This window comes from Manis javanica, chromosome 1, assembly GCF_040802235.1.
Source record: "Manis javanica isolate MJ-LG chromosome 1, MJ_LKY, whole genome shotgun sequence".
Taxonomy (NCBI): Eukaryota; Metazoa; Chordata; class Mammalia; order Pholidota; family Manidae; genus Manis; species Manis javanica.
Window position 1 is genome coordinate 231845849 of NC_133156.1, and position 144179 is coordinate 231990027.

The following is a 144179-nucleotide window of genomic DNA, read 5'->3' on the forward strand; positions in this document are numbered from 1 at the left end:
TGTACCTAGCATATTGCCCAAAATATGTATCAGATTTTGGTAATATTTTTAAAGATGAAAACAATGAAGAATCTCCCAAGAGAAGCTGGCAGCCTGACAAGGCTCAGGGAGCTTGTATTTCTGGCTTGGTCTCTCAGTGTCTGTTGTGTTGGTGATGGTCACCGGACATAGCCCTGGCCTTTGTCCCACCTCTGGTCCTTCTGAGTAAGCGAAGAGCATAGGGGAGACCCTCGGGCTTGCAGAGTCGCCTAGCGTTTGGCAACCACGGTCCTGAATCCGCTGCTCTGTGCCCAGGATGGCGCCTGGCCCTGAGGTCATTCCAGGGAGGGAGGAGGCGTAATCCCTGTCCTCAAGGAACTTGCCACCCACCTGCAGGCAGCGAGGCGACCAGTGTATTTTAGGGTGCCGAGGGAAACCTGTAGTTGTTCTTTGTCTCTCCGCCTGGCCCAGCACCCAGTTCACAGTAGGTTCTATGAGCAGTGATGTGCTGGTTGCTGGGAGGGAGGGCCATCCGGTGCTCAGAGGTGCTGCAAACTATAGGTGCAGTGATGCAGGTGTGCCAGGCAGCTGAGCCTTTCTGGGCTGGGGACTCCTCCTGTCTTTATAGAAATCAACTAGGCTTCCTCTGTCCTGCCAGATGCACTGGATTGCTTGCTTGTGGCACTGGAAAGTACTGGTGATTTTCTCTAATCAATGCTTCATTAATAATGGAGAGACAGTTTCCTTTCCATGCTGGAGAAGCAGCTGTCAGTGAACAGAGAAACGCCACCCGGGATGGTGACGTCTGCCTTCCTATGTGGTGCCTGGGAAAGGCCAGTGAGCAGAGAACTGACCTGCATTCAGAAAGTCTGCCTCCGTCATTACTTGGCTTTGTGACCTGAGGCTTGTCACACTTTGCTAAGTGTCGCATTTCTTACTTCATCTGGTACTGTGACCAGCTGCCAGGTACTCCGTCCCGTCCCAGGGAATAAACATGCCATCTAGGATAGCTTCAGGGATCCGCTGAGGAAGCAGCTGTGGAGTCCTGGGAAGAAGCCCAGGTCATCCTCTGGCTCCTGAGTGACGGGGTGTGTGACCTCGATAAGTCTCTTTGTCCAGGCTTCCGTTTCCTTCTTTATGAAGTGGTGATGGCGATCCTTGCTTAGTCTGTAGGATCGCAAAGTTGGAAAAACTGCAAGAGTGTTTCTGAAAGGTCTTGGGTTTTGATTTTGTATGGGAGATTTTTGTGGCCTGAAAAAGGGTCCTTGTGCCCTAAAATGTTCCCCTCTCTGTGTCCTGACAGTCTGAAGCCTCCGTCCGGCGGCCCCTCAGCCTTGCCTTCCCCAGGGAGGATTCAGCCTTCCAGCGCCTGCCTGACTGCCCTGAAGCTGCGTGCACAGGCTGGGCTCCCTGGAGAAGGTGACTCTGGAACTGCATTCAGGGCCACATGTGTGGCCTGGAGCAGGGCAGGGACCTGTTTCCCGCACAGTGGGTTTGAAAATTCCTTAAAAAGCCTTTCCCTGTAACTTGGTGAAGAGTCTGTTTCTTTCCACTAGGATTTAAGCTTCAGGAGGATTTGAATGGCTGCCTCATCCACTCCTGTCTCCTCAGCCCCTGCCTTAGCATCCCGCAGAGTAGGGACTTTATGGAAATGCACTGAACTGAATTAGGTGGAATCAAATCACTAAAACACTGAGACAACCACCAGGCTGAACATGAACAAAAGCCCTGCCAGGCCCGGGTGGAGGTCATTCTTGAAAGCTGGTGTGCCAGGGAGGTGGGAGGTAGACGCAGGCTTATTCTCTCTGACAAATAGATGGAGACTGGTTTCCTGTACCCTTGGGGTTTAATCTTTTCTTTTGAATCTTGAAAGCCATGGCGTTGAGTGCTGAAACCCATTACAGAGCAATTGTCCTTGGATCTCAAGTTCCCTTACAATTCCTTTCATGGGAGGCTCATATGACAGGCTCTGACATGACCCCATGAATCACAGGCACTGCTGCTTCGGGCCCTTAGGAAGGTTTTTCACCTGCCTGGATCAACAAGAAATAGAACTTTATTCCCTTTGCTGCACCCTGAATGCCCTCGCCTTCAAGGAAGGAGCTTTCTCCAGAGCCTTCCCCGTCCCTCCACCTTAGAGGAACGCTTAATCAAATATAGGGAAATGGCCATAGATGTGAGACGAAATGCTGCAGAGACTGATCTCATTGAAGTAGGGCAAGAATGTGATTCTGAGAATCACAGATTGAAGGAACGTGAGGTCAGGAGGCACCTGGGAACAGGAGGCCTGAGGGGATGGGAGCCATGTTCACAGGAGCAGATCTTACGTCAGTTGTACAGGAGATGTGACTACAGCAATCTTGAAATTGTGGTATTATAGAGAATTCCAGAGCCTTGCTTCCCTCCCTGTCACACTGCTCACCATTCCACCATTGGCCTCTGCTGTGGTGTTCCCAAATGAATAGGGTTCCTGGAATTTGGGTGTTCTGAAGCCCGAGTCCCTTCCACCTACTGTTCCCTGTTAGAACACCATTCCTCGTTGTCCTTTGCCTGGGTGTCTGTAACTCGGGGAGAAAATCCCGGGGCGAAATGCCTTTGAAACTGAAATCAGTCAAAGGGAGAAATAAAGTGGGTGAAACCTGTTTATTTCTTACGAGTCCACTACTGCTCTCCTGCGTCTGTCGCGACTCAGCTGCAGAAGAAGGGACCCCACTCAACCTTTCTGGTCCAGATACGCCCTCTTTGTCCTTGTAATCACTTATTGATGTGGAGATGGACTACCTCTCTCCACCCCTTGGGAGCACCTGTAGATATGAAGATTCACTAAGGCCAGGCAAGAAATTCTGGAAATACTGCAATTTTATCCACAATGTCCTTTGACTATAATTCTCTGTTGTTTAGACCAGACGTCAATGTGACTGGAAATTCTCTGGGACTTACAGCCTGTTAGATGTTCCATTTCTGTATTTCCCGCTGTCAGAGCACACTGAATTTATTGATTCGTTATCTGTGTCCCGTAGAAAGTCCTAAAAAAACTTTAGGTTGGGAATGACATAGCCAAGACTGATTTTCAGAAAGGTCCCTCCTCTGGCTTCTGAAGGAAGTATGGCTGCCAACGTGGCACGGCTGGGCAGGGAGAGCAGATGGGAAACTGGGAGTGGCTGCGTGAGGGTCGCAGTGGAGCTGTGGATGAAGGTGCAGAGGCCGTGCAGGGTGAAGGAAGTGCTCGAGGCACACTTACACGGTGGCCAGGCGCTTGCAGGAATGTGCAGAGGGGAACTGGGCAGAGGACCTCCAGGGCTTTCTACTGATGAGTAGTCTGGCTGCAAAGGTTCTCAACAAACAAGGCAAAAACACTTGATCTGATTTTTGCTGAGGAGTTTCCTGAGCCAGGTGTAAAATGTGGGCACCGGTGAATGCCTGACCACTGACAGGGTGGTGTGTCTCTGTGGGTAAAATTGCAATATTTCCAGAATCTCTCTCCTGATTTTAGTGCATCTGCATATCAATAGGTGTTTCAAGGTGGACAGAAGTGGCTATCTACATATCAATAGGTAATTACAAGGGCAAGTCAGGGTTTATCTGGACCTGAGAAGTTGGGTGGAGCTCTCTTCTGAGAGAGATGAGACGACTGCTTGTAAGAAATAAGTGGGTTTCTTAAACTTTATTTCTCCCTTTGACTGATCTCAGTTTCAGAGGTATTTTGCCCCGGGATTTTCCCCCCAGAGTTACAGTCTCCTTACTTACACTATGTTCTCCTGGATGGACAAATTGCCACTTCCCACTAGCAGGCAGGCATGCTGTGCACGTTCCTCCCAGAAGCCTTTGCTACCACTCCTTTCCTGGCCTTTAGAGATCCCCAGTTGAGTTCCTGCCCATCCTTAAAGGCACAGCCCAAATGTCCCCGTTTCAGGGAAGTCAGAAGTGCTCTCTTTCCCTCTTGGGTCTTCTCAAAGCTAATTTTAAGACAAAAACCATCATTTCTTGTGTGTTTGAGTTGAATAGGTGTAGAGTTTATCTATTTCTTGCTCCTTCATAATCACTTTTGAACCCCACTCTCTCCAACCTCAACCTGATGGAATACTTGTGCATAGTTGATGCTCAGAATTGTTCTTGAAATGAATGAGAAAAATATCAATCCTGGCCTTTCTGGGCTCCACAGACCAAGGCCACTCCTAAATGGAACAATCAGGGAGGATTATTCTTCTAATTCCTTTTTACTGAGAAGAGCTCGAGGGATTTGGGAGTGTCATACAATATATGCAGACAGACTCAGGGCCACGGGAACCAATGTAACAGATTACAGCATGTGTGTGTGTGTGTGTGTGTGTGAGGAGGCAGAGGAGGGGGTGGCACAGGAGCACACAAGAAGCAGTGCCATGCTGAGCACTAAAGCAGCACCCAGATACAGCACTCCTCTTTGTCGGTGGGTCCTTTCAGGAGTGCATACAGACACCCTGAAGCTACCTTCATTGCAGGAGCTGATGCAGGAGTGATGCAGACAGGAAAGCCTGGCAGGGGCAGCAGTCAAACCACTGAGCAGTATTCCTCAGATTCTTGCTACCCTCAGTGGTTCCAGAACTGGTTTTGGGTCTGAACCTGGGATTTCTGACTCCCTCTGAAATGGCCTCCAGTGACCTGTTGTTGGAGCATCGTTATCCATTCTTGTGCCAGCCCCAAGTTTCAAAAGTCCGTTACGGGCTTGGCCTGTCACTGCATTTTGGCTCTGCCAAATCACATTCCTATTTTCTTTGCATGTGTGACTCCTCCAAACTGTTTTTCCCTTAGGAAAATCATCTTGGAGGAGCCACTCAACTTTGCTTGGCTGTAGTTTTTTCAAAAGCCCCTCCTGCTCTGATGCTCTGAGGCTGTATTTTAATCACTTCTGCTTGGAGGCTTTTCCACACACACAGGTCCTTCTAGGCACAGAGCAAATGATATTACTTTGGAAAATGAGCTGAGATACCAGATTGTCCTCTGGGAATCCTGTTTGCTTGTGCTGTGGAGTTACACTCTCCCAGCCCACTGGTGAGGTCCAACTGTACACAATGTGAGTCTTGCTTTCTGCCTTATTGTTCACAGTTCTTTTCAGAAATTCATAATCCTGGCTTCAGCCATCCATAATGAGAAAATGGTGCTTTTCAAGAAGGGGTCTCTCCTTTAACATTTACACGAAAATAAGTCAATGGATGTAGGATGATTCTGAGATATCTCCTTGACCTATGAAAAACAGTATGTGACCCAGACTAAAGACAAGCTCTCCAACTGAGACAATGTACAAGATATTTCTTCCAACATCAGAGGCCAGTGTACTAGCAGTCAGATACAACAGCTTGTGAATAATTCAATTATTCTCCTAGTTTGCCTGGTAACATTGCTTTTAACAAATATCTCCAATGTCTTTGTGAACAGAAAGTGCAATGGAAGGGACTGTCCTGAGCGTAGGTCGAGCGTCCTGAGGGCCTCTGGAGATCCTGCGTCCAGAAGTGGCAGGCATTTCCCACTCATGTCAAGGTCAGAGCAATAGTTAACGTATCCGTTATCATGCTGTGGTCACATCGTCAACCAGTGATCAGCTGACATCTATTCTGCGCTCTTCCCTTTGTAGTGGGGCAGTCATGAATTTTCAAGGATTACCTCCATCCTAAGCTCCAGGAATGGGCTCTGAGTTGCCTAGTTATACAGGAAACCTCTTATTGCCCTGCCACAGTAATTGGTGTGAGCTCCCCGGGCCTGAGTCAGTGATTATACAGCTGTCTGCTGTCCATGAGGACTGGTTTTGTGATGGCCTTATGGTCCATTTCAGGTCAGCGAGATGTGAGGGGAAATGGGCGGGGGGTGGGGGGTGTAGCTTCCCTCTCTCTGATCCTGTGAAAATACTTACAGCCATTTTGCTTCTTTGAGCCTGAAAATGAACTTAGTACATAGAGGAGAACCCAGCTGAGTGACTAGCAGAGAAACAGCCTGAGCACTGGGCTCAGGCAGCAAGGACATCTGCTCTCCCTCTGGGTTTCTGATGATGGGAACCAAGTCAGTTATTCATTATGTAACTGAGTTATACTGATTTGTATATTATTTGCAGCAGAACAAACTTGGTGGGAGAAAAGTCAAAAGACTTCCTAGTCATGAGGCTGCCTGAGGACTTGGAAAGAGTTCCCCAGCCGAGAGAAGCCTGTGGAAAGGCGAGGAGGTGTTAGTCAGAAAGACAGAAATGAGCCAGATGGAAAGAGAGTGGAGTTCACCAAGAATGACTCAGAGTTAATCAATGAAGCCACAAGGGCCCGGAATGACTCAGGGAATGCCCAGGGACACCCCAGATAAAGAAACAAAGGCTCGCAGACGTAGCAAACATCAGTGTGCACGTGCAGCTCACCCATGTCCTCATTTCACCAGTCAGATCAGGCCCCAACGGCCAAGAACTGTCATTCAAGGACTTCTCTGCCCCTGCTGAATATGCCATAAAGAAGCCTTGCTGTTCACACCCGCGGCCTGTCAGACATTAGGTCGGGGCTGCTCTTTTACGGAGTGTAATAAACTTGCTTTCTTTCTTGACTTCGGATTCACTCTGTCTGGCTTCTCTGTGACACTGAGCTCCTTCCTAACAGAGGCGTAACAGGCACAGTATGCTTTTGGACATTGTCAGTGTATTCTCTAGGTCTGGGTAGCTTCAGTCCCTCCAGAAAGAGTGATCTTTAGACCTTGAGCTCCTTGAGAACTCCATGTCTTCTTCATCTCTGAGCCCCTAGAGCCCAGCACAGTGCCTGGAACATACTTTGTGGATAAATAAACCAATGAATGAATACATCAAGGGATGGGTCTCTTGTTGCTCTGTGTTATGCAGATTAGCAGGCATAGGAGTGGATGTGAGAAGGCATCAGTGAGGGACACTGGAGCAATTGGTTGCAAAGTTCTAGACAACAGCAGTCAGAGTGAGCTGGAGAGACCCTGAATAAAGTAAGACACCATGAGACCTGCAGTCAGAAGAGAGCCTGGGAAGTAATACTTGTAGAGGTAGTACCTGTTCATCAAATCCTTTTCAGAAATTCTCTATTAAGAGACTTTCAGGTTGAAGGAATTACAGATCTGCCAGGAGAGTATGTTTTCTTGGAGGTGGTGGGATGGCTCAAGCCCTGTGGAGAGTGGCAACCCCTTAAGATTACTCTTACGTCAGTGCCAGGGGCTCTGGCCCAAGAATTCCCAGAGTAATTATAGTATCAAGTGCATTACCAGGGCCAGCCAAGCCTCCTGAGAAGCCTGAAATCAATCTCTATCATTTTGCTTTTATTTCTTCACCAATTGCAATACAGAAAGCAACTGGGGATAGCCCAGAACTGAACATGTGTTTATCTCTTTTGTGAGCATCATTGAAATCAGAGAGCTCAATTAAGTCATCCAGTGGCCAGTATAGAATTCACTGATTCCTGGAGAGAGGATTTGAGATCCTACTCTTCCCTTCCATAACCTCTGGCATCTTACTCCATTAATCGTCCATATTCTCTCCTGCTTCTGAGTCTTGGGCCTTCTGCTGCTGCTTTGCTTTCAGCGTATAAATACGCTCATCTTTCTTCTGGCAAACACACAAACTCTACTTCTTCAGCTACATTTCCTTCTATTTTGGGCCTCATTTTTCTTCTTTGAGCCTCTACCAAAGTCCACAGAGATGGTCTTGACCTAGACTCTAGGTTCACCATCTCCATTCTGTTCTTTTACTCCGAAACTACACTTGGCTTCTGTTCCGACCACTGTCCAAAAAAGTTCTTACCAGGGGCAACCATGACCTCCTGGTTGCCAGAGTCCTTGGGCACTAAAATGCCGAAGACATTTAGATGACAATACAATTATCATCAAACTGGGGCACTTTGCAGAGCGTCTTTCAGAGAGAATGGAGGTGGGTGCTGGAACAGTCGTAATAGAGCTGTCCCGGAGAACCGGGATGGGACTGCGCCAACAATGAGACAGTTTCACAAGTGTTTGTTTACTTACAGAGAATGAACATGTGGTCTGGAGAGGCAACCCAGTTTGCTCAAGGTCATAGGGCACATTAGGACTTGAACCCAGGCCTTCTGACTCTAAACATGCATTTAGGACTCACTCTTCATCAGGCACTGTTCTAAGTATCAATTTAACTCTCCGAACAACTCTATAAAGTAGGTACTACTACTCTTGAGGTACAGAACAGTAAGTAACTTGTCCAAGGTTGCAGAACTAGAAAAGGCAGAGACGAACTGGGACGCTAGAACCCACTGCTTGACTGCTGGGCCTTGCGACCTTTCCCTGGTCTTACCTTTTACTGTTTATCCCAAACCTTCCCAACCAGGGCAGGTGACATGCCCCAGGTGGTTAGAAGCGGTCCTAGACAATCTCCTCGGCCCAAGGACACCTGTAACTTCAGGACTGGTCTCCTTTCTTGGGACATGGGTTGGCTCTTTAGTAGGTCTCATAAATGTAATTTCCATGTTCAACATGACATACAATAATTGAGTAAGTATTGTCCACATATAGCAATATTAAGATAAGCACCTTCAAATATTTGATTTATTCAAATAGTCAGTTGTTATGGCATTATGCATAAACCTCTAAAAAATCTTATAATAGTCACTATGAGGTTTGCAAATATAGTGGGAAGGGGTGAGGGATGGGGAAAAGGGGGCAGGAGTGGAAGGGAAGGGAGAGGTTCTTTCTGAAGGTGTTCATTAAAAAGGAAGTTGTGTTCAATTTGTTTCTATGTAAATACTTTCTCCACCATTTCCCACAAGACTAATCTCACTGTTACTAATATTATAAAATGTTCTCTAGAAGTCAGAGTCACAATTAATTACATAGAATCCTAGTATAAAATGAGATAGATTTCTAAACCATTACAGAAAAAGGGTCATGATGTGTAGTTATTTTAAAGCCTTGTTTTAGCCACTTGCCCCCAAATACAGAGATTCTAATAATTAAGGGCATTGCTAAAAGCATAATTTTTGCCAATTAATTTAATACTCAGTTCTCTCAATTCCCCCACATTCTATGCTACTATTATAATAAAAATGCCACTTAATAGTACTTAAGCCTTCAACAATACCAACACATACATTTCTATGATAATTTGTAAAATATCCTCTTAATATATGAAATGATGAGTTAGCATTGATGGAGATATCCTCAAATGTCCCCCAAAATCTTAAGTCAGACTCACCTCTCTTACAAACTTTTCCAGGAAGTGGGAGGCCCCAGACAACTCAAATGCATCCCCAGGGACATTCTCATTGCTCACATTCCCAGAATTTTTTGCTCTCTACTCTGAGGGAGTCACTCGAACTAATTGGAGCAGCCCCCAAAGAGGGGGAAAAGCAGAGCCCCTGGGGAGCTGGCAGGGATAGAGCCCAGGGCAGAAGATCAGCATCAAGGGCTCATCCTCCTGAGCTCAAGCTTCTTCCCCTCAAAGGTTTGCCCCATCAAGAATTTTGCACCTCTTAGAAGGTCTGCTATTTCCTTACGTAAGAGGATAATTCTCTGATGAGCTCTTCTTGGGTTCAGTGAGGGAGCATTTCTCTGGGGTTGAGGCTGGTTGAGAATAGTTCAGTCTCATTATTGAGGGGTGAATCATTTTCCCATGACTGCTGTAACAAATTTCCACAAATTTAGTGGCTTAAAACAAAGGTTTATTGTCTTGTACAGTACTGGAAGTCAGAAGTATAAAATGGTCCCATTGGCCTCAAATCACGGTGTCAAGGGTATTGAGTTCCTTTACAGAGGCTGTGGGGCTTAAACCATTGCTTGCCTTTTCCAGTTTCTAGAGGCTGCCCACATTCCTTGGCCCGTGGCCCCTTCCATCTTCAAAGCCAGCAGTTGATGATCAAGTCGTTCTCGCATTGTATCACGCTTACATTGACTGTCAAGCCTCTCTCTTCCATCTTGAAGGCCCCCTGTGATTGCCTTGGGCCCACCTGGACAATCCAGGACCCTGTCCCTATTTTGACATCAGATGACTATCAGCTTTAATTCCATATGCTTCCTAAAGTACCCTTTGCCATATAATGTAACACGTGCACAAGTTCCTGGAATGAGAACACGGGCATTTTGGGGAGGCCATTGTTCTGTCCACTACGGTGTATGGTGGGTCTGCAAATTCAGGATGGCTTGCGGGTTGTATGACCCTGATGCCATTCGGTCTTTCGCCTGGGACAGCTGGCACAGTTGGAAGAGTAATCGGCTGGCTTATTGGTCAGTTGACTGATATTCTTCATAGGCCCAGAGAATTCAATGGAGAAACTTTAATACTGAGTCCACTTTGTTACCTGTTGCATTCTTTTCTACTGGTCGTGTCCCACTGGCATCCTGAGGTAAGTTAGGGACCAGTACTACCATTACCACCACCACTACTACTACTAATATTTTTTTCTTCTCTTTCTTCTCTTCCATTGCTTCCTCTTTCTTGTAACAACTATTATAAAACATGTACTATGTGTTAGGAACCATGTTAACATCTTTAACAGAACTCATTTAATCTTCACAGCAATCCTATGAGCTAGGTATTACTTCTCTATTTTATATATGAGGAAACTGAGACAAGCATAGGATTGATATGACATAATAATCTAGGTCCACAACTCTGGCTAAAGGGATTAGGGATTGGAGATTTGGAAAACTAACACATGAATTCAAAAAGAAAGGAGCACAACCTAACTAAAGTGCTTCCACTCACCCCTCCTAAAGTGCTGCTGAAGGGGTTACTTGTGATACCCATGGGGCTTTCCAGCTGTGTAGCATGGATTCAGTGTACATCCCCAGCCAGTCAGGAAGGTCTGATCTGGGGTAAATAGGTCTCTCTTAAATGGAATATGGCTATTCATATACGCATTAAAGAAGGAATCCCAAATATTCTGACAGATGGTAGTATAATTCTCAGTATGTCCCTAAGATCTACCTGGCATAAACTGTTGTAGATAATAATAGGAAAATACAGGGCAACTACCCAAGAAAATTGTTTGAAGGGGCTTTTCTAATAGTTAAGAGTTCAGACTGAACAGTCAGGCAAGGCCGCACAGCAAGATTCATTTTCTATAATACAAATAAATATTGCAGGTGCCCTGGGCTCCTAACTCTAATGCATTGGCTCTGGGGTCATATATATTTAGGTTTCTAAATGTGTATCAAACAGACAGTTCAGGTGGTAATGAAATGCTTTGGGTAAGTATAATTTTCTTTTCAAAAGGGAAGTGACAAAGAATTGCCAGGGTTTGGAGGGATAATAACATACTTTGTATTTAGCTAGTGACAGTCCTCCAAGAAGCTCTGATTTCTTGGACAGACATTACAGAGATACAGATCTTCACGATGCCCTTGAGAGGTGAGTGGTAGGTAGTGCTGTCCAGGCTACTTCTGCTGATGTGAAGCGCAGAGGGGCTGCCCCTCCCGCGGCAGACCTGAGAAGGCGGGCAGAACTTGGAGCAGTGAAGGTCTCCCAGCCTCAGAGCGCCGGCACCGCACACATTTGCTGAGGTTAGACGGTGACTATTATTAATAGTATTCTATTTGCCAGATCGTGCAGATCTGCAAACATTCATGGGCTTGGAAAAAATAAATCCTGTCCAATCTCAGACACTTCGGGCTTTTGTACGAACACAGCTCTCTGGTGATACTTAGAGGGCTCTTGGGGACCAGGGCTTGCTAGCCCTGCTTGACGAGAGGACCCCAGGCTTGGCGCTGAACACAACAGAAGTCTATTCTCTTAGTTCAGGAGTTTTTAAGTCTGAAATCAAGGTGTCTGCAAAGCCATGCTTCCTGCAGAGACTCTAGGGAGGATTTTCCCTTTCCTCTTTTATAGCTTCTGGTGGATGTGAGCCATTTGTGTACAAATGTCCCCCTCCTTATAAGGACACCTGTCATGGCATTGGAGCCTCCGTTAATCCTGTATAACCTCCTCTTGACTGGATGATAGCTGCAAAGATCCTGTTTACAACTAAGGTCACCTTCATAGGTACCAGGGTTGAGACTTAAACATAGCTTTTTAGAGGGCACAATTCCCACTTCAGGGACTGTCTGACCTACCGAGGCTCAGTCGTTGCAGACTTCTATATGGGACAATTTGAGAGTGCCTCTAATGAAAATGGTAGACTTGATTTCTTTGCCCAGAAACCCAAGTTAACACTCAGCATCCGTACTGAGTGTGGAGAGCCACGTCAGACCGTGGACGATGCTGGCTTTGGGGCATCCACGGCAGTGGCTCCCTTCCCCTGGTGGCACATTCAGGAGCAATTTTGTGCCTGGACAAAGAAGGTTTAAAAAAAGTGGTGCTGGAAGAGGTAAAAGGCTAACAAAGGGAAAGAGAACAGAAAGAAGTCAGTGGAGTAGGTACCACCCATGAGAAGGCCCAGTTCGTGTAGCACAGATTCCCACCCGAGCCCTCAGTCTCAGGCTTTTATGAACCCAGTCCTGTGACTCATGTATGTCCTGAGAAAACATGTATGAAAATCAATGATCCACACATGGGCAGTGTGGCCCTGTCCCTTCCACTTCAGTGTCAGCAAACACACCCTGTATCGCTGGAGCACCCCAAGCTACAGATCTTGCGGCCATTACTTTCGCTCCTGTAAAAATGTCTCTAGAGAATGGCTATTTAAGAGGATACCCTTTTCTTTTATTGAGGGGCCATATAAGAAATGACTGAATAAAGCATGCTTCTAAATCTTCTATAAAAATGTTCCTGAAGAGTGTATCTATTCGACAAGGCACTCTGTAACGATTGCCTCTTAAAAGTTGCTGCTAGAAAAAGATTTGTCTTTCCAGGCACCCTATTTTTCTTGCCAACAGGGAATAAGCACACTGACAGTTTGGGGGTTTATGATTGTTGATTGTCCTTGTTGTCAGAAACCCAAGAGGCTCTGAATTTGTGTTCTACCAGATGTTCTGACAGTTGCCTTTGTCTTGCGACCCACCTATCGGGATAAAAGCATCATCTTCTAAGACGGTGAGGTGGAGGGGGACCTGTGGTATCACCCGTCTCTCCTCCAAGCCACCAGAACTTGACTCTAACAGCCAACCAGGGGCTACCAGGTCCAGGCACCTCAGTACAGCAATGCTCAGAGTGGCTTTTCAGTATTCTGAGTACGACTGTAGAATTGGTTGAAAATGACCTAAACCACATTGTGGAATGAGAATTATACAGCTTACTGTTTGGGCATATGCATAATTACATGAATTATAAAGGATTTCCAAAAAGACTTATAAATAATAAATATGTGACTGAATAGGCCAGAAGGATTTTGTCTAGATGCCCTTGTAACACCAGTTGCCAAATGACCAGTCTTTTGTTATTTCTTCTCATATGTCATGATCCCATGCAGTCCAGAAATCCCATGCCATTCAATGCTTCAAGTTGTGCTTACAGGCAAAATTGTCTCTAGGAAAGCTGGGGTGTCTACATTTCAGAACAGCCCCATATGATTATGCACTCTGTGTAGAGGAGCCCACAGAGAGATGCTTGGTGGCTGCAGAAAGGCAGTCCAGTGCCTGAGGCAGGACACAAATCTGGCATACACACTCACTTCCCCTTCATAAATTGTAAAGGAAGTGTGTATTTGTGTGTGTGCACGTGCCTGCGTGCACTCAGGTACCATTCTATCTCCTGTAAGGAAGCATGTTCCGAGTTTACTGCATGCAAATTCATGACTTCCACTTCAGCTCAGAGTAAAAAACAAAGCCTGTCTGGGAAATGAATGAATATGCACCTGGGTCCTCTGGGTGTGAAAGCATGCATTTTGAAAAGAGGTCTTTAGGAAATGTCAGTGACAAACTCCCAGAAGGAAGGAATGCTGAAGCAAAGCAAAACATCCCGTGCCTTTGGAAGTGAAGCAGTGAGGATGGGATTCACACTCACTTACTCACTGTAAACCTTCCGAGCAGGGACCTGGCAGCAAGCACCGTGGCAACCACTGGGGTGTCCTAATGGGCATGAGTCATCATTTGTGGTGGGGGTTGAGGGATAACCGTACTTCCTAACACAGGATTAATTAATCACACAAATACAAAACTGCCCCTGTGACTAGTTCTATAGGGAAGAAGATGGTGCTCACAGGAGCCACTCAGGGAAGTGGCCTACTGAGTGAGCTAAGGGCTAGTGAGGCTGCAGTTCATTCCCAAGAAGGTATGTTTTGAAAGCATTGCAGAGTGAGCCAGTCTGTAGGCAGGCGGAGTGCAGTATTGTCTCAGAGAACACCGCGCTGGAAGGAACCTGGTGCTAGCCCTTCATCTTACAGATGTGGAGGCTGAGGCCAAAAAAGGCCACCTGTGGGAAGTGTCACCCAACACTTACTATCTCCCTTCCTGATGGCATTTTTCTCCACGGTGTTGCCTCTCGTGTGTGTGCATGTACATACACGTGCATGTGTCCACACACACACACACCTATGCGTATGAATATTCAGCCTGTTTAGTTGTTTGTTGTTTATTGTTTACCTCCCCTGACCGGAAGGTGAGCTCCATGAGCACAAAGGTTCTTGTTTGTTTCATGTGTTGCCTGTAAACCTCTTGACTGTGAGGTGCTTGGTGCTCACGTGGTCCTGTATGAAAATACTGAACCCCGCCTGTCGGAGGTCTTCGCCGGGCCGTGTTGCCTTGCCCTTTGTCGTGCCTTTGCGGATGTGTTCGGATAGTGGCCTTCCGCTCTCTTCTTGGTTATCTGGGTGTCCTGTTCTGGGCATTGAGACTTGCCATGGTGGATCACCTGGCGCTGCTGATCCTGCTGCCTTTTGGTCGGGAAGCTGGTTTAACCAGCGTGATCTGCTCTGGGAAGGAGTCACCATCGTTGAGTAGGTAAATACAAAACACAGCATCTGAGTGCGGCATGTGGACAACTGCAGGGAAACGGAGTGGTCAGGCCCTAGGCCTGCTTTCCCAGTCTGCCCTGGTTCTGGAAGAGGAGCTGTGGGCTGACAGACAGTGTGGGCCATGGGGGGCCCATTAGATTGGGGGAAGAGCAAACAAACAGACCTGAGGAAGAATTCTGCATTGGCCTCTTGCTAGCTCTGTGCATTGTACAACCAACATTCTCTTGATCCTCAGTTTCCCTGGGGATGGTTTGAAGGATCAAATGGGGTAACTAGTTTAAAGTACTTTGCCAACTGAAAACATCATCATACGGTTGAGGTCATATTTTATCTAAGCAAAGACTTCTAGATTTTGTGCTGTGTTTCTGTTTTGAAAGTGGGGTGTCAGGTGAGGAGAACACAGGAATCACAGTCACTTATTGAAGGCCATGGAAACAGAACAAAGTGGTGAAGAAGCCCGAAGAGCATTTGAAATCACGACAGCGGGGTGCAAGCCCAGCTTTGCTGCTGGCTCCTGGGTGACCCCGAATGTATCCCTGATCCACTCTGGGTCTGTTTCCTCATTTGCAAGATACCCATGTCATGGATTTATGATGAAGACTAAGTAAAGTTGATCATATGAAAGCACTTGCACATGGACTAGTATACAGGAGGTGCCCAATAAATATCTGTGAATTGCTGCTTGTTGATAAAGACACTGAGCCAGTGCACACAGGTTGGTGATGGCTCAGGAAGTTGGATCCCAGGGCAGGAGAGCCCAGGGAAGGACATCTCACAGAGACCAGTCTTAGGCAGTGGGAGGGGACGCTGTCTTGGAAGCCCACTCGCAAGCTTGTCCTGCCAAGGTGGTCTGTCCTAGGTATCCTGGCTTGGATTCTTCCAGTTGCCCACTGAAATTCTCATTGTTCTGTGTGTGAGGCTTTGCTCCTTCTGCTCAGCCTAAGTAAACTCAACAAGCTTCAGTAGTCTCTATATTCTGCCTGCTGAGTATGAAGTGAGCCGTAGTATTTGGTCCCTGCCCTTGAAAGGTTTGCAGTCTGTAGGGATTAGGGAAAAATTAGCTGATGAGGCTCCTTTTTTTGTCCTACAGAGGAGAAAATTTCTTCACTACTCTATTCCCAGTGCTTGCTATAGTGCCTGGGACATAGTCATTGCTGCATAAATGTTTGCTGAACAAATCAAGATAGGTTTGAATTAGGTAGTCACTTTTCAACAATATTCAGTCTTCTTTACCCCATTGGAGATGAACAAAAGGATGTTTTTACATTGGCAGTTGTGGCCAGGTTTATTCAGGCTAGTATTAGATTATTGACGTTTTAGACCCAAACCACATAACAATTATTTTAGAAGACCTCCTGTTTTCCAGGAACTGGCTATATGCTTTACAAATACTACTTTTTCCTCATCTTATCATCATCTATGAGGTAGGTCATGTCTGTCTGCCTTTCACAGGTGATGAAGTTAAAGTTCAAAAGCTAAAGTTCAAAGGCGTTTGTGTCCAAAGGCCTGTTTTCCCCAGTGTTGTCCTCTCAATTTTAGGCAACAGCGGTTTCACGCAGATGTCTGGGTAGAATTGGAGACCCCACAGCAGCTCCAGCCTGCATTTTTTCTGCTGGAATAAGTGTATGAGTGTAATTCCTTCACTACCTCCTAAATTGATAAACCAACCCAGAGCTGCCTTACCCCCACTCTTCAAGAAGCCTGTGGGTAGTACAGTGCATGAGATTATCACAACAACCGTACACCCACAAAATTTAGAGATTATTAGAGAAAGACAAAAAACCGCCAAACCAACCAACTTTTATAGAGGCAATCTCAAGCAAATGTATGTTTCCAAACTTGTATATATAATAAAAACCAGACCTACATAGCTTTTGCCAGCAGAATGCCATCACAAAGATTCAGCAGTATCTAGAGGAAAATCATTCAGACACACCAACAACTCAGCAGCCCCATATTTCAGTCTTCTCCAGATGCGATTCTAGCTGTGCCCAGTCCAGAAACCATCACAATACAGGTAAGTGCAATAGAGGTGTCTCCTCAAGGGTTGTGGCACTGCTTGTATTTGGGGTAAAATGTGCCTCGCATGTAGAGCCTGTTCTTTCAGAGAGCAGCCCTGGAAATGGGAACATCCCTAACTTCCTGAAAAGGGTGGAAGTTTCCTTTGGTGGCACCCACAGTCACTAGGACTTACATAAGGTCCTTTCTCCATCCCTTAAGGTTCCTTCAATACCTTCAAATATCTAGTTGCCTAAATCCCACTTTCTCTGTGAGCCCTGGGCTTCTCAGTCTCCAGCTATGAACCGAATGCAGGTTAGGCTGGAGACGAGGCTCTGCCCTTTCTCTGAGCACATCTTCCCCAGGCTGAGGGTAAGGTTCCCACATCTCCGCAACTGCCTATCTTTTGACCTTCCCTCTCTGTTGCCCCAGTCCCTTTGCAGCAGAGTGCTTTTCTGCCTCTTTTCTAAAAGACCTCAGCTTCCCTGATAGGTTCTATCTGTTCTCATGTTTGTCTCAACTAAGAAGTCACAGTCAGCAGACCCTGGCCTCATGTTGTTGCTGATGACAATAAAACGGATGCCCTGAGGGTCCAGTGAGGCCTTACGCCATCCGCTCCTCTGAACTTCGTCTTTCTTCGTCTGAGCTGTCCATGCGTTGAGTATACCTTCTGTTCCTTCAGTAACAACAGAAACAGTCTTTCCAGGCATCACTTGCCCTGCTGTGTTTCAGCTTTCTTTGTTTTGTTCCTTTCAAGCAGGCCTTGCTGAGTTTTAGGAATGTGAACCTGGTTTGTAAATCGGTGTGTTCTTTCTCTGCCACTTATAGAACTAGACTTCCTTTTTGGGCCCATTACCTGGTTTCCTAGCATACTCCTCTAGATTCTGTTTGTGGGTGGCTTCTCCTGCAGTGGGGTATGTTAAGTTAATGAATTCTGGGTCTATTCAACATCTGCTCTTCAGATAAATCCTATTTACTCTCACCTTCCTGAGTCAAAAGTCTCTACTCAGGATGTCTGCTTTCAGTCAAAAATGTAACTTAGGACTAAACTCAGTGTATTTATTATTACATATTCCTAGTCTTTTCTTACCATACCATTGAAACAGTATACATGTCAGGTATAGTGACTGCAGTGCCACCTAAGGAGGAGGGTGTGGGAAGTGGGAGGGACTGAATCTGCCATCCTGAAATACACCTACTGATGCTTGACACTTTCTTCACTGATCTTCCTCATCTTCTTGGCTTGAACCTGTTCCATTTTTTCTGCTTCTCCTTCATAGAGCTCTCCTAGTACTAAAGGGCTGGTTTCCAATTACCCTTTCTGTGGACCCTCTTGAACAGTTTTTAAGGAGAATCTCTTAACAGTATCTGGATGTGGGCTTCCTCTGGAATTGAGTAATAGCAGTGTGCTCCTAGAGTTTTTATATATATCCACAGAATATATCTGTATCTATGTATGTATCTCCATATATATATGTGAGGGGGAGGGTGTTCTGTCCTCATGCATCCATGAAGGGGGATGACTCCCAGGTGCTTTGCTAGAGCAGCGCTTGGAGCCCTTCTCATCCCGTTTGCCTCTCTGACCAGGGAAGATGATTCAGCTCATTGGTGAAATGCTGGGATCTGAGCATCACTGGTCCATCTTTCTCATTTAGGCAAGATTAAGATGACAACACTGTTCCCAGTGACCAAGTCTTATTTTTTCTTGAGGAGCTCCTTTGACAGTCATGTATTTTCAGTTTTTCGTTACTTCCATATAACAAACCTTATAGTTCATGTAGGTTTTTCTCTTGTTTTCCATATAACAAACCTTTCAAGAGGTAGATTCTGTCCCTGTAACAGGAGTTAAGGGGCAGGAAGGACATCTGAGTTTATCTGGCTGCTCTGCGTGTGCTTGAGTGGATAAGCTCAGTTGCTTAGGGGTGGAGAGGTGAGGTATGGGGATGGGATAAAACAACAACTATGTGGCCAGGATTCAAGGTATGTTCTCTAAAACAGAGCCTCCAGCAATAAGGCAGAGGATTTTTTTTTGTCCTGAACTGAAAAATGTTTCAATTTTTCCATTGTGTTTGGAACTCAGAAAAGGAGAGAGGTCTGATTTATTCACCCTTCAGTTCCAAACAGCCTTTCCTCTGCTCGGTCTTTGGATCTGAGTCTCCCACGCTGATGGAGTAATGGGTGAAATACCTCCTTTTCTATCTCTAGAGGAAGTGCCGTCCAGATGGGTCTATCCTGCCTTTTCTTGTCTCGTCGGCCTGGCCTTGAGGCTTGCAACCTTTCTCGTAAGGAAATCCTTCTCCCTCCAGCTCAATCAAGATGTCAGTCTTCTTTTTTCATTTATCTCTCACAACAGTTCTTCTGAAGGAAAGACTCAAGCCCTTTCCTTTTCCCTTTATGAGCCGATACCATTCTTCCTTGAGTACCTTATTACAACTGATTTCTAGGGACTGAAAATTCCAGTACTTCCTTCCTTTGAATTTTCTATCCCTTAGCCCAGTGAGGGGTTTGATTCTCTTATATGATACAGTTCCTTACAATATTTAGCGTGCTCTTGGATAAAAACAATGCACAATCCAAATTAATATGGATTAAATGAATTTATCGGTTCATATATCTGGAAGTCCAGAGGGGAGGAGACTTCAGACTCCAACAGGGGATTCCAGCCTCACTCTGCTGCTCCCGGCCCTGCTCTTCACTCTGGGTTGCTTTTCGTTTAGCCATGTTGGCCTTCATATCCATGTACGGCAATGTCGAGAAAAAGAATAGATGGTCATTTCTGGTTATTTTCTAGAACCAGGAAGAACTTTTCTACACTGCCCACTCTAAACTTTTCCTTAGATAAAACTGGCCTACACTGAGTCTCATGGCCGTTCCTGAAGCAATCATGGCAAGGACCACTCCTGGGATGGGTTTTCCTTCTCTTCAGGCTCATGAGGTCAGTGGTGAGGGGTAGAGAACATAGGGAAAGGGGGATACTGTTGGAAGGCAGGAAGTGGGGACTGGATGTGGCTAGACAACCCCAAATTCCTGCCCCAGCCCCATTCCTCTATAATGACTCTGGTAATATCTGTGCCTCTGCGGCTGAAACCAGTCTGGATCCCTGAAATCCATGATCACGGCCAATGGTCCAGGAGTAACGTGATACCAATTAGTAGCCAGCTGCTGCTCTTAAGAGACTGTGGGCAAACCACATGCATTCAAGGGACCCCAAAATATCCTCCTTGGCTTTGGAAGTGGTTCAGCATAAGGTGAAAAAGAACCCGTTTGACATTGCTGATCTAGAGCCACTTACTTCCTTGTAGCGCTAGTATTTTATGAGACTGACATGCTACCTACCATGGTAACAAGGCACCTACTAGTATTTCAGAGGTAAGATCTCCATGTTAATGATCAGGTACTAATTAATCTAGATAGTCATGGTATACTGCTCCTGGCAGTGCCCTTTACTTTGAGTTGGTTTTCTTTTGGCAATGCTGGTAATCCATTCATCAGCACATTAAACACAAAAGCTGTGCTTGAAAAAAGATTTAATTAACCAAGAAGATATAACGGTTTGAAACTTGGAGCGTAATACGATTATCATGTGCATGCGTATGTGTGTCTGTGCGCTACACATACACACACAGAAATCAGGGCTTATGCCCAGACATAGGAATGCTTACTTCTGTATGGAGGAATAAAGAGAGAGAGAATATTGACCCCTTGAGGCAGGCACATTGCCAAACCACTTTTGGGTAGTAAACTTTATTCTAGTCTTTCCATTCAGAGAAAAATATATCCCTATCTTTTATGTCACTCTAGGTTCTCTAAGAAGCAGACAGCAAGGCAGGGTTGAATACACAAGGATTTTATGAGAGGAAATGCATGCGTAGAAATGACTAGGGCTGGGGCAGGCCAGGAGAGCAGTCAGCCTTCTCTGCAAGTAGCCCTGCAAGGACGTACGGACTAGTACTTGGGGTGGGGATGTCTGAGACTGCTGCGCTGTCTAAGAAGGGCCCAGCAGAACTGACAGAGAATCCTTGAGCCAACGTCAGCGACAAACATATCCCAAGCCTCCCAGGAGCTCTCTGCAGTGGTGTCCCTGCTGTACCTGTCACTGGAGGCAGAATCCTGCTGAGCCATGCATGAGCCTGTGGCAAAAGGAAAACCAGTTATACTGATCCTGACTTTATTTAAAAGTTTGGTATTTTGTTCACCATGGATTTTTTCCATAAATTTTTATTTAAAAGTACCATATCAAATATCATTTATATTCATTACTGAGTTGTTTGGTGCCTCATAAAGTCTGTGCCCAAAGCACACCTCACCCGCCTCACACTGGTCCCGGCCCCGATTGGCGCAGAGCGGGTCCCGTGACCTTGGTGCAAACACTGGCGGATCCCAAGGCGTGCTGGCTGGGTCCCTGGTCAGTAATGCTCCCTGCAGCAGAAGGCCTGCCAGACACCTTCTCCTGGCCACCACCACCCTCTCTTGGGGAGGAGAAAGTGAGGTGACTGGAGAAATTATCCACCTGGGAGAGTACTGGTGGCTGAAACTGGCACATTCCATCTCTAAGATGCAGGAAGGGTTGGTAGCACTTTCTTCCGGATGTGTTGAGGTAGAAATAAAGGAAGAAGCAGAGAAGATGGGAGGCAGGACATTCCTGGAGAGCTCTTTGAAAAGACCCCAAAAGAGGAATAAAAGGAAGAAGATGCATATGATATTTAATATAGCTTAGACTTTGGGATTAGTCGGAAGTAAGCTATGATTAAAATGAGGCGCCTGAATAAATAGAACCCATAGGTGAGGATTAATCCCTCTCTGCAGGAAGCTGTATTTGAGGATAGCCAGCTGGCCCCTCCCCATAGGCAATAGATGACCCTGAACACAATATTTTTCTCTGAAACTTTAAAATGGACTAGTAATTTGGGATCAGTAAATGCTTGAGCGTGCAGCCAGCTGAGCGTGTGTGGGATGTGGGGTGAGAGCAATGACTTCCTCCTCGAAACCAGCAAAGGGCATCACTTCCTTCAGGAAACCTTCCCCTCCTTCAGCTCCTTTCATGTTGGATTGTTCTTTCTGATGAGTATGTGTAACCAGTGTCCAGAAGAGCAGAGAGTGGCTCACATTAGGCAATCAATCAACATTTGCTGAATGAATATATGATTGGATGAACATTTGAAATGGATTTTAAATAGGTGGCAAGTCTGGAATGAAGCCCTCGGCAGAGGCAGTGTTAAGAGCAAAGGCACTGAAGTACAGCAACATCTACCTTTGTAGAAAATCGTGGCTGGTTCAGGGTGGAAGCAAAGAGAAGGGAAGAGAAGGCAAGGCTGGCCAGATTGTGAAGGGCTTGGAATCCCAGGTTGGGGACTGTAGACTTTGACATGCAGAGTATGGGGCAGGAGGAGCTCAGTGCATTTGTAACCAGATTCACTCTCAGTGGTAGCTTTCCACTGTGGACAGTATCTTGTCACATGCTGCTACTTAGGATTTCAAGGGGCACTGCAGTGAAGTCAGGTGAACTCTCCTTCCCAGGCCTACAGGCGACTCTTACCAGCTGCAATATCGCCTCCCTTCTTAAAGCTGGCTCTTAACTCCTTGGGCACCTTGGTGCACTCAATGTACTCAGCCTGTAGAAGTTTCTGTTGATGGAGCAGTTGACTGGATTTGAACGTTTGGATTAGAATTACAGAGCAGAATTTGAACCAGAAGCAGATGCTGTGTTTTTGGGCAATATGCTATGTTGCAGAGTGATCCATTCATAGTTGGGTGTGCATTTGGAGATGTCTTTACCTCTCAAGAGAAGGAGTAAAAGACTGGCACATTTCTGACGAGCGTTAATACATGCCCTTCCATTTTTGGAATTGGAAACACAAAAAATGAAGCAAATATTTTCATTTTATTTGAGAAACTAAAATACTGAAAGGGAGCCCATAGCAAATAAGTCTCTTTGGTCCATGTCATTTCAGGGTTGTTAGCTGTCATCTTCACATTTATGGCGGAGATTGCAGGGACCTGAAATAAAGTCCCTGGAGTTTCTTCCTGTCTTGCTCCCGAGTCTTGTTTAGCGTTCAGTTCAGATACTCCCCCTGTCTTGGCCCTCTGCTTCCCATACAGTTGATGTCTAACACCCTCAGATTGGCCATCTATGCAGATGGTGTGCTTAACCTTTCTATTTGGCTTCTCAACATGACCTTCTTTCCAGATCACTGTCTTGGCTCTACACACAGCATTCTGTGATCAGGCAACATGTGGCCTCCCATGTTTTTAGACATCTGGGGCATGACAAGCTAGTCTGGTCCTCAGGGTCCCCTGGGGGCTTTTTATCTGGGAAGAAGACTTTAAAGAAATAAAACGAAGGATATTTGATCACCTAAACCCTAATTTCCAGATTAATAAAAAATTTAAACCTTTGTGCATTTTACCAAAGTGCATCAGGTGCTTTAAACAACCTTCTGATGACCCCTTTGGGTCTTAGAGCAGTCGTTTCTCTCCTCTGAATGTAACTAAGATGCATGGGTGGGTACTATCTGTTGGACAGTGGACAGAAAGGCTCTCTTGGTTCCAATCCTCCTGATGGACTGCTTGTAGTTCATGGTTATGAAAGCTGAGTTTCAGGGAACCTTGTAACTTGATGCAGGTCACTCAGCTCATGAGTGGTGGTTCTAGAATTCTCAGTGTGTTTGACATCTGTGCCTGGCTCTTTGCGATCCTCTGTTTCTTCCTGCTATTTGACAACGAGGGACTTATTCCTAGGGAAATCACTGCTGTATATCAATTTAAGAACAACTGGATTTGATGAGTTACTAGATACACAGGGCAGTGGCAGTCCCTGCTGGAAGAGCGCACCCCGATGGTGTTGGGGGTGGCTTCCACTAGGACAGGGTAGTATTTGCTCCAACTTTATTGACCATACCACTCAATCAGTTTTATAATTAGTTATAATTATCACTCCTGTAGTTGCTACTACTTCTGTTTTTTTTTTCTTTTTTAAACTTGCAGCTGAGTTGGTATCTAAAAGGATTCAAATACTTCCTTGACTTTTTAAGAATCAAAGAAACTCCCAACTTGATTGTTGCCATAAAAACCCCACTAAAAGCAGCAAAGCAGAGAACTAACTCTGGAGATCACATGGAGAAACTATGTTTATGTAACATAAACTGAATCTGTGGCAAGTTTCTGTGACAAGGGATGATAGATTCACCTTGAATTAAAACTGTTTAGCTCTGGGGCCTTTCAGATTGGGCTTTATTTTTCCATTTCAGAATGTCACTCTTCTGATCATCCCAGGCACAGGAAATGATGTCTTTCCTTAGGCTTCATGTAACCAGTGGGTAGTGTCATTTATATGAGCTGATGACTGTAATATCTTGTGCTATTAAAAACTATATGCTCTTAAATATTTATAATGAGAAAAGTAATAAGCAGCATCTTCCATGCATTATTAACAGTCTCTAAATACATCTTCTAAATCAATTACAGTACATATCATACCCCTGCCATTGGAATTTACTTTCCCATTTCAGTTATTACGTTTGTGGCCAAGGACTGATGGGCCCCCAAGGATTACTGTGACCCAGATTCAGTTTCCATATGTTCAGTACTTCCCAGGTTTTCATATCTGTTCACTTGCTGACTACTCATGTATGTATTCATTTAAATGAAAATGTCTTATTGTTTGAGGCATTTTCAAGAGCATATTAAAAGAGAGAAAGTACTTGACTTTGGGAGACCTGAGTTCTAGTCCTGGCTCTGCTGCTGATGTACTTGGGTGCTTTGGGCAAGTCCCTTCTAGCCTCACCCTCCTCACCTGTGAGGTGAGGACTGTGACCTAAACAGCCTCCTCCTGCAGAGCACAGGGGGCTCAGGCACAGACCCTCAGTCAAAGGAAATGCAGGAACTGAATGAATAGAGTTCAGCCAATGAGACAGGCTGCTGGAAATGAGCAATCCAAACTTTAGAACTATGCCCCAGACAAGTGTAATTTTCCTATTTGGGGTGGGGCTACATTGTCAGATTATGCCTTTGTGGCTTGGACATATTGTGAAGGAAATGGATCATTCCACTGTGAGTCATTCTGGGGCAGGAAATGCTATGGTTCTTAGAAGTAAGGAGGGGAAGACTTTTTTACTGGCATAGACTGAATGTGTCCTTCCAAAATTTGTATGTTGAAATCCTAACCCCCATGTGATAAATATTAGGAGGTGGGAGGTAAGGCCCCCTTTGGGAAGTGATAGGTCATGAGTGGAACATCATGAATGTTCCCTTAAAGAAGTGGCCCCAGAAGAGTCCCGCCACCCCCCTGTCATGAGAAGACAGCATCTGCAAACCTGGAAGTGGGCCCTAACCTGACACTGTGTTCACTTCACCTTCACCTTAGCCTTCCTGTCCTTCAGAGATGTGAGAAAAAAACGTCTGTTGTTTATTAGCTACCAGTCTGTGGTGTTTGTTACAGCAGCTGAGTGGACTTCGATGTTAGTTTGACCTCATAGACGTGGAGATGGCTAGAGAGTGTGTTGGAGGACAGGCTTGGCTCCAACAAAAAGAGTTGGGTTTGTGTCAGTGAGCCGAAGAGTTACAATGTCCAGATGTTGCTAAATTATCTTTCTGTTTACTTAGATTCTTAGATCTTCAGTATGGGTCTGAGTTCTGCTTCGGGAAATCCAGGAAAGCAGTGTCCCTCCCTGTCACACGAGCTGAGTGTCAGGGAGGCCAGTGCTGCGGGGGCAGAAGTCAGCAGCTGCAGAGGAAGATGCATGGAGACTAGACCGGAGGTCAGGTGGAAGGTCTGGGGGACCTTGTTCCAGGGTGCGTGGGAGGCAGTCCTCTGGGAAGTGCTGAGACAAGGGAGAGCGGCTGTGTGTCTGAGGAAGGCTCATGGGGAGAGATCATCTTATATGCCCTGCTGCTGGGGAAATGGGAGGAAGTTAATTTTTTGAGCCAGGCGGCAATAGATCATTTTTATATTTCATAAAGGAAATCCTGGAGGCATTGTGGGGATGTACTGGGGAAGAGATATGGAAAGTAGTCAAATGTCACTCTTTGCATGTTATGTCAGGTTTAGTAAATGCCGGGGACTCAATTTGGAGCTTTCGATGTCTGGAGTAATTGGTCTGTGTATTTCAAGCTCTCATTTTGGACTCTAGGTTGTCCAAAGCCCCTGTTCCCACCAAACTCTTCAATATAGCAAAGAACAGTTAATTCATGAAATAGGTTTTCATTTAACATATTGGTAGCCATCATGATCTGAAGCCTTCTAGAAAAAAAGGAGGGGAAGTACAGTTGTGGGTGCATGTGTATGCCTGTGTGGGTGTCCCTGTGCCTGCCCACATGTGTGCATGCCCAGGCGCATGGTCACTGAGTGAGTTTTGCCACATGAAACCCCAAGTGCAGGATGAAAAAGGTACCAGCCCGGAGTCGGGATACTCTGCTCTTCTCTGCTCTGTGCCCATCATTTCTTTCCCTCTGCGTCATCACAACTCACCAGGGGCTCTACTTCTCTGCCAATGGAGGTGAGGCATGAAGTAGGCTTCTAAGAACCTTATCGATGGAACATTTCTATTTCATGAATGACCCCTTCCATTCTCTCTTAGGGTGGGGGTGTACTTTACAGATATTATGAATTATTTAAAGTCCATGACATGCTATGTATTTTATGGAGGCAAAAATAAGTAACAGAAAAAGAGAGAAGAATAGATCAGATCTGACCCTGGCAGTTTCATTTTTAAAAACTGTTTTCAAAATGGCACGAACAAGCAAAAAACAATCGAAGCAAACAGCAGATAGGTCTTTTACCATGGAAACCATGAGACAATAGATGTGCTGTGGAAATGAGTGAAACTGACAGTATAAGCATGTAACACATTGTGGGAAAATTTCTGGAAGACTTGGCAAAATAAGATCTTTTCATATCTGCACATCAATAAGGAAGGAAGATCTGGATTCAGAAATATGATACTGCATTGACTTATATTAAAAGAAGACACATTTTGGGAAATGCTAAAGCAGGATTTTTCAACAGCAGCACTGCTCAGAATTGGGGCCAGATCCGTCTGTGTGGTGGGGGGGCTGTCTGAGCATCCCCACACGGGCAGCGCCCCTGGCCACAATGTAGGTGGCAGCGTTGCCTCCCCTTATCCCCAAGTTGTGGTAATTAAAAATATCTCCAGACACTGCTGATGTCAACAGTGAGGACAAAATTATCTGCATTTGAGAACTAGCGTCCTAGAGTCAAGTTTTTAAAAAAGAGGAAGTAAACATAGGCTTTAGAGCCAGACAGACCTGGGTTTGATTCTTGGCTCTGCTGTTTCCTCTGACAAGTTACCTGTCCTTTGTGAGCCTTGGTTTCTTCATCTATAAAGTGGAGGTCATACTGACAATCTTACGGGCCAGAGTAAGGATAGATTAAGATAAATATAAAGGGTCTGAATGTAGGTGCCCAGAGTCGGAAAGCAGTCCTGGTGATGAATGGGGAAAAGGAGAACATGAGCCCCACTCTGGGTTAGGAAAGGCACAAACTGGGAAGAGTCGTCTGCGTGTACATACGTTTGAGGGAACCCACAAAACAACTCAAACATGTTCTTGTGCCTTTAATCAGAGAGTAAAGATTGGAGGGAGTATTTCAAGTACCTATTTGGTATCGGACACTATACTAATTCTGTTATGTGCATCACTTTTTTTATTTCTTAATACCCATTTATGGTATTTATTTATGACCACTTTTCGATACAACTGCGGTTGAGAGAGAGAATTAAAAGTCGAGTCAACTAGATTCTCCTTTGTCAGCTTTCCTCTGCAAAAGCTGTGCCCAGTAGAAATCTTCCTTCTGGTCCTCCCTGGCCCCAATCTTTCATGCTGGGAGAAGGGAAAGCCCTGATTCATGGGTCAGAGAATTGGGTTGTATTGCTTTTGAAATATTGGTGCATGGTAGAAATGGTTTCCAATTACAGCAGACGGATAGCACAATCCCCACACTGTTCTATTTAAATAACTGCTGAATCGCCAGGGCCGCTTTCCTGTTTCTAGCTCCCTGAACAAGTAAATAATGGAAAAAAGAAAAAAAAAAGCCAGAATGTGTAATAAGAAAACCACACAGCCTGGTGTTGGGACCTCACTCAGCCCTTCCTTGGTCATATTTCCCTCGCCTCCTACTTTTTTCTTAATAGCAATTCTGAAATAAAAGTAACCTTTTATATATAAAACTTCGAATCCAAACTTCTGTCTGCACATTTAGGAATGTTCATGGCAGCATACTGCTATGGGAAATAACACCAGCTTTGGGGTCAGACAGACTCAGAGTTGACTCCCAGCTGTATTATCAGCTACTGTTGACAATGGAAATACCTCTTACTTTTTGGAGTTTGAATTGCATGGGATTTGAAGTCCAGACCAACCTGGCCAGGGAACTTAATCTCTGTGCGCATCTGTAGAATGGGTAGGTCATCATGTGGCTTGCAGAATGAGTCAGGTTAATGGATGTGAAGTGCCTGTCTTAGTTCCTGATATATAGCAGGCTCTTAGTAAAGAGACAACATTACTGTATCATTAATAGCAATTTCCTTGTTAGACATAGACACAGAATAGGTTATCATTCAGTTTATGTTAGAAAATATACAGAGCAGGTAAATGGACCTACAGCAGATATACAGATGAGTTTTAAGAAGTAGGAGAAATCTATGTGGACCACAGGTTGGCATTCTTTTAGGAGTGACTTAGGGAGTTTGTGAGCTGTATTATGACTCTTTGTATGTGTGTGTGAGAGAGGAAGGGAAAGAAAGAGAAAGAGAAGAAAAGGGGGGGGAGGGGAGAGAGCATGGAAACATAGGCTTGTTGCCCCTCTGCCCCATGGCACCAAGATGGGGAGAATGCTTGATGCCCCTTCCTCTGACTGACAACCCCGGGAGGTGGGCATGCTCAGCACGCAATAGGATTCAACAAAAGGGCCACACAAGTCCACCAGACAGCTGGATTTAGAAGGAGTCCTTTGGTGCCAGCCGCACTCATGCCTGATTCCCCGCGACAGCTTGCAGGCAAGACATCTCCCAGGCTCTGGCTGCCTGGGGGCCTCAGTGGTGGCAAGCTCACCACTTTTGAAAGTCATCAGTTGTATTTAGCCAATAAGGGGTTAACATCCAAGATATATAAAGAACTCACACACGCCTAAACACCCAAAAAACAAATAACCTGATTAAAAAATGGGCAGAGGATCTGAACAGATACTTCTCCAGAGAAGAAACTCAGATGGCCAACAGGCACATGAAAAGATGCTCCACATCACTAATTATCAGTGAAGTGCAAATTAAATCCACAATGAGATACCACCTCACACCAGTTAGGATGGCCAACATCCAAAAGACTAGGAACAACAAATGCAGGTGAGGGTGTGGAGAAATGGGAACCCTCCTAGATTGTGGGTGGGAATGTAAATTGGTTCAACCACTGTGGAAAGCAATATGGAGGTTCCTCAAAAAATTAAAAATAGAAATACCATTTGACCCAGGAATTCCACTACTAGAAATTTACCCGAAAAAAACAAGGTCCCTGATTTGAAAGACATATGCACCCCTATGTTTATTGCAGTGCTATTTACAATAGCCAAGATATGGAGCAACCTACATGTCTGTCAATCGATGAATGGATAAAGAAGAGGTGGTACATATACACAATGGAATATTATTCAGCCATAAAAAGAAAAATCCTACCATTTCAACAACATGGATGGATCTAGACAGTATTATGCTCAGTGAAATAAGTGAGGCAGAGAAAGACAAGTACCAAATGACTTCCCTCGTTTGTGGAGTATAACAACAAAGCAAACCAAAGGAACAAAATAGCAGCAGACTGCAAGAAGGGACTAGTGGATACCAAAGCGGAGGGGTTGGGGAGAGTGGGTGGGGATTGAGGGGCCCTGTAATTCACAGTCACAATACAAGTCGGTCATGGGGAAGGCAGTACAGCACTGAGAAAACAAATACTGACTTTGTAGCATCTTACTCTGCTGATAGACAGTGACTGCGGTCGGGGGAGGGGTGAGGACTTGATGATATGGGTGAATGTTGCTCGTGTAAAACCTTCATAAGATTGTGTATCAATGATACTTTAATTAAAAAGAACACTCAGAAGTAAAAAGACAAAAAAGAAAAGTCATCAGTCATAAACATTAGAGAAGATAATTCTTCTCTAGGTGAAGCCTGGCCTTGTCTACCTGTCAGTCATTCCCAGGTCCTTTTTCTGACCTCAGGGTTGACACAAAGACAGTTCATTTTCCCTTCACGTGAGCTTAGTAGATCTTGATGACGTGTGTCATTTCTGCTGGATCTGACAGCTTGTAAGAGCAGTGCTAGAAGGGGAACCCCAATATGCAGTGATTATGCTGAAGAGTTGGTGATGCTGTGGAATGGGGGGACATGTATGTGACTGGATGCTGGGGGTCTTTGGACTGCTTATGCATACTTGTACACACACAGGCGTGTCCTGGTTGGCATAAGAGCATGGGATGTGGACCTGTATGACCCTGTACGCATAGCTTACCTGTCTATGGGCTGCTTACTGTGAAATTGGGATAATAATATTTCCTATACTTGTGAGGCTCAAATGAAAATGCACGTGTGAAAATATACTGTGAATTTGAATCATTGTGTACATTATAGTGTGCCTACAACAGTGACTGAGAACATTCCATGGTTAACCCTTATTAAAATCAGTCCCAGAGAAGTTTATGGAAGCGTTGTTAGCCTAAAGAGCTCCTCAAACTTTTGCTTTTGTTATGATGTGTTTGCAAAAGATGTTCTGGGCACTTGTTGACACCAGACAGCACTGCATGGACATACGGCTTTATTGTTGCCTGTGCCAAATGTGTGACGAAATTATCCATCCTAGAATTTAGGTTAATCTCCTTCCTTAATGATGGAAAAAAAAGAACCCAGAGATTTGCCATTTGAAACAAAAAGGGGTATGTTTTCTCCTGCCATTGACATTTTTTTGCTAAATATTGTTGCTAATTCAAGCATGACAGCTTTGATATTGACCTGGAAGGTGACTGTAGCCAAGCACCAGCCAAGCACTAGGCAGTTAGTGCTTGGTCACCAAGGATTCGTTGACTAGTGAGGATAGAATATTCTGCACTGCCCCTAACTCACACTCAGACCTTCAGCTGGAGGCCCTGGAACAGCGGGCAAACTACAGGAGTTACCATATCTTAATCAGGTCAGCGCTAAAGGATAGCTTACAAGATGCTGTGGGAAAAGAGTAATACCTTCCATAGCCAGCCAGCCCAGGCAGAGCTTTCTCCTCCCTCCCTTTGACCCCACCATGATAATCTATAGACGGTTCTGTCTTCTATCATGGCTTTGACCCTGTGGCCTTTATGGTTGACCATGTACACCTGTCTGCCTTGAGACTGAGTACTCTCAAAAGGCAGGACTAACAGCCTTCCTATTAACAAGCATGGTTTCTGGCTGTAGATAGTGAATGTTCAGTGTAATGAATGCAAGTGGGTGAATGAAGTGTCAGTTGCTATGGAAGAAATACTTCCTGAAGAACATTCTTCAAGTCATATCTTGGAGAAATAGGATTTCTCTGTGCTTTAAAGGACAGTGATAACATTCTAGGTGTAAGTACTTTGAGCAAAGGCTGGGAAATGGCACAGCCTGGTTTCTTTGGGAAAAGACTGGCCTGTAGAGGCTGGGATATAGGTTCATTATCACTTGCTGAATGCCTATCATGGGGCTTTAAGCATCATTCAGAACTCACTGATCTTCAAAAAAATCTTGAAACTCTGTGTTATGCCCATTTTGAAGATGTGTTTACTGAAACTCAGAAAACGTAAATAAATTGCTTAAGTTCCTAGAGCAAATAAGTGGCTGAGCTGGGATTTGAACCCAGAGGAGCATGGTTCTGAAGACCGCTGTCATGGTCACTGACAGGGCATCTCAACTCTATTCATTGGAGGTTCACTGTCAACCCAAACTTCACGCACTTCTCAACCCTGTGAACACACGTCCTCCCCACCCCCATGCTCCCCTGCTGGGGTACATTCTGAGGGATCTTTTTTCTGAATGTTATTCTGTTCTTTGGCTCATCTTTATGCAACATATTTTAGTTAGAGATTGATTAAACAGAGAGTTTTAAAAATTGTTGACTCATGCTTTTTGTTTCTAACCAAGAAAGTGAGGCCCAGAGTAGAAAATGCCCTGCCAAGCGCCCCCTGAGAGCCAGGACAGAGTGACAGGTCCATGGCTCCTCCTCACAGCAAAAGGTTCTAGAGAATGTGTGGTTTACTTCAAAGCTGCTACAGAAGAGAGCTTAACATATGGCAGGTATTTTTAATTGTAGAAATTAAGGGCACTATCCTTAGATGGGGAAACTCACTTTGGAAAAGTAATTTCTTTGTTGATAAAATATCTAACTCCACCCATCTGCTGCTACAGTGATTTACAAAACACCCATGCCTGGTTGTCTCTAGATTCTCTCCTTCAGAGGCATGCAGGACATGGGATCAGTCATGTTCTAACAGATCTCAGGCTGCACATGTAGAATAAACCACCAATTGAATGAATAATTTTTGAGCACTTCTCTGTGGAGGACATAAGATCAAGGGCCATGGAGGCTGCATAATTCACCCAGGACCTTTTCTGAGTCCAGGACCAGAGCTGTGTGCACTGAGCATCTACTGCAGGCCCTATACTGTGATGGACATTCTCATATTTATTATCTCATTAGGTATCTGAGCCACCCTGTGAGATAGAGATTAGTTGTCTATTTGCAGATTAGCATAAAGACATTAAAGAAAACTAAGATATGTGCCCAGAGTGAAAAACCGAGCATCTGGCACCTTTTAAGAGTTTGCAACAGGGTGAACAGAAGGTAAAAAGTATTAAGATGGAACAGAAAGTGTAAGAAAGGGTAGGCAGGGGGTAAATTCAACTTCAGCTGGAAATAGGGTATCAGGCCACTTCACAATGCTGCTGCTTCCTGCCGAGTCCCCGAGAGTGTTGTTTCTATTACACTGCAGTTGCTGACGAAGTTTGCAAGAGAGAAGGTGGCCCTCTGTGTGGTAGGAGGGATCCTGGGAAAAGTAAGCAGGCAGGCAGCCTTGCCAGTAGTCATTGCCTCACTGGATTTGACATCACAAGGGTTTTGGTGTCCAAGTTTTGAGAGCCAGAACCTGGACTTTCTTGGTACGCCCACAGATAGTGAATGCTTGGGGCCATGCACTCATTGATACCCTAAAGGAGTAGTGTGCAAAATAGGCGCCAGTTTTTAAGCCAACAGTCAGAGATGCCATTTTCCAAGTAGGAGGATGCCTGTCCTTAATCCAGGGCACCCCTCCACCTAGTATCAGTGTAATCTGAGTGATGTCATTAGTTAAGAGTGCACAAATGGACTTGGAACTAAAGCAAGAGAAGGTCATCTGTATAGTCCACTGGTTGAAAAGTTATTGCTCTTAGGCTAAATTCTGACCTGCCACCCACTTTGTAAATCAAGTTTTATTGAAACACAGCCATGTCCATTTCTTCACATGTGTCCCTGGCTGCTTTCATGTTATAGCAGTAGAGGTGAGTAGTTGCAAGAGACCACACCCCCTGGAAAAGCCTGAAATATTTACTATCTTGTCCTTCACAAAAAAAGTTTTCCAACTCCTGATCTTGTCCATATTAGACTCGATGCACCTTGCTTGTCCCATGTCCCTTGCTTGTCCATGTCCCATAATTCCATTTCTCCAGATCTTCCAATTCTGTCCCTCTTCCTCTCATTCACATGGTCGTACTTAAGAGCCTCAGAAAGTTGCAGATAACTAAGCCCAAATCGAAGAAACCTGGGCAGAAAAAGAGGAGATAATTGGCCCATATATTCCAAGATTTAGTTGGCTTTACAAATACCTAGAATTATAGAAGTTTTTTTCATTCTCTGAATCTGGTGTGTTTTTTTTTTTTTTTCTTTTGCCACTTTTATTCTCACTTTCTGTAGAGAGGCTACTTCTCACTGGGAGAAATAACTGCTATCTGTTTTGGGGCTTGATGGATTGAGGGGTTCTTTCCCCCAGCTGAAGGTTGAAAAGTCTCAGAGAGGCCTTCTGATTGGTCCAGCTTTAGTCACATATCCATTGTTGGGTCCAATGACTGTGGCCTTGGGGGGAAGTGGCAAGGAACCATCACAGGCTCCGTTTGGTTCCTGCGGATGTGGTCTGATTGCAGAAGAAGGAACAGAGAAGATGCAGAGTCTCTGGGCTGGGCAGCCACACTACCTGAATACCGCATACAACCTCTTCCCCTATCTCCACCCCCACCTTCTTTCTTCAGACCCTCAGCACATCTTCTGAGCCAACTGCAAACAGTCTCCTAATCACACCCAGGGCTTGCCATACTAGTACTGCTACTGAGGCTCTTCCTAAATGCAATCTGATCATGTCCCCAAACTTCAGCTGAAAATGCTGGGATCATTGCCATCCCATCTCTTCCCCTGTGGCCTAGTGACCAGTGAGAAACCTCAGGACCAGCTCTGGATTATCTCTTCCAGTCCTTCTTTCTCACTTCCTCTCTCTCACCCTTCACTCCAGACACAGATCAGATCCAGGTGGAGCTCCTTATCTGCTTTGTTCCCTCTGGAATGCTCCAGTGGAATTGATGCCACCCTTGTGGTCTCCTCTAGGCCCATGTGTCCCTGGTACTGCCACAGACTTACTGCCTGGCCCTATCTGGTCTGTGTGTTGTCTGCGTTCTGTGTGAGCTCCCAGGAAGCAGAGCCTCGCCTCATTCCCTGTGTGCTCAGACACCACGTGAGACCTGCACAGGTATTTGCTGGATGAAGCATTTCTGCTCCTGCCTCCCTCCAAGGAAGAGCCCTCTAGTGATCAGCCTCTCCCCACCCAGGCTTATGGCAGTTTTCTGTTCTCTGCTCACCCATCATTTAAAATGATCCATTCTTCCTTTGTGTGTGTCAATATCATTGAGTCAGTTCTGGTCAAGTAGCAGCTGCACTGGGCCTGATCTTTTCTGTATCTCCTAGTTCTTAGGGTCAGACAACCTGTCTTTATTCCAAAGTATCCACATTCCCAAATTCATTAGGAAAAGAGTCTGTTATGGTTTTGTTCGGGAAAATAAAAAAGCCCAATAGTTTAATACACACATACACTCTAAGTATGTGTATATCATGTATTTATATAATGCATTATACACATTATACAATATATAGACATCAGTAATCCTCAAAAATTACTCAGGTCCATATTGGATATTTCCAGGTGAATCTTTGGAACAGAATACAAGGCCTAACCCAGTTAGAACCAGTGAAGTCCCACTACGGAGGTGTCCATTCTGCTTACTTAAATTTTATGTATTTCAGATTTGAAGAGAATAATGTTTAGAATCACAGGTCCAGGATTTGAGTCTTGCCTCTCCCTTCTGAGTAATGACAGATAAACTTTACTTAACCACAGCGAGCTTTTATTTCTGCATTTACATAATAGTCACCTTTCTGAGGTTAGTGAACACATTTAAAAGAGGATAATTAGGAAAGTGACTTAGAAACTATGAAATACTACAAAAATAGAAGTTTTGACAAAAATAGAAATCCAAGAATTTAAACATGCAGCATTTAATGTGATCTCCATGGGAAAAACTGTATCAAACACTCCTGCCACAATCTATTTCCCCAACAGAGTGTGTGGTGTAGCGCGTCACAGGTAACTTAATTACCTGGTGGAATGACAGCCTTAGCAGGGCTTCACAACTGCTGCCTGAGGACTCTGGCAGGTCTAATATAGAAACCAAATGGGGAGCAGATGTGTCTGCCTCTTCCTGGGTCCCCGCACTGGAGACATGCAGCTGCTGCTCTGCCTTTATCTCGGGTAGTTTGGCTTTGAAATGCGGCTGTGCTTCTGTGAAACTCCCCCTATTGAAGCTTTATTATCTTAATGTTTCCCAAGGATGGCCATTTTCCTTGACAGCTGCATGCTGATCAGCAATAACAGATTCTCTACAGACGGTCATGGGGGCCGAGGGCCAGGCAGGGTGGACGTGCAGGTTTCAGAGGTGTGTACGCCTCCGAGAGAGCGGGATGGCGGCCCCGGATGATGAGGGCAGGGGCGACCGTGAAGGGGAGGCACAACTCGTTATCTGGTTTTGGCAGCCAGGCTGGGATATTTGCTGAACTCAGCAGCCTTCCTTTCCCCCCAGTTTGGAAGAAAACCATTTTAAGCACTGTTTGGAAGAGGATAAGAGGGGGAAAGTGGCAAGATGAGAAATTTAAAACTTATAAGGTATTCTGGGTTTCAACATTTACTCCTTGCTTGATCATACCAGTATTTATAAATAACTCGTGTTTTTATTTCAGCTTTATATAGCACTTCCAAATCTATTATATGCAAGGTAATACTCGGAGCTATTTGCAAGGTATTCTGGGAAAAATGTGTACTCTGCCCCCTGCAAATGAAAGATTTTTTCAAGGGACTATTGTTTCACAGTCTGAGCTCCAACAAGCTCTCTGTGGTAGGCCAAACACACACATATGGACTGTGCCCTGTAAATATTAAAAATGCTTTAGTCAGTCTAAGTTTTTCTTTTGTATTTTCTAAGATTTGTCACTCATAAATGAATAGATCCTATTTGTAGAGAAAGAACAGATTTAAAATGACAAAACCAGAACATTTCCCAGAATCCTGGGAAGGACTGCACTTTAGAAAAACCAATGACAACAAAATTTCAAGTGAGTTGTCTCGGATGTCTGTCAGATTTGGAGACATGCTGCGCTCTCAGAGTCTGTGCTCCCAGATGGAGTGGATGCAGAAAAACAATCATGGTTATATTCAGGAGAGCTTACTTGGCAAGAAAATTATGATTGAACCGATGCTACTGTGGCATAATGTAGGAGTTTGTAATTGTAATTTGTTACGAAACAGTTGGACTGAATCCCAAGGATGGATATTTTAATGCTCCTTGGAGAAATTGGAACGGAAGGCATTGGCAAGGACAGATGTGATGGCGGAGTAACACTCACTGGCTGGGGGGAGGCCTCGCTGTGAGGTATTCACTTGGGTGAATCCACAGAAGCCCAGGTCTGGCCCTTAGACTCACAGGCCTAAACACTCAACCATACCAGTGTCCCAGAGTTGATCCTATTTAGGAAGGCCAATCCATGCTGAGTAAATGCAGCTATATAAGCCAGAAACAATGTTTGTATTTATCAGGAGAAATAAACTGTCAGAAAGCCAGCCCTTCTTTTGGGCCTAACCCGTTTACTACCAATGGGCAACCTACACAGGAAGCTAGGACTCCTGGGAAGCTTGGAATCAGGGAAAGGCAGAGAGTTTCATAAGCTGCGTGTGGCCTTCTGCATCCACTTTCTCCATGTGCAGTGCGCACTGTTGGAGTGATGGAATGCTTTTAGTGGTCCAGCAGGCCGCCTTTGGCCCTGTGAGGCCTTGGATGGCCCCTCTGGTATCTCCCTCAGCAGCTCTTCTTTGCTGGCCTTCCATTGCTGACATCCTTCTGAACACAACCCTTGTATCTTCTTTAATTGTGATAATACTTCCAGTTACATTAAAATTGAGGCCAAGCCATTCATTTGGCCTCCCTTCAAAATGGTATTTTAAAAATGTTTGGTCAGCGTTTCTTTAGAGGAGAAGTTGAGCTCACAGAGGTGAGGCTTGAAGGCAGGGGCCCTGGCAGTTGGCAGCCTCCCTGCCCTTCCAGGCAGCCTCCCTGCCCTTCCAGGCAGTTCCTCTCTGCCTCAGCCTTGTAGTTTCCTCTCAGCAGACAACGCTCTGCCAGAAAACTGGATACAGCTTCCCAGGAAGGCAACTTAAAGACCATCTATTATTAGTTGAGCCTGTCTTAACATAATATTGCCTCTAACCACATACACCTCCATGAAATGGATTCTTATGGATTAAATTCCTCCTTTTCTGATGCCCACACACATTTTTAATCCAAGGATGTTTAAGCACACTGTTGGATTGGTGCTATAGGCTGCTATAGCTGGCACCTGCTGGCTTGCTCCCTAGTCCAGCTAAATTCAGAGACAAATCTTTGCCTCAACTTAGAATCCTTTTTTTTATTTATGATTTAGAGTAAATAGACTCTCCATATCTCTAAAGTGGTCCATTCATTTTCTTTTCATTCTCTTTTTAAAAATCCTTCCATCACTCGTTTAGTCCTCCATGCAGCAAATATTAACAGGTTACCTTCTACCTTGTGCTCTGTTCGAGTTGAATATGTAAAGAAGGGTAACACACAGCCTGTTCACCAAGATCCACCCATGTGGGGAGACAGGAAATGACGTGGTCATGACTCAGTGTGGGGAGAAAAGTCTAGGGACCTTGCAGTACAGAGGAAGGAGTCAACCGCAGAACCAGAGAGGGGCCTCCTGAGACTTACCAGCCTCAGGTGCACAAGGGAGGGCTTGGTAGATGGTGTGGAAACACGATCATACCCGTCCTGTGTTGAGTCTAAAAGGGAGCATGAGTACTTTTCCAGATTTCCACCCTGGGGTTTATCCGGCCCTTGACCGAGAACGCCTCACTGAGAGAATGAGAACAGCCCCGAGTGGCAGAACTTCTGGATCTAATAATAACCATGTAGATGTCCAGGGCTTCATTGTTTATTAAACAAGTCCATGTCATCATCCTGCTTGATTTTCTGAATAAGCCTGTGACAGGGATTCTCTGCTGGAGTGATTCTACTCACAGGCCCATTGGGCGACCCTGGAGGCTTTCTGGACTGTCATACTGGTCACAGCATGTGGTTACTGGATTCTGTTTGGTAGAGGCTGCTGCTCAACATCTTGGATGCACAGGATATCTCCCCATAACAAAGAATTATCTGCCCCAAAATGTCAGTAGTGCTGAGGTTGAGAAATCCCACCTCAAGATTTCTTCCATATATAAAAAGGGAAGCTGGGTTGTGCTCTAAATTCACTGTGTGATTGTTGGCAAGCTTTTTAATCATGAGATCTAATTCTTCTACTCATAAAATCAATATTTATTTTTAGGTTAAATGATCCATAAAGTCTTTTCCAAGTCTGAGAGCCTGGGAGTCCATGGATTCAAATGGAAGTTTAAACCAACCAGTCAGCAAACATACTTTTCCCACTGCAGAAGCTACAGTTGTAATACAGTGATTCTCAGTGCAGTGTTTTATTTGAACAGTAAAGGACTCACTCAGCTAGGCACTTGGGGTCCCCTACATGTGTGTGGCTGGGGTGAGCTTCCCGAAAACCCCATTCTTTGCCTCCAGCCTCTTCTCTCCTGCCCAGCAGCAGAAGTTGTGGGTGCTAGTTACCCTCAGGACCATTTGGAAATTTGACTAGAAGGACAGAATAATTCACATGGTGACGCCATGGCTTCCAGAACTTGTTGAGACCATTCAGGATTATCTGTGTCCCTCAGCCCCTCCTTTCCCCACACAGATGCTTCAAACTGCCCGTTACCTGACATCCCGCACAGCTAGCCCTCAGACAGGTGACTGCCATAGTGTTTTCAAAAAGCGTGCAGAGGGGGTCGTCCTCTTGGAAGGTGAGCTGGTTGCTTTAACCCAGTAATGACCTCAATTGCCTGACTCTTTGTTCATATTCTGTATCACAACCCTGGAGGATATTATTCTTTCCACTTGACAGATGAAGAACTAAGTCTTAGAGATGTTAAGTTACTTGCTTTAATATTTTTAAAAGGGAATAATGAAAACTTGACCAAAGATGAGAGCCTTAAATTGGAAACTATTAAATTTATGGTCCAGATGAAATGGAAGAAGGTTGTGTGCTGAGCAGTCCTTATAAGACATTTGATCCATATGTGTAGCAGGACTGAGGAGGCAGTGTTGCATGATGGAAAAATACTGTCTTTATAAGCCTAAATATCACATTTACAAAATGAGGTGACAACGTGCCTAGAGGTTGAATGTTATAATGTATGTTAAATGCCCACTCTAGTGCCTGGGATTTAGTAGGGGCTTGATAACAATGGCAGATACCATATCACCACTTGCTCATGGGTGCAGATGTGATCTCTAATCTCTTCAGAGGTGGAAAGTGGCAGGTAATATGGAAGAATGTGGAATTATGATACATGAAGTTGCTCTGTATCAGCATTCTTTTATGCATGGGCCAGACTAATTCTATTGAATCGCCTAGCATGTCTTATCAGTCCTGCAAATCCATAAGGTCTGGTCCATGAAAGCTGTTTGGCAAATTCCTATTCAGTCAAATTGGCAAACTGAGTCACTTTTTGACCACATATCTACCAATCCGTTCGACTTCCTTTGTTACCATTCTAAGTTCATTCTTAAAGGATATGTCTCAAATTTAGATTAGATAAAAATAAATTTAGTTCTTTCTCTACTTTAAGTACTATGCCAGGTATCATTTATTATTCAGTTTCCTATGGAGATACTTCCCAGTGGGACTACAAAATTGAGGATTCTTATTGATCCTAACAGTTTAATGTCCCCTCTGAGAAAGAATCTGACATCAGTCTCTCTCTCCTGTTGGTGCTACAGGAAAAGTAAGAGCCTGTAGGGAGGGAAGGTATAAGGATGAAAACATTCCCCAGTCTGCTGAGAACATTGCCTTTTGATCAAAACATGGGGTTAAAGAAAGTTACAGTCACTAGAGTGAGTGCTTCCCAGTTACAAAGGTAAGGCTTTGGTTTACTTGATAATAGATACTTAATGACTCATAGTGGATACAATTACATTATACATCCATGTATGTATTTCAGTGAGGTATTGCTTTCATTTTTCCCAAGAGAAGCTGTGTGGGGTTGAATCATGCCCTCTCCACCCAGTTCATGTTTATCCAGAACTTCATCATGTGAACTTATTTGAAAATAGTGTCTCTGAAGATATAAGTTAAGGTGACTTCATACTGGAGCAGATGGACCTCAAATCCAGTATGACTGGTGTCTTAATAAGACCTAGAGACACAGGAAGAACCTACATGCAGGCAGACCTGGTGACTGGAGTGATGTGTCTATAAGCCAGTGTGTCAAGGATTGCCGGAAACTACCAGAAACCTGGAGAGAGCTTGGGACAGGTTCTCCTTCAGTTCCCACAAGGCACTGACCCTTCCCACACCTTGATATCAGACTTCTAGCCTCCAGCACTGTCACACAATACAGTTCTCTTGGTTAGGCCACTCAATTTGTGATCATTTGTTACAGCAGCTTTGAGAAACTAATTCCAAAACCCTGTTTCTAAAACTTCAGTAAATAATCTTATTGAGGTGCTTTGGAAACAGAAATATTTGAACCTGTCTGGTCCCAACGATCAACCAGAATTCACCATCATCATCTCCTAGTTGGTACCACTTTTCTTTAACTTGCCAGGATATCTGCCATACGAAACATTGTCACAGATACTTTTGAATAGAGACTAATTCCTGGACAGAAGTTGCCAGTTACTAGGAAGTTACCACAACATACCTTCCAGCTTAAAATTTTCCTCTGGTCTTCATTTGACTATTGTTTTGTTTTGTTTTTCAATCGACCTTTGTTCTGAATTGAACTTGAACAAAAATAATTGGATTTGATATGATGGTAAGATTCAGTTTTGATATGACAGTATGCTTCAGTTTTCCATTACCAGGAAGATTCAATTTATATAGTGTGAAGAGTGTCCGTAAGTCTTGCTGAATATGTTTCAATTTATATTTCATATTTAAAGGAGTGGAGGTGTTTTAAAGGAGGTGCTTAAGGTTTAAATCCTATCCAATCTAAGGAATACAAAGAAAATGGCAAGAGTAGCCAGATCTTACCAGAACCACCATCATAGTACTGGGCTTCAAACCATTTCCTTTTTGACTCTATATGAGGCACAAAAGGAAAGTAAGTCAATGAAAACCCCATACTTTGGGCAAATAGAAAAATGTGCAATTTCAGAGAACTTGGAAGGGGCGGTATGTTTGGAAATTGTTAACCATGAAGAATGTGGCAGAGGTTTTGGGTTGGCATTTGGTAAAAGGGTGAAATGTCCAGGGATCAGGTCATTCAAACCCATGTCATTGTCCTTAGACTTTTCTGTGAGGTTAGATGGATCCTGAGCAGAGATAAAGAATAAAGGGGGAGATGAAGAGGTGAGTGATAGGTCATTGCAGTCACCCTGCTTCTTGTCTGGGGAGAGGTATGGAACAAAGATGAGAAGGGCAGGGCCTCACATTTTCCCTGTAGTGCAGCTGAGCTTGACACACTCCCCTGCTGCTCTTTCATCTTCTGGGATTGTAAGTACATGGTGGGCACCTGTAAAGCATTTTTCACTCATTATTTCACTGAATCTTCATACACATTCATACATATATGCACAGACTTGTAAGTAAGAATCTAAACTCCTATTCTACCTGAGATTCTGAGAGATTTTTCCAAAACGCAAAAGAAATTTCCTTAAGTCACATAGCTAGTAAAGTAAATGAGCTATGATTCAACTGTTAATCTGGTTTCAAAGTGAAGCTTTTCTTGAGCATACTCTGCCCTCTTCTTGGAGACTCCCCGGAAGGCCTTTTCTTTCGACTAGTCTGAAAAGGCTGATCAATCAAGGTCTAATCTGTGAGCTGGTCACTGATGATAATATAGCATTAGGAAATAAGCTAGGTATAGAATTTATGTTTCTGCTAAAATCTGTCAAGTTTGTATCTTTTCTCTTTTGAGTGTCAACAAACACACAAATCCCAAGGAAGGCTCCCTCTTCCTCCAAACAGGCACATTTCTTTAAACAGATCATATAGGGAATATAGAAAACTTACTAATGACTGTTTCACTAAAGATGTTCACATAAGAATGAGGGATACAGTCATAATACCCTAAATTCCCTTAGAGTCATAGATGATGCATTTCTCCACATAACTGAACTCAAGATGGAAGCAACAGTATCAGAATCTCAAAACGTCAAACCAACTTCCAGTGTATATTGTTGAACTTTTCTGTAATTCAAGTCTTTGGAAGTTGAATCTTGGCTTACTACTCTGAGTTGATCAAGTGCCTCATTAACTTCAGGTTAGCTTTATTAGTAACTAGAAGAGCTAAAATAAATAAAAGATGTCATAATAATAAGCCAAAATAATGCTAGTATGTGCCAGGAACTCTGTGAGCATTATTGCCTTTCATTCTCAAAAAGTTTTATGAAATATATAAAATTTGGTTGGCTTTATTCAGATTTTTTTAAAAATCAGAGATACTTTAGATAAGGAACTGTAGGCTTAGAAAAAGTAAAAAATGTGCATAAGATCCCACAGTTAGTCCCAGGATTTAAATTCTTACCTATTTGACTCAAAGTCTATGTTCTTAACCTAGTTATAAATTCAAATATAGAGAACTTAATATTTTGTCTTTTGGCTGAAATCATAGATTAGAGGCATGGGCAGTATTAGAGGCCATGTTTTTACCACTCATTTGGCCAACATCCAACAAATATTAACTACTAATGCCAAACATGCTGTTTGCTGGTGGTACAAAGGAAATTTGACAGATACAGTATCTCTAGAAGAAAGACAGATTTGAAAAGTTAACACACTGAAAATGAACTATGAATAGTGATAAGTACTAAACCAAAAGCTTCATTTGAGAATGCAGTTGGGGAAAGGATGGGGTATTATCTCTGTGAGATGACAACTGAAAGATGAGAGGACCTGCTTGTGTAAAGAGTTGAGGTGGTACCTTGCTATCAAGGCAGAAAGAACAGCATGTGCAAAGGGCCTGCACAAGAAAGAGTTGCATATATTGCAGGAACAGAAGGGAGGGCTAGAATGATTAATTCCAGTAAGGGTAGGAGAGAGGATTTACATTGGATTGAAAAACAAGCAGAGCCAGTTCACAGAGACATTATTCTTTTGTGGATGGGAATTCAGACAGCAGTAAGAGAAAACTGGGAAATATGAGCAGAGGAAGGAGCAGAGACAGTGCATCCCTGGAGCTGAATCATGGTGATGTACATGATGGGAGGAGAAGGTCCATGAACTTGTGCTGCTGAGTGTACAGAGCCACTTTAATTCTGCTCCTCACTGAGGCTTGATCCTTCAACACTTCCCAGGACTCTTGTGTTCTTGCTATTCTGTGCAACCAGTTCTGCTGTAGATTTCTTAGGATTTTCTACATACACAATTATGTAACCTAAAAATAGAGACAGTTTTATTACTTCCTTCTTTCTTATGTTTATGCCACTTATTTATTTTTCTTGCCTTATTGCAATTTCTAGGACTTGCAGCGTAATATAGAGCACCAGTAGTGAGAGTAGGCATCTGTGTTTCAGATCCTAGAGAGAAAGCATTTTGGATTTCATCATTAAGCATGATGTTTGTTATAAGTAAGCTTTCCAAAGATGCCTTATATCATATCAAGTTATATATATATATATGTTAATGTTATATCAATTTAGTAATTTTAGGATAAATTGTACTTGGCCAGGCTGTATTTTACATCACTAGATTTGATTTTCTAAAATTTTGTTAAGGATTTTTACATCATTATTCATGAGGAATGTGGGCACATAATTTTTATAAAGTTTTTGACAGGATTTCACTTAGAGTTATGCTATTTTCATAAAATGAACTGAGAAGTGTTCTTCCCCCTTTGTTTCCTGAGTTTGTATAAGATACTGTGTTACTTCCTTCAAATGGTTGATAAATTCACCAGTCAAACCATCATAGAATGGAGTTCTCTCTGAGGAAGTTTTGAGGTTTTTGGTACCTCAAATAATTTAAAAATTTTAAGTTGATGCTGGGATTTTCAGTTCTTTTCATTTTCTGTCAGTTTTGATAAGTTGTATTTTTCAAGGAATTGTTCCATTTCATATAGTTTGTTAAATTTTAATGCATAAAATTTATAATATTCTCTGAATAACTGTAGTGAAGAAACCCTTTTTTAATTCTTGATATTGGCCATTTCTGTTTGTTCTCTTACTCAGTTTTGGGAAATTATCAGTCTTTTCATCTTTACAAAGAAAAATATTTTGGCTTTGTTCATTTTCTCTATTTTGTGTCTATTTTCTTTTTTATTGATTTTGGCTTCTTTTTTTTTTAACTTACTTTGTGTTTACTTTGTTATACTTCAAATCAAATTTAATGACTGTCCTCTGTTATTTCTATTCTGCTACTGAGCCCATTCAGTGGATTTTTAATTTTAGATGTTGCCTTTGTCAGTTCTTGAATTTCCAATTTTTTAGTGGCTTCTTCTTGGCTAAGATTTCTTATTTCATTTCCTATGTGCATATTTACTTTATGCTAATGTGGCTAATTACAATGCTTTAAAATCTTTGTCTGCTAATTGTAACATCTGGTTCATCCAAGGTTTAGTCTCTGTTCCTTTAAAGCATGGATTGCAAACTTTTTCAAAGGGCCAGAGAGTAAAGAGTTTAGTTTCTATGGGCCTCATAGTCTGTGTCTTACATTCTTGTTTAAGTTTTTTTTTTTTAAACAAACTCTTAGAAAAGGTTAAAACCATTCCTAGGTACCAGGCCATACATAACAGGCCAAGAGCTAGATTTGGCTCAGGGACCATAGTTTGCTGATTCCCATTCTGGACCATTTTTCCTGCTTCTTTGGATCAAGAATTTTTGGAGTTTATCCAGGGAATTGTGATTTTTATATTATAAAACACTAATTTCTGTTACAGTCTTCTGAAGAATGTTGTTTATTTACTTTGGGTGGGGGCTGTTCGTCACTAGTGATTAACCTGACTAGGCTCAAACTATCTTTCTGTGGCAGCTCAAACCTCAGTTCAGTTCATGTGTCCATCATTTGGGTGCTCACTCGGCCATGTGCATTTAACACTTAAAGTTCAGCCAGGGTTCGTAGAGTGCATACGCAGAATTTAGGGCTCTATTCCTCTTTTTTCTGGAAATTTTCCTTTACTTTCCAGCTGCTGCAGTTTATGCAAATTCTATTCTCTGATTCTTCAGTTTAGAAAGGCTGTAGGTTTTCTATGAACAGGCTGAAGCCTTCCCTCAGGCTAAACGCCATAAAACCAACCAATTCATCCAGTGCTATTATGCTCTTCCAAGTGTCAGTGACTCTCCAGAATACGTCTGCTTTTGGTTATTTTCCAGCATCTGTTGTTAATCCTCCAGGGAGGGGTTTTTTTTCCCCCTCAAGTTTGTATTTGTTACCTCCAAGAGGATTTTTCTGATAGATTCTTATTCAACTATTCAAGAAAGGGAGTTGACATATATTTTCATATTATATCTCATTTACAAATACATAATAAAGAAATGAAAGCAAATGATTTGTTTAAATCACTAAAAAAATTCTTAACACTCACAGTTCAGAATAATTTTCTGAATCACTTTCTAACCTATATTTGTGGATGTCTGTGTTTTTTCATACAATCTCTTCTGTGCCATCAGAATATTGTTGATGCAACATTTTTTAAAGAAACAGTCTTCCACTCTTGACTCCAAGATTTTCTTTCAAGGTAATAAACACTTTGTAAGTTTTGATGTTGGCACTTTTTCACTTTTGTTTTACAACAGGTCGATCCACCTGTCAGTAGAGGCTATTCACACAGCAAACATTATTCATATTTCTTCCTCAGGTGGCCATTAACGGCTCATCAATTGAAACACTTAAGAGATGCTGTTATCCAGTAATATGCAGAAATAAGTACTAAGTTTGCACAAGTATAAGAAATGACAACTAAGTCACAGTTGTTGCCTGGCCAGTAGTAACTGTGACATGACAAGGATGATAACATCTTAATTTCAGAGATGTTAATAGAGGAAAAATAATGTGCACCTTATATTGATTAAATATGATGTTTTAGAATTAAAACAGTTGGCTTTTGTTTTTTTTAACTTTGTAAGCTCCCAAGTCTCTGAACTTTCTTCATTCCTTTAGATTTTTGCTGATAAGCCAACCAATCCTTCTGGGAATTCTTCATCATTACAGTTATTAATGGTAGTCAACATTAGCAAACACCCACTACCAATGGGACTCAAGTACTTTCTCTAGAGTTACATGTACATCAACTCTACCAATAGTCCACTGGTCAGCACCCAGTCATTTGGCCAGACCCAGTCTCAGTGTGGCTGGGCAACCTAGTCTAAAATTGTCTAGGAAATGGAGGAACTGGGTGAAGAAACTGGCCCATAGAGGCTGATGTTCGCCCAAAATAACACAGTAAATAAATGCCAGAGCTAGTATGTAATATCTCTAAAGCTCAGTTTTGTCTTGTAAAATGGAAATAACAGTACCTATGCCATAGATCTATTATGGGGATTATAGGATATACTGTAATACATAAAAGAGACTTTGCACCACAGCCAGCATGGAGTAAGTCCTGTACAATATTAATTCAGTTTGACTCAAAACTCTACAATTTTTCTAGTACATCTTAAATTCACTCTTCTCTTCCCATATGAATAAATGCTATTGATTAAGAAACTATTATGTCCTAGGCACTGTGGTTATTTTTTAAAACACATTTGGTCACTTACTCCTAATAATCACTCAAGGTGGGCTTTATGACCATCTGCATTTTACTGACAAGAAATTAGATTTAGCAAGATCAAATATCCAGATTTCCCCTCTCTCCCATTAGCTTGGTGTTTCTTCTCAGCCCAGCTGAATTCTTTCCTCCCTTATGGAGCCTTACCTGACTAGGACAGCCCGTTTTAGCCTCTGAGGAACCCGTATGTGTGTATACACAGGCACACACACACGTACCACCTGTACCTTGTACAATAACTGGCACTGTACTGGATGCTTAAAGGACTCAAAAATATTCTAAATATCTGTGGTTTTATTAATTAAAATAGGATTCTGAATACTCTGCCTTCTTCAATTATAATCTTTCTAAAGCATATGCTATTCTCTTGATAAAAGCCCTTCAGTAGCTCCTCATAACCTAGTGGCAAACACCTGGCCTCCATTTCTTGTTATAAAAGGCTGTCCGTGGTCTCATGCCTGTCAGTCACTTCGGCCTCACCTCTCACTGCTGCTGCCGAATCCAGCTAATCAAACTGTTAGCAAGGCGCTCCATTCCTTTGTTCTTACTGTTCATTAGCCTGCTTTGACCTCTAGCCCCAGTCTTCTCCACAGAACTGATTCTTCAGGATTCAGTATAGGTATTGCTACCTCTAGGAAGCTTCTGCTATGATTCCCAGGTACTACTGCATCCTCAGCCCTTCCCCCGCCCCAGCGCCACCATGTAGAATTTTATTATAGGATCCAGAAAATGGTACTTTACTTGTTTATTGAAATGTTTGTTTCCTCCCTTAGACTATGAAGGTAGGAAACCTGAACTCATTCATTTCTGTCACACTAGGGTCTAGTAATGTGGTTAATAAATATTTTAGTTAATTAATTGGTGTTAATTAACTAATGAGCTGTTTTTGATGCACTCATTGTCTCTGCCCACAGTTCCGATACTCTATTCCGTACCTTACCTGCCATTCAAACAGAACTCCAGCATGCTCTGTGCCAGTCTATAATGTCCTCACCTTTCATCTGCATAGATTATTTTTGCACGGAATTCACCATAGATTTATCCCACCTGCAAAGGTGGGAGTCACCATTCTTCTCTGCCCACACACCACCTCTGTGTCAGGCTGATCTCTGCACTGTCCCTCCAAATGTGACACTTAAGGATACCTCTGCTCAGGTCCTCGACTGTACCTGTCCCTCAGATATGCACCTCTGTCCGTCTTACCTTTAAATGGCTCCGCCTCTCAAGATCTCTTTTGTGTATCTTTTATTGCAAATAATTGCTAACATTTGTATAGCACTTCATAACTTATAAAAACTGTTTTATTTCATCCTAAAAACAATTTTGTGAATTTTTGCCATCATCACCCCAGTTCCAGAGATAAATACTTCCTTATAATGCCAGTCAACATAGCATGGATAGCAGGGGTCTCAGAAGGGGAGCTCAAACTGAATTTAAGAAGTATTGAGCCCTGAAATAGGAAAATCTCTGGACTTGTTGCTGTAGGACATGGGAAGGTGATCAGGTTACAGTCCTTGTGCTTGAGAGCTAACAGCCTGGTACAAATTGCTAAAAATACTGTAGTAACAATAATAATAGCAATAATAAGGGTGACAACAATAACATTTTTTCTGAGTGCTTGGTATGCACCAGACCTTGTAGTACATTTAATATATTTAGTTTATTTTTATCCTCACAATAATCTGTGAGGTAGGCAATGCCATTAGTATGGTGATCCTTATGGATTAGGATCCTAAATTGGAGAGGTTCAGTGACTTGCCCAAATGTCCACAGCCAGTGGAGATGGCAGAGCTGAGCTTCTGAGCAGTGCCAGCCTGGCTGCAGAGGGCCCACTGTACCACACTGCCTCGTGGAGGCAGGCAGTGCCTGGGGGACAGAGTAAACCAAGAGTAGTAAGTTTGATTCTGTTTAGCACTAGAGAAGAACCGGGGATTTGGATTGGAGCTTGACATATGGATACCATTATATAACAGGGATTTGGGGGGAAAAATACCCAGGAAAAGGGAACAGCCTGAGCTATGGCCTGGCTGTGTGAGAGAAGACGGGGTTTAAAAAAATGTGAATCTGGGAAGGTAGGTATAGGGCAGTCCAACTGGAGGATGAACTTCAGAGTCACTGGGGAAGGAGAATCAATCTGATGATGGTTTAATGAGTGTTAAGGGCTGAATTGTGTCCCCACAAAACTCATTTGTTGAAGTCCTAAACCCCGGCACCTCAGAAAGCAATTGTATTTGGAGACAGAGTCTTTAAGGAAGTAATTAAGTTAAAATGAGGGCCTTACAGCAGGCCCTAATCCAGTCTGACTGGTGTGCCCGTAAGAAGAGGGATCAGGGTACAGACACACAGAAGGCCACGTGAAGACAGCGAGAAAGTGGCCTCTGAAGGCCAAGGTGAGCAGAAGCCTCAGGAGAGGCCAGCCTGCTGACACCTTGATCTCAGACTCAACAGCTGCCAGAGCTGCAAGGAAACACATTTCTATTGTTTACATGTTGCGACCACTCGGTCTGTAGTGCATTGTTATGGCAACGCTAGCAAACTAATACAAGAAGTGATGGAGAGAAGGGTTCAGATACCTACACACACACACACATGAAAACATACATATAATACACATTATATATACAATAATCAATAATATATATAGAATTAAGAAAGCAGATGGCTAGGAAAGAAAAGATGAGTTTTGTTTGTTAAGGGCATAAGTATTTATTAATTGAGATCTCCTCATTGATTATGCATGGCGATCAGCCAGTTCTTAGAACTCAGTTGAAACCTTTTCTAAAGCTGCTGGCAATGTGTAATTTAATGTGTGACATGGCATCTTGGAGGACTGGTCTGTGCTTCTCCTGCACTCTGACCACAATGAGAAGGAAACTCAGTGCTGTAATGTCAGCTCAAGGTTGAAATACGACTTGGCCCTTCTCTTCCTCCAGTGCTTTAATACAGGTATTAGTGCTGATCAGAAATTGGAATCATGCTTAGCAGACCTGCGGCTGCTTTTAACTCTGCAGAAGTAATTGAGATTTATGAACTCCTTATTAGCTCCTTAAAACAAAATGAGGAACTTGAAATTCCTATCTGTCAAGATTAAGGGGGAAAGAATTTATTTTTTCTTACTTTAATGAAAATGATTGCTTTTCACCTCTCCCATTTTATATCATTTTGGAGCAATATCCCCATGAAGAGTTAAAGAGGGGCTAAATGTAGAAAGGACAGACTAAATCTTTATTTTCAATTCTGCAAATATCTGGGACATTTATTTAGTATGTTCCAGAAATCCTGCCAGGGATACAAAGATGAATGAAACAAGGTACCTGATCTAAGTTCTAAGCAAAGTTCTCCTGACTTAAATACATTATGTTTTGCACTTATCACATGTTAAGAAATTTACATTTTCTCACTTACTAGTCTTCCAAATTTTTCTTCAAGGTCATTTTGAAGAAAGATTAACTAAATTGCCCAAGGTCAATCCATGATTATTGTGGTTTGATCACAGTTCTGATTCCAAATTTCTAGAAGATTGGACTCTTCTTTGGTTCAGCCATCACATACGGCTTCCACGAACATTTAGATTCTGTCTTCAAGTCAAATTGAGCAGTGCTGGCTGCCTACCAAGATGAAGCCAGCAGTGTTAGGAATTCACCTGCAGAATAGGGAGCCTGGTCAGTTCTGCAGAGGGCTGTGTGTGTGTGTGTGTGTGTGTGATTTTCCTCCACTCTCATCTTGCAGTGGGTTGTGCCCTTGCTTGTGCAATTCTTCCCTGGAGTCTATTTTGTGAAATATAATTGAAATCGAGACGTCAGTGATTTTTAATCATACTCCCAATTTATATCTCATGTAACCATATGCCAGTGTTCTCGGAGTGTTACAAGGATATGAATTATGCTGAAATTGGATTAGGCAAATACACATATTCCGTAAAAAATAGATACCCAGAGCAGTAATTTAATTCCACCAACTCTAAAGATTCTCTCAGAAGTACCTTGTGTTCTTATCAGCAGCTCATTGTGAATTTTCTTCTGGGCTACTTTCTGTGCCTTTTCATTTTCTTCCAGAATGCACTGTATTTAACAAACATTAGCAACTGTGGGAAGTCAGTTTATACCAAAATCATCCCTAAATGTAAGGAAACCAGGTTTTCAGTGGAATCCATCAAGGCCCTTCTCCCATTCTTCAATTTTGGGGGAAGCAAAATGGAGTGCAATTTGGTACTGTTTCTGTTTGAGTACATATTTTAAGCTCTCTTACAACTTGAGTATTTAAACAGTTAACTGGCCAGAGCTTCCGATCCAGCAGGCACTGTGAGGCAGGCACATATTTTGTTCTATAAAGCATTATGGTTTGCTGAGGACACTAATGTGACAAAATTCTACTGAAGGGGTGGTTATTCTGGGGTATGGGTATGCTGTCCCTTCTGTTGGAATAATTTCTCACTCTTCATAAAGAGAGATGTTTAAATATATAACAGGAAAAGAGATTGAATTAGAACAAAGATTCTTCCTCTAAGAGTTCACTGGATGTCCTTCACTTCACTTCAGAATAACATCATAGGGTGGTTACATTTGGGGCTTCTGGCACTAGATGGCCTGAGTTTTGTGTCTCTGTCCCACTCCTTCCCAGCTGTGGGAACCTGGCCAAGCTACTTAACGTCTCAGATACCTCACAAGGTTGCTCTGAAGACCAAATGAGCTAACATATGTAAAGTACTCAGAATAATGCCTTGTACATAATACATATTGGACAAATGTTTTCTATTAACGTTACTTTAGCTCCATTTCATGGCTGTCATTAGGTGTGGTAGGTAAATCAGTGGCCCCCTGAAGGTGTTTACATCCTAACTCCTAGAACCTGTGAACGTTACCTCACATAACAAGAGATTTTGCAGATGGGATTGAGGATTTTGAGGTGGGAGGTTATCCTGGATGAACTGAGCATGCTCAATGTAATCATACTAATAAGGGAAGGAGGGAATCGGGAGGTTCGGTCACAGAAGGAGATGCCATGAAGGAAGCAGGGGTCAGGGTGCTGCGATTGCTGTCTTTGACAACGAAGAGGGCCGGAGCAAAGGAAAGCAGGCAGCCTATGGGAGTCAGGCAAGCAAGGAAACAGCTTCTCTAGAGGTGCCGGAGGACTGCAGTCCTACTGACACCTTGACTGAGTGAGACTCTGGCCTCTGGAACTATAAGATAATAAAGGTGTATTGTTTAAGCACTCACCCTGTGGTAATTTGTTAGAGCAGCTATAGGACGCTAATACATTGGGCTGTTCACCAGCCTTCACTGGCTCCTTCTGGCCTCCAACCTGAAACATAGGCCTCATAGCCAAGAGTTCAGATTTCCTCACAATGACTCCCGGGCTGCATTTTCCATTGCTTCCATTCTGGAACTCTTTTCCACAGCACAATGGACTTAGTTCCTTTTTCTAATTTGCCTCCTGTCCTACCATCTCTTGCCACCGTATATACAGTTTTGCTTTGCCTATAAAGTCCTTTTTCTCCTCTCCCTATACAAAATTTCCATCCCAGCCTTCAAGGACAAGACCAAATGCCTCCACAGCCTTTCTTATCCTAGTTGCCTCTATTTCCTGGCTGCACTTGAGGGCCCAGCAATCTGCAGATCAAGCCAACTCGTAGAATATATTCAATAGCTCCAGCATGAGTAGATTGACCATCAAACCATTGTCATTGCCAGCCTGTGTGGACACTGTGGAGCACATTGTTGACCTCGAGCTCCTGGGGCATTCTTTATGCTCAGAGCCCTGGGGCTGAGCTTGAGACTTGGAGCACATGGCTTCAGGGGCTCCAGGCTTGCGCCTAAGCTGTGATACATCCTGGTCTCCGTGAGGGTCACTGGGCGGTTGCCCATTTACTGCCTGGGATCCCCATGCTGGTAGTCAGACCCTGCTTTCCCGTACAGGGATGCCTACCACCTCTTGCTCCCCATTCCCCACACAATCCTCTCCAATTACAAAGCTCCACGTTTTCACCTGCTTTCAATATCAGGTTTATTCACTGTAACATGACACCTCACCACAGTCTAATCCCCACCCCCTTCCCAGCTTCTTTCCCACCAGTGCCCCTTCACACTCCCATGTACTGGGATCCCTTCGTAAATTCTCTCATCTGTAAAAAAAAAAAAAAAAAAGATATCGCAGTGTACTTTAACATAAAAAGCCCTTCTTTGGGTTGAGATAAGGAAGTGATCATGTTAAAAAAAAAAGAATCTTGACTGATTTGGTATAATATCTGAGACTCCCACCTTTTTTTAGTAATAAATAGTGAAATACTATTAGCATAGGACTGGGAACCTCGTGAGACATGGGAATCAAGCCAAGCTGCGATGTGGGTTCTCATGGGAATGGGCACGCCAGCATCACCAGTTTGGCTCTGGGGCAGACATGAAGAGACAGAGCAGAGCAGAGACTTTACCCAAGACCCCCCAGGAGTCAAGGCCTGGCTCCTGCATTGGTCCTTAGTTCTTACTCACTTCCTTGTCCTATAAAATGAGTGATTCTTCTTTTCTTTTCTTCTGATTCTATCAACTTTTCTAGGAGTAGCCAGGAAATAGCTAGCACCATTAGGCCTCAAATTCTAGGTCCTCACCTTGGAAGCAAGAAAGAAGTTCCACATTTTGAACAGAATCCTATTTCTGTTCAAAATGATAAACTATGTTAATTTCAAAAAGACCTTCATAAAGTATATAGAAAATTATTTCGAGTTACTATCATAAATATAATTATCAAACGTGTTGTTTTTGTTCAAAGTGGGGGGTGGAAAATAGGGTGTAACTATTTCTAAACTAAACATATCCAAAGTAAATGTACACACATACACACACACACACACACACACACACACACACACACACACACACACACTGATTAATGCAGAGAACAATAAACCTGTTACCTCTACATAAAAGGAACTGTAGATTTAATGTGGCCCAAGGTAGGGGAATACTCTTCGAGAGAAAAATTACCTGTAGCAACACTTCCCAGAGAGATGGTTTACCTCAGCCTATTGGGGCCCAAGAATCAATGACAAACCACAATGGCATATGGCACTCCAGATCTTGACCCTCTTGGTCAGTGTCCTTCCTCTCTTTCTGGAAATACAAATAGGTGGCAGAAAGAGAAATGAACTTTTCAGATTATAAACTCTTTTTCTTCACATTTATGGGTGAAAAGCTAAAGGTGATGGGAGGTTACCAACCTGTGACACACTGGGTGATTTTTAGTAAGACATCTGCAAAAAATTTATGCTGGTTACATTTATGCTGGTACTAAAAACACTGTGTTCAGAATCCCCCTTTCTTAGTAATTTGTGAAGGTTTAGCAGCCAAACTGATTCCTACTCATACATGATCTCATTGTAGATCCAAAGAAAGGCATCGTAAGAGTAAACAGAGCTGACTTAGGAATTCAACTCAACAAGTGCTTACTGAACGCTGCCTGAAACCAGGGACTGTAGTTAAGTTCTGAAGAGACAAAGATGAATTTTTAGTGTCCATCTTCAAGGAGTCCACCGGGTAAGCCTGGAGCTGCAGTTATTTAATACATGTTTATAGAATGAATGAAGGAGATTTAATCAAGGAGTGAAACATGTACAGTTTCAGTGCTGTGTGAGGAGACCCCTGACCAAGTATGCATAGAATACGGATATAACGTGAAGGAGACAGTGATGGAGTGAGGGGGGATGCGGAGACAGACAACAGGGAAGGCGTCCTGGGAAGTTAACTCCTGAGTTATGTTGTCAAAGATGAATACAGGTTTCTCATGCACAAGAGGAGAGGTGGAGTCCGGAAAATCTCGGCCTTCACATCCTGGACCTCCCTTAACACTGCCTCTGTTACTTAGAAATCTGTACCTGCAGGCAGTGCTTGATGAAGTTGCTCTGTCTCTCCATCCATGCCTCTGAAATGGATACAGCAGCCTTTTGACCTTGGCCACATGAAGAAACTCAGGTGTGCTCCATCACTGGGCTGTGAGGCTCCTGTAAAGGAGTGCAGAGAGAATTAAGAGTCAGGGAAAAGAACTAATAAAACTTAGCTAAACCTTAACAGCAGACCATTCCGGAATAGTAAGAGATTCAATGTCTAAACTTAGAGAGAGACCAGATCAAAGGAAGAGAGAGCGAGAGGCCAGCCAAGGGCTATTTGAATCCTAGTTTACTAAATCCCCATGGTTTACAACCCTGATATCCACCCTGGCAGGGCCCTTGCTTATTTTTATACTGCTTCTCACTTTAGGTCCCTGTATCTTAAACCGGCTAATAGCCTTTGTTAGGGAAAGAGTGAGTGCTGTTCAGGTGCTAATGCTGAGACCGCAGTATCATTCACTCACACACCAGGAAGAAACAAACATTCCGTGATTGGAATGGTCAAAGGAAAGTGGGGAAATGTAGAATCTAAGCATTAGTAAGATTAGTAAATTAGCATAAGCATAGCCATCTTAGAAACCTAGAAACCATTTTCTGAGAGTGTGACTCAGAGGAAAAAAAAAAACAAAAAAAAACAAACCCTGGGCCTGGGTAAGGCCTTGAAAAACAAGTTAATCATGAGTACCGGGTGGTGGGCAGCTGTGACCCTTGGTCAGCTAACCTTGGTCAGTAAATCTTACATACCAAGCTTATCGTGCAGAACCTCCCTAACCATTGAGGAGTAGTCTTACCCTGCCCTTGCTTAACCCCAGGATATATGTCTTGCAAGAATAATGTATAGTTATAGAAAATTGCTATGAGTTAAGTGCTTTGAAATTGCTATATAAACCCTTGGCTCTGAGTGCTCGGGGTCCTTGTTGAGACCCGCTGCGTCGGGCTGACTTGGACCTCAGCTAGCTGGCTGAATAAAGACTTTGCTTGAACTTACATCTCTATGCCTGTGTAGTTTGTTCTCTGGGGAAGCCTCGGAAGCCTGGACCCTAACAGCTCCAAACCTCTTAAGCTGCTGTTTCCTTGAAAAGTTTCCATGTGCTCTTTTACCAGAGAATTTATTTTTTTCATTCCATTTACTGGCTGAAGTGCACTGATGGGTTTTTTTCCCTCTTATTTCTAGAAGTTTCTAGTCAGTTTTATACAAGAAACCAGAGATATTTAAACCAGAAATACCATCATTTGTCAAGAACCTCTAGTTTCTCATTAAACTGACAGTAAATAGACAGGCAAAGCACTAAGTTAAGAGTAGTAATGGTGATGGTAATAATACAAACTAGGATGTTTTCTTCAAAGAAGTGAATTCCTTAGTAAAATTCCTTTGGGCGTCTTTGAAATAAAAAACAAATGCAGAACTAAGCCAGTTCTTTTTCCTTTGAAAACATTTTTAACATCGGTAGGTGAGAATACGGTGTCTGGGTTTTATTACTGGATAGTTCGGAATCTTCACACAAATCCCTGGGTATCCAATGGGTCGTCAACAGATGGGGCCAACCTTGAAGATTTCTTCTGGCCATTTTCTTTCTTGAAAGTATATTCGTCTTAAGTAGGTGTCCTCAGGTTGGCTAGTGTTTACCAAAACTTGTCTCTTTTTCTTAATATTTAATATTACCGCCTAGAAGTAAAAGCTGATAGAAAAACTTATTTTTCTTAGTGTGTGGACACAATTCTGACAGCACGCTGAAGTGGGTGAATTGCTGTGGGAAAGCACTCAAAAGCCTGAGGGAGAGACCCAGAGACTCCATATGAGACACAAGGGTTTATTGGGACTCACGTACAGGGAGTCCGGGAGCTGCTGGCTGGACGAGGTGGCACACCACTGTCATGACTGGGAGGGAATTGCTTATATGGGTCTGGGGACAGAGACTACATGCTTTGCTAGAAGGGATTGTTCTTGTGTCACCAGTACTCCAAGGAACAAAACCTTGGTCAGAGGGGTCTGCCGACTAGTACGATGTTTCCATAGATAAGCCGGGCTTGGATTTGGCCAGTCCCAGACCATCAACATACCATATACCTAGCATACTGCCTGAAGGAGGGGGCCATGTAGACACATGGTTATTCTGCGACAAAAGGTCACAGGCAGGCAGTGCTTGTCCCTACTTTTGGGTATCTTATTTTATTCCAATGACATGAGACCTCAGATTCCACATCCTGATCCTGAAATCTCAAATTCCAGATCTCACATAGAATTTAGTTTAAAAGTCTGTGTATGTGGCTTGTTAAAGGAAGGACTGAATGAAACCGTATTTTAAATTTTGCTTATTATTCATAATTTCATTTTTTAATATTATTTATTGCTTTAAGATTCCTAAATATTTTGGGTCCCAAATAAGGTACTTAAGACAGCTTGTGGTAGAGCATTCTTATTATGATTGAAATTCAAAAGCTTAAAAAAAATCTTAGAGCTTAGGGAAGTGAGTCATCCTCCTGGGTGAATAGAAGTAAAGGTTTTTTTTAATGTAAATTGAGTTTTTTTAGATGAGGAATTGAAATGTACAAGGTATACTTTTAAATCTTAACGATGTACAAGCTGAAAGCTTTGGAAAAATACTTCTGTTTTTGTCATGTAAATTGTATAAATGGGCTCAAAGGCCCTGATTCTGTAGGTAGGACCCATGGATGTACACGCAGTCCTGAAATACCAGGGGGGCCTTGTCCCTTGTCGAAGAAAGAAGAGCAGGCGAGGAGGGCTTCAGGGAGAGGAGACGTGTGAAGCGAGGGTGTGTATTTCCAGACCTACTGGGACCAGCGCTCTGCAGGGGGCGCTCCAGCAAGGAAAGCAGTTTCTGTGTGCCTGGGGGTTTGGATTTTCTTGGAATTGGAACCCATTCTTTCATTCTCAGATACTTTTACATTTGATGCTTGTGTTTCCTAAATACTTTGCTGTATTTCAAAGTCCCTACTCTTTCACAGGGAAAATAATAATGCAGATTATTTTTAAATCGTTTTTTTTTTTTCAATTCTAGAATATTGTTCCTGTGGCTGACATTTTCAAAATCAGATTCTTGAGTGATGGGATATTTTGGACAATGGCCAGAAGCAGACTTTAATTTTGTTCTACTACTTGGGAGAAAACCTCTTGATGTATTATAAATGGTCTAGGGAGTGGCCAAGACCTAATTTAAAATCATATTTGCCATAGACGTAAACTCTACCTTGCATTTCCTGAAGGTTTATTTATTTAGTGTCTCTTGAAGTTAATTTGGAGACAGAATATTAGAGGTTAAGAAAGATATCAAATCAAATAATCTAATCTCCTTTCCAAAATAGGAATCTCCTCTGAGCACTTTTAACTTGCGTTATTGCTGCATTTCATTGTCTAATTGACAATGTCTTATTGTTTAATCTTTAGTCTTGGAGATTTTTGACCATCTCTCTCTCTCTCTGTATATATATAACTACAAGCTATAGAACTCAAACCCTGTCCCTCAAAAGCTGATATTTGTGTTCATACATACAATTGCAAGGGATTCATAGTCCTGTTGGACTCTATTCTGGGCCACCTGGGGTTTCCATTGGTCCTGGTTGAAGAACTTCTCTTTATGTCCAAATCCCACGCAAAGTGGTCAACTCCCACCCCTTCCAATTCTTTCTCCCGTGAGAAAGAACCTGGGGCTCCCTGAGATTCACTCTGTTCTCCCTTTACCTCTTAGAATGTTCTTCCTTTCTACTTCTTGAATTCCCATAGAACAAATGATTTCCTCTTATGATAGCTCTTCACATATTTGCGAACAGAATTAATAGTCGGCCCTAGGTCTTGTTTAAATTACCTGTGAATTATCCAGTCCTCATTTTACCTGGTGTTCAACTTTTCCACAGAGAAAGAATCTGCAAACTCTGCATGTGAGTTTGACTAGCTGGTGTTGATAGTTTTTATGCAAAGAAAAGGTTTGTAGAGGCCTTGAAACTTAAGATGAGCAGGGATCTGCTTTCTATTGAAAATGTTTCAAGATTCCCTGCTAGGGAACCTAATAATAATTATAGGTTGGTACAGCTGAAATTTATAAATTAGTATTTCTGGGGGGATGAAGACAAAATTCTTACCAAAGCCATGTTAAAGGTGAAATTCACAATAAACTGCAAAGTATTTGCAAGCATTCTCACAGATACACAACACACATCAAATGGCAGGCCTGCCAGTCAGTTCATAAAAGACTAAAAAAAACATTCTTTGAAGGCAAAGGAAAAGAAGCATTTTATGTCCAAGAAAGATAAGTTTAACACCAAACAGCATGATACAGGGTTCAGATTCTAGCTCCTCTTCTTAGCAGCTCCTTAGTAAAATAGAGCTTATGCTGCGTCAGTGTTCCTATCCCCAGTGCTGCATGAAGAAGATAAAGCAAAAGTGGGGATCAAACTCCCAGTTCCTAAGGAGGTAGTCAAATGATCGATAGTAAGTAATGAATGTTAATTACTGTATAGTGACTGATATTTAGTGAGGGGCATAGAGATGGTTCCATTCCCTATTTTCCTCAGTTTAAAAAGCATTATGCTTTCCGAAGTACTATGCCACTTACTCCTTCATTTGATCTATATCAAATTCTAAGAGATGGATGGGGCAGGAATCATTATCCACATTTTTTCGTGGAACATCTGAGACACAGAACAGCAATGTGCTGAAGATCATAAACCAAGCATATAGTAAAAGAAAATTTAATTCCAGATCCATGTGACGCATAAGTGTTATTTTTCCATACTACAGACTTCAGAGCTTTTATAAAAGGAGACTAAAATTAAAATTTCCCTAGAGACGGCAAAATAAAATAAAACCCAAAATGTCAAAGCCAAGTCACCATATGCAGAGTTTACAAAAGAGATGGTTGGGAGCTGGTTCTTGGATTCATCAGTTAGATGGGACATATCAAAAGAAATCAGAATGTCTCCTATTCCTGCCCATGAAGGAGTAAATCCTAAGAACTGCCCTACTGCAAACAGCTAGAAAATTGGTCAAAGTATATGAAGCAGTTGCTTTAAGGCATTGGAAACCAAGTGGTACCAGACTGTGACCTCTGAGAGAAGGGAAACAAGTTGAGTGAGCCCCATGGTTGCCCCATTTTTTGCCTGGAGGCACTTTTCCGGCTCCTAGGCTAGGAAAGGGCATCCCAAACAGAGGCCCCAGTTTCTCTGAATGGGGAAGAGAGGTGGAAAACCTAGGGAGCTGGAAATCGGGGGACAAAGTACCAGAGAGAAGGAAGTTGAAAAGATACGCAGAGGCTTCTCCTCGAATATCTGTCTAAATGTTGGTGTGTACATGCCTGGGGTAAATACTGTGCAAGACTAAATTCCCAGAGCTTGTAGAGGCTGAAAATCACTTTTATTCCTAGCAGCTGAAGGGATCCAGAAAAGTGGGTAGAGTCCTCAGAAAGGCATAGTCTTAGTACTTAGTACAATCTTATTACTTAGTTTTGTGCAAGTTGTTGATCTAGACAAACTTACAAACAAGCCTTGAAAAGATCAATCTGATCCAAAGTCATTTAACTGATGCAAAATCCAGCACCCAACAAGCTAAAATTCAGAACATCCAACATCCAATCATAAACCACTTGGGGTGCCCGAAGTAACAAAGTGGGTGGAGTTACTGTGATGAAAGAGTAAGGGTGAATGACATTTTTTTGAGAAAGAGAAGTTGCTCTACTGTGAGTCTCTATCTTTTCCATACCAAAGGGGAAGAGAGATATCCTTCACAGTTTTGTGTGTGTGTGTGTGTGTGTGTGTGTGTGTGTGTCTGTCTGTCTGTCTGTCTGTCTGTCTGTAGGGAGTTCCCGGTTGGAGTGTTTGAAAGAATTCCCAGCTATTGAGAGATCAGAAGACAGAGAAAGCTCAAGTGGCCTTCGGCAGTAAGGAGGCCGCTTTGTACTATGGACTGTCAAAACAATAGATTTGTGAATATATCCTATGAATCAAATATGGTGACATGAGGGAGAAAGCCAGTGTGTATCATTTTGTTCCTGATGAATAAATCAACCTGGAGCCAGAGTGTTTCCAGCAAGAGGTGATGCCAGAGTCTTGGGAGGTGAGAATGGAGCTGTGCTGTCCAGGTCAAGGAATGGTTTGCAGAGAGTTCTCACTGTGGGGTTTCCCATTAAAAGGGAAAGATTCATCTCTGACCATTAGCCAGAACCTAAAGGAGGAAGTCAACTGTCAAATAAAAATTTTCTTAGCACCGTGTCTCCTCCCTCTGCCAGCTTCCGCTTTGGCAAGTTGGCAAGAGTAGTTAGCAGGTAGGGAATGAGATGAGGGGAGAAAGAGCTGGCCCTGCCATGCTCTCTCTCTTGGTGGGTTTAGCTTGGGGGCTTGTCTGCACTTGTCCTGGAACTTGGAGCAGTAGCCAGTGGCCAGGACACCAAGGTAAGACTTTGTATTTTATACCAGGTGTGATGGGGGAAACTTGGAGAGTTCTGAGCAGAAGAGAAATGCAATAAAATTTTTGCTTTAAAAATGACATAAAAGAGCCTGCCTGCTAGGTTGATGCTAGAGTGTTGGAGGCAAGGCCGGAAAAGGAAGATAAATTAGCAGTCTATTGAATGATTTCAGGATGACATGGAATCTTTAAAATATGGAATTGTGGAATTTTAGATATGTAATCATAAAAAAGCATATGAAAAAATGGTATTTAAAGCCATGATCCTGGATGAGATTACCTAAGAAATGTAACAGACATAAAACAGAAGGTAAGAGGAACAAGTCCAGGAACACCCCAACATTTAGAGAGCAGGATGTTAAGGAGGATTCAGCAGCAAGTGGGGCAGCTAGGTAGAAATAGGCCAGGAGAATAGTTTGTCTAGAAAGTCAATGAATCTTTCATAAAGGAGGAAATATCAGTGATCAGTGGATCGGTGTGTCAAATGTTGCTAAGACTGAGGTAAAGACTGAGAATTGGCCATTGAGTTTAGCAATAGGGAGATATTGGCAGTAGCTGTTTCAATGGAGTGATGCATATGAAAGCCGATAGGAATGGTTTAAAGGGAGCATGGAGACAGAAAGACAGAAGACAGTCATAACAGACACTGCTGCAAATGGGAGAGGCAGATCTGGAGGTAGACGAAATCAAAGATTTTTTTATGATAGGAAATCTTACAGGATGCTTGTATGTATAAAAGGATAAACCAACAGAGATGGAAAAAGTTGATGAAGTAGAAGAAAAAGTGAGGACTGCAAAAGTAATGTCTTCAGTTGATGAAAAGGAATGTGATCAAGTGTCTAAGGGCGGGCCCAAGGTAAGGGTACAAGACAGCACGTCCCCAGCAGGAGCGAAGGGAGTGCACGGGCCGTGATTTCAGTGCTGTGCACTTGTAATAGTTCAGGCTGCTGTCCAGTCTGATGCATCAGCACCCAGGCTGTACCATTGCTAAAATTTTGCAAAACCATAATTAGGTAGAGATATTGGGTAGGTTTATAAATTTGGTGGCGGGAGAATATAGACATTTCTTGTAATGGTTCTAGTTAGTAAAATAAGAAGTAAATGTCAGCACCTGAGAGGGAGGAAGAAATAAAGTGTTTTGAGGTTTTGAGGTTTGAGGAAGAAGGATAAATTTGGAACAAATACTTTGGTGAATAAGAGAGCAAATGGTAATGTGTTTGCATTTGAGGGCAGCATTGAAGGCCCACTTAAAGTTTGTTTTAAACTTCAAATTCTAATTGAGAATTGAAATTGAGATTCATCAGTATGAGAGGATTTTCTCAATCTGGCTGTGCTTAGCTGTTTGAACGTGTTAGAGTTGGGTCGAACCAGCTAGAGAGAGATACAAGAGAGTGGAGGGATTATGCAAGAGAACTATAATGATAGACCGTAAACCAAAGCCGGAAGTGAGGCCATGAGGAAATGAGGTTGGAAAGGCAGTGGAAAGGTGTCAAAGTTAATTGCTAGGGTCTTGAGCTTCTGGAGTCGGGCTACTAAAGGAAGGTGTGTGTGTGCGTGTGTGCGTGTGTGTGTGTGTGTGTGTGTGTGTGTGTGTGTGTGTGTGTGTGTGTGTTGGTTTGTGTGTGGTGGGGGTAGATGAGGACACTTAAAATATAAATTTTGGAGGAAATATGCTAACAATTACATTGTTCAAAGCTGTAACAGTGGGAGTGAGGGATAAATCAAGGAGAAATGGATTTTTGGAAGTAAGAAATTGTGAGACTAGTGTGTTGGTTTGATTATCTAGACTCTGTAGTCACCATGAACATTGATCAGAATAGAGGTGGAAAGGTAGAGAGTGACCTGGAAGTGTTCATGGGTAAAAGAGAATGACATGGAGTCCATGGGGACCTCGCAGGGAAGTAGAGTAGGTGAGATAATTGGCATCAAGGGAGGCCTTTAGGCAAGATGAAGGAAGCAAATCAGGAAATGTTAATGAGGAACCTGGGCAATGCTTAATCCTTAAAATCTGTAACAGGTAGGGTGTTGAGAAACACAGCACCAGGAGCTAGTTAGGGCCGTGAGCCTGGAATTCCTCAGTCTGTGTCCAGTGAACTGCAGAAAGAGGGGAAGAAAATTGGAGTCACACTCACACAGATTTATTCCACCTTTTTCAATCACTAGCCCTGGATTTAGCAATCTTAACAATCGCTCCGAGTGTCAGTTCTGTCACCTACAAAATGGATGGAGGTCAAATGAGAAAGTGCACTGGGAGCTGGTCTCCTGACTGTGAAGCTGCTTATAGACGAGAGATACTGTAATACAACCAACCTCCCCCAAACTGCCTGTCAAACACTGCTTCTCCCATCACCAGTGCAGGCCCCTCTCACCTACTCATGTACAGATTATTTGTGCATTTGATGCATCATTTGTTCAAAATAACATTTGTTCAAAACAATTTACTGGGCCTATTTTATGATGGGTCCTGGGGAGATAAACAAAGTCCAAGATTTCCAAGCTCCCCTTTCCCACAGTGAGCACTATTTTTAATGATTGTAACCCCTAACGTGCATAGTGATTCACAAAACGTTTTCACATCTGTCACTTCATCTAATCTCTATGTTCCATCTAATCTCTTCGGAAAGAGAATGCAGAGAGTCTGATTTGTCCGAGGTGACAAGTGGTGAATCTGGGATTCAGTCACAAGGTCCTGACCGTCCAGCCACTGCCCTTGCAGCCACATCATTTTTCCTGTGTGTCCGATCCAGCTGTTGTGTGTTTTACAGAAACAGACTTCTGCCCCGTGTCTGCCTTCTCCCTGTGCTTCCTTATGGTGAAAGTCAATCAGTCCAAGAAACAAGCTCAGCCTAAGGAGGCCCTGAAGAGAAGTGCAAGAAGAACATGCTGCCCGATGAGATGGATTTGTGAGATAATAAGTGAAAAAGCTTTGTGAACTGATATGTAGTATAAAAATGTAACATGGATTTTTTTTAATAGACAGGATGATATAATGGAAGTTAGAAAAACCCGAACCAATTTAACTGTAACTTGTAACCATCTTTCTCTGGATATCCTTTCTTGGCTTTTGTTTCCTCATCTGTAAAATGGAATCTGCAATACATTTTCTGTAAGATTGCGGTGTGGTCAGATGAGATAATGGAAAAGAATATTCTTATAAAATTGAAAAAGGATGTCTCCAAACTGATCCTTAATACTTCTATACTTTGCGAAAAGTAGCCCCCAGTCTGTCACATCCAGGCCTGTTGTGGTACAAGAGGTGAGAAAATTGGGGAGGAGCTTTGAAATCAGGATTGCTGCACATACACTGTATTGATTGCTATCCGTGGAAGAATTACTCCTCCTGGAAACTGGTTGATGCCTGGAGATGCCAGTCTGCAGGGGAAGGTTCTGTCTGCAGGGTGCCTAACTGAGGCTTCTGGAATAGCTCTTGAAGAATGGCTTTATGCCCCAGGTCCTCTCCTCCACTCTGCTCAATAAATTGATTCACTCAAAGAGCTAGGTGACTGATAAGGATTTAAGATTGGCTTTGAAGTTTCTGCACTTTAGCAGGCATAGGAACTTGATTTAAATAATTGCATCTAAAGGTAGATTTGAATTCAGCAGGAATTAAAGTTGGAGAAGACATTTTGAAGGGGGTTGGAGGTCAGAGAGGAGGCTCCTAGGGGCCCTGAAACTATATCGCTGATCCTATCTCTGCCTTGGCCCAGTCCCCATCGCCCAGTGTGGGCCTATGCATACTAGGTTCTCAAACATTTTTGATTGATCCAAAGGAAAAAAATGTTTACAGGGCCATTGAAAAGCAACTGGATAGAATTCAAGACATGATTCAAATTTTAAGTCCACAGAATAGGTCACTGCTGCTTTTGTGTCCTGTATCCCATTACAGAGGAGTCTTCCTTTCTTTTGTAAGTAACTTAAATATCTTCAGTTCATTTCTAGAGCATATTTCACCTTTGAAAGTCTTTTGCATTTTTTTGTCTTTTTAAAATTTTTTTCTGCTCCTTTACTGACTAAACATTGACAACCCAAGACATTGATGCAGGATGCTAGAGAACAGTTTTTGTTTTTTCTGCATTTCCTCACTCAGAAGATAAATTTAACTTTCTTTTCTCAATACTGTGCTATACACAGTTGAGCTGGGTGCTTTTGCTGAAAATTATGAATCATTTTTCATAAACAGGGGTTGTCAAAAGTGCCTGATTCACATTATAACAACAACAAATACAGAAAAAGCCCCAAAGTGAATGAGCTCAAAATTTTCAGATGTTCTACAAAGAGAGGGGGTGGGAAATCACTGTCTTTGGAGAATTCATTTGACTTTTTAGGTCTCAGTTTCATGTTGAAAATCAGAGGATAAAGCAAGTATAATAGCTGTAACAGCCAATCTCACAAAAACCATCTCATGGTTATTGGGCAACATTATTTGCATGTTTTGCATTTTTTTCTCCACTGTCTCTGATGTTTTATAAATATAACAGGCTATCACTATAGTCTAGTCTATTTTGCAGTTTAGTTATATTATTATACTTCAAAAATAAATTATTTTTTAGAAAAGAACATCGTATGTACAGTGTTAAAAATGGGATGTTTTACAATCTCAGTAGAATAAGAATGAATGGTGTAGATAATTTAATAAAACAGCCAGAACAGACCCAGTTCAGACTGTGCTGGGTGATTGTGCTTCTATTGGGTATGAGCTATTTGGGGTAAGAGTAGACTGAGTTGAGAAGCTTTCCATCTGTAGAATGCACCAAAAGTGAACATTGTATGATAATAACTTAGAACATATGGAAATGATTATGTACTATGTAAAGTATACACTCCTATAGCTCTTTGTGCAAAAGTAGATAACTTAGGGAATGTACTTCACCAATTGAATATAATTTTATATAGTCAGATCACAAGGAGAATTCAACTCATCAAAATTCCACTGATCCTACAGAGATTTTATACAAAGAATAAAAAGGCAGTGACCAACTTTGGCAATAATATGAAACTATTGTGGTATCTTAAAAACACTGGAGGGAGGCCTTGGAAGTAGATTTACCTATGGAAAGTAAGTGAATGTAAAAATACAATTATAATTTAATATGTTATTATAGCAGCATTATATTATATGGCAGAAACTGTGAGTTGCTTATCCAGTATCTATCATCACTTTCTTACCAACAGAACCCTGATATTATACCAAACAGCAGCATATCCAACTTAAGGTCCCCCATCTGAGTCAAGCCCCTTTAAAGAGTTCTCAAGAAGTCCCACTCTCCTGTTGACAGCCACTTAAAGATACGGTACTTTAGCTACAAAGAAAGTCAGGAAATACAGTCTGTTTAGCTCATATACTAAGAACTGAGGGAAGACAGAAATCACATAGACTGATGTTTCGTTTTAGAAGTTGAGAAATGAAGACTCAGGAAAAAGGACTTCATTTCTTGGCTTTCTCTGTAACTAGAGAAAGGCGATGTTCTGTTCTTGGTGGTAGTGGAATGGGTCTGTTGGCCTTCCCTCTTCTCATTCTTCCTGTGTGCAGTCCTGGTGTTACAGCCGGAGCTGCAGGAACTACCTTCTTACGCTGGGAAATTCTCGAGGATGGAAAGCCATGTGGCTGAAGATGACAGCCCAGAAGGTAGACAGATGCAGTGTATCTGAGAATGGCAGGCAGCCTTACCAGTTGTGTATTGCCTGTATTTTATTTTAAGATTCCATCTTGTTTAAGCATTTCATAAGGTTTTCTTGTCAAATGCAGCTGAATCAATCCAAACTGATATACAATAATGCATAAAAAGGTGAGAGGAGCAGTAGATATATAAATAATTAAAATTATATTTTTTAAAAAAGGAAAAGATACATGGGAGATCAGAGAAGAATGCTCCACTCCACTTACAGGAAAAAAAGCATATTCTCTCTGAGTAAGACCAAAGGAGCTCTCCATGGTTCTGCCTCGGGAATCAGGGATGGTGGGTACCTCAGAGTAATAGTGTTTTTTTGGCACTTACTGTTTCCACTGTGCACTCTTTCTTTGGGAACTTCTTGGACAAGAAATATGCTAAAAGACAGAATATGAGAGTTTATGTTTTAACCTAACACTATCTTAATAACATATCTTTAATGATAGCTATGTTATTGAGTACATATTTGGTAGTGACTCAACTGCAAATGACTTTGCAGAGTGAGAACTATGGCACATAATCTCTATTTCAAACATACTCCTAGGTACATTACTCCTGGTCATAATGGTAATAAAAAATAAACCCGGCATTCAAAATCAGACATGACTTTAAAATCTCAGACCTAGTTACTACAATACATCATTGAAAGACAAACTAACCAACCAGTCCTTTATTACATAACTACTATAAGTCTAGCATTGCACCAGGCACTTTGTAATGATTTTCTTCTCTAATCCTTAGAACAATGCCATAGATAATAAAAACTGAAGCCCACAGAAATCAAGTAATATTAGCAAAGCCAAAGGCTAGTGTGTGGAAGAGTTAGGATTCAAGCTAGCACTTGCTAGCTCCAAAATGTATAGTATTTTCACTACAAAAATAATGATCTTCTCTCAGGAATCTAGGCAGCACAGTTTGAGCATTAGGGACTAGAATCTTGGCATCAAGGGAGACACCCAGGTGTGGTAACTGGTGTAGCATTTGCGTCAGATAAGAACAGATCCACTGGCACTGACTGTCCAGAGTTGGAGCAGTTGGCAGGAGCTTGTCTGGGGTGGCTGTGCAGTAGAGGACAGCGAGGGGTTTCAGGTAGGGAGGAAGAAGAGAGGGCCTTGACCTAATCTGTACTGATGTTATAAGGATACTGTGTAGAGGTGACTTTCTGGGTTTAGAGATCCTAGAGAAAAAGATAGTCAGATCCAGAGCAAGGTTGCACTCCTCTGGCCTCAGCAAGCTGCTTTTAGAAGAAAGACCTCCTTTAAGCCTTTCTCCCATTCTTTGGTGCATTTTTCAGGCTTTTCAAGTAGCTCAACTAAATTTGAAAGACTGCTTGAATAACATGAATAAACAGACACTTAATGATAGATAAAAATCTGTCTTACACTTCAGAAAGAATGGTAGCCTGAGAATCAAGATTGTCATCACCTGTCATCTACTTCCAGCATGACCTTGGACAACTCACTTTTCTCTAGGTTTCAGGTTCTCTATTTGAAAAATAAGATATTACTAGGTATTGCAACCAACTCCTTTTAGTTTTCTCAGGACTGTTTTTGTTTCAAAACTGAAAATTCCATTTTCTGGGGGCCCCTCCAGTCTTGGGAAAACCAGAATGATAGTCTCCTTAACATTAGGATATGTGATGTCAATATCCCCTCCAGGTCAAATGTCTGATTCATTCTTTCCCTATATGGTCTTGAGTTTTCCACCTGTAAAATTCTAGATTTGGATTAGTTAAGGGACTGAGTCCTGGGATCACTAACCATCCCATTTCCAGTCTTAGCTCTGAAAGTCCCATGTCCTGGTCAGAGTAGTTCCACTGGTCATCCTCTGGGCAAAGCACCTTTAGCTCTGACCTCCGAGAGCTCTGCTTCAGTCACAGCACCTGCCTGTCATGGGCCTAGCTTGACCTAACTAGCCTGGATCTCAAAACATTGAGCAGGAAAGGCTCATGGTAAGATTTAGGGGCTTATGGTAAGAGGCTCATGCTAAGATGTTCAAAGGTTTCTCTTCCCCTGAAAATCTATACAGAACTATTTAATAAAACAACAATTAAACCAATGCCCAGATTTCACATGTGATTCACATAGTTTTTAATAAGAGGCTTTAAACACACTCAAAAGAAAGAGAGCGGGATGTAGACAGTGGTGTGACTTGAATTGCTTTGTGTATTTTTGGAAGCTGAGTCTGTTATCCTTAGGCAAGTTAAAGAGAATTTGCACTAGCACTTCTAGGAGAGAGGTCAGTGCAGGCCATCTGGCTTGGAGTGCGGAGAAATGGCCTAGACTTTAGGGCAGGAAACCCCTTGCTGGCTCCACCATGGCATGGATGACTCAGTTGGTATCTTTGGGCACAGTTCAAGGATACTCACTACCCATCTGCCTTCACAGCGATAGTGTGTTCAAAATATCTCTTGCCCTTCCCTGGGGTGCCTCTTCCTGAGGGGACCCTCCTCACATGAGGATTATCCTTCCCTCATTAACATCTCACTTAGCTGAGTGATGTCTTTAGGCCAAGGGGAAGTGAGCAGAAGCTTTAGGAGGCAGCATATGCTTGGCTATCATCTCCTTTCTCTCTGCAACAAGATCAGTGCATTAGTTTTCTAGGCTGAACTAACACTATAAACTCAGTGGCTTAAACAACAGAAATGTATTTGTCTCATAGGTCTGAAGGCTGGAAATCTGAGAGCAAGGTGTCCATGGGGTTGGTTTCATTGGAGGTTTGGAAGGAAGAATCTGTTCCATGATTCTCCTGTAGCTTTTGGTAGTTTGCTGGCCATCTTTGGCACTCCTTGGTTTGTAAACTTATCACCCTGATCTCTACCTTCATCTTCACATGGTGTTCTTCCTGTGTGTGACTCTGTGTCTAAATTTTCCCCTTTGTAAGGATGCCAGTCATATTGGACTACAGCCTACCTTTGTGACTTGAACTGCAAAAGACACTACTTCCAAATAAGGTCACATTTATAGGTACTGTGGGGTTAGGACTTCAACATCTTTTGGGGGTTCACAGTTCAACCCATGGCAATCACCAAAGGCATACAGGACTACTGGAGTTCTGGAGTGACAATACTGAGGAATGCAGCCATAGCCAACCCATACTGGCCATGTGTGCCAGCAAGAAATAAATCTTTGTTGTTACAAGCCACTTTGATTTAGGCATTATTGCTGCAGCAGAACAAGAAACAACTGCATGGCATGGTCCTGAAAATGAAATTAGACAAGGTACCTAAAAGAGCTTCAGAACTTGTATATCCTTACTTGGACGTGAGTAGTGGTAATAATTGTTTCCGGCCCCCAGCCCGCATCACGATGGAATCTCATCTTGTGATGTTGAAATCTCCAATATTCAGCTGGAAAAACACTAAATTCTGAGTCACAAGGTCATTTCGATCCTGGTTTCAGTGTTGCCTGACTTGAAGCTGTCCCTTCTTGATACTGAGGTGCAGTGTCCCCATCTGTAAAATGAGGAGTTTGTCCTTTTCATGATTGCAAGGGGCCCCTTCTGACTCTGATGTTGTGTGTCTCACTCACTGCTATTCCCTGGGTGGGGCAGGTCTCTCTGGTTTGGCTCAGAATCATTTAGTTGCCTGATGTGTGGCTTTGGAGGCATGTTGTCTTTCGAAGGGCTGTTGTGTCTGAATAGCTAGTGGGTTTAATCAAAGAGGCAGCAAATATCGCTTCATGAAGATGTGACTGTGGCAAAGAAAAAGAGTTATTTCAGAAAGCTCCATCCCAGGAAATGGATGGGATTGTCTGCTTGAGTCAGAAGCAGCTGCAGCGTGCCTGCCCCAGTGATTGGAGTTTCTTTAAGGAACACGGGCTTTGGAAATAGCTAAGTGTGGTCTGCCTCAGAGAAAATGAGGGCTAGATGCCTCAGCCCATGTGGGGAAAATTCCAGCTCTGATGCTAATGACCTATATGACCTTGGCAACGCAGTTTCTGGGAGCTGCCATTTGTACTTCTGAAAATGGGCTGGAAACAGATGGATGGGAGGATCACAGGAATTCAGGTACATGGGGCAATTTTGAAAATTTGACGGATTTTGCAAATGCTGTTTTTAAAGGAATGCATGATGAAATGAAGAGTGAACTTTGGAGTAAACTATCGGTCTTGATTCCAGCTCCCCGGTGTACCCTGGACAAATCACTTAACCCCTCAGAGCTCAGGTTTACTCATCTGTAAAGGGGGGGATAATCGCTCCTACCCCACGGGGCTGTTGGAAGGACTGCATGAGATTATGTAAATCTGCACACAGACCTCTCTACATATATCAAACGATAGCAATTTTTATATTTTATTGACTTTCCATAGACTTGAAAGTGATGTATAAATATAAAATTAGGAAGAAATTTTTGACATCTTTTAGTCCATCAGTTTATAAAAGAGAAAACTTAGATACAAAGGGAAATTGAATGTGTTGCTCAAGGTCACAGAACTGGCAAATGATACAAATGGGACTAGAACCCTTGTTCCTGACACCCCTTTTGGTGCCTCTTTTTACTTCACTACACTTCTAGGAAATATATTTCATTCCAAAATATATAGGATCAAAGAGGAATAGTACATATAAACCCAAACTCAGAACCTCCAGGCCCTCTCTCCTCCTCATGCCCTTTGCCATGTCAATCCAATGTAGGTGGATTGAAGGGAACTGGACAGTATGAGAACATCAGAACTCCTCATAAGGTTGTGCTGATCATTTATCGTGGTTCTAGTTTAATTTTGATGAATGATGCGTATTTGTCATGGAATAAATATTTCACAGTCTGTTTCTTTTCCCTCATGTTCGGCTTTTACATTTGGAATGCCGAAATGTTGCTGCGATACTTGGTAGCAGGTATAGGTTAGGACCCCATGAGAGAATTTTTGTGAGGTGCCTTCACAAATTATTTTATTCCCTCTTTTTCTATCACTACCAGCTCCCCAACTCAACTCACCATATCCTGAAAGTCACTCTCATAAAATCACACACCCTTTTCTGGAACACTGCAGAAGAAGCTAAGGTAGTCACTCATTTGTGTAGCTATGGAGGGGGTGGATGGCTGGAAAATAATATTCACTTGTTCTTTTTCTCTCCTGGTGTGATCATGATCGAAGATCCCCCATTCTGGGAAGCCTTGAGGAGAAAATGCCTATCATTTTCTCCACTTCACTCTCTTCTCAGAGGAGGAGGAGAAGAGACCTACCTGGTTGACCCCTTCTGGGGAAAGGCCCCCTGAAGACTCACAGAGCCTGGTGTGTGCTCTCTCGCTTGCAGGCCACATGACTCCAGCTTCTCTCCCATGTGATAAGTCACCAGGGCAAGGTCTGCCCCTGGCATGGGAAGCCCACGACCCTCCTGAAACCCTATGAGGCTGAGCGAGTCAATCAGATGCAGCAGCAGGTGAGGGGAGGAGTCAGTAGGCAGAGGGAACAGACCATGGAGGATGTTTTGGCCTCTAGTCCTAATTAGCTCCAACTACGCTGGTCCTGTTTTACATGCAGCCAAGCTGACATTTTTTATCCTAACTTCTATATATATTTCACAATTGCTGCCAGAGCCTTTTCAGGTCATTCATTCATTCAGCCAATAAATACTGGTCCACTGTCTTGTAAGCACTGCAAGCCCTGGTCATGGAGAGAAAATTAAGACCTGGACCCTGCCCTCAAGAAAACCATGGTGTTTATTATGTACACAGATAATTAGGGCATAATGTAGCAGTTCCAGGATTTTTACAGGGTGCTAAAATAAGTTAGATAATGGGGTACCTAGAGCAATTTAAAAAGCTGGGGAAGGCTTCATATAGGAGACCATGTGACCTGCATACTGAAGGTTAAGTAGGGATTCATTAAATGAAACCTGGGGATTGAATGAGAAGAAGATACTGTAGGAGGGGGTAGTAGTGTGTTTAAAGACGTGGTGTGAGAGAGGACTCCATGCACATGGGATAGTCCAAGTATTTCAGGGTTGCTAGAACATAGAGCACGAGGATACTATTTGCACTGGGTTCACACGTCAGTTGAATGCTTATTATTTGTATAGAGAGTGATGATGTATTTCCTCCTCCTCCCAGGCCACTGTTTCTGCAAGCTTCCCCTTGCTCCATCTTGTTACCGTTAAGTTTATCATTTTACATGATATATCTCTATGTGGCATACATGTCAGTAGAGTCTGTTTTTTGGTCTGAGCCTTGATATTCCTTTGTTGTAGACTGAATTATTGAATTTGTCACCCGTTCTGTGTAATTTGGCCATTCCTCCCGCAAAAGGGTTTATTTCTCTCTGGCTGCCGGCTTGGCCATGTGCTTTGTTTTCACCCATGGGTTTTAGTAGATGTGGTAGAGCTGGGGATGGAAATAAGCTTGCTCAGGGGGGCCTTGCTCTCTTGTCTATCTATTATTGCCTTGAGAAGCCCCCTCTTCCCATTCTGTACCAGGCAATTACATCACTTCAGCCTGCACCCAACAATGAGACCCTTGGAATAGGTCTGAAGATCTGCCCCCACCAGCTGGACCCTTAGCTTAAAGCCCAAATGCCAGGCGGAACCATAGCTGAGACCAAACCCAACTGGGATCAGCAGGACCACCTAGATCTCCTTGGCCTTCATTGCCTAAGGGGTTGGTCTGCAAACTTTCACATGCTCTTCACCTAGCTGACCAGGCTTTCCAGCTAGTCACTCATTTTCTTGTCACGTTCCTCTTGTGAATCATCCTATACATAGAGCTCATTCTTGAAGGAGACCCTGGTCTAGACACCTAGGGAGAACAGACGGGAATGCAGCTCACCCTCCAGCTGAGGGCGTAGGAAGTAACAGTGGATACAGACAAAGGTCATGAGAGTCCTATGAAAAGTAAAATGTGGAAGGCCTGGGACTTGACTGGTGATGGGATGCATAACGCAGCCAGCCTAACCTCAATCTAGGGTGTGACCAGACCCTGGGCTCTCTCAAAGGAATGAGTATAAAAGCTTGAGGCTAGTCTTATCCTCATTAACTGTTTATGTTACCTTCATGAAATTAAGCACAGAATTTAATCTCAGTCCTTAATACTTCATTTGTCAAATGATGGAGATCCTTACATATCACAATAGCTTTGAAATGGTTACATGAACTAATAGAAGAGCGAATACTTTGGAAAACAAATATAAGAAGGAATAATTGTTCTTATTGAAAGTGTTAAAAAGCATTTGGAAAAATGTTAGAATTTTTGCAAAGTTAGATATTTATTTTGTTGTAATTTGCCAGTTCCATTTTAGATAATAACTTTCCACACTTACACAGTACTGAACTGGTAACATGACATAGTTCTCATCCATTATTCAATTTGATCTAATTGACACCTATGGGAGGGCCTAATGGTCTGGACAGAATGGTAGCAGCCGCCACTCATACTAACTCTTCTAGGGATGGGTAGGGTCCTTTCAGGGCAAGGGGCAAGACATGGAAACTAAGTCATTTGCCATTTCCTGTTGAGCAGAATACCAGGCATCAGTTCGCAGTGCCAAGGGAGGACTGCCACTACCCGGACGATAGCGAAGACCATCACTGTGGAGCCACCGGGAATAGCAGTCCAAACCCTCCTGCCCAGCGCACCTTGGTACCAGCCGCCAGGGAGAACGCAGTGCAGTCAAGTGCTGCACGGGACAGGCTTTCCTCCCATGGAGAAAAGAAAGCAAGAGCAGCTCCAGGAGTGGGCACTGGTTCCCCGTGGCCAGCAGGTCCCATCAGGCACCAATACAGGACAACTGGCCTGTCAGGCCACAGCAGAAGGGGTTCTCTCTGTACACTCAGTATGAAATTCTGAGATCTGGGGACATGGTGAAGGCCGTTGACGCATACGCTGAAGCAGAACAAAGGACAACTTACTGAGCCTGCAACAGGGAAAGATGATGAGACCAGCGCAGGCCAGGCTGTTTCTCTTTATAAGGAAGTGTTCTAAGCTCGAGGCCCACTCATCTGTGTCTGAGCGAGAATCCAAATTGGTGTGTATGAAGCTGCTTTTCCCGAAACTGGGATAATGTTAACTTTACCCACCTTGAATCTGCTCAGCACATGGGTGCTTACAGAGTGGTGTAAGGGGTAGAGAAAGATCCGTTTATAGGGTGGGTCAGTCTTGGGTTGAGCCTTTATCTCCCTTACAGAGTTTGGAAAATGTGCTTTGCCAATGGTCTGTCTGCATTTTTTTTTTTAAGATGTTACAGGCTCTTCCCCAAGGTGTGGTACTTCCTTTAGCAAGTCATAACTGAATTGTTACTGAATTTTGGCAAGGAGAGACTGTGCAGGTTATTACCTATTATTCTCAGTAGCCTATGTTACACTAGGAGGAAATGACAGCAGTTGAAAAATACCATGATAACAAAAGCAGAGACACTAATAAAAATTATTTAAATGTACTACCTTATAATTCCTATGTTTAAATGAAATACTACAATATGCTTATTAGAAACCTTATAAAATAAAGAAAACACATAGAAAAAGGTAGAAAAAGGGACCAAAGCTATACTCATAGTGAAATGAACAGTATTGATAATGTCATTATTTTAAAGAGCCAAATGAATTGAGTTAATTAAGCAGGAAATTTAGGGAATTTAGACATGCAGGAAAAACAGTATTAAAGTAACCACGGTGAGGGGTAGGGGGCGGACATGACAATAATCAGAAAGTAATGGATTTATAAAAAGGGTAGAATTGATCAATTCAAAACATGATTTAACAAATTTTTAGATTAACAGTAAATCATGGAATGCTCCATGCTAAAACATTTGATTATCTCAAGAAAGAACCCAACTAATTTTCTGTAAAAATGTAAATGACAAAAGTGATTCAAGAAGAATGAAAAACTTGAATTAACCATGGAATTGAAAAAAATGAGTAGCAAAATTATGGCTCTAGATGATGCCAGGCTTGGACAGTTTTATATATTTTATGTTTTCACAGAATAATTCCTATGCTATTTAAAATTCTTCCAAAGCACAGAAAAGGCAGAAATACCCACAGACTTCTTTCATCAAACCTGACAATGACAGCACAGAAAAGGGAACTAGGATCTTACCTGTAATTTTGAAAATAGATGGAAAAAAAGAAAAAAACTTTATAAAATGCCAAGAAGTTGACATCCAGAATGGTATTTCAAGATTAGTGTACCATGACTGCATAGATTTTATTCTTGGAACAACAGGCTGTTATAAAATTAGTTGTGTTATTTTAATTCATCTTACTGATGATTTAGAGAAGGAACATTTTTAATCATCTGTAAAAGTGCTGAGAAGTCATTTAATGCTATTTATCACCCACCCATTCCATATTAATGAGAAAAGGAGACACACGTACAACAATGTGTAGTGAACTGGGACTATAGACACTTCTAAACGTTATAAAGAATATCTAAAATCAAGTACTAACAGAATATTAATGATTACTCATTATAGGCATTCCTGTTAAAATTAGGAGGAAGTCAAGATAAAAAAAAGAGCCCATTATCACATCCTTTCATGAAGCTTTAGACAAGTCTGTCATGCATACAATGGACAAAAACTTACAGCAATTAGAAAGGGGAAGTAAAATTATCATCGGTAGAAGATAGGATTGTTCATACAGTAAACCAAAGTGAATTAATTGTCTAGCATGGCCAAAAGAATTGGCAACGAGTTCAAATGAACACAAGAGTCTGGTAACGTGGCTGGATTTAAAAAATACAGAAATGAACTGCTTGTGTGCCTATGTAGATACCAGATATGGCTAGGTAAAAATTTCAGGGGAGAGAAATAAAATCGCAATAGAAAAAAATTGTTGAACCTCTAATGTACCCGAGGAATAACAAGAATGATGCAAGTCTACATTAGGAAACTGAATATATTCACAGAAGGACATGAGGGAGACATGCTCTCAGTTAGGAAGAAAAAATATTTTAATTAATTTGAGGTTTAATTATATGCCAATTTTAAAAATTCAATAGATTAAATTTAGAATCCAAAGTGGTTCTAACCTGGAAGAACAAGTACATACCAAAGGAAAGAGCAGATATTAAAACATATTTTAAAATGACAATGATGAAAACAGAGTGCTGTTAATTGACTCAAACAGATGCCACACACACCCTGCGTAATTTGAGGAGAGTTTAATAAAGGGACTATTTGCCAAAATGTGGGAAGATTTTAGAGAAACTAAAAAGGGATTATATAATACGCCAGGACAGCAATCATGGAGAGTTCTTAGGTCTGCAGGCATGGGGGGCGGGGGGCGCAATTACAAAGCCAGTGGTCAGAGGGCAGTGGGAAGAAGGACATCTGCCAGGAACTGAGTCCTCTTAGAGGGATAGGCTAAACCAAGGTCACCTGACTAGGAAGAAGCCATGGCCATAAATATCCTGACCTGACGACTCCTCCCTCTGTCTCCTGTGATATCTCCCCACTCCCAGGGAGCCAGGAGCCCATTGGCTAGTCCATAGGTCAGCAGTGAAGGGACAGACCAGAGCGGATATAGTGGATAGATCCAGAGAGTATATCTTGAATGGCAAGTGAAAATATGACATTAAATGTCAAAACTGACAGAGGACCAAAACAGGTAGTCCAAAATAGACTCTAAAGTATTCAGCATATATTCATTGAGTCCCTAATCAGTGCACACGGACATTAATATAAGTCAGTAGGAAAAACAAATTATTCAGTAAATGGCACTAGAAAATTGAGTGGCCCTTTTGAAAAATTAGATCAGTACGTGTGCAAAACTGTGCAAGTGAACTCAACACCCATTCTCACCTCTTTCTAGCTTGCTTCTTGTAAAACTACAAGAAGCCTCAAGCCACAGGCTATATAACACAGTGGTTTAAGTACCCAGGTCCTGGAGACTGATAACCCGGGTGCAAATTCTCTGCCATCCATTAGCTCCTTGATGTTAGGCAATTACTTTCTGGGTTTCAGTTTCCTCATATGTCAAAAGGAAATATAATAATACCTATCTGCTAGGATGTTGTAAAAATTAGTTAATATCTGTAAAAGCACTTAGGATAATGCCTGGCACACAATAAGCATGGCATGGTGTCAGCGATTACTGTTTTCCTCCTCCCGTGCAACTAGCCTTCAGTGTTTGACATAGGTGCTGTCCAGGAGATACTACTGTATATCATTTGGAAGATAGAAGTGGGCGCCATGAAGTGACAGCAGTGCCCCAAAAAGCTGAGTTGCATAGCAAAGGTACTTATTGTTCTGGGACTCCTGTTGTGGGGTCCCTGCTTTCCAGTCCCCACCTGCAACAGGAGTGGATTTCACCGAGAATGCTCTCACGATGTCACTGGGAAATTTTTTGGTCTGTTGCTGTCAACTGTTCAGCATCCTGGCCCTCCTGGTATTTCAGTAAATCGCTTAAACTCCTTACTAAACCCCTCTTCCCTTAAAGCAGCTAAACAAGATCTGTTGTCTGACCAGTATAGATTATTGCCTCATGTAAAATAAAACCCAGGAAATCAAGTATTTACTTGTAAAAAGGAAAGCCATTTAGAAAACGATCAGAAAATGAGCAGCTCTTAAATGACCTCAGCTTGAGAGAAAATTTTGTAAAATATAAAAACACTGGAAGAAAACCTTGAGAGATTTGACCACAAAGTTTATATGTTTAAGTTCAAAACTGGAACTAAAATACCTGTAGAAAATCAAGAAGACCCTAACAAATATGACAATGGTCATCCTCATAGCATAGTGGGGTTTTTATAACATATTAAAAATATTAAAGCAGCAATAAAATACATCTAAAAGACACTATCAAATAATTTATATCAACAGAAATCAATATATAAAATGTGTTTACTGGTAACTTAAAAATGCAAATTAAAGGACGGTATCATTTTTCTCCTTGGCCAGATTAGCAAAGAAGAAAAAATAAAAGCAAAAGCAATTCATTCTTATTCCGTCAAGGAGGTAGTGAGGAAGTCCACTCATTCTCTGTTGGTGAGAATATAAATTGGCAAAGTCATTCTGGAGGACAATTTGGTAATATTTACCGAGGTTTTATGCATCCTACTCCTGGCTTTAAAAGCAGACCACTCAGTCATGCTTCAAGCTGGAGCTGGTACAATAGATAACAGCTTGAAAACAAAATCTATTTCAGGCAACTGCCCACAGCTGCTTGCGCAGGGACTTCTCGGACGATGACTCTCTGCAACTCTCCCTGGCCACTGAGTCCCAGCTCTAAACACCAACTTTGGGTTCAAGAACTTTTGGACTCTCCTCAGTTAGGCTAAACTGTTCAGACTCCTCTGGTTTTCAGATAGATTTGCCATCTCAGCCCCTCACATCACCTGCCACCTGCAGTTTCAGAATGAGGCCGCCTCCATTCCTCCCAGAGGCCACCACAGCCTCATCCTCCCCTGGCTGGCCCACCTGCAGGCTGACTGCCTATCCCTCTTCATCTTGCTTCTCAAATTAGGCAAGGAATATTTGAACAGCCCTCACAACACTAGATCCAAAGTTGATTAATTTTTCAAATGCAAAAGTTAAATGTAACTTTCAGAATAAGCATACTTGTAAAGCCTTTTGAACATGCTAACTAATGCTTTACTTCAGTTGATATTGTTGCATGTGCTTGAATCCCTTCTGTGCTGTCTCTTGTTGACCTCTCTAAAAAAACATCATTTCTTTAACTATTTTCAGTAGCTTCTCTCTATACTTGCTAGGTCTTCCTGCATGGTTCCCATTCCTCTCAAATCATTTTGTACCCCTCCTGGGGTAGTTAAATTCTTCCCTTCTCCCTTATGAATGGATGGATGTTGTATCATTGCTTTAGTAGTTCTGAAACTTCCTATCTTCCTTTTCTCCAAATTCTGAGCAAAATAGGAATTTTCTTTAAGTGGAGAAAAAATGGAAAAGGCACTTTAAAAAAAAAATCCCCTCTCTATTCCTCAGTGTACCTCCACTTAATATGGGGCATTTTGTAATGGTTAATTCTGTGTAGAAATCAGAATGAATTGTGAAGAGATAGTGAATGCATCAAATTAAATGGCAAGTGTAGCCAGCCAGCTAGGGATCTTCACTTTCTCATTTCAGCATCTTTAATAGCCTTTCTGAAGTATTGTATTGACTGTCCTGGGGAACAGGCGGCAGTTGGATATTTATCTGAAGATTGTCCACTTTAGAAGTTCAAATAGGATAACAATTTCATAGAGGTGACTTGCTTTCTTAAATGCTTAAAAAATAATCAAACAGGAAAATATCTCCATAGATGTTATGCTTTCTATCATGCCTCTTTGCTAAAACACATAAAATTCTGTCTTCTTATTCTGTTAAAGTTCTCATATATCACAAATCTAACTAGCTCAGATTTGTGTTTATTTAAATTTTTACTGAATAAATTTAAATAGAACCTTTGTACAAGGAAATAGAAAAGAAAATAATAAAAATAATTTACAGTCAGACTGTGCAGAATCAGGGTCTGCTCATTGTTGCTAGCGGTATATTAAGTTCAGTCAACAAAAATTTGCCAAATAGCCTCTGTGTATCTCTCACTGTGGGCATTAAAGATCTTAATTAGACTATTGACAACACGCTGGGGGAGAGAGAACAGGGGAGACTCAGATGCAGTAAGTGTTCTGGCTGAGAAGGGCAGAAGTGTTGCCAGAACGGAGGAGGGTGACCAAGGCTTCTGGGAATTCTGCAGAGCGTTACAGATGACGTTTAGTAGGAGTCCCTCCAGAGGGTACAAGAAAGGAATTTACTAAAGAGGACAGGAATGCACAGCCAAGTTGATAATCTCGGTCAGAAGATGCCACCTATTCATAACTGACTGGGGTCAGGTCATTTCTCTAATACGTTCCACCCTACTTCCATCTACTCCTATCTCTTCGTGACTTAAAGCTTTTAAAGGCTTTAGTTTGCCCACAGGATAATGTCCTGGTTTCTTAATTTGAAAACTACAGTAACAACCCACTTTATCATCTGTTTCTTGCTTACCTATACAGGATTTTTAAAATTCTCATTCTCTTCTATACCTTGTGTTCCAGCTATAAAACCAAAAGAGTGAAATACCACATTTTATTGATTACAAAGTATACTTTTTTCATATTTGAGCACCTCAGATATTGGGAGGTGTTTTATGGTCAATGGAATCATACAATGAATTTGCATGCTGGTTTTGTCTTGGTGGTACTTTTAAGAATAATGAAATTCCCATAGATGTTATGCTTTCTTTCATGCCTCTTTGCTAAAACACAGAGGATTCTGTCTTGCTTCTTTTCCCTTTATTTACACAACTGGTGATCTGAACCCTCAGCTGTTACCACAGATGTCAGCTCCTCTTTCAAATTTTCCATAACAAAAAGACTGTCATTTATTGAGTCTGCTACATGAAGGCTCTAGGCCATGCGCTGTGCTTATGATGTCTCTTTTATGTTTTATGACCACCTGATGAACAGGTATTATTCAAGGCTCATGGAGGTTAACTAAATTCCACAAAGGTCAGAAAACTAGCATAAGAAATGGCCCAATTGGAACAGAACACAAGTCTGTTTAGTCCTCAAGCCTTTGCACCTGCTGTGACAACGTGATTCCTTTTCTAAAGATGCCCCATTACTTGTCAGTTAGGCATACTATTCTCAGAGTTCTTACAATATCTATTTCACTGAATTGTAACGATTTTTCTTTCACATGTTTCTGATTTACAGGGCAATGCAGTATTTTATTCTGAGATCCTTAAGACTTAGCAGAGTTCCTGGTACACAGCAATACCAAATAGCAAATATTTTAATAAATGAGTGAACGGGCATCCTTGACAATGATACTTTGCTAATCCTTACGCTCTTCCAACCATATACACTAGAGTGTATTATTGACACTGAAAAATCAAACAATCTGAAAATAGGATAACAGGCTAGAATTTAGAAGCCCAGGCTCTGGGCAGTGATAACGAATGGATTCCATCCCCGTACTTACTCTCCTGTTGCTGGTTTACCAGATCATTGGGTTCAGAAGGATTCTGAGGCTGTACTAGCTCAGTGAGAAGTATCTAGGGATAGACATCTGTGTGCCCTGTCTTCCCTGGGCAGAGGAGGGGAGTGTGTCTGCATTCCTGGGATGTACTTGCCATATGTGCTTGAAAGAATCTGGTTCTCTCCATCCTCAGGGCCTTTGGAGTTGTTCCCTTTATTTGGAAAGGTCTTCACCTAGATGTGGCTATCTGCCACTCCCTCGCTTTATTCAATGCTCTTTAAATATTGATTCGTCAGAGAGGCAGACCCCACCATCCTTCCTAAGACAGCACATTTCCACCACACCATTCTCTATGCCTTTTGTGTTATAGTATTGTTTCTTGCACACACGGGCATTTTGTATTATATGCTATGTGGGTTTTTTTTCGCTTATTGTTTATCACCTCCATGTGAGCCTCATGTGGGCAGGGACTTTGCTCACACAGGCACCTAAAGAGTGCCCATCACATAGTACATGTTGAGTCATAAATTGATGAGTGCAACATCCTCTCTGTCCTTGTCTTTCATGGCAGTCACAGCAGACAGTAAGTATGAGAAAATATACTATGTCCTTAAGGACTTTGTTACATTTAAGGTGGATCAGTTTTGCAGATACAATGGCCTTTAGGAAAAAGCAGACCCTTCTTCTAGCTTGTGTTCTTGGAACTGCGCACCATGACTAGACTGTGGTGTCTAACATATCCTGCATCTCTCACTCTTTATAATTCTCTCTTGTTCTTTTCTAACTCCATACCTCTCCTCTACCTCTCTCTTTTTTGGTCTTTACCACTACAGACATTTTCTGTTTCTTCAACAAGAGAGAATTTCGTAAAAATGTTGACTGTACCCTCCAAAGAACCACCCCCTTTATTTCCTTAATGGATGGTTTTATTGACTTCAGATGATTAACCTCTACATTTTTAATAATTTTCTTTCCAAAGTGTTTCCTATGGCTTCTTTGAAAATGATCCACCAGCCAGCAGAGACTGTGGCAAATGGGCTGATTTATCAGTGTCTCAGGTCAGTTTAAGTAGCAGCTCTGATGCTGAATTTCCTTTCTTGTAATGTTGGGCCTCCTGCAAGATGTGGAGCCAAGTTAAGAAGAGAAGAAAATCTGTCCTGTCTTGAACATTAACCTTACATTTAAAAACATTCAGGAGGAGGACAGTGTAGCTGCCCCATTCAGTCTCCACATCACAGTCTAGTCATGGTGCGCAGTTCCAAGAACACATTTATAGAGTATGTGAGTCAGGACATCGTTTCTATGGTTTGAAACAAAAATCCAAAATAACAGTGGTTTACACATGCTAGAAGAAGGCTTTGCTTTTTCCTAAAGGTCTAAGCTTCTGCAGCACCCATGTGCCATGAATCTCCCAGGAGCCCAGGCCCCTTGTATCCTGCACTTGCCAACCTTCTCTAATGTTCTCAGGGATCTGTCTCTGTCTACACGAAGTTGTTCACTACTTTACTACATGCCAGCCTGCAGGAAAGCAGCCTAGAGGCAGAAGGGCACCCTCATCCCTTAAAGAGCACAAGCAGGATGCCAAGCAAGTCATTTCTGCTCACATCTGCATGTTGGAATTTAGTCACATGAACACACCCAAGTGCAAGGAAGGCCCCAGCATGTACGTGCTTGTTCTTGGAAGCCACTTAGCTCATTATGAAAGTTGCCCCTACTGTGGAAAGGGAGAAGGGTTCTGGGCAAACTAACAGTTCTTGTCACAGGAAGAGAGGATAGATTTTTTTTCTGGAGTCTGCAGGCCCTAAACTCAAGAACCGTCGGTGGAATATTTGAAATTCTTCTCATTGATTTCCCTGGTGGTCCAGTGTGTGTGATGTGGTGGTGGTTTCTAAGACAATGAGCTGGTCATTTAAGTGGATCACTAGAAACTGTTCCTCAGTCTTGTAGGTCCAGAAATATATGGGTACATATTTACACCAAACTCTCAAATGTTTGATATATACTCCAGGAAAAGGACATAATTTAGAATGAGAAAAATAACTATTGATTGGCACAGGCATTTAGTGTTAGGATCGTATGGAAGCTACTAGGAAAGCCAAAGGGTAATTGGCAAGTTGCTGGTAGAATTTAAAGACCAACAGAAGGTACACCTATTCCTAATATTCAATAAAAGTTCAAGGAAGAAATTGAAGTTAAAAGATTGAGTGTTTAAAGATCATGTAATTCAGTCCCCCAATTTCTAGAAATTAGGAACATAAGTTCAAAGTGGGGAAATGACCTGCTGAAAAAAAATCTCATAGTTCATAAAAGGCAGAACAAAATAGTCTCTTCATTTCCAATACAAGCAAGGGTCTTTTGAGTTTAATTCACACCGGATTTCCTTCATTGTTTCATTCATGTAGTCATTTATTCAACCAGCATAAACATTAAAAAACAAAATTTATTTATTCAAATAGAGAAAACACAGCCCTATAATTACCACCCAGATTAGGAAATAGACTGTCATCAGCGTCTCAGAGGTCCTCCTAATGCCTCTGCCATTCACTACTCCTCACCCGAAGGTGACAACTGTCCTTATATGTAACACCACAGATTCATTTTGCCTGTTTTTTAACTTCATGGAAATGGAGTGATATGTACTCTTCTATTTGACATTATGTTAGTGAGTCCATATTGTTGCATGTAAGTTCATTGATTTCTGTTGCTGCAGAGTATGTCACTGTATGAGCACAGCACAGACTATTTATACACACTACTGCTGATGGAGATTTGAGTTGTTTCCAGCTCTTTGCTAACTATTAGTAATGCTACAATTATCATTCTTTTACACATCTCTTGTTAGACCTGTGTACACATTTCTAGGGGCTTAGCCTTGTATGAAATTGCTGGGTCATGGTATATGAGTATTTCCAAACTTAGTAGAAATTGAAATTGTGCCAAGGGTGTGTATCAATTTAAATGCTATGAATAGCATATGAGGGTCTCAGGAGCTACATATCCTCACCAGGATTTGGTATTGTCGATTTTTTTCATTTTAGCCTCTACTTACAGTAAAAATACAAAGAACTACTTTAACTTAATAAAGAGTTTCTACTAAAAATCTACAGCAAATATATTTAATGTTGAAATTTTAGAAGTTTTTCTTTTAATTTAAGAAGCTAAGCGGAAGTACTTGTTAACAGTGTTTCTATTAAATCTTGCACTAGGGATCTTGTCAGTGTAGTAAAACAGGTGAAATAAATAGGCAATAATATTTAGGAAAGTTCTGCAGAGAAAGCAGTGAGAGAGGTCCAACTGGCTATTAAAATCACAATATGCAGCTATAATAATTTATAAAGCATAGACCTGAAGCAATTAAAAGACAGGTAGACCAAAGGAAAATAATACAAAATCAATAAATATATATATATATATGCAAAAATGTGGCATATGATAGAGGGGGCATTTCAAATCAGTAAGAAAAGATTGCTTGGTTTATTCAACTGCATAAACATTATGATAAATTTGGATCCATACTTCACACTCTATACCAGAATAAATTGCAAACAAGTAAAATATTTACATCTAAAGTAATGAAAATATAAACCCACTACAAGAATGCACAAGAGAATTTCTTAGAATCTAAGTCAGTTATAAAATGAAAGCTTGATACATTCTATTCCATAATAGTATGGCAAAATCATCACAATGTAGGCAAAAAAAAATAATGTGTAACTCATTCATAGACAAAGAGTTAATTAGTACTTGTTCACAGACAAAGGGCTAATCTTCCTAGCAAGTGAAGAGCTTGTCTAAGTTTTTAGGGGGAAAAAAACAGATGACCCTACTCTTAAAAAAGTGGTTATAACAACAAATTTAGAAAAGAAAAGTCCAAGATTGTTGGATATCAAAGAATCAGAATGATTGTAGCTTTATCAAAATGATCAGTTTATCACCAATTTGAAGTAGATACATTTACATTAGATATACCAAGCCAAAAGATCTATGAATCAACCTACCAGACAAAACCACAAGATTTTCAGAGAGAAAAATCTAAAATCCTATTAAATATCTAGGGACATTATTAATATTTATAATATATTGCTCAATCAGAAAAAAAATTTGAATCCTATCAGACAACTGGGCAGTAATCTAAACAGGCAAATCAGATTAGAGAAACACAAATGACTAACAAGCACATGAAGGCATGCTCAGAACCAGTGGTGTTTAGGAGATGCAAATGAAAACAGCCCTGAAATATCACGTTGCCACTGTCAGAGTAGGAAAATTAGAAAGTTGTATAATGCCAAGTGTTGGTAGAAACAGTGGATACAGGAACTCACATCCTCTACTACTGAGAGTACAGACTGGAGTAATCACCCTGGGAAACATCCAGGCAGTACTTGGTCCAAATAAATATATGTCTGACTTGGGACCCAGCATTCTCTCTGGGCATGTATCTTACAGACATGAACAGGGAAGTTCCTGCCAGCACCGTTGTTGTGGAACAGCAACAGTCTAGGAGAGGCTACTGGTCAGAAAACAGAAGTATACTGGATGGCTGGACAGAACAGAATGTCATGCAGCACTCAGGAGCCATAGACTAGATCTACACGGAACAATATGGATAGATCTTAAAAACAGTGTTAGATGGAAAAAAGAAGAAATAGGTGGATCATAGCACCATTTCACTTTTGTGCATTTAATGTGTATACACAAGTTAAAAATGCTTACATGACTACACGCAAATAAAGGAAGATACGTCAAGCGTATTAGACCAGTCTTCTAGGTGAGAGGAGGGGTCAAGAGAATAAAGACTGGAAATAAACAGAGATCAATCAGTAAAGAGCAGGAGGTTCCATGGATCAATGATGATGTACCAGGAACATAGGCATATAATACACTCATCCTCCACAGCTGAGCATCCTTAACTATTAGCTCCTTTGTGAAAGTGTGAGTGTATTATATATATATGTATATCCTGAAATCTTGCCTATCCATTACTCCACTTTCATATCCAGTAACTCTATATCTAGAAATATAATCTAAGGAAATAATTCAAAATACAGAAAACAGTATCTACCCAAAGATATTCATCACAGCATGGTTTTTCAATACTAAACAGTATAAACAATGCAAATACTTCACAATAAAGCTAATGATTAAATAAACCATGGTATATTCATTTAATACAATACTTTGCAACCATTAAATTGATGTTCACATGGAGATGTATTGACATCGGTGATGCTTATAGCATACTAATAAGTAAAATATATGATGTAAAATTGTATTTATATGAAGACAGTTAAAATGGAGACATGCATTTGAAATATTAGAGGAAAATACTTGTAAGTATATAGTGGCTTTATACTATGGGTGGTAGGACTATGGGCAATTTTTTCTTTCCTCCTGCATTTTTTAAATGTAATGAGTAGTTTTTACTTTCAAAACTGTAAGACAAACTATACCAAGAAAAGCAAGCATTGTTTCCAGTTTAAATGCAAATTTCCTAAGAAATATGACCAGTTATGGGTTGACAGTACTTCTCCTGAGTACAAGGAAATGGAACAAATCTGAGCATCCAGGGCTGGGAAGCAGCCAGTGGATGCCGGTTTCTTGAGAGTGAGTAACAGGATGTTAAACTAGGTGCTTTGATTCAGTTACTGAGATAGAAAGAGACGGGACAAAATAGAACTACAAAAACATCTATAGATGGCTTAGATAACTCTAAAACCCACCCTGAGGAAACACAAGGAGGCGTTCTGAGGGGCTGCTGGTGCACTGCCAGCCCCCTTCCCTCACCAAGAGGTGGGGTGGAGTGGTCCTTCCTTACCTCCCATCTACCAGGAGGGGCTTCAGGGGCCCATGGGAGAGCACCATGTACGGGGCAGCTAGGATGCCCTCCCAGGGCACCCAGAAGACAAGAGACTCACCCACTCCCAGGCTTTGTCCAGAAAAAGGACACTTAAATGTTTTCCTCACACCAGATGTAGCCCACATGCGAGGGTAAGCTGGATGGGGAACATCTGAGATTCCACCCAGGAGGTCTTCCTCGCAGAGGGATTGCTTCTTTCCTAAGCTGGTAATGAGGGTGGAGTGTGTGGCTGCTGGAATAGAGTGAATTCACCTAGAACGATGTTCTGTGGCAGTGCTGTGAGAGTGTGGTGGGTAGTTCTCTTAAGAATCCTTCCAAGCACCCATGAAAGACTGACTCCATTCTGATCCAGGCACAGGATGCATGAAGCCATTTTATTAAAATGCCAGCCAAGTCATACATTTCCTGATCCCTTTTACCAGCCTTCCTCCACCACCCTCTCTGCATACACAACCCGGCTAGCACCCCTTATAAGCAATCATTCCAAAGTTGGAATCAGTAGTTACTAAAAGAGAAAAAAGTGAAGACAGGGCCAGGTGTCTGCAGCTGTTCCCATCTGGGAGAGAGGCAAGAACTGTAAGTTTTAATGACGTTAGAAACTGATTCTTTCTAAGGTCTGGGTTTTCCAAGTATCACCTGAGACATCATTTTGCAGCTTAGGGTGACAGTAGGACTTTCTGCTGCTTAAGAGAGAAGAGAAAGTTTGGAGACTTGCCTGACTCTACACAGTGACAGGGGAGAAATTACCCTTTGTGCATTCATAGAGGCTTTTTAAAAGATGCTTTTGATTATATTACTTGATGCTGGTTATGTGTGTATTTCACTGATAGTTTGGCAATTTGGCAGATGGCTTTCCTGGTTGTGAATACTGGGAGCAGCTAAGTGGAAGCCACTTGGGAAGCTAGGGTAAGATCCAACTGCAGTTCTCAAAGTGGGGCCCTGGCATCCCTGGGGTCCCTAAAACCCTTTCACAGGTGTAAAAGGTCAAAACCCTTTTCATAATTCTAAGTTTTGGGCTTTTCTACTCTGTTTCTTTTATGAATGTTTTGAAGAGATTTGTAGAGGTTACGTGATGTAACAGATTGAATACAAAAGTAGATACGACAATCCAGTTATCTGCTATTTAGCCAGATACAAAAGAAATGTGCAAAAAATGTAAAACACTCTTCTCACTTTTCAGAGAACATAGTTATTTTTATGAAAGTCATCATTTATGTAACACAATGGGTTTATTATTGGTATTTTAAGTAAAGATTTTTAAAAATATCTGTGTTAATTTAAATCTAGCATGGTAAATACTGACAGCTGTGGGCTTCCCAGGAATTTACAGGGGCCCTAAGACCAAGAAGGTTGAGAAATGCTGTGCTAATGAAATAGGGACTCTAAAAGAGATACTGAGCCTCTGTGGAATGGAGTCCCCTACAGATTGAGAAGTACAATATGTACAAAATGTCCTCTTTTAAACATACAAATGAAAACATGCCTTTTATAAATAAAGAGTCATTTGTGTCAGATCCCCATCCAGTATGCACCAGAGGCAAATTATGCAACAGTGTTTTCAGTGCAAAAGGTAAGGAGGCTAGCTTCAAGCACTGGGTCCTTTAGAAGTAGGGATGCAGAAAAGAGAGGAATGGTTTTCTGGGAAAGTGGGAAAATAATGCCTGGAGACTTCTGTGACCACAGAAACACAACCACAGCTAAGCTTTATAGGCTTCCTATGCAGCTGAGATGCAATCATCAAATAAAATATTGGGAGGAAGTATTTGTCTTTCCCTGAATAGAGCTATTCTGTTTTCATTAAAAAAAAAAAAACCCACCTCTTTCATCCTCCTCTGAGCACCTCTATTTGGATGAAATTTCAGTAGCCCTTTGATTTTTATCAAAAAGGTTTTGAACAACCGCTACATACTTGAAATTCGGCTAAGGAGGATAAAATATGAGAACAACATGATCCATTCTCTTCAAAGCCTCACTATCTAAATGGAAACAAAGGAAACCCATTCAAGAATTAAGAAACCTGTAATATCAATGGTGAAAGAAGATTCACTTAATATCTTAACTTAGATTCATGTGATTCAACTAACTGCCTTTTATGTACAAAACCCTGTAGGTCGACAATTCTATAGCCATTTTAAAATTTAACTTCACCCTGACCCTGTGAATTCGAGTTCATGATCTGCTTTTCAAAGCTGCAAGACAGGGCCCAGGGTAGTGATCGGTCCATGTGTTTTTCAAAACTCAGGGCCCTTTACATCGTGCCATTCTTCTGCATGATGACTGACTTACTGAATTTTATTTATTCTGATTTATTTTGATCTCTAGTAAGTTCATGGTTCATGAGGAATAACTAATTTCATTTAGACATGGAAATACCATGGGTTGTGTCATAAATGTTCTTTCATGAGATTGGCCATTGGTGACCATTGACTCACCACAGCATTTCCTGTTAGTATTCTCCTAGCTAAGTTAAACAGGCCTCTTTACATGTATAAATGTGTCATGCCATTATCTTCCTGTTAGGGCTAGCCAGCCGCTAAACAGGCATTATTTTGTGCAACTATTGCAGGCTATTGCTGGAAAAATTTAATTGAAACCATATATACATTTTTTTATTGAAATATAGTTGATAAACAATATTATATTGGTTTCAAGTGTTTCACACACTGATTCAACATTTATATACATTATTAAATCCTCTCCCCAACTAGTGTGTACATTTTTTTAAATCAAGAATTTTAGACTTCTTACAAGGAATTACAAGCATAGTATGTATTGATTCTTTTTGATTCTGCTTAATTTTGAGAGACATTTCAAACACTATAAGCAGTATGCTATTCATTGACCAATAAATGAAAATTCCTCTGAGGATTGCCTTGGGTCCCTGGTGATAGATACCTTGAATATTATCCACCAAGAGCATCTCTCTTTCTGAAGTTCAGGATGAAAAGAATCACAACATTCCATTTTGACTTTAAGACCTTCACTTGAGACTTTCATTCCAAGAGGCGGAATATAAAGTCTAGGTAATTAGTGCATTGCTATACAATTGGTCCAGAGTTTGAATAGGGTTGTGTTTTTTAATATCCTATTACCTACATCTCTTAGGTACATTAAGAATTTATCTTTCTTCATCAACTGCTACCAGAGGTTTAGTATTAATATTCCCACATTAGCTGGAAACGTTAAGTGGGGTTTCCCTATGAGAAAAAGATGGCAGAAGACATTTGATTTTTCTAACAATCTTGAGAGACAGAAACGTAATGATGCTGGATCAGAATGTCTGAAGTGAAGTACTGGTTCTACTAACTGCAAAATGTGTGAATTGAGCTGAGTGCTTGCCCCTGCCAAGCTTCAGTGTCCCCATTTGTATACAGGCTGCAGTAAGACCTGACTAACCCAGCTTGGTGGTGAGGATGACAGTTCACCAGGTAAGTTACGCGCCTCTGAGGAAATGTTAGCAGTTACCCTTCTAATGATGTCAATTCATTTGCCTCCTTAGATTATTTCATCACTATAGACAAGTCTAATATTCAGGACACTATTGTAGGTAATAAAAGAGGTTGCAAAGGAATTAAAATCACCTTACCTCTATAAGCTTGGAGCCTTAGGATAATTATTTTAGTATTTGTTACTAAAAATTACTGTGATGGAGTCTTCTAAGTAGCCCAATATTAAATTCTGAGTGTAATCCTATTGGAAGAACAGAACTACAACATCAGCAGCACTCCTTGAGAGTTGTTGTCAATTTGACAGATTTGACAGGCAGACAAATTTAATTTATTAAAATATTCTGTCTAACATTTTTAAAAGACAAGGGGTTTTTATACTGCAAATGGACTGTTTTCACAGCCTTATTAAAATAAATGCATAAAGTCAGCTGTTTTTCTTTGGAATTCATTAACAGGAGATTCAACACTTAAATAATTGCAATCCAGTCACTGACACTTGTGTACCTGGACATTTTCGTTATTTCTCAATCTTTGCATATCATCTGGGATTTCTCCTTTTTCAAGCAAATGGGAATTCCATACAAGAAGGAAAAATTGCTGGTATTATATGCCAAGATTCATGGAGATATTTACTAAAATGCTTAGAAGCATTCAGAAAGCCAATGCTTTGCACCAACGGCTATTGGAAACACCTAAGCACATGCCAGGGTTTCCTTAGATTAGAGGCTCAGATGTGTTTTTCTTCAAAGAAATACTATAATTTGTACTGAAGGAATATTGTTAAAGTTAATAGATTTCCTGCTTTTTTTTTCCAAAGACCGTTTTTAAATTAAACACAATATACTTTAAATCAAAACATTTATATAGACTGTGAGCAAATATATGTTTCTTAAGAGTGGTCAGTTTCCTCTTAGCAAGAGTTCCCCTCAACTATGAACTCACCCTGGCACAATGATCTTCATCTTGACACATTTTGAAACTACGTCTGACCACTGTCCTGATTGGTTGTTTTTTTCTCTATAACTCACATTGCCTTGCCCTCAGAACTGACCTGTATCCCTGTCCTCCTGTCTGTGGCCTTGGCCTCTCTTCTGGAGCAAGAGTGCCTTCTCTCAGATGGCCTAAGATCATCAATGCTTTGGGCCCAGCCCTACTCCAAGAAGTCCCTAATTTGCACAGCCTTCCCTTACAGAATTTGACTTAACCCTGTGTACTAAATCTTAGGCAACCAGTCCATCTGTCAATCAAAGATTTTGCCTGCCAAGATGCACTGAGAGGTGAATTAATTGGTAAATTAAATGCTAATAACCTGCCAATCTCAGTAGTTCCACAGCAAAGTGACTTTGCTTCAACACATACAAATCTCATTTCTATAGAATTTGCAGGACTAAACTTACTCTAAAAATAGTATTTTACATTGAAATTAAAGAAGATAGTCTATTACATTTAAAGAACATACAAAATTGTCTATTTTCCCAAGTATTAATAAAGTTTCAACAAAAATGTATAATTGTCTTAAAAACATCCCTTATTTTCTACGCCAGTTAATGACTTGATTTCTTGAAGTTAATGTCTACTTCCAAATGCATCTTCCTTTGACCTTCTACAGTATATTTTTTTAATTATACCCCAGTAATGGCCCATATTCCAGGCCATAGTGGATTATGTCTTAGAAGGTATCTGTCTCCTTTACCAGACTGAGTTCTTAAAGTCTAGATCATGTTTTGTATCCACATGACCTAAAACAAGGGACACCAAAAATGTTTAGGGAGTTGATTTCCCATTAGAAAATTAATGTTCAATAGCACTCACAATTCTTGTAGAAGGATAGTTGCTTTTGAATTAATTGAATGAAGTCAGTATTGGTTGAGCATCTCATATGACCAGATACTAGCTACTGGGGAACCAAAGATCAAAATGCCAAGATTCCTGCCTCAATATTAAAACCTAATTCAGAAGACAACCTTGTTCTCATTAACTTAAGTAAATTGTGTTTGACATAGTTTAGGGCCTGAAAATTAGAATATTAAGTGGGTGTAGTGAATGTTGAATGTTTCGATAAAGAGTTACAGGAGCTCAATGAGAAAGGATTAATTTGACCTGTTGTTGAAACTGGGGGTGTTGCAGGAGAAAGAGAGGCTTCACAGAACAGCTAATAAGTGAACTGGACCCTTAGCATGAGGAGGATTTGACAAGGTGCCGAGAAGAGGAGAAGGGTGTTCCACGCAAATGAAGCAGCTTGAGCAAAGGCATACATGCAATGGCATGGCTTTTGGGGGACAGTAAGATGACTCATAGTGAGAATGTACTGTGGCAGGTCTGGATGAAGCTTCAGAGGTTGTAGCATAACAGGCCGAAGTGAGATAGCTTGATTGATGCCATGCAGTCTGGATTTTGTCTGGCAAGTCATGCAATGCCCCTAAAGACTTTAAAGAAGTAACATGGGCTGAGCATATGTGGGCCGTCAAGTACTTAGTTTGTTGGTCTGTAGAGAACAGAATAAGTACGTCTGCTCCTCTTTCTTTGTGTAGATCCTGTCTCACAAAATTACACAGAAGCAGATGTACACAAGGGGCACTGATTCCTGAAATCAGAATGGTGAGGATATGTAATGGGGAATCTCATCTGCTGTCTCCTCTGGAAATTGCTCTCTGGTCAAAAGCAATGTTTTACCATAACGTATTTACCAGAATTTCTCATCTCAAATTGGTAATATTTCATTTTAAAGTACTCCATTTTTTATTTTGATACTCTTGTTTTTCTCAACAGGTAATTATAGTTTAAAATCCAAATTGAGATCATTTTTCTTAAGTACAGAGACCCATAACCATGACCCAAACCGGATTAAACTTTAAACGTCCAGAGGAGCTAAGAGAATAATAATTCTCTGGAAAAACAGGGTGTTTCTCCTAAGAGGTCCAGGGAAAATATCAAATATAAAAGCATATATGTTTGATAAGACACTAATCTAGTTACGTTTTTAGTCCTCAACTGCATTTCAAATTACTCTAGCTGTTCAGCCAGCCTGCAGGTCCATATGTCATCAATCAAAGGACGCTGGTTTTCTCCTGCTCCCCTCGTTTGAATGTCAGGCAAGGTGATTCTTTTCTTCCTTCCACGGATGCCATAGGTATATGTGTTTAATAGTGAGATTGGGAGAGATTTTACTTCCCAAAAGGTGACCAGAACTTGGGTTTTCATCAGACTTTTTCTGCTGTAATTGAGCATCTCTGGCCAGCGGGCCCATTTTCTAACATGCTTCGTATGGAAATGTCTTGAATCATCTTCACTTCACTTCTTGCAAGTCAATCCTCAGCTACCTTCTAAATTTGCAACTCTCAAAGCTATCTCACCTAGACGGAAATTAAATTACCAGGAGAAGAATCTGTATTTCCATCGTAATGAAACTCAAAGTTTATTCATGAAGAAATGCTTGTACCAGTATAACCAGAGCAGAAAAACCTTTTAAACCATGTATGGCTAATCTCCCATCATTTGTAGGGTATTATGGATTCCTCGTAATTCCAGTTTATATCCTAAACAGAAACTAATTTTCTACTGTCTGGTTCTTGGGGAGAATTACGTAGAAGTTGGTAGGCACTGTTAGCTCATTCCTCCTGTGGTTTGGCTGAGATAGATCATGGGCAGTGTGCCTCACGCTATGAAGGAGCCAGCTCTGCTCCCTTCTCACTTCTTGCGTTGGTTCAGTAGACTCTACCTGAGCCCCTTTTTGCAAGTGCTAGACATTGCTGTGACAATGAGTAAGTCACAGGTCTTTTCCTAATAGAGCTCTGTCTAGGGAGAGACAGTTGTCAGTAACATTTACAGTAGAGGAGAGCCTGGGGGTGTGGGGTGTGTGTAAACAAATTCAGTAGGAACCCACAGAAGAAAAATACTAAAACCATGCTGGGGGGAGTAGCATGGAACTACTATGAAGGATGGATAAGGGTTTTCCTCTCAGGAATGAAGAGTAGCATTTAGGTAAAGAGGACAATGTATTAAGTCATGGAAGCATGACGGAAAACTACATGTTCTGCAAAGTGCACCATGTGGCCTGAGTATAAGCTAGGAGTTGAGAGAAATGCAGCTGATCATAGACAGTCAGACCATGGAGGACCCTGACTGGCCCTTAAGGAACTTGGCCTTTATCTTGTGAGTGATGAGTCTGTATTTTGAAAGATCACTATGGCACAGGTGTGTGGATAGAGGAGCCAGAGGGATAGAGCCAGGTATGAAGTGAGGACCCAGATTGGGATAAGCAGCGGGTAGGATTAAAAACAGTGACGTGGAGTATTTCTGATTGTATCTTGGAAAACATTCATCATACCCCAGATAAAGGCTAGCATGTCCCTAAAAATAGAGACATATGAAACACCCACCCATACACACAGCTAACTCCCTCACTCACTAGGGAGCCTGTGAACTCTTCCTTCTGAGGCTTCTCTTGGACTATATGCTGGTCTTGTACCTGAATCTGTACTTTCGCTTTAAAAGATACCTATGCAATCTGATAAGACTCCATGCTGTGGATAGGGGATGTGTCCTTCATTTGCCAGCTCTAAGATCTCAGAGATGGTAAGGTTCTCCCTGAGTAGGTTTGCCAGATACTGTCTGGTAAATGCAGTTAATTTGATTTCAGATAAACAGGTCATTTTTAGTATAATTATGTCCCAAATATTGCATGGGATACACTTACACTAAAACAATTTTTCCTTGTGTATCTGAAATTCAAAAGTAACTGAGCAGCCTGTATTTTTATTTGCTAAATCAACCCTACCCTTGAGCCTTGCATCCCTCTGGCTCAGACCCAGGCTGACTTCCGCTGAGAGGCAGAAGGCAGGATGAAATAAAGCATGTGCTACTGCGAGATGGGAGATGTTTCACAAAATCACTGTCAGTATGATTCCCCCAGATGTGCTCATTCCCCAGGAGGAACTGAAAACAATGGACTTGGCACTGAGCAGAGAGCTGGCATGTTGCAGAACTGCTGGAGGGGAGAATGATTGAATTCAGAATAACAACTTATTTGTTAAAGCAACTATCAGCATACTTGAAATAAAGAAGTCCTCAAATTTCCCTTTGTGGCATCAGTAGTACATTAATGTCTGTATCACAGATTGATGGCAGGAATTTCTTTGGAAAGCGTATAAGCATTTGCCTTATTTAATCATTTTCTATTTTTTGGAACACTGTAGCTCAAATTAATTTTTGAAGCATTTATCCTGTGCTTGAAATTTAGGACATTGGCTCTATTCATACCTAATATGTTACAAACCTCTCCCCTTTGGACAAAATTAAGTTCAGAACTCAGGTTCATATTAAAAACATTATAAAAGCCAATGGGAATGGGAATTATTTGGATATTTTAATATATGAATGAGTAATGTTTATTTAGAAAACTACCCATGACCAAACTCTACCAAATATTATTTCCCTAAAGAGTTCATATTTTAGTAGGTTTTCCCCTACACAACTGAAGAAAACTTTTGGCAAGAATTTCAATAAGCTTCCTTCTGAAGGAATAATCTTGTGATTTCATGAGAGAAAAATCTCTCCTTGTCAGAATTGCTAGTTTGCTTTCCCTTTTCTGACTAAGTGATAAGAGATCATTTTGTCTTTGGCTTCTTTGGTAGTTCTTTTTTTTTTTTTTTGCTAGAAGCAAACAATATTCAGAGTACCCTGTAAATTTAAAATGAGCTTAAGCCTCATAAATATTATTTTTGTGAGTCTTCTGAGGTAGGAAAACCCTGTCAATTTCCGTTAAAGAAATTTAGGATCCCCTATACAGACAAGCCAAGTGGTGGAATTTCTGGTTTTCCTGGCAGTTAGGTACCCGCGAAAACCCCTTGAAGTAGAGAGAAGCCTTAGGGGGTGCATTTATGAAGTGCCTGCTCTCACCTTGTGCTGTCAGAGATCAAAGCCCACAGCGTGAGAAACCTTTTGTCCAGTGCTACCAGCGAATATACACAACTCACCCCAGCAACAAAGGCAGGGAAGGCTATTTCCCCTGGCAGATTCAAGTACTTACATTTCTTATATTGCCAAGTTCATATGAGGTAAACATACAACATGAGTTATAAAATCAAGGAGGTATTATAAATTATTTAATGGTTGGAAAATAAGATCTCAGTGTTACTGTCTTCAGCTAGAGTGGGGAACAGTATTCCCTGTTGACAAGCTTATTAGCTTATTTTATTATCCTAACTTTCCACTTCTTGTCTTACTTTTCAGTTACTTCCTAATCTTTACAGCTTTCCTTTGAATCTTATGTCTTTGTAGTGAGAGAAACAAGGGACATATTTTTCTAGAAGGGAGACGTAAGCTATCTGCAACTCCCACATTTTCTTCTTTTTGTTGATGCAGTTTCAGGCATTGCTGCCTCGCTGTCCCAGCTGCTCAATAGCTATTGCAACCCTAAGAACACTTCCTCCTGTATTTGTAGATTTCAAGTCACTCTGCATTTTGTTTTTATACAGTCTCTATGTATGTGTGTATTCTGTATCCACATATGCATCTGAATGAAATCACAATTACTAACTACAGGTGGAACTGTGCATATATATATATATGTACACAGATGTACGTGTGTATTTCTATAAATGCATGTATGTGTGGATGGATAGATAGATGGTGGGTAGGTAGATAAATAGATAGCTACATACATAGATGGATAAATGTATAGACATTCTGTTGGTACCTAGCAATTGTCAACAAAAAAATTGGGTCTTAGACAACCATTTTCTGAACACAGTTCTTACTGTTTGAAGAAACCTGAAAGCTAGTATTCTCTCTACCTGCAGACCCTTTGTGCATGTGACAGATCATCTCTGAAAGGAAAACCCAACTAGATTCTCGTTTCAAAAGAGAATGCAGGAAGTTTTGAAGGTATGCATGTGGACAAAAGGAAATTAGTTTGCTCTATTATGTTTATGCAATTAGTATTAATTTTACTGAAATTTGACCCTCCTCCATTTATTAGATGACTAAGACATTGAACTCTTAGAAATGTCGAATGTACACACAATACATAATTAATTAATATGGTAATGTTTGAAGACTATTAGGATATACTGATTATTCAGGTAATTAATTACTTTGTAAACACCAATAGCATACTTTTCTGAAAAAAAAAAAGAATTCATTATTCAAACAAAGGCATTCACCATAGAAACATGACACAAAGAGGAAGATAAATATTAAAAATTAAAAAAAATCTAGTAAACCCACATAACATTACACTTGCAACTGCTTCTGCATCTGATGTTTTAATCTGTCACAAGTGTTTTCCACCTATAAGTGAATATATCTTAATCTTTCTTTTAATAAAATAGTAATGACGAGGATTTGAACTGTTAAATACTGAGGAACTTTATACACACATCTGTTTGGCTCATTCATATACTTCCAATTAAAAAAAATAAATGCAATACATGTGACTTCAATACACTCTGGGAACAATAGTGTCTCAGGGCTGGTTTTGTTTAAAGTATGCCCAGCCTCACGTCTCTTCCCGCAGGTTTTTTAAATAATAAAATGTATAGCTGTAAAGCTCTCCTTGGAGTAAAAATATTTATTATATTTATTTATTTTAGTAGTTTGCTTTTCAGAATCAACCTGTGCAGGTGGAGAGAGAATAGAGGTCAAAGGGTAGCCTTCCTCTCTCTCATGTAGCTGACAGCACCAACTTCCCATGTAGCTGCCCTCCACATCCTAAAAGTTACTTTTAGGAAGCTCTGTTCTCTTGAGGATAACCAAAACCAAAACTAAATTCCTGACCTCTATTAAAGTGTTAGGCTTTTGGCTTAATTTCTGTAACTCTGATAAAATCCAGAGATATATTCACTCATAATAAAAATGAAGTGTTATCTGTGCCATCTTCAAAGAGAACTTCCACCTTCTTCGTTTCACTCACATTGTTTATAATGCCCTAAAAATATACACATTTTCAGGATAAAGCTATTAGATAATATCTTGATTATATCCTCTCTGTGATACATGAGGACTGGGATTATTCTGCCATTGATTATTATTAACATTGACCAAGATATAATAAATGATCATTTCAACAGGAATATGAGAAACCTTACAAACCTTTCAAGTTCCCTTTGGGACCAGTGTTTTACTTGTGAACTTGTAAAAATATAATCTTCAACTCAGTCCTTAAAAGATCAATATAGTCATGAACCTGCTTCGGCTGCTAAACTCTTTATTTTTATTGCCAGTTGGCAAATATAAGCTGATATTCCTCTGTTATTGTGACCCTCTTGGTAAGAGAAAAATCAGATTATGTGCTGTTAGAGGAAATAAATCCTAGTGGTAGGTGTAATAGACTGATTCATTTCTTTTGCTTAAGTCCCACCCTCTGAGTGACATGTGGAAGACAAAATGCAAGAAGGAGTCCTGTTGGAACAAGTGCTTAAGATGGTATTTAATCCAGCAGAGAGCCAAGATACAGGATAGGACACGGTAAAGAATGTGGAATGTGTAGATACAATAAGGATTTCAGTTTATGATCTGCCATCTGTTATTTGAAAGAGGAATAAGTTAGGGAAATAAATGATTTTCAGTTCTCCATGCATGCAAAGGTAAGTTAGTTATTACAAAAGTTTTGCTGCTATATGTGCTGAAAGAAAAGCATAAGCATTTAAACATTGTTTAAAAATAAATCACTCATTAGGCTTAAGAAAAATACTCTAGTTCATATTTCATTGATCTGACCTTTTGATTCAAGATCAGGGAACAAATCCAGGATGAAAAAACTAAAAAGCAAAACAGAAGTGAACCATTTCACCATGAAAAAGGCATTTCCAGTCTCAGCTAACCTCGACTAGTTTTTATTGCATTATTTTTGAAATGTCAAGAAACTGGCTTTGGCCATAATATTTGCTGTCCACCTAAATCACAGCTGTCAATATGCAATGGCTTGCAACAATTAGCTAAACACCACTATTTGACAGATTCCCTTGAAAGGGACGTACGTAGATGCTGTAGGTGTCTAACACACACTGAATCAAGGAACAGTCAGGCTGGGGCTGCAGCAGAGGGAGAGAAGTTGGTAATCCTTGCCCGAGAAAGGGATTTCAAACAGCCTTAATTTTTTGAAAAGCACATATTTGTCCTGACCCTACAAGTCCTTTCTGGTTTTCCAGAATTAATTATTGGACTGACTAAAGAGGAGGGGGGAAAGCTACTAACTCTAGATTTCCTTTTTTAGGGAGATCAAGGGAAGAGGAAGAAATATAAATGCAGATGTGGAATGGTAATGGGTATACAACATGGAGAAAAGAAACATCATGGCACCTGCGAGCACTTTCCATCAAAGCAGTAAACCCCTTCACTGACAGAAATTCAGTACAATGTACACATTAACAACTTCACCATTACTCGGATGCTGTTTCAAACCAAAACATTAACTACAATATTCAAAAAACAGAATTCTCATAATACTTGAGAAAAATAGAGTGAAAAGGCAATGTTAGCTAAGCTCTTAGCTAAATCCACTCTTAATGGCCCCCAGGATTTAACTGTCATGGATTAAAGCCATGAAAATAAAAATTTCAATTTGAAATTTTATTAGCATGTTGCTAAAATGGTCAATAAAGACATCAACACGATAGGCTTTGTTGACATAGTTGGAAAACTGCTCTCTCATTTTAAAAACTTTATTTCCACTTCCCCACCTTCTAAGATTTCTATGTTAGGAAAAGCCAAACTAAATATACTGGCTATGGTGTTGTAACAATGCTGGTTTCTGGAATGGTGCCATGTCTTCCCCCTCCCTCTCCTCCAACCCCTTTAAAAACATGATTATTTTTGAAATGCAGCCCAAAGAGGGAGCAGTCTAGGGTTAAGAACAACAAGCGACCTTCTCCACACATTCAGGTTCACAGACGCCCGGTGGACCTTCCCCGCGCCGGGGTGGGGCGGGACGGCCCTCTTCCCCAATTAACGGCGCCATTTCCCTCCCGGCCCCGAAAGGCTTCCCTTCTGCCAGTGAGGGAGGCTCACAGGCCAGTGGGGTGGGGGTGGCGTTCGCTTCCCTCGGTGGAAAGAACGGGAAGCAAACGCTGCCTAGCTTTGCCCGGAGCCCGGAATACAGTGTCAGGAGACCTGGGGCTGGAGAGCGGGGCAGGTCCCGGGAAGCCTCGGAATAACCCGTGTCCCGAAGTGCTCTTTCGTGGAATTAGTCTCAAGTGCCTAAGGGACTCGCGCGATTTCTTGGAAATCCTGCTGTCTGGGGACACATCCATACAGGAGCTGAACTGTGCCCTGAAAAGATCATTTCTCACCTCCGACCGGCCTGTGCGTGCGCGTTTGGGGCGGTGATGGTCCCTGACCGTGACCGGCTCCCCTCGGCTCATTCTCCCTTCTCTCCTTACAACTCGGAGGGAAAGCGCACGCTGGGTTTCCCAACGCCATCACCACCACTCGGGGGGCTCGGCCAGGCGAGCACAGACGCCCTTTCAGTCCTGGGGCCAGTTCCTGAGACTCCCTGTCACTTGCCGGAGGGGTGCGAGGGTGCAGCCTGGGCGCTGGCCGCCGCCCGCGGTCGCGCGAAGGGGGGCAGGGTCGTGAATCGCAGGCCGGGAAGCCCGGGTGCGGGAAGGAGCGGGGCTCGGGGCGACAGGAGCGGCAGGCGGCCCCAGCGGCTACTCCTTGTCCTCCACGAGGTCGGCGAGCTCCTGGAGCACGCGCAGGCGGCCGCTGGCGTCGATGCGGCGCTTCTCCCGTATGAGGTCTTCCAGGCTGTGAAACCTGGCGGTGTGCACCTTATTCTCACCCAGGTGCACCTTGAGACAGTACTGCTGCTGCGGGGGCTGCGTGCCGGCCGGCACCTCCCCTCCGGCCTTGAACTCCCGCTTGCCAAAGCGGCACCAGGCGGCGAAGCTCTCCGAGTTCGTCCAGCAGATCTCCTCGCTCTTGAGACCCAGGTGGCCGCAGGCGTTCTGCACCACCAGCTCGGCCAGCAGCGGGCGGTAGCGGTACCAGCTATTCACCACGCGGCCCACGTTGGCCGCGCCCGCCTCGTACAGGCTGTCCTGGCGGATCTCGCCCTGGTGCAGGTGGATGACCTGCCCGCCGCCCACGTAGACCGCCCAGTGAGGGGCGGGCGCGGGCGGCTCGGGCGCCGGATGCAGCCACAGCAGCTCCAGCAGGTCGCCGGGCTCGCAGAGCGCAGGCAGCGCGGTGACCGCGCAGACGCTCAGGTCGGCGCCCTGAGGGCCGCCGCTCACTTTGGAAAAGATGCATTCCTGGCCTCGAAAGGCGGAAAACTGAGTCTCGTTGAGGACCAGCTGGTGCAGCAGGTGGTGGTGGTGGTGGCGGGTCGGGCTTTCTGGGCAGGGAGTGCAGCCCGGGGGGGCCTTCACGCCAAACTTGTCGGGCTGGCCGCGTTCGTCCAAGTCCTCCTCCTCATCCGAGAAGAAGTAGGCGACCCCGACCCGCAGCTCGTCCTTTTCGATTCCCGATGGGTCCCCTGTGGGCAACTCGCTGTAGTTGAGGTGGGTGATGCGGTCCAGTTGGTTGCCCATCAATGACGCGGCGAGGCGAGAGCCAGGAGCGGGGACCTGAGGGAGCACAGGAGAGGCAGACAAGATCAGAGCCGCGCTGCTCCTCCCCAGGACAGGCAGTGCTCCTGGGACCTGCCCCCACGCGCCGTGCTGGAGACAACGGCTCCTGCCAAGTCCTCCCGCCTCCCCGGGGGCAGGACGGGCGCAGAAGCCACCAATCCCGCGGGCGAGAGCGGGGGCAGCCACACAGGCTCGACCCTGTCCAAGAACAGGATCCAATTCCTGCAAACGAAAAGGCTGGCGGGCTGGAGGGTGTGCGGAGTCCCAGTGGGCCGACTGCCCGGATTGTGGCAGCGTGGGGGATGCACACCTAAGAAAGAACCGAGGGGTAGACCGGGAGAGAGACAGAGGTGCCCAGGGCCTCCGAGCTGTGAACCAGCGGCGCTCACATTTCTGTCCCCACCCTCTCCAGCCCACCTCTCAGTTTTGCACTAGGTCGTACTCCCTTTCCTAATGGAGCCTCGCACAATGACAATCCGACACATTCGCAGGCACTCACTTGACACCAGCAAAATTTTGCACGCTTCGAGTCCAGACATTGACAGGCTGGTCCACTGGTGATAATGGCACATAACACAAACAATGACAACCCTTCGCGACGATACACTCAGACCCCCACGTTCGTTCACAGTTCCAGCCCCAAGCGTGCACGCTCGCCAGCGCACGCACCCCCACGCACCCGGGCACAGCTGCCCACACAGGTAGGTAGGTGCACCGTGCCCCTACTTCTCTTGCCTTCTTCCCAGCAGAGCTAATCAGTCTGCGCCAGGGCGAGGCTACTCTAAAATAACCTAACAAAGAGGAAAGGGAGAGAAGAGAAGCCAGTGCAGTGCATGTGTGCGGGCGCGGGTGTGGGTGTGCGTTGTGTAGAGAGGTCCACTTTGAGCCCAAAGATCCCTTTCCCTCCTACCCGGCTCAGGGTCCAAACAATCGGACGAAGGAAAAACGTTTCCAACGCAAAGAAAAGCCGCCTCTCCGTACCAGTGATTTCCCTGCTCCCGAAACCCCAAACTCCTTTAAAGTCTCCTGGTCCCCATGGGTGCTGCGGAGGTGGTGGTGGCGGCAAGTGGGTCCTGGACGGGTGCGGGGCTGCGGGCCGCCCTTCCCCTCGCGGAACGGTGCGGTGCGGGGCCCGTGCGCCTGCGGATCCGCTCTGGCTCAGCCCCGGCTCCACCTGGGCAGTCCGGACTCCGCTCTGGTTTCCCAGAGTCTAGTCGAGGACTCTAAGTAGCCGGGGCGGCTGGTTTCAGGGCCCGCCCCAGGACGCGTTCATTGGTTGAAGCGGTTGTTCTGGCCCGTCAATCTCGGTCGGAGTGGGGAGAGGAGCAGGGGCGGGTTCCCGAGCTCGCTCCGCCCCGCCCCGCCCCGCCCCCGTGCACCGGAACGCGCCCCGCCCCGGGGGAGTGGAGGTGTGGGCGCCGGCCGGGAGCGCGCGAAGGGCGCGGCGCTGCTGCCTGGCGGCGCTCCTGCGTGGCGCCGCTGCCTGCTCCCACCCACGCCCCCAGCCCCTCCAAGCCGGTGGTAACGGCGAGCACGGAGCGTCCGCGGTCTCTGTTCTGGGAGTACAGACTCCAGCAATGAAGCTTAGTCTGGGGGTGAAGAAACCCAGTGCACCCAGGCACTGCGGACGGCCCCAGGCGGAGAGCAACATTGTCCGAGGCGGGCACGTGGGGCCCGGTTGGGGTCCCTGGAGCCTAGGTTCCGGACGGTCCCTAGGATGGTAGACCTCTTCCTGCAGTACCTGGACCTGAGAAATTGCACCTACGACGGTGGGCTCAACTCTAACCCGTGTGGAGCTGCTGAGCCAGCACTGGCGCCCGGTTTAAACGCAGCACCGTGTCCAATGGAACTGAAAAGTTTGAGCCTTTGCCAGCCTTCCCCTGACTGGGCCTATGATTTTGACCTCCAATGTTCAGTCTATGAAAAGGGTGCGTTATAAATGCCGACAGAAGGACGTAGCAGTGTTTTCCAAGCTCCAGAACACCTTTGCTGAGGGACTTTGGTTTGGATTTGTGGGGAAAAGGTGTCTGGCAGTAATGAATGATTGCATTTCTGGATGGAAAGTTAATGAGCGAATGTGCCCTGAATACTGGATGTGGAAAGATTACTTTTGTACATATGAAATTCCTGATCGACAATTTAAAAAGCTTATAACATTAAGCATTTAGGAGTTTTTAGATATCTGGTTCTACTTTTAAGACTAGGCTCCAGCAGCTTCTGTGTGAAGCCCACTCTGTTTCCCTGGAGAGAACCGAGTGCTTCCTCTGACTGCTCCTTTGGCAGTAAGCACCTTGTGGATTGGCTTGCACCTTACCCAACGTCCTATTCTGAGCCTCTTTCACAATGCTGAGCATACACCTGCAGCTCCATTAGCAATAATAAAAATGAAAACAACCAACATGTATTGACCACTTAAAAGTGGCTAGACAAGGCACTATGCTAAGAGGTTTAAGTAGATCATTTAATTTTACTGCCTCTGAAGGGATTCACTAGTATCCACATTGCAACAGATGAGGAAGCTGAGGCTCAAATGCTGTGCCAGCGATCTTTCCAGAGCCTGTGGGACTCAAGTACCAGTCTTTAACTTGGCTATACTGTTTATTGAATGAATAAAACCTTGCTTCATACTATGAGAAAAGTGTTGTCCCAGAGAACTTAGCTAATTGGCCCAAGGTTACAGGAGGACTGATGTATATTTTAAAACCCTTACGGTTTTGGTGGATTCTGCTTAAATATTTTCAAACTGCAAAGCCTCCACTTCATGTTTACCTTCTGAAGGTCTTTGTATATCCCACAGCCTCTAAATACAGTGATTTATCAAATTAGATGCTTAATAAATATTGCTGGAAAAAGATGGTTTTGAAATGACCATCTGTATACATTTGATATACATAAATCTTTTCGGAAATATGCCCATTGTCCATGTGCAAGTTATGAGAAGATAAGCTGCCATCCTTGGAACTGACTGCAGGTTGTGATGATCTTTTTTTATACTTGCTATAAATAATAAACAACTCATTTTGGCCCTGAAGTCAAGAGAATTGAACAAGTGGATTCAGAGAGCCAGAGGTGAGTTATTTAGTCTGGTTATAAACTAGACTTAGGGGATCTCTGGGAGGAAGTGTTGAAGAGTTCATTACTGGTGTCTGAGAGAAACTTACTGAAGGTACCTCAGCACTGACATTGAATGACATTTTATTAATAAACTTCTGTCCATTCCAAGAGAGAATGTTGTGCATGAACATTTACGATGTATTTGCTTGGAATGCTGTGTTCTGCCCTATTACATACTACTCCAAACTGTACACAGAGTAAGCAGTTGTTCCTCTTCAATTTCCTAACATCCTAAAAGATGATTAAAATATTGTCAGGGCTTTGAAATATTTTATGCCAAAAGTGTACAATATCAATGTACATCTTTTTGAATCTCCTTTCCATCCTCTCCCTCTGCCAGGAGAAAAGGCTTACTGCTTAGTACTCATAAGGGAGAATAAATACCCTGAGAACCCCCTTGAAATACAAGGCAGAGAACATACTGACTCTGAGGTATGGGAAAGAATCAGCTAAAAGTAGGCTAAGGAAAATTGTCTCCTCTTTGTAACCTCTTGGCAGTTACAAAGATGGTAAAGTGAGAAATAAGCCAGTTGACTTGAAAGATGCCAATATTAGAAAACCTACCTCATACTTCATCACAAAATGTTGTTTGCTAATTGGTGTATTTGTCTATTATTTCTTAACCTATTCTGCCTGCTTTCACACTGAGGAAGTAATATCACCAAAAACAGAATATAGTTACCAAAAGCACAAATTCTGGAAGCCAGCTAGTTTGAATTCTACTTCAACATTTTTGATCTGGGTAACTTTGAATAAATTACTTAACCTTTCTAGGTGTCGGTTTCTTTATCTGTAAAATATAAATGAAATAGTTTTATTTCACTGATTTGTTGTGAGTTCATGCATGCAAACACAGTGCCTGGTACATTATGAATTTTCAATCACTACTATCTATTATTGTTATTACTGGTGGACAAAGAGAGAATCCTACTTGTTAGGACAGCTCTCCTGTCTCTCCTTTGCCCAAGGCAAAAGCTAATCCTAGATGCCTAGATGGGAGTGCCCAAGGCTGTCACTAGCTAGGGTACGGGACTGCTTCCCTGTTAAGGTGCTGAGAGTCCTGTCTATCCTGAGACTAATTTGAGATCTAAACCTCTCTATACATTTCTGTGTGTGAGCCTCAGGGCTGGTCACATCCTGGGTCCCACACTATTTTGAATTATTTTCAGTTAACATTTCCTGGTATAAGGAATATGTACAAAAGAGGGTTAGTGCAGGAGTGATTAGGAGTGAGTTATATGTATGTTACCTTTTCTGTTGGTACCATCTGGTATATCATCTTCTTCCTTTCCCTCTGTGTTCCTTATTTAGTATTATATGAATGGCTCTCTCCCAAATTCTACTGACCAGGTCCTTGACTCAAACTGTCATCCTTTAAAATCGGCCCTGGAAGCTGGGATTTGGAACAAATGTTCACTCCTTCCGAATGATAGAATCTGCTTTATGTTAGGTGGGCACCATGTGACTGAGTCTGGCCAATGGAATGTGGGTGGAAGATTGTACCCACAGAGAACCCCAGAGAACCGAAACCATTAACCCAGTCTTTCATGCAATTTTCCCCCCCATTTGGCCATATATAGAGGGTCCATGGTAAAACTACAAGGCTGTGAAAGATGGAGGAGCCACTAAACGGAGGAGGCAGGGGTTCGTGAATGACTGTGCAGAGCAGATTTTCCTCTCAAATGATCTATGCTGGACTCTGGTGTGAGGAAGAAACAAATCTGATTGTGTTAAGCCACCGAAAAACTGTGTGGCTGTTCCAGCAGTTAGCCTATCCTGATAGATGTTCTGTCTTGGAACCACAAGTAGCTTGCCCCTCTTCCTTTTCTCTCTTAGTGTCTGTCCTCACTGTCAAGGTTGACCGTCCATTGATAGAATTCCATGAATGTACATCTTAGCATGTTCGCATGGCTGAGAATTTAATCAACAGTGGATGCACCTGTCCCCTCTAGGTACTATTGCATGTCTCCCTACTGTGTTATTTTTAAACCTAAATTCCCACTAGCCTCCAAGTGACTGACTTATCCCACTCTCTCAATATCCTACCAGCTTTCTATTTTTTCTAAACCACAAAAATGGCAGGGTAAACTCCTTGCAGCTAAGATTGAAGGGAATCCTGGTATCCTGCTTCCCTTTAACCTTTCTGCATGCATCGACATGCTAACTTTCCCTTTCTTCTGAAGAACCTCTTCAGTTTGGCTTCCACACTGTCACATTTTCTCAGTTCCTTCCTCTAACCAGATGTGGCTTCTTATCATTTTGCCATTAAAGAGTCATGAATGTTCCCTGGGCAAAACCTTCAGCACCTGTGGGTTTAATATTTTCCTGGATATGGATTATATAGAAATGTCTCAGGCCAGTATTAATCTTTCCTCTCTGTTCTCCAACCCCAGGAGAGTACGTGCCTTTGCATGTAAGTGGGTACACTTACATGTGATGGTGATGGCAGAGCTCTGGGTAGGCCTGGGTCAGTTTGCACTCATGCTGCTGGCTCCTCCTTCTGCCCAGAATATCTTCTCCTGTTTTCCTCATCCAACTTATGCTAAGAATGTGCAGCCCTTCCAAGCACCAGCCCCTGCCATATGTCTGGCCCCTCCCCATTCTAATCTGGGCCATCCTTTCTGCTCCCCTGGCACCGTGTGTATATTGGTCATGAAATGTGTCAAAAACACTTACCAAACTGAACTACTATCCTTGAATGATTTTCTTCTCTTTCTTCCTTAATAGACTAAGAATTATTTGAGAAAAAGCCCCATATCTAGTTCAAATCTATAATCCCTTTCCTAAGCATGAAGTTTAGTGCCCAGTAGATAACTGGACTCAAAGCATGCATGAACATGGGCACTGTTTAGTTACCGAACCGTCAGTATTTGTCTTTGCTTCAGCTTTCACCAATCTGCACGCTCTGACACCTAGCACATGCTCTAAGTTAGATGCTGTGTTAAGTTTGCTATGTGATGAACAGTATTAGGTTTCCAAACGGTCCTCTGACATCGTCAGGATGCTGATAAAAAAACAGATTGCCAGGCTTTATCACAGATTTAGTGAAACTTTATCTCAGAATGGGCTGTAAGAATCTGCATTTTAAATAGCCTCCCCAGGCACTGAGATGCAGCATAATTGCTGGCCTAGCACAGGGGGGACATTCTTCTTATTCTCTTGGGTACAGTGACAGCCCTGGAAGAGTAGGCACTTAGTAAATACTTGGAATCCTGTTCTGTAGACATTCTGTGGTCCATTTCTAACAGAAGCAAGACTCCTTTTAGATTTGCTCATACGAAAGTGGTAGATGTATCCATGTGCATTCCAAGTGGTGTGAAGTCAAGGGGTTTTTTAAAAAGTCACATTATAACTATGTGGCAGAGCTGAGGCATCCCTTCTCTTTTCTGTTTAAACCCCTGTACCCCAGTCCACTGTGCTTAATGTCTGTGGTCAGAGCAGAAACCTGAGTGAATAGGGAACTCTGCTCCGGGGAGGTAAATTCCTCATTTGGTTATGGATTGATTCTGATGAAAACCCTGGGTTTGTCTCTGCAAAGCATAACTTCTTTGCTGTTGTATTGGTTTTGAATTCATCTTCTACGATACTTCCTTTCCTGGCCCCATTCCTGTCAAAGACCAAGGCATCCCCCTTGTCTTCTCGAGGACCCCTCGCTTGAACAACCCCTTCTCTTCACCTTCATTTGTAATCTAACCTGCTCTGCTAGCTCCTTCCCAGTTGCATGTAAACACTCTCGAGGGTCTCACATCTTTGAAGTATCTCCTAACTATATATCGCCCTTGAGATAGACTCCTATCTTGAGAGAGTGGTTCATGCACATTTTATCCCAGCCCTCCACGTGCTACCTGCTGCACACATCACTCCACCTAACAGCCCTCACCAGGGACCAGTGATCTGTTGGTACTGAATCCAGTGGTGGCTTTTAGGTTCTCACCTTACAGGGCACAGCCGACGACTTCCTCCTTATCGAAGTAAGTTCTTCCTTCACCTTCCATTGGACTCATTCTCTTGGCTTCTCTTCAACTTCTCTGGCTGTTCTTCCTACAGTGTTTTGTGGGCTTATTTCCTTCAACTTGGCCTTTCATTATGCTTTTCTTCAGGATTCTGTTCTCAGGCTCTCTTCTCAGTGCGTTCTCATTGCATGATCTTGCCTGCTTCTTTGATGTTCATCATACTTCCATGGGGTCACTCCCTAACGGAAATCTCCATCCCCGTCTTTCTCCTGAACTACAGACCCAAATTTCCAGTAGCCTAGAAGATGTGTCCCTGTGGCCACCTGCAGACTCTGAAGGGCTAGGCTTCCCACACTGAACATTTCTTTTATCTGGAAACCTGTGCTTCCCTTGCGTCTTTCATTTTGTGGCTAGTACCATTGCCCTCCCAGTGTAGCAAGCTGGTGATATGTGCGGTCTACCACTTTTCCCTCACCCTAGGCCCACCTGTAACCATGCCCCACTCCTATTGTCTCTCCCTCATGAACGTCTTTCTCACCTCTGCACTTCAGTTCATTCCCACTACTGCCACCATAGTCCCAGCCCCCAGGAGCTGCCATCAGAATTGCTGCAGCAGCTGTTTCCTTGGACCCCAGCCGCTCACCCAGTCATGCCCCCACTGTAACCAGAGTGATTTCGAAAATGAACATGTTTTAGGTCCCTTCCCTGCGTGACTACACACTCCCTGGTGACTCTCCACTGACATCCAGAAAACACCCCAAGTCCACATGTGGCTCCATGCACCAGCCTAGCCTAGTGCTGCACCCTGTCTTCTGCTCTCCGCCCTCATGCCCTGCTGGTTAGCCTTTGTGTCTGCTTTCGCTGGGGTCTCTGTTTCATTGCTCTCTCTGTGGGCCCTCTGCTAAGAGTCTGTGCTCCAATCTTCTCCTGGCAGAAAGGCCTCTTTTCAGGCCCCAGTTCGGATTCTCCTCCCTCCTGGCGGCCTTCTCTGCCTTACCCCACTCTCCTCAGGTCCCCTTTTGGAGCTTCTCCAGTGCATTCTGTGCTTGCCCTATTATGCTGACATTGAGTCGTTTTTCTGTCTGTATCCACTATGGACCGAGCTCTTTAGGAGCAGGGACTGTATCTGATGTTCGAACCGGTTCCCCCATCACTGGCTCCTTCCATGCTGCCCCGTGGAAGTGCGCTGTGTATTTGTTGAACAGAAGTGACCTGGTGGTGATAGCTCCTGGGACTCAGAGGAGCACCCTTTCTCTCTCTCTGTTTCCCCATTCACCTCCTCCTCCCACTTGATTCCCCTGTAGCCTATACCACAGGTGAGGCATCTAGGTCAGCTTGTGATCAGTACATTGAGAATTGGTGGAAACACTTCAGAATTTAGTAAAAGGGGAAAAGAACTTATTTTAAAACAGGAAAGTGTAAAGTAGCCACTTTGGTTTACATTTCACATGGCTCTTCACAGCATTTCCTTCTGGCGTCATGGTGCATTTTTTTTAACCACTGAATTCATTTTGTTTTCTTTGCCCACTGATTATGTTTATTTTATCATAATGAGGTATTTATTTATTTTCCTGTTGTCAAATGTTTGGCTCTAACTATAGGCATAGCATTGTTAATAAAGTATGATTCCTATTTAAAAACATGTGCTTAACATACCAGTCTTCCTAACATACACTCAGCCTATCTCTAAATTACTGAGGGCGAGAAGCTTAATGCGTGTGTATTCTCCTACTCACATCCCACTGTCCTCTTCCGGTAATGTCCTAGTTTGCCCCCACATCTTTGATCCTTATATCTGAGCTTGCCGTCTTGTCACAGAGCAGCTTCCTGCCTCAGTACCTTTTAGGGCTCCTGATTCAGATCCTGGCCTCACTCTTACTAGCTGAATGGCCTTGGGTGAAATGCTTAACCCCTATGTACCTCAGTTATTAAAGCACTTAGCTAGTGTCTGGCCCAGAATAAGCTCTTCATAGCTGTTGGTCTGATTAAAGAATCCTGCCCTCGTGGGTCCAAGCATCTTCTTTCTCCATATTCCTCCTTTGTAAGATTCTGTATTGTTCTGTCATCACTGTTATTGTTTTACTGGAGTACATAGTGTTGAGCCTGACTGTTAGACCCAGAACATACCTTACATACTGTCCATAATATTAGCTTCACATCTGATTTAAAAACATTTATTGTACTTGTGCTCTGAACCAGACACAGGGCTTGGGCTGGGATTCAAAGGTGAGGAGGACACGTTCCCTGTTCTCGGGGGAGCTCACCTATGTGCAGAGCTGACCAGGATATGATCACATGCCAATGTGTAGAAGCGCTAAAATGTTTAAGAGCGCGTAGAAGTCAGCGCTGAGGAGGGAATTATTAACCAAGAGAGGGACCAGGAGGAGGCTGTCTTGCAGAATGAAAAGGACGGACTTTTCTAAGCAGAAAGAGTGGAGGCTTTCCGGTTAAAAGGAGCAACATGTAATGCTCAAGAGTCACAAAAAAAACTCGTTGTTTTCAGAAAACCTCAGAGTGGTTTCACATTGGTGGAATCTGAAGTGGGCAGGGCCAGATCGGGAAGGGGCCCTTATGTTAAGCCATTTTAGGAATGACTTCTGGGAAAGCAATTTTGGCCCATAGTGTTTATACTGCAGGGAGACCATGGATGAGGATCCGGTGCGAGATCAGGTGTCATAGCCAGCTCGGGCTGCCATCACAAACACCACAGACTGGCTGGCTTCAACAACAGAATTTCTCTCTCACAGTTCTTGAGGCCAAAAGCCCAAGATCAAGGTGCTGGCATGGTCAGGTTCTGGGGGAGACCCTCTTCCTGCCTTGCCGACAGCTGCCTTCTTGCTGTGTGCCCACAGGGTCGGGAGAGAGAGCAAGAGGAGAGAACTCTGTCGTTTCATTTTTATTAAAGGCACCAGTGCTCTCATATCTCCCCAAGGCTCCACTTTCAAATACCGTCATATAGGAGATTAGGGTTTCGACATATGAACTTTGGAGTGACACAGACGTTCAGACCTTGACAGCAGGGAGTCGATCCTGAGGGCTTGGAATAAGGCAGAGGTAGTGGGGACATAGCAGAGCACAGGCTTTGGGAGAGCTGAAGGAAGCAGGGTCAGTAGGCATGAGTGACCTTTGGGTAACTGGGATGAGTGGGATGACTTCCAGCTCTCTGGATTGGACATCTGGCTCATAGCTGGGGCTACCTGGTCAGTCGGGCTTCACAGATCATAATGCCACTCTGTGTAAACGTATTTCTACTCTTTTTCCTGTAACTCATAACTCTCTGAAATAAGAACACTGCCCCCTGTGGCCCCCAACTCCTACTGCCTGCAGCTGCTTCTGAATACCTGGCTTCCAGTTTCACTAACAGTTGCTCAGCAGGGCTTGTTCCCTGCTCCTCTCCAAGCACACAGCACCGCTCCGCCTTCGGAGCTTTGATCGCAGCATTCCCTTCACGCGGCATGTGCTCTGCATCCCCCACCTGCCTGTCCCCGAAGGTGACTCTAACGTTACCTCTTGGGGGTAACTCTCCCGGCCACTCAGAATGAGGCCATTCTGCTCCATCCTCTTTTCCAATACATTTATTTAACTGGTTTTCTGTGATCGAGGCAATGCCGAGCGCTCATCACCATCTCTCCTAGGAACACATGGAGGTTGTTTATCTCCAGCTTCTTTGTAGTCAGAGCTTTAACCCCCCTGGGCCCAAGTCCTCAGCAGTGGGACTGAGTGGACATACTGTGAGGCAGCCAGGGGTGTTGAGGACTCTCCGGGCTTTGCCTCTTCCGTCTTGCTGTTTGAGGAAGGCGCCCTTGAGTGGTGGGGTTGTACACGGAAGCAGCCGGGGTGGGAGCTGCTGAAGAGATCATCGTCTTTACACTAGACTTCACATGAGCGACCAAAGGCAGCGACAAAGGCTTTCCTGTGACGAGCTGCCGGGATGCGCGGATCGATTTTGTTAACACGGCAAAGCATGGTCTATCCTGGCTAATATGACCACTAATATTTGGTGTCCTTCTGTGGTATAGGAACAAAATCAGAGGTCCCTTTGTTATCTCACAGTGTGCTCTTCTCGGCTCTTAAGAAATGTCTTTTGAATGGAATTGGGCATTTGTTCCATGACTTGGTGAAAAGGACTTTCTCAGATGGGAGATAAAGTGACACCCAAGTGTGATCAGCCCCATCTCACCCTTGTTTTCTCCACTATTTGAAAAAAATATATATTTACCTCCTTTTAATTAATGCCTTGTCTTTGTACCTGAATCTGTTTCCTCAGGTCAGAAAATAAACAGTGTTCCCTGGTCAGAATTTGAGAATCTCTCTCAGTTATGTTCCGCTGACTTATCCTCTGCATTCAGGGGTAGCAGAGAAATAAGAGAAATGAAATTTGTCTACTTCTGATTATTATAGTCTTTTACTATAAGTAAGCATGCATTTGTATTATACTTTGTTTTTTTTTTTTTTGAGTGGCACAGGAATGCTGACCTCAGGCAAAGTGTTGTTTGGTGTTGCTATGTTACCAATGAGACGGGGCCCCACTTTTCCCCCTTGTGTATAACACAGTCTTTCAGTGCATTTTTCCTTAATATCTCAGTTTTGATGTAATGCCACCAATTTGAAATTTGTATATATTGCCTCCTGCCCTTGAGGACCTACATCAAAATGAGATGTTTTAACTAAAATGAGATACTAACAATTTCTTCCTGCTCTGCTATTTGTTTTGTCATGAAAACATCATGCTTCCATGAGGCTTTAATTTTTCAAGTTTATTATCTCCAAAGTGATTCTGGAAATATTACAAATAATAGTACATGTTTGAAAAGCGAAGGAGAAATTTCATCTGGATGACAGTACCTAATTATAAAACACTCAAGTTGTCTTCCACCAGGTTGAAATACTGGTGGAATCTCTCAATGAATTCTCAGGGCTGGTTTCAATAGAAAATTTGAACTATAGTACTTTCTGTTTTGCTTATGTTATCTTGTTTATAAATGCAAGTTGCATGTTGAAACCAAATTGTCTCCTTTCTTTTTTTATTTCAAAGAAAGTTTAATATAAGCCAGAGGTGTTAATGAAACAAGGAGAACACATGAGATTATAATTCTAATAATTAAAATAATAATAATTCTAATATAACAAGTAATAAAGTATCACAACACATAAATAATGAAATGTAGGAAATACACAAAAAATCAAAAGAAAGCAGAGATTAACTTATATTAATAAGGTGGTGAGAAATCTAGTTCAATAAAATTAAAAAACATTTAACATTTTTAAATACAGGTATTTATATATTTTTATATTTATGTTATATATTATTTATAGATTTACTTTATCTGTATAAATATATGTTAATGTCCAGATTAAACTCTATTCCTCTAAAGTAGAAGATACATATTCTTTTCTAGTAGCCCTAAAATATTTTTTAAATTGATCATGTTTTTGGACGTAATGGAAACATTCCTATATTTCCCAAAGTGTAGGTAATAGGAACATTGGAATTATAATGTAAGAATTCTTAAATTTTTATATAAGTTTCAGGTGTACAAATTATAATTCAACATCTGTATCTACTACAAAGTAATCATCCCCAAAAGTCTAGTTAGCATCCATCAGAAGAATTCTATTCTCTGATTGTCGAAAGTGTATACTTACAAGGCTTTGAAATAGTCTTTTCTTTCTGCTGAGGCCTCTTTCTGGAAGGAAGGGAGTATAAATAGCAAGAAGTTTTTCTGCCTCTTCTCAACTCAGTTGTGCTAACGAGAGGCACCTGGACCTGCAGTGGGACCCAGGAGACTTGAATCCCTTCTTAGTCACGAAGTCTCTGGCGACTCTGCCTTAGCACACGCCTTCTTATGAGATCCGTTCCTCTGTCTGTGAATTATGTGGGACCTGACTCCTTCATGGGTGTCCATCAGAAGCACATGTGAGAACATCCTTAAAACCCAAATTACTGGGCTCCGTTCCAGACCTACTGAATTAGAATGTCTCAGAGGGGTGCCCAACGTAGTGGCAATTTTAAGGAGCTTTACTGGAGACCAGGTTGGCCTGGATCCGCAAGCCGGCATGCTGGGGATGCAGGCATTCAGTAATGTTTTGCTGACAACTGGGTGAGGGAGGGATCTGGAACCAGAATACAAAGGCTTGCAGTGGGAACTTCGAGATAAGCTGCGTGGCTGACTGGCTGTAGATGGGGTCCTGCAGGGCATGGGACCACTGAAGCTGCTGCCGCACCTCCTTGACCACCTTGACTAGGCTCTGTGTTTGATTTATCGGGTGCATGTGTGTTCTTTCTGTAGGGATGGTGATTGTTTTAAAAACAGATTTTTCTGACCTCCCCACAGTTTACCAGCTGCTCTCTGGGTGGGGCAAAACCCTTGTCCTGACTTCGCCCAGTTCCAAGACCTGGCTTAAACAAATCCCTACAAGAAGCTTTGGAGGGCTGTGGTAAGGGTGCAACTGGGCTGAGAAAACTGGCAAGCCTGCCCATTATTAGGTGGTCAGCTCCATTTAATGCAATCTATATCAGTAAACTTCTCCAAGCACCGTTCTTAAAGGACAGGTGTAGATGGAAGAAAATGCCAGTGGAGAGAGGTGAATCAGACATAGTTAATGTCTTTCTGGACAGACAAGTGAGCAAAGATAGATTTACAAACAACTATAATGTAACAAGAGTCAGTAGAAAGACCAAAGGAAGTACAGACTGAACAATGGGATCAGGGAAGAGCCATTAATTGTGGCTGGTGAAGCAGGGGAGGCTTTCCAGAAAGGAAACTGCTAGACTGGAATTCTCTGCTGATACTGGAAGTGTTGTGGTAGAAGATTCTCATTATAAATATGATTGTCTCTTTTATTTGTTTTGTCCCAAAGCACTGATGGACTAATCTAAGAGCAAGACATAACTTTCTTGAACTCCCTGAAATGCTTATATGCACCCTTTTTGAGTCATTCTGCTTTCTTTGTGTCTGTGTCATTTTGTCTTGGAACCATCTGCTTCCTGAAGGCAGGCACTGGCTGCACTGCTGCTTCTCTGCCCTTCTTCTCTTCATATGCTGGGCACACAGTAAGCGCAAAATTAATGCTAGCTGAATAAATAAAAGCATTATTAATGTAAATCACTGGAATAGTAATGATTAATGCATGAGGACATTGGCGACTGGAATGCATTTTATTTTGAAGAGATCAGCGCGTGTTAATACCTGGCATCCCTCTGGGCTAAATCCTGAACAGGGGTCTCTCTCCTCTCTGCAGATAGAAAAACAGAGGCACAGATAGGTGCAGTGGCTTCCTTGGGTTGCATAAACTGTAAATCCAAGGATAAATACTGAAAATGAACCTCTTCCATTTCATATCAGCTTATTGATCACAACAGTGGGAGGTGGGAGACAGAGGGATTATTTGCATTTTATGGGTGAGGATTTCAGGCTCAGAGAGGGAAAGTGTTAGGCAGAAGGTTACTGAAGGAGATGTGGATAGACAGTGTTACAGCAAATGAGCACATTCATACACACTGAGAGGTCCTGACAAAATGCTAAGTATGAACTGCTAAAACCCCATGAGGCGGGGGAGCTCTAACAGAAGACAGCAGGGTTGGGACAGGTTGGTGGGTGGAGGAATTTGGAAACGGAGCTCAGGAGATTGTGGTGTTTGTCCTGGCTCTCCCATAAATTTGTTAGGTCAGTGGTGGAGGTTACTCCCTTTTTGTCCTCAGTTTTTCCACCCACAAAATCACAGAAATGGGCCAGGTTATTTGTAGTTCCTTGTAGCTCAAACGCGATGATTCAAATATATAGAGATACCATATCAGAAAATGATGAAGGCTGAATCATTTTAGAATGATGGCATGCCTTACTGATTTTTATGATTCCAAAATTCTTTGTGGGTAAAATGTGGTTAAAACACATTATCCCTTAATTTGTAGAACTCTTTACAGTGGTATCTGAACATTTTGTGTGTGAATGAGCCACGGCTGTGTCATCCCACAGATTGTCAGCACCATGAGGGCAAGGCGAATGTCTGGTTTTGCTCATAATTTAAGCCAGTATTTGTCTCGAAATATAGCATATAGGTGGTTTTCAATAAATATCTGTTGAGTTAATACACTAAAACAAATTTTTAAAATAAATTATCCCCCTGAGATCCTTCAATATTGGGTGCATAGATAGGTGATTGAGAGATGACTGAGGTGCAGTTAATAACTGGAGTTGCTTATACCTGTCCCCCTTATTCACAGGAGTGTGCTCCAAGACCCCCTGTGCATGCCTGAGATCACAGACAGTGCTGAACCTTGTATATACTCTGCTTTTTCCTATATATACATGCCTGTGGTAGTTTAATTTCTAAATAAGGCACAATATGAGATTAGCTACAACAACTCATAATAAAATAGAACAACTATAAAAATCTGCTGTAATAAAAGTTATATAAACGTGGTCTCCCTTTCTCTCTCAAAATATTGTGTTGTCCTGTATTAACCCTTCTTCTGGTGATGATGTGAGATGTTAAAGTGTTTTCGATGAGACGAAGTGAGGCGAAGGGCACAGGTACCATGGCAAAGCGTCAGGCTGCTACTGACCCGGCTGTAATCAGGCGGGGGATCACCTCCTTCCAGACCACAGCCAACGTTGGGTACAGAAACTGTAGTAAGGGGGGCACTGTAATGTTTTCAGTGTCACGCGATCATGGAGTAAAGGATGAAGCTCACGGCACCATCTCGCAGGTTCTCTCCTCTCCTGCCGCAAGTGTGGTGATGGAAAAGAAGTCAGTCACCTCGGCTCCACTAGTTTTATGTTCTCAGGTAAATACTCAGCTTCTTTATTTAAAATTAGGAACAAAGCAGTCAGCCTTGTACCTTCCCAGCCTTGTCCCTTCCCAGCCTTGTCATGAGATCACATGAGAGCGGCTGCATGAGGGCATTCGTAAAATGTAGGGTGCTGTACAAAGGCTTCTATACGTGTGAGGGATTGACACTGACAGGGCCAGTGGCCTCTGGTCATTCTTGTGGCTGTGGGGACAGTGACCAGCTACCCTTGCCTGGATCACTGGACTCTGGCTCAACCTTGGGCTTAGGGAAAAGGTGAAAGTAGTTCTGTTAGCTTCATTTAAATCCCTCAGGTTAGCTGTCTTGGTTCCCAGAAGTTATCAGAACAGAGTAGGAGCCAGCTGGGCTGGCCAGCCCGGAATGGAGAGGAAATACCGTTAGGACCTCACCCCTGCTGGGTGTTTGGTATGACTAAAGGGCCTTTATTTACCCGCCCTTTTTATTGGCCTCTTAGCCTTATTACAGTGTGTGACCTTGAACAAGACCTTCCCACCCTAGGCCTGAGTTTCTTGCTCTTTAAAACTTTAGGGGTATTTGACAGGGTGATTTCTGGATTCCATCTGACCTCTTGACTTAATATGGTTTTTAAATGAAGGGTTTGTTCACATATCAAACAGCCTCAGGGACCCCCAGTGCAATTGTCAAGTTAGTGCTTCACTGTGTTAGCAGTTAATGGGGGTGGTGGTGCCCAGGGTGGGTGGGGGGACCCCGGGTGGCCTAGTACTGACTTTTCATTTTCCCCCAGCTGAGTCCAGGGGGCTTGGTTGGCAGGCAGGCCTGTTGCTAAGCATGAGCATGAGTCCTGCTGTGCTCACCGAGAGGGACATCAGCACAGGATCCTGAATGTGAGCTCTTCAGCACCTGGAAATCAGAAAGTGCTGGACAAAGAGTGGATCAGGTCCAAACCAGCTGAGGAGTGAGCAGGTCCCTTGCTGGAGCTCCTGGACTGGGCACCTGCCCCAGGGAAGGTGCTTTGCCTCTTGTGACCATGTAGGCAGGCCCATGGCCCTGAATTCTGTACTCTGGATGTCCTGACCCTAAGGCAGAGATGGGCACTGCATACCGACCAGTTAGGGAACTTTGATAATTAGATACAATAACACATGGGCATTAGAAGGTAAAGCCAAAAGCCAAGCAAGAGCTTAATTTTAATGACAGCACAGTGGTTTCTACTGGGTAGGAGGGAGGGAAAGGACCCACTTCCCTCTGGTTCTGGTTCTGAGAAAAAGTAAGCATTTTGTGTTTCTACTGGGGCCATTGTTCCCAGATGACTGAAACACTTGAGGAATGATATGCCACCCTTCACAATCAGACCCCATGGGCTAAAGGAGTTCAAGGTAGAAAAAAGTGCCTTCATCGGTGGCTTTGTGGTCAGACCAACAGTTCCAACTCCATCCCTAGCCTTACTGTCAGTGTGGACAATCTGTTTCTGTGTGAGCTTCATTAATTCTACCCCCACCTCCATAACAGATATTACTAGGTCTTTGCTATATGGCCAACACTACTGGGTATAAAACCAAAGATGAAATGACAAATGACAAGGGACTCCCCGCTTTTGAGGGATGAGAAGTCTGCCATGGGTACAGACATGCAAACAGATCAGTATCTTCATGTGTTAGAAGGCTCAGGCTACAATGTTTTCATCTGGTACGCCTAATGGTGTCTTTTATAGGTGCATGGCTTATCCTCAGAAGTTGCGGTTATTTTAAAAGACTGCTATCACTGGGTCCTAGCCGGCAAGTTTGTGGGGCTGAGGGTTTCTAAGCTGCCTTCTGAAGGACAGGTGTGATATTAATTGAGAAAGCGTAGTGGGGAGGTCTCTCAAATCCAGTTATTGCAATTAAAGCAGAGTGATATTTTTCTTCCAGGAGTGCAAAGGGAAAGGCCAGTGGCTTAGACCAAGCTGCCAGGGCAAAATTACCATATGTGGGAAAGGCATACCAGGTCTTCTTTAAACCATGTCTGACTGTTGTCACTTTACAGAGAATTTCTGAGTTTTAGAATAAACCAACTTCCTTGTTTTTAGCATTTGACAAGTAAAACTATTTCAGCTTCCCCAAAACATTGAGATATGCTATTTATAGTATTAGTAATTAGTCGTGGATTTCTATCTTTTGGAGGTATCATTGTCCTTTAATGTAATTTCTTCTTTAAATGTGTTACTTAGTTTGCTGTGTATGTTCTCAGTTCTTTCGGCGTTAGAATTTCACGCTTTCATCTTTCCACCAAAATAGAACAGCTCTAGCTTTAAAACACAATGATACTGTAGGGGATGATTTCTTTAAAATTAATATGTGAGGCAACATGCTAAATGAATCATGGGACTCATTTTAAACCTTTGGTGTATATGCTGATCCCTCATTCCAGAAAATTCAGTTAACATGTCTAGATGCACAGCCAGACCTCTCAGCAGGCATTCAGCATTCAGCAAGATCTGGCAGCAGAAATTCCTCATCTGCAGGCAGACAAGGTGGTTTTCCTAACCCTTTGCAAAGTGCACAAATGACTGTCTTCTCCATATTTCTGCTCTCCCTTATTCTGCTCCATGCCTCCCTCCCTGCCACTGAGTCACCACTGCCCTCCTGCAGGACCAACTGGCCAGATCCCATCCTTCCAAGGCCGGACCCCCTCTATGCATTTTCTCTAGATGGATTCCTGCTCCCTCCCGGTTACTTTACCTGAATTCCTTCTTCACTGATCTATTTTGTTTTCTTGGCCATGCCAGCCACTCCATGGGTGCTCTGAAAGATCAAAAGATGACCAAGTCTCAGCTTTCAAGGGGTCAAAAGACCAGTAGAGGGAAAACTGAGACTCTGCTGGAAAATAGGAGCCCTCTTTACAGGAAAAGTTACACACACGTCATTTTAGGAAGTCCTTATAATCTCTGAATTATGGCATCTGGATTAAGAAGATTTGTAAGACTGATATAATAGAAAAACATATGTCATAGAGTGGGGGCACTTCCCCACTAAATTCCTGTGCACTTAGGGTTGGTCTCTGAATTACAGGATAGAAGAAACATAAAATAGAACATAAAACATAGAACATGAAAGATATAAAATAAGATAGATGACTAAAAACAGATGAGACAAGGCAAAGGGAAATTCTTTGTAAACTAACACCATTTCAGAGTAAGATAGTAACCAATACTTAGTTGAAGGAAGACTAGTGGACTTACCCCTCCTTCATGGATGTTAACAGTATTTACCATTATCTGCCTCCCCTCTCCTCTGGATACACGAAGGCTGTATGTCTTCTTCTCCTCGCAGTTGAATGGGACTATGTGATTAGTCTTGGAAGTGATGTCTGTCACCCCGGGCGGAGACAGTGAAAATCCCACTTGTTGTTAGCCAGCCTGAAATTCTCTTTCCCTCTCTGGCAGGAGGCTGCGTGTAGAGACAGGGGAGTCACAGGATTGAAGCAGACTGCATTGTTGAACAGCCACGAGCGTCACTCAGGCCTGCAGAGGCATTTGCATGAATGACGTATCAACCTTTTGGCCCCATCACTGAGATCTGGAGTTGTTTGTTCCTGCAGTATAACCTGCTTTTCCTGGATTAAAGATCTCCCAAGGACAGTGGTATTGAAGAAGGACAAGTCGATTTGCATGGCTCACTGATTAGTGGAATCTGTGCTCTTGAGAAGCAGGCTCTTCCTTACACCTTTTGCTGTTCTCCACTACAGAAAGCAGAGTAAAAATGTCAGCCACATCTATATGTCCAAATAAAAATAACCACATTTTAACCCCACTCTTCCGAAATGTGGTGACTCCAATTTTACAGGAATAATTGGCTACAAAGTGCCTTTCAGCCATTGCTAGAAACATGTGTTCTGTTTGGTTTCCTCCCAGGAAATGGCATGAATGGCATGTAGGAGTGATGAGGGTCAACACATGGCCACTAATGTGATTAATTAAAGGGCTTAGTATAAATGACTGGTGATATTTAGTGGTACCTTGGAGGGCTTAATGCTAGTGGAACACATGGTGGAGGGGGCAGATTAACGAGTGATTCAGCAGCTATGAAATGGGTTGGAACGTTTTTCAGCAGAGCAATTAATAAACATGTCTCCACATTACATGTGAGGGATCTCACTTTAATCCTTTAAATGCTTTCACCCTCTGTAATTAGGTAATTACTTTAGGAAACAGTGCAAAAATTACACAAGGAGAAAGAAAAACAGCAAATGAATAAGAGCCTTTTATATTAAATCAGTACTTTCTCGTTCTTTTCTTGTTGAGGTGCAGCAGTCTTCCCAGGAGTCTTAACTGCCTTCAAAAGGATGGGTGCCAGTTTTGTGCCCCTAAACAAAAGCACTGCAGATAGTACAGAACCTGGAATCTACTGACACTCAATTAAGTGCCTTTTAGCTAATTTCTGAGCAGGTCGTCAAAGGGGATTGTAAGGTGGGGCCCTGTGAGGCCCTCTATGAGGCAGACACACCAGATCTTAAGCAGGTCTTGGCCAATTCTTATTGATAAAAGAATTGTCTCAGTGTATTTTCATATCACTGTGTTTTACATTCTTGCCCCTTCTCTTTTCCTTTCCTCAGCTACTCCCCTTTACTCCATTCTCTTTTGTGACCTTTTTGCCTTCACAGGAGGGTAGTTGCTTATGGGATGTTAAGACCTCAACTTTGAGAAGCTTACTGTTGAAATTTGAGAAATAAGGCATAGACCTCTGAGAAGCTTCCTAATGATGAGACAGTACAAGCTTCGTGTCGCATTAGGGAGCATATGACGAGGGCTCTGCAGGCCTCAGAGCACTGGCTCCAGACTCACCATTTCTCCTTTCTGCTGCATCTGATGCCCCCCAGCACATATTATCTTCTTCTCCAGTTCCGTGGCCCATGCCTGTCACAGTGTAGCTTTGATATTTGGTGATAATGAGGCTGCAAATCATTTTTTTCAGGGTATCATTTTGTGTGTGTAATTAGTAAGTGAGGACAGCAGTTATTAACCTGGAAGGATAATTTTCAAACAGGTTCAGTATGATGAGAAAATGACTGATGATTCCTTGTCCCTTGAATGTCAGAGATGGAGATCTTCCTTGGGAGAGTGAACAGAAAGACTAAGCGAACATACAGAATAAGGAGATTAGAAGACTTGCAGGACCAGGGACCATGGAGAGAGGATTTCCCCCTGAGCAGGCTTGGTCTTCAGGCAGAGACCTGCTTCAGTTTTTAGGTCCTTCAAGCCTCTTATTTTGTTACTCGCTCCCCAGGCAGCCACAGAAAGCTCTGCTGGTTTCTTTCTTTCTCGGGGAGGGAGATGGGTTATAAATATTCACAGTTTTGGTGCTTATGGTGTGCTAGGCATTGTTTCAAGAGCTTTACCTTCCTTCCTATTTCTTTTTTTCTTTTTATTGTGGTAAGAACACTTAACATGAGATCTATCCTTAGCAAAATTTTAAGTGCACAATACAATATTGTTAACTATACATACAGTGATATATAGCAGATCTCTAGAACACGTGTACTGATGGAGGGATGGGTAAAGAAAATGTGTGTGTGTGTGTAGAGAGAGAAAGAGAATATTATTCATCCTTAAAAAAGAAGGAAATCCTGCATTTTGTGACAACATGGATGGATCTTGAGGACGTTGTCCTAATGAAATAAGCCTGTCACAGAAGGACAGACACTGCATGGCCCCACGTATATGAGGAGTCTAAAGCAGTCCAGCTCACAGAAGCAGACCGTAGCAGGGTGGTTACCGGAGGCTGGGGGTGCGGGAAGTGGGGAGTTGCTGATCAGGGTATAGAGTTTCAGTCCTGCTGGGTTCTTTATATCCCAGCAGCAGTCCCTTGCTGGGGGGTAGGCCTGGATTCTCAGCCTGCAGATTTCCCCCTCCTCTTCCCCAAAGGTCTGCAGGAAATCCTACTCTGCTTTTTGGAAGATTTGACTTAATGCTTTAGTCTCCTGCTCTGAGCACATTTGGAATTTAGTGTATTTTTCCTGGTGAACACTGACTCTTGGAGTCTGGGCAATTCCTGGTTTGTCACCAGTCTTTGGCATTAAACTCAGTCTTCTGCACTGGTTTGCCTTCAGCCCTCACCGTGATTAGATAGTGCCTCCCCCAAAATGGAAAGTACTCAGAGCTCCTCTTCAAGGAGCTTCCTTCTCAGGGATTTTACAGTCTCATTCTTCATTATGTCTCTGATTTTTTGAAACGCAAGTTTGTTTGATTTATCTTACTTTCCTGATTGTTTCTTTCTGGAATAACTGCTGTGTCTTGAAGATCTCCCTCTCTCTCAGAAATAAAGGTCCTGAAAATGTGCTGTGGAATGTTCTGGCTGTGGAGATCCAACATTGTCACCTCAAAACACTGTTAGGCTGTGTTGGGCTGAAGCAAACACCTGAAAAATAACTTTGGTTGGAGGTGTTAAGAGTTTACAGAGAGTTACTATGCAGCCAACTGGATATTTCTAAATCAACAAATAACATGTAACATTCTTTATGTAGCATTGGACAATATACTGGACCCGGTGGCAGAGCTGTTAATTAATCTCTACTTTAGAAAGAGATTTAAATGTCTTCCCTGCTCCATTTTTTTTAAAGAGGATCACACTGGCACCAAATACCACCCATTTTACCAATGATTTTAAAACATCCAAGAAACAAAGGGAGAATATTAAGCTACTAAATAGTTCTCAAGGAAAACAATCTTTCTTATTTTTTGGATTCCTTTAAGACCCACTTCTGAACTATAATACTGCTCAACTTTGCTCCAGATGGCTGGCATCATTTTGTGAGGAGAGGCGACTTCACGTTCCCACTCTGGGCCTCAGTGAGCCTCTCCCCAAAATAAAGGGGTTGCAGTAAATGATAGCTAAAGGGTCTTTTCTTCAACTCCATTAATGAGATGCGATTTACTTCTGAGATTCACAATTTTCTTCCCAATACGTTTATCAGTTAATCAATTTGTATAATCATAGTTACTCTTTGAAATTCTGTATCAATGAATATCATGCTTTTCCCCACCCCAGGCTTATCTATTATCTAGAACTTCTCTAACTCAGCAAAATTATGGTAGTGCAGTCCCAATATAGAACATCTCCGTCTTTGTCTTTTATTCTGCTATGTATGGCAGGATCCACTTGAGAAAATTTCTGAGGCTGTTCTAACTAGAAGTTGCAACTGAGCAAAGATCCATTCATCCAAAGCTGAGCCAAAACTGACTGAGACTTCAAGGTTCAGTTGATGCCATCCCCTCCCCTCTCCCTGGGATCCTTGCTCCTCCCCAGCTGCTCCTGCACACCCAGCGTTTCCAGAGACTTGTCCAGAACATTATCTTGTCTGCTTCTCTCGGTCAACATTTATGCCTCAGACCTTCCCCAGCTTTGTTTCCCATCAAATGTTCCATCTTAAAAGTTTAAGACTGGAAGGCCCCTCTGCAGTAAACTGAAACCACCACCTCATTTGACAGATCAGAACAGTGCTGTCAACTGACATATAAAGTGAGTCACATAAGTCATTTTAAGCTTTTTAGTAGCCACATTAAAAAACAAAGCCAACAGAAACAGGTGAAATTAATCATATATTTTAATCAACCCAAGACATCTGGAATAGGATCATTTCAATATGAATTAAATATGAAGTATATTAATGAGGTTTTCATATTCTTTTTCTCACTTTAAATGTCTGAAATTTGGTGTGTGTTTTACACTTACAGAGTACCTCAGATCAGACTACCGGCACTGCAAGCACTCAGTGGCCACCTGTGGCTAGTGGCTACTGTGGAGGGACAGCATAAGATGAGAACAAAGCAGCTCAGGGGGAGGGCAGATGTCTTGCTAAGGTGGGTACCTAGTTGACGACAGAACCAGTTCTTCTGATTTCTCGTCTACTGCTTTTCCTGAAACACTGTCTGTTTCTGACATGGGTAATGCTTAGGATGTGCCTTGAGCAATGTGGAAAATGGAGGATATGAATCTACACTGATTTGGTGAGGAACAAGCATAATGTGAAAAAGGAGGTCATACCTTTAAGTGACTTCTGTTTTATGAAGTTATTGTTATATGAGAAAGATTGTGATCAGATACTTTCTTCTCTAGTGATGTTGATGGACAAAAGAATTGCATTTAAATTGCAATATTTATGCCTTTCTTCTTTCAGCTCTGTTCTTTAGTCGAATGAAGTCACCTATGCCAGTATCTCGGTACTAGGGAATTTCTGTGGATTTCCATTACAATCTATCAAACATTCATTTTAAAGGCACCTTTTATGTGGAGGAAGGTCACTGTGCTAGCCTCATGTCATGCATGGGCCTGTAGCTCCCTGGTCTTGCAGCCTGGCCTGAGGACTTGGCTCTAACTTTAAGACTCCTGTTATATAGCATCTGCTTTCCCACCTGTGCATGTAGGACTCTGTAGATAAACCTCTGGGGGTCTAAAAGTCTCACTTTGAACCCTAAAGTGTGAAATTTGATTCAATTCAAAATAAACATTTCCAAGATTAACTTGCTTTATATTCAAAGTGATTAGGAATGAGACGAACAGAAGTCTTTGATACTTGGCTTCAGCTCCTCACCCTTACTCACTGCGTGCTCTTGTGAGCATCTTTTTGTTTCTTTGGCATCAATGCCCTTCTTTATAAATGGGGGAGTGATTTCTACCTCCTTATTTTATAGGACTTCGTTCTCTAAGATGGGTTTGACAGAACAGTAGTCCCAGGGGACACACTGGGATTCTGTGTTCGACTGGGCTAGGGAAATTCTGCACACTGTTGGAGATTCAGAATGCATTATGGGATTTTAAAGACCTGAGTATTATTGCAGAAAATAACTTTATTTACCTTGATGTTTCCTAAGTTCTTTTGAACAGGAAATTATATCTTTTTCTCCCCTGCTACCTATTCCATGGACCATGATTAGAGAAATGCTGTCATAGAGTATTTTGAAGGCAAAGTGGTCAATGATACCTGAAAGATATTTAGATACCTAATAATTTTTCAAACTTAGGTTGGTAAAACACCCTTCTCACTATATCTTTAAGAATGTCTTGCTCTCCTAATATCAGCTTATAGATTCCTCAGCACAGTACTTTCTCCTAGAAACATGCAAATTTTAATAGTACCCGTTCTATCTGCTCATCTCTTGTTGACATCAGTTAAACAATAGATGGAATACAAGAAGAAAATTTTGGCCACAAAAAATCATATTTTAAGATCCTAAAACCATCACCCTCTTGAGTGTTTCATCCCATTTCACTCTGGGTCCTCTTTGGCATCTCCCGCTGCCTCCATTTGCTCTTCCTCCCCCATTTCCTTTCCCCTTTTCCTCACTGTGTCTGATGACCTGACATGACCCTTTCATCCAGGGCAACCACGTTTTATGGATCGTTACTTTTGAGAAGAGCGCCGTGCTATTTCTGGTATCAAAAAAAAAAAATGGTCTAGACATCGCTCTCAGAACTCCTACTTCCTGGTAGAGAAGATGTACATGTAACACATTCTACCTGAGTGTGGCCCATGTCATATGGGGATCACCCACAATGGTGTGGGTGGCCTTGCTGGAGGAGGAGGAGAAGGCCGCGCTCACTGAATGCTTCACGTAGTGGGAGATGTCCGGGCCAGTGAGCCGGCAGTTCCTAAGCAGTCAAGGATGGGCAGGTGGTTGAAGCACAGAAAACAGAGCATGAAAAGCCACTGAAGCATGAAAGAGCGAGGTATACATTGGAACGTGCCAATCATCCAAGTGAGTAGTGGAAAATCAAGAGAGAAAAGCTAAGGATAAGTTATGTGGGGCCTCGTATCCCCACAGCCCTTTGGACAGTGGCTTTCTAACATTTCTAGCCTTGAAACTCCTTGACATTTTACGTGGAAGTTCAGAATTTACTTGGTAGCTTGTCCAGCTGAAATAAAGCAAGGGAACTTTGAGTGGCTTTCTGCAGCTAAACATGCTTATATTTGTGTTTTCTAGTAGGCACTCAATGAATTCTTGTTAGAAGATGAAAATTTCCCCCAACTAGGGAAAAAGAAAATGACAAATGAAAACATTCACTTTACTGGATGCTATTTTAGATGAAAGGCCAGGATCCATCTTTCTATTCAGTAACACACGGAAGCAGCTTTCAAGAAAAAGAAGTGCTGACGTACATTAGCTCGCTCTGCTGTTAAACGCGCTGGAACGCTTTTTAAAAACAGTTTAGAACTAAAATTATATCCATTTATGTCTTCCAGTCCTTTGAGGCCTTTTAGTGATAGACAAGTCCGAATTGTGTTTATTCACGTGGGAGAAGAATTATCTCTGATTACCAAGTGCTTTCTGCCTGCATAAAAGCTGTACTAAAAGGCTGCTGGCTGCTGGGACTGCTGTGGTGGGTGTGTTCTTGTGAAATCAAGACGGGGGAGGTTTGGGTGAAATTTCTTACAAAGATAACAATTAGGTTGACTTCCATCTCCCTGGGTAGCTCTGGCTCTAAATCTGAATTTGAAAACATCAGAGAGAATCTTTGGGTTACTTTTATTGACGTCCCCAGCTTGGCATGCCTCAAGGGACAGCTTCGTACTCCCGTCGGGCCTTACTTCAGCCCCTACCCAGTGTAAGGATATTTAAACCATTAGCTCTGCCCACCGCAATGCCACTCACCAACACACAAGAAGGTTCTGACCTGGCTTAGCAGATTTTTATTCATATCTTGGCTCTTTTTTCCCATTTAGACACTGAGGCTTTGGTATTATTTTGCCTGTTTTGTTTTTAAATTCCTTTTTCTTTTTCACAGGGTATTACATCTTCTCTATAGATAAGGCTTAGAAAGAGCATATATAGAAAAAAGAAGGAATTAAAAGCCACTGGTAATACCTTATTGCTAAACTAACTGCTATTAACATTTTAGAGCATATTCTTATATCCTTCTAGATTTTTCTTACACACACATATTACAATGTTTATTCAAGAAATGAGATCATCTTACACAAATTGTTTTGTAACCTAATTTTCTCATTACTGATATATCAAAACCAAAGTCATTTTGAAGTCAATAAATATAGTTCATTCCACAACAAAACTTTTACATAGATGTATGCTCTTTCATTATAAGGATAGATCCCAATTTACTTAAACAGACTTATTTTTGAACATCTGGGTTCCATCTTATCCTATCATAAGCAGTGCCAGGAAATATCCTACTAGCTACATTTTGCTCTCATTTATACTTGTCTCCTTAGAATAATCTACTCAAGTGGAATTTCTGGGTCAAAGGCTCTGTACACTGTCAATGCTGTTGGCTTGCTTAGTAAAACTGTCCTCAGGAATAAAGGCTATTCTTATTTATCCTCCACATATGCATGTAGGAGGACACTTATTCTCAAGCAACATTACCAGTTCTAGCAAATATTATTTGGGTTAGTTTAAGATCATTTAAAATTCCTGACTTGATCTCCTCCTCTTCATATTGGGTCTCATAGAACATGCACCCTAAAGGATGTGGTGAGGATTCAGTGAGACAAGTGAGGCAGAGAAAGGCTGCAGAGAAGAGGCTCAGCAATGTGTTCACAGTTGACTTAAATTTGTCGTGAAAACCCACCTCATAGAAGCAGCTCACTGACAGGCTTTTCCTGGGAACTGTAGGAGCTGCAGATTGAGGAGCTCTTACCAACCAGTCATTCCCTGCATCCTTGGGGAAGTCCCTAATCAGCTGGCGAGGAAGAGGGGCCTCAAGTATCTTTCAATTGGAAGTAATTTGACACAGGTGGGCTTGGGGTCTCAAAAAGGTGCCTACTTTAAGAGTAAACATAGTGGTTGGAAAAAACTTAGAAATAGTAAAAAGTGTAAAGAGAAAAATGATCTAGAGCTGGTGTCACTGAACTGCATTGGCCTACGTGGAGCATTGCTTTTTTTTTCTGGATTGGGAAGCAGTAGAGCACGAGGGTGAACCATGTCAGGCACATGGAGTGAGACTTTTGGCCCCACTATTTCTAGCTAATTCAATTTGAGTCATTCTCTAAACCCTTTTTGAGGTCTCTAAGTGATGATGAAATGCTGTAAGGGCGTGTGAAGAGCAGATGAGATGGTGTGTGAGATTCACATAGCACAGAGCTGGGAATCAGTGGCCATCACAGCGTGGGAGTGGTGATTCTTACCTCGACTCTGGCACGCTGGCTCCTGGGTCCCTCTGTAGGCAGCTGACTGGGTCACAGAGGGTGGCGCACGTTGCGCCACAAACCACTACATTCTGTATTGTCACCTGGAGCAGGCAACCGCAGGAGAACTTTACTGTTTTCTTAAGTGGAATCATTTTGCTTTATTTTCCTGCTAATGCTGCATTGTGTCCTCCTGAGTGACACTGTCTGCTGTGTCTCCTTCTCTGTTCTGGTTGCTGGAAAGCTTCCAGGTGAATGTGTGCTTTATCTCCATCTAATGTGTAGGGCTTCATGGAATGCATTCCACATGCCAGCCACCTGCTGGCTATCTCTTATCTTTCTTCTATTTATTGCTCTTATACCTGCTTATGTTTTCTCAAATTTAAATTTATCTTGCATGTACATTGTAAACAACTTTAAATTGCTTTTAGAAAAAGGCAGGGTAGAACTAAAGAAATAAAAATAAAAGACAAAGCTCATCCATGGTGCACCCCCGGGGCAAATCCTATTTATATATACTGCTGTAATTACCCTCTTCCCGCACTTCCCTCTCTTTGTCTCTGTCTCTGCCCATCCATCTGTCCATCCATCCATCCATCCAGCTTACCTGCAGGCATGCAGTGTATGGCTTTCACATAGCATTCGATCACAAACATTTTCTTTATTATAAAATGTTCTTCATAAAATGACTTAATGTCAGTCTAGCCTTCTATCATAAGGTGCTAAAATTTAGGTTTTCTTTTCCTTTGCTGTGTAACATTTATCTTTCTAACCATGATCACCATCGTTCCTTATACATTTCTGTAATGCTTTACTTTTGTTTGTCACAAAGCACTTTCATATACGTTATTGGCAATATTCTTCCTCCTATTAAAAGAAATGAAATTAAAGCATATAGTAATTTGTGCTTGTCCAGCAGCATTGGGAAGAGGAGAATGGAATTCCCTGTGTCAGCTCTCTGTAATTCAAACCAGTCATAAAACATGGAATGAAAATATCTTCTTTCTCTGGCACAGCAAAGAGCTTCCCTAGAGAAGTTGGAGGAATACTGATCAGGTCTCGTGAGGAATCCCTGCCATATGGCACTTCCCCTTTCTGAAACTCCACAAGGAAATCTCTGAACATCTCACTGAGAAAAGGGGCAGAATTCTCATGGGGGGTCTTGCTCTTGTGGGCCTGTGGTTCACCCTCTTCATCCAGCCTTCCTCAAAGACACGATGCCTCATTACCTGGTTTTTAGCAAACTACTGGAATCCGACATCCCCAGTATTTCCAGGATTTTGTGTTGGATATTTTCTCCACTCGGTTGGGCGAAACTTGCAGTTCATTTTTAAATGGGGGACCTTTGAGCTTCCAGCTTTCATCTTTCATTAAAGATTAGGAGCAACATTGTAAAATCCTCTGCCAAGAACTCCCTGCCTGGAGCTTCCATACCCCGTGATGAGGCTTGAGGCCCTTTGATGTGCCTGCACATTATGGTGGCAGTTCCGTCTCCGTCGGCTATTTTGTGGCCCACTGCTGCTGAGTCCGGCTCAGACCTCCCTCAAAAACCACTCTTCCATCTGCACATATCCTCCTGGTTTTGGTGAGAAAACACAGCTCTTGCTTGTGCTATTTTCCGAGAAGCAGGTCTGCGTCCACCCCAGACCTGAGCCCTCCAAGGTGCGCCACCTTGAATCCAGCTGTAACTGCAGCCGTCACATCTGTAATCAGGAAAGGCCCCCTCCTTGAAGTGCTGTTGTACAGACTGAGGTGTATGTGACTAAAGAAGGTATCATTTGTGGGCATGCCTATCACTTGACCAGTGCCTCTTCTTTACAGTTACTGTGTTTTGATTCAAGTGTTTGACCTGGGCACACCTGAAGGGAGTCATGAGAGCCAAGGATTACTGAACACTGGGTACATGGCTGTCACCATCCACAAGGTACGCTGAGCATCCCCATGTCCATCAAGAAGTGAAGTGACTTGTCCAGGTTTAGAGCTAGGAAGAAACAGCGCGTGGGGTAAATGTAGGCAGTCTGGGTGTAGATCCTGTTCTCTGTCTCTTGACCGCTCACGCATACTGCCTAAAGCCTCATACATGATTAAGAGCATATTTCTCTTTGAAGATTAAGTAAAGACATGAGTGCAGTTAGGTGCAGGTACCCCTGGCCTGGAGCTGCAGCCCCCGTCCAGCACAGATGCCTCTTTCCCTCCCCCGCCCAGGCACAGTCCCATCTGGATGTCATTCCTGTGCTACCAGCATCATTTGTTCCTGACGTGTAAATAGGTGACCTGTGACCATGCTGTACCACCCAGATCTTTACTTCTTAGTACAGGCTGGCCCTGGTTGACCCAAGAAAACCAGCCTCTCATGTTTCTAAGAAGAGGGAGCTGTGACCCAGCACATGGGGTGTCTAAATTGGGTCTTGTTCTATGCAGGGAAATTCTGGGTAGATCCTTCTGGGACAGTTGGTCACATTCTTTACTAAACTTCAGATTGTGGCATTTGGGAGATACCTTTTATCCTCTAAGGCTTGCATGGCAGGCATGGATCACAAAGCATATTCCCAGCCTCTCTCTGTGGGGTCACCATAGCGTGATCATGAGGAAGCCAGGCACCTTGCCCTCTGTCCCTGGCGCTCTCTTTCCTCCTTTTCATTGCCTGGAGTTCCTGCACTGGGCTAACTCTTAAGAATTAAAAAACAAAAGACAAGTGTCTACCTCTTTGCCATTGAGTTCTCACAGTAATAAATGGGGCTGCGCTTATGACTTGAGTGACTTGATGGCCAATCCAGGATGTGTTCTCTACTCAACATGCCCTTTTCAAATGGTCACCAAACTCTTTCAGCACTGAGTCCAAATGGGTAATACAAGATGAGCTCTAAATAAAGAGGCTCTTACCAGGCCAGTGGGCTGTGGGCATCTCCAGGGAATGCCTCAGATTGAATCAGCTTGCATCTGGTCAGACTTTTTGAAGTCATAGCTAAGGCTGATAGCAGCTAGTGGTGTTAAAGTCACTTCTTCCTGAAATAGGAATGGATAAAGTCAAGACCAGTGTGTCCTGATAATGCCTTTAAAGCAGGACAAATCTCCTATAAACATAATTAATCCATTCATCCATTAATTAGTCTGTTCGTCCTGAGACAGGTGTGCCCCCTGTGTGATAATGGAGTGCCCTTGCTATGCCCATTCTAACTCTAGAATGCAAATGCTCCACCACACACCCTCCTATCAGTGATGAGTAGAATCTCCGGCAATTAGTCAGTCCTCCCACACTGTCTTCCTCCTCTCCGTACTGGGTCCTAGGGGCCCGGGTGGGGGAAGAGGGGATTCATTTCTGCTTGGCAAAGAGGTGTTGGCGACTGAAAAGGAGGTGACCTTGGGGAGTTGCAGCCAAGTGCAACACTGGTCCCAGCTCCCCTCCCACCATGGCTGCACACCCAGGACATGCCCATTTTTGCTGTGGTGAGTCTCCAGTTTGGGGCTGTCCCGCCTCCCCCACCCCCAATCCTGGGCTTAGGGGAGGGGTGACAGCCAGACTGGGCATTTGGTTCAGAGCTCGGCAGAGATTTGGACTGAGGCAGGCTGGTGGTAATGATGCCATTTAGGGGCATGGGACGTTAGGACTGCTGGGAAGCATGGAGTTGCTGGCCAGCAGGTCTCTCCAACAAAAGGTGTGAGCTGTTAGGAGTGGAGGCGCTGGAGGCTGGCCCAGGTCAGAGGCTGGCTCCACCCCAGTGCTATCATGTGCGGCTCTCTCAGGCTGAAAAATCGGAACACAAGTAGTTTGGGCTCAACCAGTTAACTTTTTTTTTTTTTTTTGAGAGGGCATCTCTCATATTTATTGATCAAATGGTTGTTAACAACAATAAAATTCTGTATAGGGGACTCAATGCACAGTCATTAATCAACCCCAAGCCTATTTCTCAACAGTCTCCAATCTTCTGAAGCATAACAAACAGGTTCTTACATGGTGAACAAGTTCTTACAAAGTGAATAAGTTCTTACATGGTGAACAGTGCAAGGGCAGTCATATCACAGAAACTTTCGGTTTTGATCACACATCATGAACTATAAACAATCAAGTCAGGTATGATTATTCGTTTGATTTTTATACTTGATTTATATGTGAATCCCACATTTCTCCCTTATTATTATTATTATTACTTTTTAAATAAAATACTGAAGTGGTAGGTAAATGCAAGATAAAGGTAGAAAACATAATTTAGTGCTGTAAGAGGGCAAATGTAGATGATCAGGTCTGTGCCTATAGACTAAGTATTAATCCAAGCTAGACAAGGGCAACAAAACATCCACGGATGCAGAAGATTTCTCTCAAAACGGGGGTGTGAGGTTCTAAGCCTTCCCTCTGTTGGTTCCCAATTTCTCTCCTGATGGCCCCCCTGCGACTGTGCCTGTCTTAGGTTGTTCCTCCCTTGAGGAATCTTACCCGTCTCCAACCAGTTAACTTTTACTTTCCAAACATAGGCACCTTCTGAAATGTCAGAGCTATGGCATGTTCAGGCATTTGCCGCTGCAGGAACCCTGACCCTCCCCTGCTCCTTTCCCTGCCTGGAGATGGGCTTTTCTTTTTAAAACATTAAAACACGAAAGGTCCCAATAGACATTCTTTTTCAAAAGGATGAGTCTAGTGATCTTCTGAGTAGACCACCTGGGGATTTTATCGTGATTCCTGTTTCTGACAATATTGCGACATGTTTTCTCATACTCCCCTGAATAAGAAGACAAAGAAACACTACTCTCACAGATAATCTGCCAGGTCATCCATCCACGCGTTCATGTGGCCAACCCCAAGGGCCAGGAGGTTGTAATAAACCATAGATGTTCTAGACATGGGCCCAGTGATGGACCTGCTCTTGTCATGCCTCATATTCCCCAGAACCACCCTTGCTTCTGGTGCTGGGACTTTGTCTTCTCTTACTGGCAGGAGCACAGCTGCACAGTTGCTGCTGAAGTGAGCTTCTCCAGCTCAATGCAATGCTCAGCACCAGGGGACCCAGCTTTGCGGCGCTGGTTTCTCTGGGCAGGTCCTCTGCACGGGCAGCCCCGGGCCCTGGAACTTCACTCCGGGGCTGGCAGGCCTCCCTTGGCATCCCCGAGGGGCACTGCTTACTTGCCATGTGACAGATTGCTTGGACTCCTGCAAACCCTGGGCCACACATTCTCTGATTTAATTTATTTCTAAACTTATCTTTTCATAAGGAATGGGACTGGGGTTTAGCTTTTTTCATGGGTATGTTATAAAATATAAATAAATGCATCATGAGTAGGTTTGAAAACAAGGACTCCTTCGCCTTCTTTTTCATCCCTACCCCCCCACTGCCCAAGGTAAAAAATGCCCTTGATCTCAAATTGCTCAATAAACCATGAACAATAAAATAGAAATAATTTCTCTTAATAAAAATGAATCCTTTCAATGACTAATTTGAAAGAGCCCTAATCTTCATGAGAGCTTCTCGGAGACCTGTCTTTGTCATCAGCTAGCTGTGAGACCTGCCATCGTCATTAGCCTCTGGGACCCTCTTGTCCGCTCTTGGTAAACAGAGGGCACAGCATGAAGATTCTGTAAACCTGAAAGGATGGCACATCATTAATGATATGACATGCACAAATAGTGAGGCCTTCGATGATACATAATTTTGTTTTTACTGTATGGGTAAACCTTGATATTTAGAAAGTAGCAGAATTATGTTACTGCTCTCTGTGTAGCCATTTGAAGTTAATTAGGCAGTGAGTCTTAATTACCTACATTAGTTTAGCCTGGTAAAGTAAAATGAAACAGTCTTCCAATCTGCCATTAACAGCAGAAACAGGGTCCAATATCCATATACTTGGTCAGTGACCACCGACTCCACGGTGTTTTAATTCATAACTGTATTCTCATGCCAGGCTAACAGTTTTCACCTCCAGGATAAACCTCAACTTTCTCTCTTGAAGTGAGAATGAGAGACAAGGACTCAATGATGTTCTCCCCAACTCCCACCCAACATGTAAAACGGCAGTTCTTTAACCCTTTGCTCAGGCTCTTCAATAGCTCTGATTCAATTACACTTCTCTGCCTGAACTCCTGAAATCTTGCATCTCCAGATATCTCAGCCTGAAATATTGTCGGCGTAGTGAAATATCGAGGAGTGAGGCCATCCCTCATTAGAATAGGAGGCTTCCCACTGTCTAGATTTGGATGGAGGCCTTCAGACCCCCTTTCTCCACTGCTTAGAGCAAAAGCATATGAGGGACCACCCAGTTCTCTTCCTCATCTGGACCATTCTGGTCGGAAAACAATCTCAGGGGGTTCAAATGTTTTGCCCAAAGTCATACAGTGGCTAGGAGCAAATCTAGAATAGAATCCAAGTTTTTGACTTTTGGTCCATTGCCATAAAGCACATCTTGGTTTGCTGAAGTAGAATTTAGAATGCTGGGAGTGGAAGGGAAAGAATTTCAAAAGATTAACCAAAAAAAGACAGAATTGCCCAAATTGGCTCTAAGCCCTTTGATGCAGGCTGGAAATGGATCTTGGTTAAGTTTCCTTTTGCAGCTGGGCAGACTTAGACTTCTCCTTTGTGCCTGGGAACATGGTGCATTATTCATGCAGACAATGTATTTGTTCTGAGACTTTGCAGAAAAGAACTTCACTCTTAATGGTAAAATTAAGAGAAGTGGTTATTGCTGCGTTTTGACAGAGTAACCCTGACCAGCTGTTTAAAGCTAGACATGGAAGCCCTCCCCAGGGAAAGGTGCTGGAGTGAAGACACTGATGGGTGCAGACCTGTCGATGAGTCTGGAGTCCTGACTGTTCCTGCCTCCAGTGCTGTGCTAGCTCTGATGTCCCTGCCTTTCAAGTTTTAAGTCATTTAAGTACCAGACACCTCAGTCAAAATGAAGTGGAATCTGTTTGTTCTTATTGTGAGTTTTTAATGTGCAAAATAGATAATATTGCATGCTATAGGACATTAGAATGGTTTGATGAGTGAGGCTAGACAATCTCATAAAATGGAAATATTTGAAAATGGAAACGATTACAGTGGCACCAGTTGCTTAAAGTCCAGGCACTTGCCAACCATCAGTGTTATTAAATACACAGAGCAGGATTTCTCAACATGTGATCTGCAAGCCACCTGCCACTCACTCATCTAAGGCCCTTCACAAATGCAGACGAACAGGCTCCCTCCCAGGGCAGCTGCCACCAGTTCTCCAGGGACACATCTGAACATCTGCATTGCAAACCTGCTTCCTGGGGGCTTCTGATACAGGTGGCCGCTCTACAGGTTGGAAATCGTTCTTCTGTGGCTTTATCCAACCCTGTTTACTCCATTTGAAGCCTAGAGCTTAATATGAGCTTCAACTAGGCTGAAAAGATGGTTTGAGGCAAATTTGTGACTGGCCTGCCAGAGTTTAGACTTTACTCTGTAGGAAATAGGTAACTATCACCATCTTTGGGTTAAGACAAAATACCGGTCTTGATTTTTGGAAAAATAATCCAGTAGTTCAGAATTTGTTCTTAATGACTATTTCTCATCTTTTTTTTTTTGGTATCATTAATCTACAATTACATGAGGAACATTATGTTTACTAGACTCCCCCCCATCACCAAGCCCCCCCACAAACCCCATTACAGTCACTGTCCGTCAGCATAGTAAGATGCTGTAGAATCACTACTTGTCTTCTCTGTGTTGCACAGCCCTCCCCGTGCCCCCCGCCATATTATACATGCTAATCATAATGCCCCCTTTCTTCTTCCCTGCCTTTTCCCTCCCTACCCACCCATCCTCCCCAGTCCCTTTCCCTTTCGTGTAACTGTTACTCCATTCTTGGGTTCTGTGTTTCTCCTGCCGTTTTGTTCCTTTAGTTTTTTCTTTGTACTCCCCCATATGAGTGAAATCATTTGGTACTTGTCTTTCTCTGCCGGCTTATTTCACTGAGCATAATACCCTCTAGCTCCATTTTTTTCTCATCTTTTTATGTTGCAAAATATAACATGTTTTAAATTTTTTATGCCGCACAATCCTCTAGTAGGAAGGCAATTGTGTGATATCTTCTACTCCGCATGGGTGTGTATCTCTCTCTCCATGAAAAGCAAGGCTGGAGTGGAGTGGGCTTCTTTTTCTCTCTGTTGTTTGTTCCTCTCCACTTGTGAGTAAGCAGCCAATCTGACTAGAGTGATTATGACCTTATTGAGTTGAGTGGTTCTCAAATTTTCATGTGCCTTAGAATCACCTGGAGGGTCTGTGAAACCAGAGGCTTCTGGGCCCCGCCCGGAATGTCTGAGTCGGTGCATCTGGGTTGGGGCCCAGAAAGTTGGCATTGCTGACAAGTCCTGGGTGATGTGGGTGCTGCTCCGCCAGGGAGCATACTTGGAGAACCGTTCCTTTAGGCCAAAATTCTCTTCCCCTGGCAGTCTTAGGAAACAGTAAGTTTTTTTTTTTCTTCCCTTGAGTTTTTAAATAAAATAACCTCATGCAGCAGGAAAGGAGAGGACCTGGGGTTGGGGCCACTGCCCCTTGGTTGTAGCTGGGACAGGTGGGCTCTGCTCATGGCTGGACAGCTATGTAGGCTCTGGGGGACCCGGGGCTCATGAAGTCAGGAGTATTGCCCCTCAGTGACCATTCTTCACCCATGGTACCCAGGCAGGGATCCTCTGGGAGCCCCAGGCTGTCTGGGGAGAGGCTGGCTCTTCTGGGGCTTGGGGTGGGACAAAGGGAGGGAAACCTGAGCACCCTATTGGTCCCAACTGTGGCTCCTGGGCTCTGCATTCAGCCGTTGCCCCAGGGAATTCCCAGAGGCAGGCTCGGTGGGTATTTCCTTACTCTCTTTTCAGTTACTTGAACTCACCTGCACTGGTCCTAGGCCCATTGGGGGGTGGTCCCCCCACTCCAGATTTGCCGTCTCAGGCTCGGTGTGTGAATCGGGGTGCGCCTGCCTGAGTCCCGCTGCTTCACTCAGGTAGGGGCAGACTAGGATGCTCTGCTGGGGCCCAGACCCAAGTAGCAATTTCCAGTTTATCACTGAGGCTTCTGTTCACCAGATTTCTAGACAGGATGACAGCAAGCGGGGCGAGTTATAGGAACTGGGTATCAAACATCTGATACTCTCTAGGCTGCTTGGAAGGAAAATTACCACAAGGAGACCCTGAGTACTCACTCAGATGAGCTGGTGAACCAAGCTCTGGCCTAGACGGTCGCAGGAGATTGTGTGGTACTGCAGAGACAAGCTGACAGTACGTTCCAGGGACTGCAAATTACAAAAAGCGCTAACCTGTACATCCAGGCCATTAATGTATGATGTTTTGGTGTTGATACTGTTAATACTAGACCTTTGAGAGAGAGTGCTAGATCAGCTTCCCAAATTCTGCCTCAGTTTTGTTTTGGATTTCATGCAGAAGAGAGGGGACTGTAGAGACTTGGATTCACTCAATCTTCCGGAGGCTGTGGAGCCATTCCTGACCAAAGAGCCTCAGGATGGTTCTAGATCATTCCTGCCATACACCCCGAACATGGCTGTGGGCTTCAGAATCCCAAACAGATCAATTACAGAGAAATGTTTCATTTTTAATCAATGAACAGATGAAGGGAAGAAGATTTCCTCTTTCATCAGCAGCATGCCACCTTGGTGGCTGGAGACAGAAAGCCTATTTGGTGGAAAAAGCATTAAGATCTCCTTGGTCTGAAACAGACTGTTTTCAAGAATCAAGTTCGGTCTGTTCTGAGCAGAATTAGTTTTAAAAAACCAAGTTTTTATTGTCAAATCAGAGAGGAGCAGTCAAAAAGTAAAAGAAAAATGGAAGGCAGATGTGCCCATTGAAGCGAGGCAGGAAAGGCACTTTCCTGACCCAGAGACTGAGGACACAGGTGAGCGCAGCCGGGAGGGGAAGGCATGTGCCCGTGTTTACCTGCTTTTAAAGGGAGGACTGAAAGTGAAGGGGATGATTCAGTGGTTACTCCATCAGAGACTGGCTTTCCCCCATATATTTTAGCCATGTTAAACAGCCCATTCTTCCAGTGAGCCAGAATGTTTCCCAGAGCAGGACTCTCGGGGCATTATTGAGAGACATCCTCTTGGGAGCACGGTGGTGTAGGGCTGTCAACCAGAAGCGCAAGCAGAAGCCACCCCAACACCTAAGAACAGACGCATGGGGAGGTTACGTGAGATCTGTTCAGATTGCTAAGGAAACATTGCGTAGCATATTTATTTAGTTTTCAAGATAACGCAGCTCCTTAGGAAATAGGCATGGTGTATACTATGAGGGGAGCGTGGATAGGACATTTTGTGGGGCAGAGAGATTTAGGACAGATAATGGCTAAATTTCAGCCAGAAAGGTCATCATGATTGAAAAAGTAGGGCTGTGGACTGCTGAGAAGAGGTCTCATGGGTGGTGGGCTGCATTTATTTTTGCAGACCTGGAACTGACTGAATCCATATCTCAGGCTCGAGCAGTACAAGATAGAATCTGCACACATGTGGGTATTTGGCCCAAGAGCAAAGAGAGAAGAAGGACAGCACAGTGGTCCGGCAAACAGGGTCAGCTCCATATGTGCTTGAGAAGAAGGAGAAGCAACTTAGAAAGTAGGTTAAACTTTCTTAAACTTCACTTGGCTTGCTGAGGAGGAGGAAATGGCTAACAAGCACTTAGAGACTTATCCCTCTGTGAGATAAAGTGAAGAAGGAAAGACATCTTGACGCTAGGGAAACAGAACAGGTAGTCAAAGCCTGGAAACTTCAGAAGTTGAGGGATGGGAAGATGCACGGGGTGAGCACATAGTCTAAGTCAGACTGATTCTTATGGGCCCCCAGAGGCACACATGCTTTGGGAAGTTCATGAATTTGCTGAGGGTCATTTTGAACTGAGACAAATGTGAAGAATCAGAAGACAGCCTTTAAGAGGTAGCCTTCTGAGCTGTGTAAGTCAGAATCAAGACACAGAAGCAGTTGGCACTCGTGCACGGGCGTACACCAGGGCCTGGTATGGTGCTGGAGCTGATGACAGCACAGGGAACAGCAAGACAGTGAAGCTGGTGTGATGAGCTGCCTGTCACACACATTGTAAGTGTGAGGACAGCCCAGAGGAGAGACAGTGTCACTGCAGTCCTGGAAGGTACAGTTCAAAACCAGAACATATAATTCAAAATGGAGATGAAATTTCAGTGGGCCAGATCCTAAGAGGGAGCGTCTAACTGCAATTGTCTGAAATGCTAGGAAGTTCTCATAGTCGCAATGCCACTCCTAGAGAGGGGAGGCTGTGTAACAGATGGGATTTTTTCCCCCCCCAGACAATCAGAAGGTCACAGTTAGCCTCTCAGTAGAAGCTCTCTCCTTACTGATTTTAGGTTGGGACACACAGGACAAACAGCCCAGCGTCCCCACAGAACTGAAACCCACAGTATTTTCCCCCTGTCCTCAGCTAGCACTAGGCCTTCATCAGTTTGTGGCCGGACACAGCACCATGGGCCTGGGGCCCTCGCTGAACCAGGTGCTGGGATCTGGGAGCACAGCCCTGTGCATGGGCATTGCTCCAGAGCCTGCACGATTTGCTTGCGCTGTCTGAATTTTGTTGGCATGAATTTGGCGATTTTTTTTTTTTATATATCCTTCTGACTGACTGTAGAAAAATGGCAATCACGAGAAATGGGGTTACACTAATTCACTTTTGGAAGCGCTAAAGGCTGTACACATTCCAGTAGAAGGTGGCTCTGGATGCAACTTCTGCATTCCCTGCCAGGGAGACGCACCTGGCCGAGGAGAGCGGGAAGCAGGGAGTACGTTAGCGTCTAGTCACGGTAAGAAATCACCACGAAGAAAATGGCTTAAAACAAGCAAGTTTATTATTTTACAGTACTGTGAGTTCAAAATAAACACTGGTTTAAATTAATTAGTTAGCTCCACTGGGCTAAAATTAAGGTCTTGACAGGCCTGCATTGCCTTCTTGAGGTTCTAGGAGGGTCTGCTGCCTGCCTTGTGCAGCTGCAAGAGGCTGCCCACAGTCCTTGGTTCGTAGCCCCTCTCCCCCATCTCCACCAGCAGCAGCATTAGGTCCATCCTTCTCATGCTGTCTTTGCTTCTGACTTCCCGGTCTGCCTCTGTCTTCCACTTTCATGGATCTTTATTATTATATTGGACCCAGTCAGATAATCTGGGATAATCTCCCCCATTTTAAAGTAGGATGGGTGGGTAGCAATCTTCATTTTATCTGTTACCTTAATACCCCCTTGCCACATATGGTCACATATGCATAGGGATGAGGATGTGGGCATCTTTGGGGGCATGAGACTAATATTCTGCCTAATAAAGGGAGACGGGAGCTTTGAGTTTAGTTCTCTTAGTTTACAAGGCAGAGGAGCTTTTGTTCTTTGTTTTACATCATCTCGTGGAAGGTAGTAATGCAGGGATCCACATTCAAATATGAGGCATATTCATGTTACTGTTCATTGTGTGTGTCTTGTTAGGCAATGTTTGGATGATACAGCTGGACATACTGTGAAATGAGAATAGAATAGGTGATGAAGTTTTGGCCTAGGACACAGAGTGTCTGTGTTGCTAATTTAACTAATGTCATACTCTGACTCTTGTCAGGGGCCCCTGGGGACAAGAGCTCAACTGCCCTCACAGGAGGGGCAGGTGTAGGTCTGTGCTCAGAGGCAGAGGCTGGACCCCTCAATGCACTGATGATCTTTCCCTCAAGTACACAACATTCCTGGCTGCTGAAGTCTTGGCCTTTGAACCCAATGGGTTAAGAAAGCAAAAACTAAGGACAGGAAGGAGAAGTAGCCTCTTCTTCCTATGCCAGAGAAGACTCTGCTCTCTCCTCAGGAGTGGGGTTCCTGCAGGGAGCAATTTCAGATTTTCTCTAATAGTTTTCTGGGGTCCCTGCAAATCTCATGGCTGAGAATCATGCTTCTCTTTCTCTCTGTGCTTGCCTCATGGATCTGTAAGAGGGAAGCGACTTCCTGTCTGTTTTCTGTCTCAGTGGGGTAAAAGTATACCCATGCACTGTGTCCCAGTGCAGCTTTTTAGTTTGTGACTGGCTGGAAAAATCTGATAAAACCTGCCTGTGAGTCCCATTAGCACAAAGGCGTGCTGGTGTTGGAAGTTTTAGCAGAGGCTGTCCGTTTGTCATCAGGCCAACTGGTGTACCCTGAACCAACTTTATTAAGAAACTTGACCTTGGTGGTTTTTACACAATTTATAAGGTTAATTAGGCTGTTACATTCATCTCCACCATTGGTTCACTGAAATTGCGTTCGAGGGTTAAACCCAGTGGGATAGAGGGCAAGTCCTTGGCACCAAAACCTACTGCATATCTAGGAGGGA

At 42.8% G+C, this 144179-nt stretch overlaps 1 protein-coding gene across 4 annotated transcripts; it reads right to left on the reverse strand.

Annotated features, from left to right (window-relative positions):
* Positions 1-48001: 48001 nt before the first annotated feature.
* LRATD1 (LRAT domain containing 1) lies at positions 48002-104132 on the reverse strand. 4 transcript variants are annotated; one of them, XR_012122672.1, is made up of 4 exons: positions 103899-104132; positions 101637-102914; positions 55055-55180; positions 48002-54293 (listed from the first exon to the last, which is right to left on the reverse strand). XR_012122672.1 is itself a non-coding variant. In XM_017642437.3 (2 exons), exon 2 carries the CDS (start codon positions 102876-102878, stop codon positions 101997-101999), a length of 882 nt encoding a protein of 293 aa, XP_017497926.1. In that variant the 5' UTR covers positions 102879-102914; positions 103899-104132; the 3' UTR covers positions 98472-101996. The 4 variants fall into 4 exon arrangements, 2 of the variants coding, with proteins under 2 accessions (XP_017497926.1, XP_017497927.1); XR_012122673.1 differs by lacking the exons at positions 48002-54293; positions 55055-55180 and adding an exon at positions 60808-67527; XM_017642437.3 differs by lacking the exons at positions 48002-54293; positions 55055-55180 and having other exon boundaries at positions 98472-102914.
* Positions 104133-144179: the final 40047 nt, after the last annotated feature.

Excerpts from the sequence above, each read along its gene's own strand:
- LRATD1 (XM_017642437.3), bottom strand. The coding sequence starts at position 102,878 with ATGGGCAACCAACTGGACCGCATCACCCACCTCAACTACAGCGAGTTG.